Source organism: Balaenoptera physalus (assembly GCF_965194825.1).
Source record: "Balaenoptera physalus genome assembly, chromosome: 4".
Lineage (NCBI taxonomy): Eukaryota > Metazoa > Chordata > Mammalia > Artiodactyla > Balaenopteridae > Balaenoptera > Balaenoptera physalus.
The window spans coordinates 75,372,010-75,485,996 of NC_138891.1; the positions used below are offsets into that span (position 1 = coordinate 75,372,010).

A 113,987-nucleotide genomic window follows, 5' to 3' on the forward strand; every position below is an offset into this window, starting at 1 on the left:
AAAACTTAATTCCTGAGAATGGGATGTTGACACAGGCAAGGCTATTGGTCTTTCCAAATCCCAGAAAAGCATCAGTGATACCTAGGTAATGTGGAAGGCAGAGTTGAGCAGTGAGCTGAAAACAACAGGGTTGGTTCAAAGTCTGCATAAGAAGCCCCAAACAATGCATCCAGGTGACTAACCCTTGTTCCACCCTACAAGAGACTCTTGAGAGATTGAACCAGAACCAATTGGTTCTGATTGAACCAATTCAGATCTTTCAGCACCTTCCCCTATCCCATTCCCAAAATATTGGCAGTCAGGCTTATACCCTTAGGCGAGAGATTAAAAGATCCATTTTAGGAGAACAACTCCAGAAAAAAAGAAGTCCTACGATATATTTGAAGGGTCCACCAGCAAAAAGCTCAGCTGACAACCCTGTTAATTACTTTACAGTAAAGCCAAGTCAGCAGTTCCTCCAACATAACCCTCCACCCTCTCACCAATACATTACACATATCCATCGTCCACCACACTGTATATATAGACAGCATATCATTACTCATTTTAATAGCTAAGGATCAGCAGACATTTGAGGAAAGCTTCCAACATGAATAAAAGAGAGATCGAAGCAAACAGGAGAAAAGAAATTAGAGGAAGCAGATAATTCAGGAAGTCAGGGGAAGTAACTTCAGAAAAAATTAAATCTTCAGGCAGATGAGATGATATTGCTTCCACGAAACATGAACAAAATGCTGTTTTTAAAATGGACTGTTCAGAGAACAAGCACAGGTCTTGGAAATTTAAAATATGATAGTTCAAGTTAAATACTCAATAGATGGTCTAGAAGATAAGTGAGAAAAAGCTCTCAGCAAATAGAACAAAAGGATAAACAATGGGCAATAGGAGAGAAATGATACGGAAATGAGAGAAGCAATCCAGGAAGTCTAACATGTAACTAGTGGGGATTCCAGGGAAAGAAAACCAATGGAAGGGATGATACTATTTTGATATATGTATATGTGTGTATGATGTGTATGTATATATTTATGAAAATTTCCCAGAGTAAATGATGTGAATCCATTTGAAATGCCATGAATACCCTGCACAATAGAGAAAAAAATAAAAGCCCAACCCAAAGCACATCATTGTGAAATTTCATAACACTAAGGATAAAGAGAAGATTCTAAAAAGAGAATGGCATCAGCCTTCTCAATAACATCACTGAAAGCTAAAAGACAAAAGAGCAATACCTCCAATTTTGCCTAGAATTTTATCCCCAGCCAAAAGACAAATCTGACATGCAAGATTTCAAAAAAATTTTATGCCAGCATTTCCTTTTCTGGAAGCTATTAAAGTATATGCTCCAGCAAAACATAAGAAGAGGGGGAAAAACAACAACAACAACAGGAATTGGAGAAGATAAGAGATCATGAAAAACAGAAGAAGTCAAAGAGGGGCATCAAAATCTATCTCACTACAAGGATGTCATTGGTCTCAGTTCTAATGAAGTTCATATAAGATGAGAATGTTTTGTACATTGCAATACTTAATATATTTGATTACTTTATATACTAATATATATATATCAGTTCTCCAAATTTTAATATTCTGGGGTTATTCAGCTGTTCTTCATATGTTGGTGTTTCATCTCATGATCAGTTTTCTGAGAGTGCACCATATATCAATGTTATGTGGACTACTTCCAAAAAGCCAGAATATTGCGAGTGGAATCTTGTTTTAGACCCATGGATCTTTCATCTTTTTAACAGTTTTGTTAATGTATAATGGACTTAAAACAAAGTATACAATTTGACAAGTTTTGACATATGTCTCCATCCATGAAACATCGTCACAATCATGATAATGAAAATATTTATCATTCCCAAAAGTTTACTCTTACCCCTTTGTAATCTCTCCTTCCCACCTCTCCCCTCTCTCCACCTCTTTCCCATTTCCAGGGACTACTTGTATTAGTATCCTCTTGTAAGGACACTTGACACTGGATTTAAGGCCCACCAGGATAATCCAAGACGATGATCTCATCTCAATATCCTTAATTACATTTGCAAAGACGCTTTTTCTAAGTAAAGTAACATTCACAGTTTCCAGAAATTGGGACGTCACCAACCACCAATGGTGATTTTTGGAGATCACAATTCAACCCACTACCTCACTAATCTGCTTTATGTCACATAAATTAGTTCAAGTTTTCTAGAATTTTATATAAACAATCAAACAATATGGTCTTTTGGGAAGGCGTCTGGCTTATTCCATTCAATATAATTTTCTGCGATTTATCCATGTTGATTCATGTATCAGTAGTTTATTCTTTCTTATTGCTGAATAGGAATTCATTGTTTGGAATATACCACAATTTGTTCATTCATTCACTGGCTGATAGATACCTGTGGCTGTGTCCCCAGCACCTCATCCCTCCTCAAGTGGAAAAGAAAAAACTCCCCCTCCTCCACCCCTCCAGGCAAGGAAATGGCTGTTCCCATGAGTGAGCTCACCTGGCCTTCAGAAGAAGCTGAATCAGGCACTCTCTGCCCCTCAATCAGAGTTCGGGACCAGAGCTGTGTCCCAACCACCTTCTGCTACTAACTGGCTGTTAGCAGTGACTGTGGGCAAGTTGAACTGCCTCTCTGGGCTTCTCTGTCCTCATCAGAAAAATGAAGGGGTTGGATTAGAGGATCTCTGAGACAATACCTTACCTATGATCTCCAGTTTGGGTTATTTATACAGGAAAACAAAAAACAAAAAAAACCCTCCTCTGCCATTCCCCTCAGGGCTGAAGTTGGTGGTTTCTGGGATTAATCAGTTGACTCGGATCTCTGGAGTGTCAGTGCTTTTCCTTCCTAACAAAGGGGAGAGGTGAGGATGGTAGGGCAGCTCAGAGACACTCCTGGTAGAAGCAGAGATCTGACTGATTAGGGCCCAGCTGCAGAAAGGGACACAGTGACTCCTGCTGCTTGCCTCTCAATCTCAAGGAAATGATTCTCAGGGACCAAGCTGGGGTCCTCACAGGACCAATCCCATGGGGAAGGGGCTAGGGAGGAGGGCCCACCTTGGGATTGGGGAAGGGATGCAAGAGGAGACAGCACTGGCCACCATTCCACCGTAACCATTCTACCATTCTTACCTCCCCCCTTCCTTGCAGTTTCAGGGAGAATTCCTGTGTGAGGAGTTGCCTGCAGAAGCTGGAGGAGGAAGGGCTTTCTTTTGGCCTGCTTGGTACAGTGAGAGCTAGGGTAGGCAGGAGGCCTGGCTGGCTTTCATAAGTAAAAGTGTGGTTTGTTATTATTTCTTTGCTTGTTTTGTCTTGTATGTTGTGCCCCTCCCACTCATTCACTAGTTCAGCAGACCTATATGCTGAGTGCAGGGGACACAGAGACGTGAGGCATGTCCCACCCCATTCTTACTGCTGAGTTCATTAGCCTAGAAGAGGAGACAGACAGAGCTAGTAAACAAGATGAGAAGTGCCAGAACAGAAAAAAGCCAGCCTTCAATGAAGAGGGTTAATGAGTATGTGGGAAGGAGGTCATGGAAAAATCCCAAGTCGAGAAAACAACCAGTCTAAACACAGGGCAAAGTACATTCAGTATAAATTTACTTACTTACAATTATTTCTCGTATTTGGAAAGTCCTTTACTGTTCTATAGATTCAATAAAAAGGGCAAAATAGTTTAGGAAGAAACAATTTAAAAGCTACCCAAAGGTCATCAGTCACAAAAGCTTATATCTCTTGCCTGTTTCTTGCTCACCTTTCTGAACGTGTATTGGACAGGATGCTTCTCTCAGGCAGAGGTAAGATCCCAGATGCTGCTCCCTCTCTCCTGTGTCCTGCCCTCACTTAATTCTGCTCCTGAATGTCCGCATTCACAGCCATGCCCCTCCCCTTGCTTTGCTACCCTGGGAACCGCTGCTCTCAGGGGTGGTTGGCCAGTTGACTGAAGAAGAATAGGATCCCCCTTAGGAGGGCTGTGCCTCTGATAAGTGACAGCAAAGCGTTCCCGTGTGGCAGTCCACACAGCATGGGGCAAATGATACCAGAAGTTCCAAGTAGAAGATTCCATGTAAGACATAAATGTTTTAAACTGATTGATGGTAATTTAAATTTTCTCACAGATGCAGCCTTCCTCTCCCCCCTCCACTTATACTGTCTATAAGAGAAACTTTAAATAAAGACACACATAGGTTGAAGATAACAAAATGGAAAAAGATCTACCATGCAAACAAAACAATGAGCATTGTATAGCTGGTGTGGCCATATTGATATCAGACAAAATGGGCTTTAAGAAAAAGAGTATCATCAGACAGATGGAGACACTTCACAATGATAAAATATCAATTCCATTAGAAAGTCATAACAGTCATGAGTATGTATGGACCTAATATACATCTTCAAAATACATGAAGCAGATGTCACCCACACTGACACTAAAATGAGAGACGGGGTGGGGTTGGGGGCTGGTTGCTGGTCAAGGAGAAGGGTGTAGTTTCAGAGCAAGAAGAACGTGATCTTCACAGACCCTGGGGGGCCGGTCAGACACAGGAGGAGAATCCTGGGGAGGGGAGACAGAACCTGGATGATGGGAGCAGAGAATGGGTGTTTCATGAAGTTTCTAGGCTAACACAGGAGCTCAATAAATATTTGTTAAACTCATGACAAAATGGAAGCCTAAAGCATGCTATTCAGATATAAGAGACTGAAGTTCCTCTGGCTGGATGAGGTGGGGAATGTGTCCACACAGAAGGCGACTCAGCCTTAGAGCCACCCTGGCCGGTCACCCCTGCTCCTGAGACTTTTACCATTGCGGTCCTCCCCCAAGGGGGTGCTGGAGTGGGTATCCTTCTCCTGTCTGAATCAGAAGAACAGAGAGCATCTGTATGGGAAATCTCCATGGAGTTGGCTTTGGGCTTTCCCAGACTTTAGCCAGTGAAGTGACTTTGCCTTCATAATCCAAGGAAATGTGCTTCTCTCTGGGTTTTCAGGTGAGGAATTAACCCTCGATTTCTGCCAATTGCCCCCTTTTCCAGAAGAATCTCTCTTCTTCCTCTCCCCCATCCAGAGCAGCATGGCCCAAGAGCTTGGATACTGGGTATCCTATAAATCTGGGTTTGAATCTCAGATCTTCCCCTTATTTGCTGGCTATGTGACCTTGTCAAATATTACCCAAGCCTGCTTCTTTGTGAAATGGGGAAAATAATGCCTGCCTTGCAGGGGCATTTCATGAAAATGTATGTAAAGTGCCAAGCACATAAAAACTTCAAGGTAGGGTGTCCAAAAGATGGACCCATTAAAAAGCTCGAGATACCATTTCTTCTCCCACCCCAGGCTCTTAACATAAACACTAGTTTTGTCTCTTTATTAAAAAGAATTTCTTGGGAATTCCCTGGTGGTCCAGTGATTAGGACTTGGTGCTCTCACTGCCAGGGGTCCGGGTTCAGTCCCTGGTCGGGGGACTAAGATCCTGCAAGCTGGGTGGAGCAGCCGGCCAGAAAAAAAAAAAAAAGTTAGCTTATAGACCGCCCCAAGGTAAGATGTATTATCTAGTGGATACAAATATCAATTTTTTTAATAATTAAAAAAATATTTGGCTATGCCAGGTCTTAGCTGCGGCATGTGGGATCCTCGCTGCCGCGTTTGGGGTCTCTTTTTTTTTTAGTTGCAGCATGCAGGATGTAGTTCCCTGACCAGGGATCGAACCTGGTCCCGCTGCATTGGGAGCGAGGAGTCCCAACCACTGGACCACCAGGGAAGTCCCACAAATATCCATTTTTAAGAAATATATTTTTTTGTAAAAGAGCAGAAATAATTCCTCAGGTACTATCCGAGCTTAAATGAAATTTTCCGTAAATCTTCCAATGCCTATTTAGCCTAAGGAAATAACTGGTTGGGTACTCAAAGATGTTATATAAAAGGATGGTCACTGCAGTGTTGTTTGTAAAAGTCAAGCTTAGAATCAAATTATAACTACTGAGGATTATAAGATTAAATAAGTTATCGTAATTTTTTACAATACAAAATTTTTTACAATTTTTTACAAAAGTGTAGCCTTTAAGAAGATTCTGTAGAAATATATTTAATTGCATGGAAAGGTGTTCTTACTGTACTAAGTGAATAAAATAAATTATAAATTAGCATTGTAGTGTGGTTCCATTTTTATTATATATGTGTATGATATTTGAATGGATATATGTTAAATGTGATGTGTTTATCTCTGGGTGTGGGAGCATGGATAGTTTTTATTTTTATGCATAACTATCTTCTAATTTTCCCACAATGAACATGTATTATATGTATATAAGATAAGGGGAAATGAACATGCAATCCTTTTTATCCTTATTTTAGACACTTCAACACCCTTCTGATTTTTCAAATTTGGTTTCTTCAAGGCCATCTCTTAAGGTACAGGAACAAAGTTATATCTAGGTGAACGACTTAAAATGGATATCAAAGGCAGTGTTTTTTAAAAAATATCTTGTTAGATATTGTATTTTTTTTAAACTTATTTATTTATTTATTTTTGGCTGTGTTGGGTCTTTGTTGCTGCACGCGGGCTTTCTCTAGTTGTGGCGAGCAGGGGCTACTCTCCGTTGTGGTGCACGGGCTTCTCATTGCGGTGGCTTCTCTTGTTGCGGAGCACGGGCTCTAGGCACGCAGCCTTCAGTAGTTGTGGCTCGAGGACTCTAGGGCGCATGCTCAGTAGTTGTGGTGCACAGGCTTAGTTGCTCCGTGGCATGTGGGATCTTCCCGGACCAGGGCTCCAACCCGTGTCCCCTGCATTGGCAGGCAGATTCTTAACAACTGCGCCACCAGGGAAGCCCCTCAAAGGCAGTCTTGAATTTTTTTTTTTTCACACAAACAGAGGTGTGAATGAAGGGGTAACAGATGTCCCTACTCTGTTTTAGTATTTTGTTTGTTTGGTTTTTTTTAGAAACCACAGATAGCACTGTGGCCTCCCCTCAGGTGATTGCTTTGTAAAGCCCCGAGTCCTTTTCCTTGTTCCAGTTGTTTAAAACAAGACAACAGGCCCCAAGTGGAGTCACTTATGCTAACCACACATCACCAAACCGGGACTTAATATTTAACTTAATTATAGTTTCAGCTCTCCCCGAAATGGAATCTTAAACCAGTCAACCAGGAATTACTTGGTCAGCACTAGTAAGGTAATCTGTTCGTTAGAGCCCTGCCGTCCCCTAAAGGAAAGTGTCCTTGCTACAGCCAATCCACTTTTTGCTAGTATAACTTCCTTGCCCCCATTCCCTCCTATAAAAGTTTTTCATTTTGTACAGCTTATTGGAATGCCTTTCTATCTGCTACATGGGATGCTGCCTGCTCCATGAATTGTTGAATAAAGCCAACAAGATCTTCAAAGTTTACTCAGTTGAATTTTGTTTTCTAACACTACTCACTGCAGGGTGAGATGCTCAAGTCACCAGCACAGAGCACTTATCCCAATGGCTCTAGGAATTAGTTTCCTGGGTATCTCAAAACTGGGAAAAGGGCAGAGGATAACAGATACAAATCTGTCCCTGGAAAGAAGATATCTATTTCTCCTATAATAAATTAATAAAATAGTCTTCTGATTTAAAAATGGTTCCTGGGAATTCCCTGGTGGTCCAGTGGTTAGGACTCCGTACTCTCACTGCCGAGGACCTGGGTTCAATCCCTGGTGGGGGAACTAAGAAAAAAAAAAATTCCTGAGAATTTGCGTAGCACGGATATTCCCTGAAAAACTGATTAAATGCCTTTAAACATTTATTGAGTAAATATCCTAGGTTTGGTAACAGAAAAAAATAATAAAATAGGGTCCTTGCCTTAAAGGAGTCTGAAGTCTAGTTGGGGCAGACCAACATATAAGTGAATAATTGTTAAAAAAAAAATATGAGAAAGGTCATAACCGATTTCTGAACAAAGTGATAATAGCACTTGGACATGATAACTTGAGGTTTTAGGGATGAGTGGGAAAAACTGCTACCAAGCCAGAGGAAGTATCAGGAGGAGGAGAAAATTGTGTCACAGCTTTGAACAGCCAAGTTATTTGAGCAGAAAGATCAGTTTCTCCCCTTGAAAAATTGATGACCAGACTTTGTATACAGGGTACTTCAAGGTACCACAGTCTGGTACACCCAGTGAGCGCTTCCCATCAGGTTACCACAGTGAATGCTTGTCTAGGAAGCAGGTTCGAAAATTCAACTGAGGTGTTTGTAGAAAATTATCAGATATCTCCAGGGCTTCAAGAAACACTTAAGATAGAACTCAAGTACGGCTTCAGCCAAGCGCTTCACTTTTCTCAAACACTTAAAAGTGTTACCTTTTGCTAATTGTTACTCAACCTGCTGACAATAATTTATGCGGCTCGGATCTTTCTGGGTGTGTGGGGGGGTAGGTGGGGTGAGGAATGGAACCAATAATGGCAGGCAAGATAGAGGCCAAGAGGGAAACGTCAGATCGCAACCTCCAATTTCTTTTTATTTATTTATTTATTTTTTGCAGCGTTGGGTCTTTGCTGCTGCCTGGGCTTTCTCTAGTTGCCATGATCAGGGGCTACTCTTCCTTACGGTGCATGGGCTTCTCATTGCAGTGGCTTCTCTTGTTGCCCAGCCCCGGCTCTAGGCGCGCGGGCTTCAGTAGTAGTGGCACAAGGTCTAAGTAGTTGTGGCTCACAGGCTCTAGAACGCAGGCTCAGTAGTTATGGCTCACGGACTTAGTTGCTCGGACCAGGGCTCAAACCCGTGTCCCCTGCGCTGGCAGGCGGATTCTTAACCACTGCGCTACCAGGGAAGTCCCAACCTCCGATTTCTTTTGAGTTTCAATTTTTCTTTAGGTGGTCACCGACCCGAATGGTTCCAGTACCTACTCTGATCTTCACCTTCCTCTTGCCTTTCTCTCCTTCTCTCTCTCAACCATTTCTCCGGAATTCCTGGGTCTCCTGGCTTAGCAGCTGACCACTTCCCTTGTAGGTCCGCCCTTCCTTCCTAGCCCCATCCCCAATTTCAGCCCTCGCCCAGGAGCCCTCTCTGCCTCCGCAGCAGCCACGAGCGAGGACAGGCCGGGTCGGGAGGCTGCATGCCCAGGGGGCGGGGCCTGGCAGCGACCGCGGGTGGAGGGGCGGGCTCGGCTGGGCGCGGTGGCGCAGGCGCACTGTGTCCGCCGAACCGAACCGCAGCTATGGAGCAGGCGCCTCCCGACCCCGAGCGGCGTTTGCAGCCTGCGCCCCTAGAGCCGCTGGGCCACCCTGACGCTGGGGTGGAGTCTGTGGTCGGTGAGGAAGCGGAGGGGGCCCGGGACGAGGGCCCCGGGGACGGCACGGTGAGGAGAAGGGGCGGCAGAGGTCGCCCGGCCTGGGTCGGGGCCTAGCGGGCAAGGCTGGGCTGGTCTAGCCTGGCCGGGGCTGGTGTGCTCGGCCGAGAGGCCCCGCGGTGACTGGGAAGCGGGGTGGAAAGGCCGGGCCACAGGTGCAGAGTCGGGGGGAGGCTCAGTGGGAAAAGGGGGTTCTGAGTAGGGGGCGAGCGCCGGGCGCTGCAGGACCACCGGAAGGGTGGAGGGGGCGCGGCGAAGAGAGCGGAGGGCTTTCTGTGGGTGCGGCTCGGCGGGCGTGGAGATGGGGCCCGGAAAGCGCCAGGCTGGCGTAGGTGCGTTTTTCAGGGTCGGGGAGCCTGGGAGTTTGGACCTGAAGAGGAACGCTGATGTTTCTGGCATCTTGTAAGGGATTGTGCGGAGGAGAAGGCTTAACGGAGGCACCGTGGGCAGTGGCAGCGGTGTTTGAGAAGGAAGAGAATGGGGGACTTGCAGAACAAGTCTGGGGCAGTAAGGGTGGTTGGCTTGGTGTCACCATCAGGAGATGGACCAAAGTGTTAGAGTCATGAAAAAGTACAAGTGAAAAAGATTTTTTAAAAAACTCCTTATTTGACTGTAATTTCTTCATTTGGGGTCGGTGCTCTGTCTCCCAATGGAGACGTGTCATGGATATCCCATGTATCTGCTTTGCGAAGCTCCTTCGGTAATTAGTGATTTTCATTTGCTTGAGGAAAGGAGAAAATGCATCATTTTATATTTGTAATTACTTTCATTCCGAAGTGTTTTCATGCATAATGCAAGATGGGTAGACCAGGTTGAACTGAAGCGATTCAGAAACTCAGTGGAGTACTTCTCATCAGACCACCCTAATCAGAGTGTGCATTGCTCATCCATTTTGCTTCTTTTTTTCTGAAACAGGTGTTAGTGCTAATGCAAAACTGCCCATCCTTATGATCAATGGATAAAGAAAAGTTAAAGTTGTTTGCTGACTGAAGCTAGAAAGACTTAACTAGCTAGGAACTTCAACATAGGAGTTGAACGTTTTGCCTACTTGGGGGAAATGTCGAGATATATAGGATAGCATGAAGACTTTTATGGGTGAATTTTAAGTTTTTCATTTAATTTCTTCCCAAATTCTAGAATTATCTGTGGAGAGGTCAGTATCTCATACGAAATGTGAGAGAAGTGTGTGTATTCTGTAGTGCATAAACTTGGCTCTTAAATGATTTGCTTTTTTAATGAAGGTTCCCATCTGTGACTTAGTTTTTCTGTTCTCTTAAAAAGGGAGGGAGGGAGGGAGGGAGGGAGGAAAGAAGGAAGGAAGGAAGGAAGGAAGGAAGGAAGGAAGGAAGGAAGGAAGGAAGGAAGGAACTTTTATTGTGAAGTATACCATTAATGCAGAGAAGGGTCTCACAAAATAATTATCAGTTCCTTTGAAGCCTCCATATATTCTCCTGGGTTACATCCACTCCCTCCACCACAGAAGTAATCTATATTCTGAATTTTGTATTAACGATTCTCTAGCTTTTTAAAACTAATCTTATGGTAAGTGTCCCTAAACAATATGGTTGTTTAGTTTTACTTGATTTTGAAATTTACATAAGTGGACTAGTTTTACTATGACTTCCTTTCTTTGCTCTATAATGTTTTGGGGATTCATTGAAAATGTAGCTTAGTTCATTTATACTCATGGCTCTGTAGTATGCCATTTTATAGATATTCTACAGTTGATTTCTCTTTTCTTCTGTTTACAGACACTGGCGTTGTTTCACAAGATTCTTGCTATTTCTAAAAGTTACTACTACCATGAACTTCTTCCTGCATATTCTTGGCGCAAATGTCTCATATAAACTTAACAGTGGAATTGCTGGATTATAGGGTGGTAGCATAGGATATAGGGTAGTAGGTAGTGCCAAATTGTTTTTTAGAGTGAATATACCAATTTGTATTCCCATCGGTAGTGCCTCATGCTCTCTGTCCTTATCAACACTTAATATTTTCAGACTTTAAATTATTTGCCAATCTTGTGGATATGTGTTAAAGCAATTTTAGATTGTTTCAAAAGGTAAGAGTCATGTCTTTTGTTAGCTACATCATGAGTTTAATTTTGATTATGATGATGAACATTTTGGTAATTTTTTTGTGAAAGCCTTTGGATACTTAATTAACTAATATGAAGTTGTAACTATAGTATAAAATCCATTTATGTTTATTTAAAAGTGATTATAAATATCTCATTAAAAAAACCCTTTGTGTTCAGTTTAAGATATTTGAAAACCCAAATATGCCATCATACAGTAAAAGTTGTAGTTACACAGTATTACCTGACTCTTCAGTAAATATGTGTTGCAGGAGACCATTCGTTATTGCCCAAACTTAAGGGTTTCCTCAGACAACTCCGTAATTTAGTAATTTATAGAGATATAAGCCATTTGGACAGATATTTCAGAATCACCGGGAGTTTAAAAACACACATTCACATGTACTGTGTACGTTGTCCCCTCCTCCTAAAAGATTCCCCAGTCTCCTCCTTAGAAGGTCTGCTTGTTTTCCCTGTTCGTATCCTCTCTTCCACTCCAGTCCATCCCCAGTTGAGAAGTATTGCAGTAACCACAGCCAGGCTGCTACTGTTACTGGTAGATAGGAATGTGGTCTGGGCAGACATGTAAGTTACATTTGTTATTTGTGCTAGGCACAGTAAGGCTCTACTTTTCATTTAATTTTCAGAATTACCCCCAAAAGACATATAAAGATGAGGAAGCAGAGGCTGAGAGAGAAGTGATTTGGCCAAGGGCACAAGCTAGTCAGTGGCATGGTGGGATTTGAGCCCAGGTCTGCCTGGCCTTGATATCAGTGCTTTGTTCATTAAGGCATGCAGCTTCATTCCAAAAAAAAAAAAAAAAAGTTAAAAATAGTCTTGTAAATTGTAAAATACTGTATTTAAAGTTTTTTCCTTTAGTTAAGATTAAGTTGTTACGTTAAGAAGAAAAAAAGGTCTAAACGATGTGTTGATTTATCAATCAGTTTTTCACCACAAAGATACCTATGCAGATAGTGGGCAGAGATGGCAAAAAGCCTCATCAGCCTTATTTTTGACTGCACGTTTTGGATGGAGAGGAAGTTGTACCAGTTGCCCTACACCTAGGGCTAGTGGAAACAAGCACTGTCTAAGGGTTGCAAATCTTTTCTGGTTTTAAACGTCACTAATTAAAATCCTTTAAATTCTGTTGTAAACTCTTTTTCTGTATTCTCTTATTTTTCTTTCTGTGAGTCTTCATCCTCTTCCTTTCCATTGTCTAATTAGAAGTCTCCTTTCTTTTCATACTTTTTCCTTATAAGGAAGAGTGTATTTTTTTTTAAGTATTGTCAGTTTTATTTAAAGTAGTTTAGAATATGAAAAATGAGAGATGAATTCAGTCTCCAAGAGAGTAGTAATTAGTCCTGGCAGAAGAGAGAGGAAATAGCAAGGGAATGGACGTAAAAATACTTCTTTTTTAGGCTGGAAGATTCCATTGAGTTGGCAGTTAACAGTATTTGCTCAGAGAAGAACCACTGCCTGAGGGATTCATAATGATTTTTGTAGGGAGAGGGATCTAGGCCTAGGAGTGCTGGTCGCGGCTAAGACTGCTTGAGCAACCGATGCTTGAAAATGCCTATACACAATTAGCACCTTCACAGATTGGCAGCACAGAGCTAAGTGGAGGAGGCCAGAACTGTGGGGAAGGTTTGAGGCATTTGTGGGTGAAGATAACATGAAAAAGGAAAAGAAAATGTATAGGCATAGTTACAGAATTTATCAGTTTAGTAGCGGATAATTAAGTCATTCTCAAGAATGTTTTCCTCATTTTCTACCTCAGCAGCTCTCAGATTTTTTTGGAAGGTGACTCACAGTACAAAATACATTTTTACATCATAGTCAGTATACATACACTTGTATACATAAGCGTTGTTTCAGGAGACAATACTTAACCATTACTTCACGTAGTGCCCTCTTATATTTCTCTCTTCTTTTTTTTAAATTAATTAATTATTATTATTATTATTTTTGGCTGCATTGGGTCTTCGTTGCTGTGCGTGAGCTTTCTTGAATTGCAGCGAGCGGGGACTACTCTTTGTTGCAGTGCATGGCTTCTCTTGTTGCGGAGCACGGGCTCTAGGCGCACGGGCTTCAGTAGTTGTGGCTTGTGTGCTCTAGAACACAGGCTCAGTAGTTGTGGCACACGGGCTTAGTTGTTCCGCGCCATGTGGGATCTTCCCAGAACAGGGCTCGAACCCATATCTCCTGCATTGGCAGGCGGATTCTCAACCACTGCACCACCAGGGAAGTCCCTTCAGTTTGGGTTTGCCTGATGTTTTCTCATGATTAAATTCAGGTTATGCTTCTTTGGCAGAAATTGCCACTAAAGTGATGCTGTGTTCTTCTAATTGCTTCTTACCATTTTGCCCACGATTAGGTTTGGTCACTTATTCTGCCAGTCTTCTCCAATATAAAGTTACTCTTTTTCCCTTTGTAATTAATTTTTTGTGGACATAATTTTTTTTCTTCCAGTTTTATTGAGATATAATTGGCATACAGCACTATATATGTTTAAGGCATACAGCATAATGATTTTTGACTTGCAGTCTTCATGAAATGAACATCCATCAGCTCATATAGATAGAAAATTTAATAAATAGAAAATAAGCTTTTTTTTCTTGTGATGAGAACTCTTAGGATTTACTCTCTTAACAACTCTCATAGGGGCTTCTCTGGTGGTGCCGTGGTTAAGAATCCGCCTGCCAATGCAGGGGACACGGGTTTGAGCCCCGGTCTGGGAAGATCCCACATGCCGCAGAGCAACTAAGCCCGTGAGCCACGACTACTGAGCCCACCTGCCGCAACTACTGAAGCCCATGCACTCTAGGGGCCCGCGTGCCGCAACTACTGAGCCTGCATGCTGCAACTATGGAAGCCCATGCGCTTAGAGGCTGTGCTCCGCAACAAGAGAAGCCCCTGCTTGCAGCAACTAGAGAAAGCCCATGTGCAGCAAGGAAGACCCAATGCAGCCAAAAAAAAAAAGAAAACAACCCTCATAAATAACATACAGCAGTGTTAATTATATTTATCATGTTGTACGTTCCATCCGTAGTACTTATTTATCTTATAACTGGAAGTTTGTACCTTTTGACTGCTTTCATCCAGTTCCTTTTTCCCACATAACTCGCCTCTGGTGCCACAAATCTGATCTCTTTTTGTGGGGACATACTTTGAAACTATGAAAATATCTTGTTCCTCATCAAAATTTCTGTTTATTTGTCTGTTTCATTATGGACTCATGGATTTTATTTTATTTTTTAAACTTTATTAAGGTATAATTTATATACCATAAAATTCAGTCATTATAAGTATATAAATTCAGTAATTTTTAGTAAATTTGCAGAGTTGCACAACCATCACTGCATCCTAGTTTTAGAACATTTCTGTCATTCCCCCAAATTCCTTCATTCCCCTTTGTAGTTAATCCCCCTTCCCACCCTTAGCCCTAGGCAACCACTGTCTGCTTTCTTTATAAATTTGTCTTTTGGATATTTCATATAAATGGAATCATACACTCTGTTGTCTTTTGAGTCTGCCTTCTTATAATGTTTTTGAGGTTCATCCATATTATAGCATGTATTAGTCATTTCTTTTTGTTACTGAATAATAGTCGATTGTATAGATATATCACATTTTGTGTATTCACCATTTGATGGAAGTGGGGTTATTTTCAGTTTTTAGCTATTATGAATATTACTGCTACGATGAATATTCCTGTGCAAGTCTTTGTGGGGATATATGTTTACAGTTCTCTTGAGTTAGACTTGAAGGAGAGTAATTGCTGGGTTATATGGTAAGTTTATATTTACTTTTTAAGAAACTGCCACTGTTTTCCAAAGTGGCTGTACCATTTAACATTACCAGCAGCAATTATGAGGCTCACATTTCTCCACATCCTTGCCAGCACTTGGCATTGTCTATCTTTCTGATTATGGCCATTCTAGTGGCTGTGAAGTGGTTTTAATTTGCATTTTTCTAATGACTCATGGTGTTGAGCATCTTTTCATGTGCTTATTGCCATTTATATATCTTCTCTGGTGAAATTTTATTCAGATCTTTTGCTTATTTTAAAATTGGATGGTTTTCCTTTTTACTGAGTTGTATATACGTGTTGTTCAGGTATTCTGGATACAGGTTTTTTCTTTTTTTAATCAGGTAATGAGATTTATAGATTTTTTTTTCCCCTAGGCTGTGGCTTTTTTCTTTTTCTTAATGGTGTCTTTACAAGAGCAAAAAATTTTTAATTTTGACAAAGTCCAGTATATCAATTTTTTTCCTTTTATGGGTTGTGGTTTTGGTATTGTATCTAAGAACTCTTTGCTTATCCCAAGATCACAATGATTTTCTCCTTTGTTTTCTTCTAGAAATGTAAGTTTTAGCTTTCTTTTGGCCATGCCGAGCGGCTTGCAGGATCTTAGTTCCCCGACCAGGGATTGAACCCGGGCCCTCGACAGCAGAAGTGCAGAGTCCTAACCACTGGACCACCAGGGAATTCCCCAGTTTTAGCTTTTATATCTGAGTATGTAAGCCATTTTGAGTTAATTTCTGTGTACCGTGTGAGTAAAGGGTCTACTTTTTTTTTTTTGCCTGTGGCTATTCAGTTGTCCCTGCACTGTTGAAAAGACTCTCCATTTGCTGTTGACTTGCCTTGGTGTGTTTATTAAAATCAGTTGATCTTAAATGTAAGGGTTTATTTCTGGATTCTCAGTTCTGTTCGATTGATCCATTGATCTCTATGTCTGTACTGCCAATACCCCACTGTCTTGATTAGTTTAGCTTTTTAATAAATTTTGAATAGTGTAGGTCCTGCAACTTGTTATTTTTCAAAATTGTTTTGGCTATTCTAGGTCCTTTGTATTTCCTTATAAGTTTTAGGAACAGAGTATCAGTTTCTACAAAAAAAAACCCTGCTGGGATAAAGTATTTTTAAAGGAACAATATGTTAGTATGTTTTATAATATTTCAAGCATGTCCTGTATATGTGATGCTTCTTTGTCATTTGGACTTTATTATTGTGAAATCTAGGACAAATCTGGTCTTTATTCTTTTATAGTGGTCTTGTTTTTTATTTTTCTGCCTTAGTCTTCTTAGGATTTTTTTTTAACATCTTTATTGGAGTGTAATTGCTTTACAATGTTGTGTTAGTTTCTGCTGAATAACAGAGTAAATCAGCTATACGTATATGTATATCCCCATATCCCCTCCCTCTTGCATCTCCCTCCCACCCTCCCTATCCCACCCCTCTAGGTGGTCAGAAAGCACCAAGCTGATCTCCCTGTGCTATGCAGCTGCTTCCCACTGGCTAGCTATTTTACATTCGGTAGTGTATATATGTCCATGCCACTCTCTCACTTCGTCCCAGCTTACCCATCCCCCTCCCCACGTCCTCAAGTCCATTCTCTATGTCTGCGTCTTCATTCCTGTCCTGCCCCTAGGTTCTTAAGAACCATTTTTTTTTTTTTTTTAGATTCCATATATATGTGTTAGCATATGGTATTTGTTTTTCTCTTTCTGACTTCACTCTGTATGACAGACTCTAGGTTCATCCACCTCACTACAAGTAACTCAGTTTCGTTTCTTTTTATGGCTGAGTAATATTCCGTTGTATATGTGTGCCACATCTTCTTTATCCATTCATCTGTTGATGGACACTTAGGTTGCTTCCATGTCCTGGCTATTGTAAATAGAGCTGCAGTGAACATTCTGGTACATGACTCTTTTTGTATTATGGTTTTCTCAGGGTATATGCCCAGTACTAGGATTGCTGGGTTGTGTGGTAGTTCTATTTTTAGTTTTTTAAAGAAGCTCCATACTCTTCTCCATAGTGGCTGTATCAGTTTACATTCCCACCAACAGTGCAAGAGGGTTCCCTTTTCTCCACACCCTCTCCAGCATTTATTGTTTGTAGATTTTTTGATGATGGCCATTCTGACCAGTGTGAGGTGATACCTCATTGTAGTTTTGATTTTGCAGTTCTCCAATGGTTAGTGATGTTGAGCATCCTTTCATGTGTTTGTTGGCAATCTGTATATCTTCTTTGGAGAAATATCTGTTTAGGTCTTCTGCCCATTTTTGGATTGGGTTGTTTTTTTTTTGATATTGAGCTGCATGAGCTGCTTGTAAATTTTGGAGATTAATCCTTTGTCAGTTACTTCATTTGCAAATATTTTCTCCCATTCTGCGGATTGTTTCTTTGTCTTGTTTATGGTTTCCTTTGCTGTGCAAAAGCTTTTAAGTTTCATTAGGTCCCATTTGTTTATTTTTGTTTTTATTTCCATTTCTCTAGGAGGTGGGTCAAAAAGGATCTTGCTGTGATTTATGGCAGAGTGTTCTGCCTATGTTTTCCTCTAAGAGTTTTATAGTGTCTGGCCTTATATTTAGGTCTTTAATCCATTTGGAGTTTATTTTTGTGTATGGTGTTAGGGAGTGTTCTTATTTCATTCTTTTACATGTAGCTGTCCAGTTTTCCCGGCACCACTTACTGAAGAGGCTGTCTTTTCTCTGTTGTATATTCTTGCCTCCTTTATGAAAAATAAGGTGACCATATGTGCGTGGGTTTATTTCTGGGCTTTCTATCTTGTTCCATTGACCTATATTTCTGTTTTTCTGCCAGTACTATACTGTCTTGATTACTGTAGCTTTGTACTATAGTCTGAAGTCCGGGAGCCTGATTCCTCCAGCTCCGTTTTTCTTTCTCAAGATTGCTTTGGCTATTTGGCATCTTTTGTGTTTCCATACAAATTGTGAAATTTTTTTATTCTAGTTCTGTGAGAAATGCCATTGGTAGTTTGATAGGGATTGCATTGAATCTGTAGATTGCTTTGGGTAGTATAGTCATTTTCACAGTATTGATTCTTCCAATCCAAGAACATGGTATATCTCTCCATCTGTTTGTATCATCTTTAATTTCTTTTATCAGTGTCTTATCGTTTTCTGCATACAGGTCTTTTGTTTCCTTAGGTAGTTTTATTCCTAGGTATTTTATTCTTTTTGTTGCAGTGATAAATGGGAGTGTTTCCTTAATTTCTCTTTCAGATTTTTCATCATTAGTGTATAGGAATGCAAGAGATTTCTGTGCATTAATTTTGTATCCTGCTACTTTACCAGATTCATTGATTAGCTCTAGTAGTTTTCTGGTAGCATCTTTAGGATTCTCTATGTATAGTATCATGTCATCTGCAAACAGTGACAGCTTTACTTCTTCTTTTCTGATTTGGATTCCTTTTATTTCTTTTTCTTCTCTGATTGCTATGGCTAAAACTTCCAAAACTATGTTGAATAAAAGTGGTGAGAGTGGACAACCTTGTCTTGTCCCTGATCTTAGAGGAAATGGTTTCAGTTTCTCACCATTGAGAATGATGTTTGCTGTGGGTTTGTCATATGGCCTTTATTTTGTTGAGGAAGGTTCCCTCTCTGCCTACTTTCTGGAGGATTTTTATCATAAGTGGGTATTGAATTTTGTTGAAAGCTTTTTCTGCATCTATTGAAATGATCTAGGATTTTTTTCTTTATGCTGAAGATATTTAATTTTCTAAATCATTATACATGGGCCACATGCCTTTCAGTTTGGAGCTGTAGAAAAAATTTTTTCAATCCAGAAAGGATTTTTGTTGGTTTCCTTTTTAGTTATACAGATTATTATCTCTGTTCTGTTTCTTCTGATTTCTTCTTCAAGAACTTCTATTATTTAAGAGTTGGTTCTTAGTTTTCCTTTTTTTAAAATCATCTTTCATCATTTTCACTTTTTTGGGGTCATTTTTTCATTACCATTCTGGGAGAGCTTACCATCTTACTGTTTTGATATTTTTGCAGTGTCAGTTTTACAGCCTAGAATTCTATTTTATTTTTTGCTATTTATTTTTCTTTCTTTGCATTCTTTCTCTTCTGAGTTAGCTCCATGCTCATCTCCATCTGCCTGTTTTTTGTTTTTTGGCCTGTTTTCTTTTAATTTTATCTTTTCCCCATAATTTGTAGTATAACAATGAATGTGATATATTTTCTTTCTTGTGTGATTTAAATAAGATTAACTAAATGAATGCTATAGATATGCCAACTCTTTTCATCTGCAGTCCTGAAAGTTGTTATATTAAGGTTGTCATTTGTCTTCATTTTGTCTTTAATCCTAAAGAACGCCACAGATGAACATTAGCTACTAGATGGTGAGAATTCCTCAGGCAAGCAGTGAACCACTGAACTCAGGCACCTTGTCTCAGTTATCTTCCCATTCCTAATGACTGTCATTGTATTGATAGATACTCAGTAAATATTCAGTTATTGAATTGATAGTTTCTTATTGTTCCTTTTATCATTGTTATCTGTTTTATGCTTGCTTGTACTGTTTCACTGTTTGCAACATTTTTAAAACTTAAAGTAGATTATATTCATTTTTACTCACTGAATTGGAAATAAAGAATTTCATCAGCCTTTTAAGTATGTCCATCTTCTATATTTATTTGGTCTTAAGTTAGGTAGAAAGTAGCGATTCACATGTCAAGCATCTGCATTTGGGATGTTATTCCTTTGAATATAAGTGTAGGATGTGAGTGTAGCGTCACTCTTTAGTGATGTTCTTTACTCTAATGAGAAGTCCACTTTTAATACATCTAAAATGTCGTGTCTTACTAGCACACATTATAAATCAACTATACTTCAATTTAAAAAATAAATAAATAAAATATTATGTCTCTCTTTAAAACACACTCCTGGTCCCATCTTCCAGTCATTAAGTTTATCCATTTCTCAATATTTTGAATGTGTCCTTTTAACAATTATGGTATTAGTTGTGTTATTCTTGGCATTGTTTGTACTTTAGTATGACAGGATAAGCAATTTTATATCAGCTACCAAATCCTGCTGGTATTTTTGTATGCCAGTCTTTAGTTTTTATGATAGTTGATTTTATTCTTTTATTTTTTCCTTCTGTGTAATTGGATGGCATAAAGGGGTAAATTTATGACTCACATGCATTATATTTTTGGCTGGGAAATAGTTTGCTTTATCAGTTATGTGCTTCCAAAATTCAGAGAATTTTTCACTGGAGTACGTGATGGTAGTAAATCAGTGCTTGGCTGTGGGCCCAAATTTTTTATATGTATAATCTCAACCAGTGAGGGCTTCATAACCCTGATGTTGAGTGGTTTGTGCTTATGAAATTTTTTGAGCCTTTTAATTGAATGATTTCCTCCTATCTTATTTTCTCTTTTAGTACATAAACATAAAGCTTTTAATAAAAGTGTCTTGTTTGACAGCAGAGTGGTTTTTGTTTTTGTTTTGTTTTGGGTTGGCTCTTACTGCTCTGTCCTTTATCTTCTTTTAGCATTTTTACCTCCTCCATTTTTCTTTAACATTTCGGGTGGTACTTCCTAAGTGTGTCATCTTTATTCATCACTGATTTAATTTTGTGTACTGTCACATAGCTTGTCTTGTCTTCATAGTACACAGGTTTAATTTTCTATGTAAAGTATCATCATGGGTTTTACTGCATGCATCTTTTTCTTTAAACTTTTGTTGTATCCATCTTTTTACTTATATTTCTTCTTCACAGACTAACCCCAGTTATAATATAGTACAGAGTTTTTAATTAAAACCCACTGAACTTTAAAAGTGAGCAAGGGAGAAAAAAACCAAAGCATAGCAGTTATCGCATGGTCTCACTGTGTCTTTCTTGTTTAAACTTGGAGTTACTTTGGATATATTCAAGACCCTTCTTCAGTGGCACACTTCCTACAGAAAGAGCCTATGAACTACCTGTGATGTCTTTGTCATTTTCTTCGGTGCTTTTATACAGACCTGGGGATGATATAGCAGAAAAGAAAGAAGTCTCCTGTTCTTAAAACCTGCTGTCTCAGATAAACAAGGTCCTACTGTATATAGCACAGGAACTATATTCATTATTCTTTAATAAACCATAGTGGAAAAGAATATGAAAAAGAATATATATATAACTGAATCACTTTGCTGTACACCAGAAACTAAAACAAGTTTGTAAATCAACTATACTTCAATAAAAAAATGAATAAATAAATAAAAGCAATATTTTTTTAAAAAATAGGAAAACCTGCTGTCTCACAGTGGAGCCTGTTAATCACTGCCAAAAAGTTTAGGCAGGGACTTCCCTGGTGGCGCAGTGGTTAAGAATCCACCTGCCAATGCAGGGGACACGGGTTTGACCCCTGGTCCAGGAAGCTCCCACATGCCACGGAGCAACTAAGCCTGTGAGCCACAACTACTGAGCCTGTATGCCACAACTACTGAAGCCCGTGCACCTAGAGCGCATGCTCCGCAACAAAGAGAAGCCACCTCAGTGAGAAGCCTGGGCACCGCAACAAAGAGTAGCCCCTGCTCGCTGCAACTAGAGAAAGCCCGCACGCAGCAATGAAGACCCAATACAGCCAAAAATAAATTAAAAAAAAAAAGGTTTAGGCAAATTTATGGTTAAATATGTGATGACTCCTGCTTTTTTTTTTTTTTTAACCTGCCTGCTAAAAATCTCACATTTTGCCATATATGTAGTATTTTACATTTGAGATAGAGATTTGACTTTGGTAAAATAAAAAGATTAGATATCAGGGACTTCCCTTGTGGTCCAGTGGTAAAGAGTCTGCCTTCCAGTGCAGGGGACGTGGGGCAACTAAGGCTGTGTGCCACAACTGCTGAGCTTGCGCACCTCAACTTAGCCCGCATGCTGCAAACTACAGAGCCCATGCGCTCTGGAGCCCACACGACAATGAGAGAGAGAAAACCTGCTCGCCAAAACTAGGGAGAAGCCTGTGCATCGCAAGGAAGAGCCCGTGCACCGTAAGGAAGGGCCCGCACGCCACAATGAGCACCTCAACAAAAGATCCCACGTGCCTCAGTGAAGACCCGACGCAGCCAAATAAATAAATAAATATTTAAAAAAGATTAGATATCAGTATTGAGCATCATTTGTCTTTGTATATAGTGTTTTTAGATTTTTTCATGTGTATTTCTATATAGGTTTATTCTTGGTTACTGTGTGAAATGTCTACATTTTACTTTAATTTTTTTCTCTTATAATCTTGCCTACATTTTAATAACTAATATGGCACTTCTTAAAATGGCTTCTGGAAAAGTTTAATGTGCTACAGTATGCTGATAAAAAGAGGCATGGGGGCTTCCCTGGTGGCGCAGTGGTTGAGAATCTGCCTGCCAATGCAGGGGACACGGGTTTGAGCCCCGGTCTGGGAAGATCCCATATGCCGCGGAGCAACTAGGCCCGTGAGCCACAATTACTGAGCCTGCGCATGTGGAGCCTGTGCTCCGCAACAAGAGAGGCCGCGATAATGAGAGGCCCGCGCACTGCGATGAAGAGTGGCCCCCGCTTGCCGCAACTAGAGAAAGCCCTCGCACAGAAACGAAGACCCAACACACCCATAAATGATAAAATAAATAAATTAAAAAAAAGAGGCATGGCATTTGCTGATACCATTTAGCAACCCCTAGCAACTTAAGAGATATAAAAAAGTAGCCTGAAATATGTACTAATAATGGATTTTATTAAAATAGCTAGGGTATTTTCAATATAATTTTAAAGGTTTTTTGTTGTTGTTCTTCCATTGTTTTTATTCAGATGACGGAAAATAATTTTTGGTTGAAGAAGATAGAAATTAGTGTTTCAGAAGCAGAAAAGCGAACTGGGAGGAATGCCGTGAATATGCAAGAAACATATACTGCTTACCTCATTGAAACAAGGTGAGTGATGAGAATTAGGCCTAGGTTTAGATAGAAATAACTTTGGTAGCTATTGATGCAAATTCTGTTGTATAATGGAATTGTTTACAGGTCATTGTCTTTTTAGGGATTTTTGCTGTTTTACTTTTTAACAGGTTAACAGGTGTGTCTTTTACTCTGGTACTCTTAGTAGCTAAGTTCTAATGTACTTGTTTTGGAGGGAGAGGGAAGGTTATTGGAATACTTTTGGGATCTGGAATGTTACTTGACACATGCTTTCGTGGAGTTCTTGGTGTTAGATACAACGCTTTTGTGATTTGGGGAAAAGATACCAGGTTCTCAGGGGTGTATGAAGTATGAAGTGGACTTAAGTAAGTGGAGATGGTTAACAAAGAAGTCTAGGAGGAGAGAATACAGTCTAAGTCAGTTTAGGAGAGTTGGGAGTTACAGAGAAATTAAAATCCCCCCTTTGCCCCTGCCAGCTGTGCAGCATGTGGGACCTTAGTTCCCTGACCAGGGATGGAACCCATGCCCCCTGCAGTGGAAGCATGGAGTCCTAACCACTGGACTCCCAGGGAATTCCCCATTTTTAATCTTTTTTTTTTTTTTTTTGGCGAGAAATTAAAGTCAGTTAAAAATTGATTGAGACTGGAGCTTTAGACCTTGGGGTAAAATTGAAAAGATAAAATAAATCATGGTGTAATCGAAAAAAAAAAAAAGGAAGACGATAAAGTAGCTCATGGTGTAATCACAACTCACCAGAAAAGTCTTACCTCATAAGGAAAAAGTTAAAGGAATTAGATTGTTTTGTCTAGAGCAAAGCAAGGGAAGACTCAATTTATTTTGCCAATTATAAACAGTTTATGTAAAGACTATACTGACAAGGTCTTTTCTCTCTGTGGACTGAGCAGAAATACTTTCAATTAAAACAAGTAGAGGGGGGACTTCCCTGGTGGCGCAGTGGTTAAGAATCCACCTACCAGTGCAGGGGACGTGGGTTCAAGCCCTGGTCTGGGAGGATCCCACATGCCGCGGAGCGGCTGGGCCCATGTGCCACAACTACTGAGCCTGCGCTCTAGAGCCTGCGAGCCACAACTACTGAGCCTGCGTGCCACAACTACTGAAGCCCGCATGCCTGGAGCCCGTGCTCCACAACAAAGAGAAGCCACCACAATGAGAAGCCTGTGCACCTCAATGAAGAGTAGTCCCCGCTCGCCACAACTAAAGAAAGCCTGTGTGCAGCAATGAAGACCCAACGCAAACAAAAAAAAAATAAATAAATAAATCTATTTAAATCAATCAATCAATCAATCAATCAATCAAACAAACACGTAGCGGGACTTCCCTGGCAGTCCAGTGGTTAAGACTCCGTGCTTCTGATGCAGGGGGCGTGGGTTCGAACCCTGCTCAGGGAACTAAGATCCTGCATGCTGTGTGGCACGGCAGAAAAAAATAAATAAATAAATAAAACAAGTAGATATGAGAGAACTTTCTGATAGCTTCTGAAATAAAATAATAGAACCGCTAGACCTAGTTGATGAAGTGTTACAACCATGTTTTAATGTGAATACATTAAAAAATTTTTTTAGTTATTTTCATTGGCTTTACCACACCATCACCAAACTAGCCTTAGGGCTGAACCCTGTGCCATTTTCAGGGTTTTCTCCAGGTCTGTGGTTCTACCCAAAATGAAAGTTAAAATCATGGTGAAGGTTATTTAGTCTACAAATAATTCTGAAAATCCTTTCTTTAAGTATAGTCTTTCTTCTTACACACACACATACATACACATACAACAAGCAAAGAAAACAAAACAAGAAAAGAAAAAAAGGGGCTTCCCTGGTGGCGCAGTGGTTGGAAGTCTGCCTGCTGGTGCAGGGGACGTGGGTTCGATCCCTGGTCTGGGAGGATCCCACATGCCGTGGAGCGACTGGGCCCGTGAGCCACAATTACTGAGCCTGCGCGTCTGGAGCCTATGCTCCACAACAGGAGAGGCCGCAATAGTGAGAGGCCCGCTGCGATAGTGAGAGGCCCGTGCACCGCGATGAGGAGTGGCCCCCGCTCGCCACAGCTAGAGAGGGCCCTCGCACAGAAACGAAAGACCCAACACAGCCAAAAATAAATAAATAAATAAAAAAGAAAAAGAAACGAACACTCTCTCAGCCTTGTTTAAAAAAAAAAAAAAAAAAGAATCTTCCAAAAAGAAGAGAAAATTTGTGTACGATAGGAATTTTGGGAAAAGAGCTAAGGTGGGTCTTTTAAAAAATAGGTTGTTTTGGGACATGCATATATACATATATGTATCAGAGAGATTTTTTTAAGGCAATTAAAAAAAATTATGGTCCCATGAGAGAGTTGTTTTTTTTTTTTAAGTTAAATTAGCCACTTTAAAAAATCATACTTTAGGGGACTGCCCTGGTGGTCTAGTGGCTAACACTCTGAGGTCCCAATGCAGGGGGCCCAGGTTTGATCCCTGGTCAGAGAACTAGATCCCACAGTCATGCTGCAACTAAGAGTTCGCATGCCACAACTAAAGATTCTGCATGCCGCAACTTAAAGAGCCTGCATGCCGCAACTAAGACCCAGTGCAGCCTAAATAAATAAATAAATAAATAAATAAATCATACTTTAGAAATTCGTGGCTCTAGCTTTCTAAGTAAATTCTTAAATTTAAAACTGAAAAGGATAGTTTTATTTTATTCTGTTTTATTTATTTATTTGGTTGCCCTGGGTCTCTTAGTTGCGGCAGGCAGGCTCCTTAGTTGCAGGAAGCAGGCTCCTTAGTTGCAGCTCATGGGCTCCTTAGTTGTGGCTCGCCGAAAAAGGACATTTTTAGTATGTGCCTATTTCTTCACCCAATTGAACAATGAAATTAGCTGTTGATTAGTTTTACTGCTGGAAGAGACTCTTGATTTGAATAATCTGGAATGATTTATAGTTTACTCTTGACTTTGAAATGAATAGAGTATTATAATTTGAAACTTGGAGTTAGAAGTGACCATACACGAGTAATACAGCTAGACTCTGGATAAATATTTAAGTGGATCATCAGTAAATGTGTGGTGCACAAAAGGATTATTGAGTTGACTTTCACAATTGTATTTCATTTATTTTAAAACAGTGATTCTCAAACTTTAAAATGTATAGGAATCACTTGGAAATTTTGTTAAGCTGCAGAGTTTTGGGTGGGGTCCAGGAATTGACACATTTTAAGCAAAATTCCAGGTGTTTTTGGAGCAGATGGACCATGAACCATAGTTTTATCAAGTATAAAGGCTTTACTTTTTTTTTTTTAATTTTCCTTTTTTTAAAAAAAATTTATTTATTTATTTATTTATTTTTGGCTGTGTTGGGTCTTCGTTTCTGTGCGAGGGCTTTCTCTAGTTGCGGCGAGAGGGGGCCACTCTTCATTGCAGTGCGCGGGCCTCTCAGTGTCGCGGCCTCTCTTGTTGCTGAGCACAGCCTCCAGACGCGCAGGCTCAGTAGTTGTGGCTCACAGGCCCAGTTGCTCCGTGGCACGTGGGATCTTCCCAGAGCAGGGCTCGAACCCGTGTCCCCTGCGTTGGCAGGCAGATTCTCAACCACTGCGCCACCAGGGAAACCCGGCTTTACATTTTAAGATAGTTAAATTTATCTGTCTTTTTTCTTTTATGATTTGTGTTTTCCCTCTCTTAAATTCTTGCCTACCCCACATCATGTACATATCCACTTTGAGAAATACTGCTTTTGGATAGATTATTTTGAAAGTACTGTACCCCTAAGGCTAACTTTCCTTCAACAACCACAGAACCCTGGAATTTATTAATTTAATCATGTAGGATTCTTGCTGTAATTCAGTATTATTCAGATAGTCTTGGGCAATATGAGTATTATTGAGCCTTGATACTGACTAAAAGTTGAACTTTAACATATAGCTTATCTACCTACTCTTTGGACACAAGTAGAAAGTCCATTTAGCAATTGCCTATAGTGTTATAGTATAATAGGCTAAGAATGAATAAGGCTAAAGTCATTGATTTTAATTTCTCCAGAGGTTTTTATGCTTTCCTGTTCATAGAGTATGAACCCTTTTAAAATAAAGTATACTGTACGTAGTAATAGGTAAGAACGCCTCGTTGTCTTGGGAGGCTATATGATGTCTTCACTTAATTCCTCTAATTTGTAAAACAGGGCTGATGATCCTATCTACTTTATTGTGAGGGTTAAATTAAATGTTGCATGTAAAACCAATTATGTGCTATTAAGTATTTGTTAAATGATTGGATAAATGGGGTAGTTTTGTGGTCCAAAGAAAGTCTTCTCTATGCTTTTAGGTGGTTTCCAGTTGTTAGACCCTGCCTTTCGTGGCCTTTAAAACAAAACAAAACAAAATCAACTTGTAAAAGATCTTCTAACAGCCTTTAGGTGTACTGCTTATAGGCTATATTTATCTACTTATTAGCAAGATGTGGGTTTTGTTGGTCATGATTTTAAATAATTTGAAACTTGATATTAACCCAAGATATTTTTTCAGCTGAAGTTGAAAATCTGAATTAGAATAGTATTAGTCATAGCTAATGGTTAGGTCAACTCTTTAAAATGAATTATGATTTAATAATCCTATATCTTTGCCATGGGAGCCGTTTGTACATTTTGAATTCCACATTATGCTTCCTTTTCTGTTTCCTTTCTATTATGTTTCCTTTTCTAACATATAATGCAATGAATAAATTTAGTGGCAAACTTAATATAAAAATTATTTTTTATTATAATAAATAATAATAAATTATTTTATTTATTTATTATTAAAATGCTTGTGTTGAGCATGACACAGTGTATATATCTTCTCAAGACTTTACTTTATTCTAAGACTGATTTAGCCTCTGTGCCTTTATGCCATAACGTACAGATGCACACTTTGGTTATATGCGTGTTTCTTGGAGGGCCTGTAAGTTATTTTCAAGCAAACAATTAGAAAATGGGAAGGTTCTGATAAGGTTTAGAAGACTAATGTTTTGTAACAGTGATTATGCTAGCAGAAATTGTAAATAGTCAAAATAATTTCAAATATTCTTTATATGATTTTACCCAGCTTTCCCCCAACTTGAACTTTTATATGGATGAGACATGGCGTTGCCTGCAGCTCTTTATATTAAAGATAAGACTAGAATTGAATTTTTACATCCCTTCTCCCCACTGTTTCAGAGTTAATTGACATTTTGCTTTTGTGGATTTCTTCTGGTACTTGGATGCATCTGATTCATTTATAATGTTGAATCGAGGGTTTTTTTGGTGTCATCGTCTTTGGCATGAATGTTATTCCCTCATCGTGGCAGGAGTTGTGCTCTCATTGTGGCAGTGAAAAATACTTTTTCTTTAATGAAACACTGGCTAAGCCAGACTTTACTATATTGGAAAGCCAGCTGTTATACATTAACTGAATTATTTTGTATTGAGGCTTTTAGAATGTTCCTAATATGACTATTTCTCCTGAGTTCAAATAGGTTTTCTGTAACAGAAGAAAGTGGTTAGGAATGAAGGCTTGGGAATCAGATGGATCTGAGTGCTCTACCCACAGATCTTTGTGATTGTAGGAAGAGCATATACTGTGCAGCTGCTTCCTCATCTGTGAAATGGGGACAGTAATCCCTGCTTCTCCAGGTTTGTTGTAGGGATTAAATAATACATGAAAAATTCTCTACTCAGTGTCTGGTTCATAAGCCTTCAGTAAATGGAGTTATCAGTTTTAAAGGAGGTCATGTGCATGCATTTGTATTTTTAAAAAACACTAGAAATCTTATTCTGTCTTTTTCAGGTCAGTTGAACATATTGATGGTCAGAGTGTCCTAACAGACTCACTATGGAGGCGGTATAGTGAATTTGAGTTGTTGAGAAACTACCTTTTAGTTTACTATCCGCATATTGTTGTGCCACCTTTACCAGAAAAAAGGGTAAGAAGTGAAATGGCAGTATAGTTCAGAAGTATTTAGCATTGAGACTGTTCTTCATGGTTGTTTTGTTTATCTAGGCAGAATTTGTTTGGCATAAACTCTCTGCTGACAACATGGACCCGGATTTTGTGGAAAGACGTCGAATTGGTTTAGAAAACTTCCTCTTGAGAGTTGCTTCACATCCCATCCTTTGTAGAGACAAAATCTTCTATTTGTTTTTAACACAGGTATTTTTCTTTTATTTAGTCTTTTAAAAAAATTCATTTGACTTGGGATTTTTTAAATTTTAAATTGTGGAATGCTTATTCTTAAGGATCCTTTTGGAGCAGCTTTGTTAATTTATATGCATTTCATGGTTTGTTCTGTTTTGAATTTCCAAGGTAAATTACATCATTCTTTTGGCTAACATTTTTATCCTTAAAGATACTAAAGATGGTACTTTTTGGTATCACTTAAATGGTATCAGAGTTAGCCTTTAGTTTTTTGAAGCCCAGGTCTATAAAATCTTGGGTCCATCTCTGGTAATCTTTTGGAATCTGGACTGTATGTTTAATTTTGCAGTGAAAGGAATTCTTTTTTAACCTTTCTCTCCCATCTCCCCTGAAAGAAGAACAGAACGATAGGTACTTAATTTGGAATATTCCTTACGGGCTATTTTGCAATGATATTTAAAAATAACTTTAATTTTTAGGAAGGTAACTGGAAGGAGACTGTGAATGAAACCGGATTTCAGCTGAAGGTAAGGATAATTGTATGAAATAATTTGTTATGTTCCTTTACAGTTTCTAGCACAGTGCCATGCACTTAATGGGTTCTTGCTGTTTACTGAATGAGCGAATGTTGGAAATTGGCTTTGCATCTAATATCATTGGTAAAGTTTTGAAAGAAACAATGCAGTTTATTTTTGATTGGTGTAATTTTTGTTAATAGTGAGACTATAATGGGCATATTTATGAGTTTAATTCTATTGGGAAAGAAGATTTTGAAGCAGTAATTTAGATACACAGGCTATAGATTTTTCCCACAGTTTAGTCATATTATACATTGTATATTTTTTTCTTCCCTCTGTCCTTATCACCACCACTATCAATGGTGCCCCCATAATGGCTCACTCTATTAAATAGTAGACATGCTTCTTCTGTCTACTGGGACATGGCCAGTTTTGAGTGGGCGTAGAATTCATTTTGTATTAGCGTCTGTTAGTAATACAGGCCTAATTAGATTTTGACAGCTTTTCATATTCGGTCATTAGAATTAGTGTCTGGGAATGGAACTGTTATCTAAAAATTAAAGAGCATGTTGGTCATAAGTTGGCCACCCTAACTCCAGTCTACTCTCCCTCTTGTTCCCAAAAGTAATTTAACACTGGTGCTTGCAAATTTGTAAAAGTTTTCATCTCTTGTGTAAACTGAATAGGTAAGAAGAAAAAGTAATATAAATTGATATAATATATAAATTGATAAACAATTCACATGATAATGCAGTAACAAAATTCAGTAGGTCTAGGCAACAAGAACAAAATGTCTTTACAGTAATTTTAAGAACACCCCCTAGAGATTTATGCATTGGTATATAGGTATTTTAATTTTAACATAAAAAGACAAGGAAGAGAAAAATTTTTGTCTGCACAGAAAATATAATCAAGTATCTAATTCTGTCATAAACCAATTTTAACTTATAAACATATTGTTGGCAGATAACATGAAAAAATTAGTATTTTCTTGGCTATAATTCATTATGGTGCTCAGAGAGAATACTGGAATTTTGGTTTAGAGATGGTTTGAAATAACTCTGAACTTTAAAAAATTATTTATATTTTGATAGAATTTTCTGAGAACTAGTCCAAGATTTCTTAGGAGCTAGTAATAAAGAAAAGAGCAAACTAAAATATATTTTTTTTAGTGATGTCTCTTTATATAAAAAGAAAATTTAAAAATTTTTAGTCATTGATTTAGTCATTAGTTTAGTAACTAGTTATCAGTTGTTTGTCCTTAACTCAGTTTTTGACCATAACTTGGGTGGCCTTGAGAAAACTCCTAAATTTCTCCATCCATATAGACTATGCTTTTTACAGAGTGCTTTGAATCTTGTGTGTAGGTGCTATTTAAGTGTTTAGATACAATGTTTTGTATTTGGGTAGCCTTATGGTGAAATCTTAGTTTCACTTTCATAAAATCTTTGAAAGGTAATACTCTGTACACAATAATTTGAAAAGTCAGAATTTAAATGAAATGGACCAGACCTAAAATGTATGGGGAGAATTTGGAGACCCATGCAAGGAAATGGGACTTTTTAAAAAATGAAGCAGGGTTTTTTAAAAAAATATTTATTTATTTATTTGGTTGTGCTGGGTCTTAGTTGCGGCACATGGGCTCCTTAGTTGTGGCCCGTGGGCTCCTTAGTTGTGTCTCACGGGCTTCTCAGTTGCGGCTCGCCAGCCCCTTAGTTGTGGCATGTGAACTCTTAGTTGTGGCATGCACGTGGGCTCTAGCTCCCTGACCAGGGAATAAACCTGTGCCCCCTGCATTGGGAGCGTGGAGTCTTAACCACTGCGCCACCAGGGAAGTGAAATGGGACCTTTTAGGACTACACATACACACACGTACGTGCATGCATACATACAAACGTATGTGAGGTTGTCCGAGAGATAGAGAAGGACACACACTTCACTTATCTGGAGGTCATGTATTTGGCAGTTACAACTGACCCAATCACAGTTGAAAAGGGGGATTTAGAACTGACTTCTGAGATGTTCAAATGGATGTAACATAACTTACTATAGTACTTACAGATATACTTTGGTCCTTTCAGATAGTACCCACTTAATTTTATTATAGTTATTAAAACAAACTTGGCTATCTGTTTTCTAGGCTACAACATATTAGAAGAAAATTTAAGAGATCTAAAAGTGAATACTGCCAGAGACAGGCACACTGTTACAATAGTGAAATTGACAGCTGAGCCTGCTAGTAAAGGATAACAGTGATCTGAGAGTCAGACACTGCAGTATGGAGGCCTCTGGCATGGGGCCAAATCCCCACACACCTATGTAACCCCTAGGGCTTCATTGTGTCACAGGTGGATTCAGTATTAGTTGTTTATAGTGGTTACCTTGAGGCTTCAAGAAAAGGTTGAATTGCTGGCTGAGTACTCGTAATTCAGCGTTTCTTCTTTTTTTTAGCGTGGCACTAGTTTTTTGATTAAAAAAAATTTTTTTAATTCAGTGTTTCTTAAAGTGTGGTCAGTTGGCTTCTCAATTTGCTGGGATTGTTTGTTCAAAATACTGAATCCTAGAGTTCATTCCAGACATATTGATTCCCACGAGCCTAAAACTTAAGAACCATTGCTGTAAGATGACAGATAAGAATATTTTTAGGGAAGATAATTTTAGAAGATTATCAAAATTGGTAAAAAAAAGAAAAAAAGAAAAAAGAAGTTAGAACCTAAAGCAGTATCTTATCTGAATATCATTAACATTAAATGTTTACTATGTGCTTAAGCACTGTACTCTAATACACGGTCATGTTTTTTTGCTGACAGTTGCCTCAGTACCTTTGAGGTTAGTTTAGTATTATTCCAGTTTTTTAGATGAGGAACTAGAGAAAGTGACTTAATAGTGGTATAATGTTGATTGTTCTCAATTATTGTTTCAATTTGATGGCTATCAACTTGAACTGGTCTACCTGACAGTGGAGCACTGTCCAGCAAGAAATCTCCAGCACGAAATTTCGCAAACCACTTTTGACACGTTCGATTAGTCACAGCACCTTCTCCATACACTGCACAAATCTTTCTGTGCGTTTCAGTTGCGTTTTTACCTTTCTTGAAATAATAAAGCATAATATGCCGAAAATGCTTTTTTTCTTCCATCTTCAATATTAAAATTGCTACACAAAAATTCACCGATTTTGTTAAGTCTTTTTTTAAACGCACGCTGATATGACAGCCGTCACATACAATCTAACAAAATTGTTTCGAATGAAGTTAAAGACAGCTGAGTGCTACTAGAGCCATCTTACGGAAAAAACCGAACGAAACTTTTGGCCCACCCAATACTTTATTTTTTATTTATTTATTTATTTTAAAAAATCATATGGTATTTGTTTTCAGTTCACTCTTTTTTTTTAAATTAATTAATTAATTTTATTTTTGGCTGCGTTGGGTCTTTGTTGCTGTGCGCAGGCTTTCTCTAATTGCGGCGAGCAGGGGCTACTCTTTGTTGCAGTGTGAGGGCTTCTCATTGTGGTGGCTTTTCTTTGTTGCACAGCACGGGCTCTAGGCATGCAGGTTTCAGTAGTTGTGGCTCGTGGGCTCAGTAGTTGTGGCTCGCGGGCTCAGTAGTTGTGGCTCGTGGGCTCTAGAGCACAGGCTCAGTAGTCGTGGCGCACAGGCTTAGTTGTTCTGTGGCATGTGGGATCTTCCCAGACCAGGGCTTGAACCCATGTCTCCTGCATTGGCAGGCGGATTCTTAACCACTGTGCCACCAGGGAAGTCCCCCACCCAATACTTTAGTTTAAAGTAATATCACTTTAACTCAGTTCTCTCAGTAAGTTACTTACATGAAAGTAAGTGTCATCCATATGCCCAAACCTTAAATGAATTTAGTCTGACTCAGAAGAATCCAGAACCCTGTCTGTTGCTTGGAGCAGGGACTGCCAGAGAGAAGATCTGGGCCTTTAGGATCTCTGCTAATCCTGCAGATTCCAAATGCTGGGTGCCTACAGACTGTCAGGTACTCTTCTAGGTGCTGTGGATACAACAGCAAATAAGCTGGAAACATTCATTATCTCCATGTTCTTATGGAGCTTGTATTGTAGTAGTTGGAGACTTTAAGTTAACATTTATTTAAGATACTTTGGAAGTTATAGGTGATATAAAGTAAAACAATCATTACTGTGAGAGAGTATGACAGCAGGAATTTTTTTCTAGGGGTTTTTTTGAGATAGGTGACAATAAAATTTATTGTTCAAATGGGGACACTTTTGAGAATAAAAAGGGGGTCTGCTAATAATTAGATTAGGGACAACAGGTGTAAGCCAGAACTGTCCTGGGCAAACTGCATCACATGGTTGAAGAGAGAACATTTGAGCTGAGACCTGAATAGTGAGAAACCTGCAGTGGAGTCAACCTAGCAGGTAAAGGGAGAATGTTAGAGAGAGGGCAAGCTGGTAATGGTTTACTAGGCAAGGTTTGGGGGAAGATAAGAACCTGAAAATGAAATAAAGGAAAGGCAAGGTCTAGGACAAGGAAAGTAAAGTATGTAATAGTCATTGGAAAGGGAAGGAGAGGTGGGGATTAAAGAACATGGGAAAGGAAGTTAAGTTGGGGCTGTAGAATAGTCGGAGTTATTTTTTTCATTCAGCCAATACTTACCGCATGTTTTTCTTGTGCCAGGCATTGGGAGGCATTGGGGATACAGGCATGAACAAAGAAGATTAAAGTATTGCCATGGCAGCCATTGTGCAACTCTAGGAGCCCCATTCACATTGTGCTTTTCTTGTGGCTCTTATATTCTAGTGGACAGCTAGGAAACAAGAAAACAACTCGGGATTTCAGATAGTGCTGTATTAAAGGAGATAAAGTAGGGTGGTATGAAACAATTATGTAAGGGCTTCTTTAGATATTTAGTGGGGAACCTGATAAGATGGATGAATGGTAGCCTGTCAGATTTGGAACAGCCTAGGTAGGTGTTTAGAGATCTAGCTTTGGCGAGAAGTTTCTGATTTGATGACGTTTTAGGCAATTTCTCTTATTATGGAATCTTGTGAAATGATGAGCAGATTGAGTGGGGTGTTGTGATGGACTAACCTGACAGAGTGCTTGGTAAGCAAAGGTTAGAATGGTGATGGTTTACATTTTATATGCCTTCTATAGTGGTAAAATGGTAATATTAAAAGTAAAAAATAAATTTGGTAGTATTAAATTCAGAAAAAGATACACATGAAAATTTTCTTTTTTACTGATGGTTTTTATGTAATTTCATCCTTATTTAAAGAATCTCATTTGCATGTGACTATAAAGTCATTAACACGTTGATGTTTAGTGATTTGAATTCACTTAAAGAACATAAGGGAGTAATATTATATGCCTTAAATTCATAGTTGCTTTAATTGTAAGGACTTTCACATGCATTAGCTCCTTTGCCCTTGAGATGTAAGAAAGGTCAAGAATTGATAAAATACCCATTTTAGAAATAAGAGAATCCCCTGAATTCAATGACAAATTAAGCTTTAGATATTCTTGATAGCTCTTTGAATTGCTTTTGGTCTGAAGGCTTAGGAGGCTGGGTTTATGGAGTGGTGTACTTGTTGCATTTGTTTTTATTTCTTTAGCCATGTAATCTGGGGAGCCCTAGTAGTTTTGCTTTTGTTTGTTTATTATTTTGGGAGTATTTGTAATTAGAGCTTATAAATTGGAATAATATAAAATATTCAAGCTGATTGGGGTTTTCAAAACCAAACCACATTATGAAATTGATTACTGATTGAGCTACCTTTTATGAACCGTATCATTTTTGTGCCTTGGTCAGAAAAAAAAAATTCTATATATATATACACATACACACACACACACACACACATTTACTTATTTATTTTTAATTTTTTAATTTTAATGAGAACATATGATAAGAGGACAGGATTTGGCTATATTAAGTATAAATTTATACAATGAAATTATTATTTCATGTTGATCCTTCTGTCTCTCCTTTGAAATAAGTTAGGGTAGAAATAAGTAAAGGTAGTTAAATAGTTGTGTTGCAATATCTAGAAATAAGTAAAGGTAGTTAAAAAGTTGTAACATTTCCTGCCAGCTAGAAAGGAATTAATTTGATGTCATCTAGCTTGGTTTTTTTTTTGGCCGCACCTCAAGGCATGTGGGATCTTAGTTCCCTGACCAGGGATCAAACCTGTACCACCAGGGAAGTCCTCATCTAGCTAGTTTTAATTTAGTACAGGTATTTCCATATTTCTTTATTTTCTAAAATACTGATTATGAAAATGAGAAAAACCAATGTACATTTGGTTTACATTCCACCTGAGAACGACCCTCAGTAATGCACAGGCTTCAAAGCAGTAGTTTTATTTAGTTTATATATACAGATCATTGTTTTTCTAGATTTAGAGGAAAAGTAAACTACTTTTTTCACACGACCTGTTCTGTTATAATAATGCAGAGCTATATGCTTGCTAGTGTGTTGGTGTTTACAGTTGTTTTACTTTGGTATTACTGAATACCATGTGTTCAGTTTAATTTATAAATATTTTTGTAGTGTTTTAAAAAGTAACTACTAAGCTGTTTTTTGGGGTATGTTTAATGTGTTTGACACAAATGATACGAAGAAAACTGTACTTGAGCATCTTAATTCTAAAGGGAAAATAAAACTGTTTGGATTTATACCCTGAAATGTAATTATATTAAGTGAATAAATTATTTTTTCCAGGCAGACTCCAGGTTAAAAGCGCTTAATGCAACATTCAGAGTGAAAAACCCAGACAAGTAAGGTTTTGTTTTAATAACAGTTACAATGTTGTTTTGAATGGTGCCTATCAATCTATTTAATTTTTCATTTCTGAATGTATGCACTTTATTTGCTAAGTATTTTAAATAGTAATTCACGTTAGTGAAATCCTTTTACAGTCTAAAACTGATTTTGAAATTTGGTAATTTAATTGGGATTAAGGTTGGAAGTAACTGAAGTTTTAGAAAATTAAACCACTGCTTTTTCCTAGAAGGATTTATTAATTGTTGTTTAAGGTATCAGAAAAATGAGAAAAGTAATTTTAATTTCATATAAAATAGTTTTTATTAGACTTTGCTTGTCAGATATGTACAAAACTCAAGATAATATATTATTTATTTTAATAATAAACTACTTTGAATAGCAAAAAAACTTGATAGACAGTTGCATACTAGTATAATAATTTCGTGGAGCTGTATTTATATGACAATTACCTGACTTCATTAGTGTCGCTTTGGTGTTTGTGAGAGCATTTCTATATTAAAGAAAGCTGGTGTGTTCAGAAATAACTTTCCTTAGGGTGGGATCTAGGTATTTAAGATTTGGTTTTGTTCATTCTCTGAATTTGGTGGATAATTCAGGCTCTTCATTATATGGACCTTTACCTGAAGCTTGCTTCAGCTGTACTTTCCAGGTAGAAATGTGCTTAGGTAGATGAGGCTTTTCCATATTTGGTGACCAAGTTTATGAGGTCTGTTAGAATTTCTCTAGTCAGGCCTTCAGCATTAACTTCTACATAGTGTAAATTCTTAGCAGGCAAAGACCAAGTTTGCATAGTCTGATAGCCTATGGTGCTGGACTTTACAAACCGTAACACATTAACATTATGCCTCTGGTTTTTAGTATACATTTTGAATATAAAATATAAATAAATATTTTAAAGTTTCGTAATTAAGAAATTGTGATGGTAACCAGTGAGGTTTTTATTTTATTTTTTTAATAGACTTTATTTCTTAGAGTAGTTTTAGGTTCCCAGCAAAATTAAGTGGAAAGTACAGAGCTCCCAGGTACCCTCTGCCCCTACACTTACACAGCTGCCCCTAGAGGCACAGAGCCGCCCCCATTATCCCTTACCAAAGTGGTACATTTGTTATGATTGATGAACCTACATTGCCTCATTGTTACCCTCTCAAAGTCCATAGTTTACATTAGGGTTTACTCTTGGTGTTATATGTTATATGGGTTTTGACTAATGTATAATGAACATGTATGTGTCATTATAGTATCATAAAAAGTATTTTCACTGCCCTAAAAATCCTCTTTGCTCTGCCTGTTTATGCTTCCCTCCCCATAGCCCTGGCAACCACTGATCTTTTTACTGTTCCCATAGTTTTGCCTTTTCCAGAATGTTGTATCATACAATATGGAGCATTTTCAGAAAGGCTTTTGCTTTGTAATATGCATTTAAGGTTCCACTGAGGTTTTTATAAGGGTTATAATGACATCCATGGTATATGAGATGTTCTCTAGGTTAAGAACTAAATTATGTCACCCTCCAAAAAAGCTTTGGAAAACCTAAGCAGCAAAGTTTATGACATTGGTGAATGTACATTCATTAGAGGAGCATGTAGATGAGACAGTTTTTAAATTAATATTTAATATTATTGTTTTGTCAGTTGAATGTTTTTTAATTTAATGAAAAATATTTTGTCAACTGAATGTTTGTCTTCCCTTTTCTGACCTACCAGCTTTTCTAGATTGCTAAATTTTATTTAATATCCATATTATATATAGAATTTTAAATGTGATATGACCAATAACATAAACAAGGCAGTTTTTTGCTCCTAAGTTCTTGTTCAAGTATATAGTTAATGTATAATTAGTAATAGAATTTGTTTGCCTTAAGTTTTAGATAAGAGAATTATATCAGTCATTGTTGTAACAGATTTTTAATATACAGAATCTCTGTTCTAGGTCTATCTGGCCCAATAGATTAATTATTATTCATACCATTACTGAAATAGTTTGTATCACTAAAATACTTTCATTCTGTTCTTTCTTAAAATCTAGAAAACCAGAAAGATTGTTTCAGAGGTTTCAAATGATACCTCTTCATGCATGTTTATTTTTATTCAAACTAGACTGTTAAAAGTAGTGAGGAGGTGGACCTTGAGTCTCTACTTTTTTGTGGCCATATTTGGCTAATATTTAGGAGGCAGACTGAGTGATTGGTAGAATGTATGGGATGAAAGAGAGGAGAAGGAAATACAGGTGGCACCTAGGTTTCATTGTTTAAACTGCTAGGGAATAGAGGAGAGAGATTTGATGGGATAGGGGAAGATAAGTTGAGCTTTGGATATGTAAACAAGTACAAACGTCTGCTAGTTAGTTGGCTTCATAGATAATGGCTTTTAGGAGAGATTTGGGCTGGAGTTATATATTTGGAGTTCAGCAGCATGTAGATCATAATTGTGAAGCTTTGTGAATAAGTCACATAGAGTGTGTAGATTGAAAGATTGGTTGTAAGATGGGTGAGGACCTAGGGCTGAATCCTAAAGAAGCCAGTGCTTGAAGGGCATTTTCCAAAGTGTAATCTGAGGATTGTCAGCATCTGAATCCTGTGAGTGAGTTTGTTATAAATTCAGATTCCTGAGTCCCAGTAGGGCCTCTGTGTACAGTTGTGGTGGTTACTCATGCCCTCTTTTACTTAGAGGCCCTCAGTAGTGTTCTTAGCAAACACTTCAGAAGTCCTTTGCATGCTAAAGTTGGCAGTATAAGAGATGAGTGAAGGGAGTGAGTCCTGCAAAGGAGACTTTAGGAATGACCAGAGAGTAAAAGGAAAATCATGAGAAATTAACACTGATGTCAGGGAAACAAATTTTTGAGGAGGGTGAGGTCAGGTGTTACATTGCTGGAAGAACAGTGGTAATAGAAGTTTCAGGTCTTACGGAGAATGGCAGATATCAGATTATAGAAACAAAGATTACTGAGCAGCATGAAGATTAAGGTTAGAGACAATGAGTTTATGGTTGCACCATAAAATTTTTGCACCATGAACTTTTTCCTGTTTTTCTGTTTTCAAACCAACAAATATTATCTCTATCTCAGTTCCACAGTGTAAATTATGAAGTATGACATCTTTCTTGGCTTTAAAAATACCTGGAGAAAATATGGTTATTTTGTTTTAGAACTTTCTGAGTTTGCATCGGTGTGTAAATGTTTAAGGCTAGCAAATAGTTAAATAGAATCAGTTTTATTATTCTCAGGAACTGCTGTTTTGTCTTTCAGTTTTTGACTTTTCATGAGAAAAATGATGTTTTGTTTCCTGTTTCAGGAGATTTACAGAACTAAAACACTACAGTGATGAACTACAGTCTGTCATCTCACATCTTCTTCGAGTCAGAGCTGTAAGTGGTCCCCAAGAACTTTTTGACAGACATTAAAAAGGAAGTGCTTCTCATTTAATCGTTATGTTTTTAAGTAATGGAAGATATTTATGATGAATAACTGATTTTTATATTCAAATTTGGTGTGTTCATCACGTAAATTGCATTTTTTAAAAAATGTGAAATGTTTTCTGGCATAAATAACTTGAAGAATTTTAGCCTATAGTTTTCTCTGTAGTCTGTATATGGTTGTTTTGACATCTTATCAAAGGGCCTACCTACCATTTCAGTGTTGGAATATAATTAAGTGTAGGATTTTAGATCTACATATGATATCCTATTCTTTCAATTTTTTTTTTTTTAAGGTTGCTGAATAGTTAACACTGTGTTAGGCCATTCTGTGTGCTCTTAAATTATACTAAATAAATTTATGTAGGGTAATGGTCTGCTCTGACAAAAGGGACTAGAAATCTACGAATAATGATTGTACTTAGCTTATACAGTTTGGCTGTAACAGACATGGGAGAAAAATATTTTTGGGTAAATTAATGTAGTACCTGAAAAATGTTGTGTCATCTACTCTGGTCCTTTGGGGTAACCTAGAGGAACCTTAGAACTCTCCTTAAAGGCTTTGAAAGACGCTGGGTTACCAGGTGTAGGATTATATCTTATGCTGATTAGCATCATCTTGAAATGAAATATATTATCTGGGATTTGTTTTAATGAAAGGGTCTACTGGTAAGGAGTGGAGAGTGGGGGCAGTTTTAGATGCAACTAGATTGGCTGTATAATAATTGTTGAAGGTGAGTGTTGGGAAATGGGAGTATATCTTACTATTCTCTGCTTTTTGTATGTTTGAAGATTTTCATAAGTATAAAAAAAATAGAGCAAGGGAAATAAATTCTTCTGAAGTATCCTCGTATTGGCCCAATCTGTGTAACCGTTCAGAATACTATAGGACTTCTTAAAAAAATTGTAAGATACTTTCCAGGAAAAAAGTTACCTGTGAGAATTATTAGGGTAGAGTCAAGAACTGGGTATTGGAAAGGACTTGTGAATTAATGAGATAAAATTTCTAGGCCCTGAGCTGCTTTGAAGTTACCTAAACAAATTAGGCAGCAGTTCTTGTGGAAATTGGAGGTGGGGACAGAGACATCCCAGAAGACTGGAAGAACACTTCATACTGCTTTGTCTTCTGTGCCAGAAAACTTGGAGAATCTACTCAAATTAGAAGTCTATCTGATTATGAAAGCCGTATCCTCCTTAAAGGCCTTCAACCAAAGGGAAGGGGGGCACCCTGTAGAAAGCATCATGTAGCAGGGAGCTTAACAGTTCTGAGAGTCTAGGGCAGGCAGAGGTACACCATTAAGCAGTCACAGGACTAACCCCAGATATTGAGATGTTCTCAAGCAGTCCTTCACGCCCAGAAGAAGCTAAGGGACAAGGCAGAAAAACCATCCAGAATCAGATTTATCAGAAATAGCAGAGATGAGGAGTGAATTGAACAAAGTTTAACAGTTAAACACTCAGAAAATCCATGAAGCATAGGTAGTAAATTTGAGTGAGATCTAAAGGAGGGAGGAAATAATTGTCATTGTTGTGAAACTGTGCTGCAGATCATCTAGCCTGCAAGAAGGTATGGGTGACTGCTCTCATAAAGCAAGTAAGAAAATTGTCAAAACTCAAGATAGGATAGTGATTATATCTGATTTTCTGCTGAAAGTATATTTTTGAGTATGATTAATACTTAATAATCTTTAAAGATCATGACAAAATTTAACTGTGATGTTAAATAAAAATTTTGAGTCTCTCACACAGTTGTTTTTATGTTCCTTTTTTTTTAATTAACTTATTTTATTTTATTTATTTTATTTTTGGCTGTGTTGGGTCTTCGTTGCTGCATGTGAGCTTTTCTCTGGTTGTGGCGAGTGGGGTCTACTCTTCGTTGTGGTGTGCAGGCTTCTCATTGTGGTGGCTTCTCTTGTTGGGAGCATGGGCTCTAGGCACATGGGCTTCAGTAGTTGTGGCGTGTGGGCTCAGTAGTTGTGGCGCATGGGCCCTAGAACACAGGCTCAGTAGCTGTGGCGCACGGGCTTAGTTGCTCCGCAGCATGTGGGATCTTCCTGGACCAGGGCTCGAACCCGTGTCTCCTGCATTGGCAGGTGGATTCTTAACCACTGCACCACCAGGGAAGCCCCCTATGTTCCTTTTTATTTTTTGTACATTCCACTTCAGCCCTGTTGTCCTTCTAACTACTTTCAACCATGCCAAGCTTGTTTCTGCCCTAGGGCTTTTATTTGCTCTTTCCTGTGCCTGTACCATTCTTCCCCCATGCCCCACTCTCAAGAACCTCTCTTGGCCTGTTTTCTTTTTGTCATTCAGTTATTGGCCCAAATGCCCCCTGAGAGAAATCATCTTTCCTGAGCATCCTATATAAAATACGATGCAGTTTTCTATCATTTCCTGTCATTTTCTGTCATCACTGTTGTCTTTATAGCAACACTGACATTGTATTCTGTACTCATTTGTTAATTATCTCCTCTACTAGTGTATGTGAGCTCCCAAGTGCAGGAGCTTTGTTTTCTCACTGTCAGATCCCTAGAATAATGCCTGACTCAGAGTAGGCACCCACTACATATTCACTGAATGGATGAATAAATGGATGTATGTGCTGACAGTTTTATGTTTAAAAAATCTTGAAGAGCAGTAACATAAATTACTTCTTGAATTTAATTATAACCAGCCAGGGAGAAATGGTTAGTAATGTATATTTGACAAGAAATATGACCTTTAAAGAAAAATGACCTTGTCATCAGAGAGCTTACAATACACAAGTAAGAGAATTCTGGGTATCGATATATTTACCCTAAACTTTATGAAAACAGGCTTCAGATACTTAATTGACATAAAAGACAGCTTGAGCTCCTCAAAGGAAAGGCAGCACTTGTTCTGTGAGTGAAATTGAAATTCTGACTCTATAAATGAGATAAATGCCAATGGAAAATACAGAATAGCTAAAATCTTGATTGTTCTAAAATTAGGAGAAAGGCTGTTTAGTCATAGACAGTGACATACCAGTTAAAAATGGAAGTTTAGAGCCCAACACTGACAGAAGCCTGCAAACAACACAGAAATCACCACAGTGAGGGCTTTTTTGTAACATTCAGAGTGTCAGGAGAAGGCTTAGACACTGTTTGAGACAGATGATGAATTGTTAACAGATGAAGAGAAAGTAGAATTATTTGGCTATCTTTTCTGACAAGGAGAATTCTTTTGAAAGTAGAAAAGGCAAAAAATAAGTGACTAACAGGTTAAAGAGTTAATATTTAAGACGTCAAAACAGAACAACCAGAAAGGGCAGGTGGCCTTAGACTGAGAGGAGCTGGATTTAAACTTGTCTCTGGCATTTACCAGGTCCTTCAGGCAAATCCACTAACCTTTCAGAGTTTGTTTTCTTTGCCAGAAAATGGGAATATCTGCCTGGCACATAGTAGGTATTACATAAATATTTGTTATATGAATGAGTGTGTTAAGACAAAAGGAAAATAATGCTAATCTAATAATTATTTACTGTTGTATATCAGCCAAGCATATTGTGTTATTCTTACCTAATTCCGACAGTAGCCCTTTGAAGGTAGGTGCTGTAACTGTCCCCATTTTATAGATTAGGAAGCAGAGGCAAATGAAGTTAAGTAACTTGCCTAATATTATACTATAAATAGATATGATGAAGCCAGAATTTAAACCTTTGTCTGACTCCAGAACCCATGCTCTTGACCACCTACAAATGATATATTGACAGAGGACATGAATTCAGGTAGATTGAGGGAGAAGAGAATTGATTTTCATTGAGTCACCTTGCTTATTGCCAGAAACCTTACAAATGCCATCTTCTTTAATCCTCAGAGTCATATGATGAGGTTCATTTCCACATTTCCAAGAGAATGATATAATACTAAGGCTAAGAGTAGTTTAATAAATTCTCAAAAGTCAAACCCTAAAGTAAGAAGGAGCGGGAATTTTTTTTTTTTAATATTTATTTATTTTGGCTGCGACGGGTCTTAGTTGCAGCACCGGATCTTCATTGCGGCATGCGGAATCTTTTGTTGTGGCATGCCGGCTCTTTGTTGTGGTTCATGGGCTCCTTTCTGTGTGTGGTCCCTTGGCATGTGGGATCTTAGTTCCCCGACCTGGGATTGAACCACGCCCCCTGCATTGGAAGGCATATTCTTAACCACTGGACCACCAGGGAAGTCCCAGGAGCTGGAATTTGAATTCACATTTGTCTTACTCCAAATCCCTTACTTCCTACAATCATATTTGCTGCCTCTCTAGGGGAAATCAAATTTAAAAGGAAAGGAGGAATGTTTAACTTTGCTAATACTCTAAAAATGTAAATTGAAATTATTGAGGCACTATTTAACATTTAATTTGTAGTCATATATAAAGATGGTAATATCTAGTGTTTGTGAAATATTTGGTGACAGCGGCATTGTGTAAAGTATTACATACAGTTCCTTTGGGAAAGATTTTGGCAGTAGTATCAGGAGTCCTAAATCTCATAATCATTGCCTCCTTAGGAGATAATTCAAAAGAAAAGCTATGTGTCCAGATTTTTAAAATAAGATCATCTAATAGACTGTCCTAAGACTTTGTGTCCTTTTTAACATTTAATCCCCTACTACTTCAGTGAGGATAGAGAAGGCATTCTTACCATAGTTGCAGATGATTCAGAACTGGGGAGGATGATAAGATGAGTCTGTCAGATTTCTTCTGTTGTCATATTATTTGCTAGGTGTCAGTCCTCCCCTGTCAGTTGTCAGATGATCACTTTTCAAAAAGAAAGGCTTGTCAGCAGAATTGAAATTGAGTGGCAGTGTAGACTAAATCATTGTGTATCGCCCCCCTTTACCTGGCACCATGATTCTTGCTTACCAGCGACCACTGAATTAATCTGGTTTCAGGTTTTAATAATTCATGATTTACTTACCTGCCATTTTTGTCTTTACTTTTCTCTAGAAATGATAATTTTTGTCTATAGTTTCTGGTTTTTCCTCGCTTCATCTTTTTTCTCACTGCCTGATGATCTAGATACCAATCATCTCATGTTTTGGTTGGCTAGAACAATTTGTTTTCATGAGTAGTTCATGCCAGAAACATTGCTGGTCCAGTAACAACTGCTGAGTGGCTCTTTGTTGCCTCATTCACCAATAGAGTAGTTCCTTGTGTGGTTGCTCACCTTTCTGGAGTATGAGAATTCTTGCCTCTTTATGTCATGTTCTATGGACCAGAGTATTTTCCAGAGCTCTAATTATCATGGTAAAAGTTCCTTTTGTATCAGCTGCCAGGAGTGATAAAATTTAAAGAAAAAAAAAAACAACTTTTAAATACCAGGGATTCAGAAACTTTCTTTGAACATTTATTTTGTGTATGCATTTTGTATTTAAGTTGTTCTAGTTTTTATTCTTATGTGGTTATTTAACAAGCTCTTTCCCTCTCTTCTATACTTAATATAATAGGTAGATGATAAAATGCTCAGCTGTCAGGAGGACGTTTGATCTTTAAAAGTACGAGGATGTAGGGATTTCCCTGGCGGTCCAGTGGTTAAGACTCCGCATTTCCACTGCAGGGGGCGGGGTTCGCTCCCTGGTTGGGGAACTAAGATCCTGCATGCCATGCAGCGTGGCCAAAAAAAAAAAGTATGAGGATCTGCAAAAGTTAGTAGTCTAGAGTGACATTTTCCGTTTTATATTCTTTGGAATGCCAGTCCTGTAACATGTTCCCTACTGCAAACCAACTCTCTCTCAATAGTCCTGATTCATATATAGTGTTAAAGATCAAAAAAGTCCTGCAGAAAAAAAACCTGTTAAACGTTTTAATCTCAGTATTTCCCAAACTTACTTGACAATGGAACCACTTTAAACAACCAACCAACCGTTGACACTCTATAGGACTCTCAAAAAATAATTGGGAAATAACATCCCAGAGATATTAGTTTAGAGGTCTGTGGACAGCCCTGGAAAGTTTCAAGCATAATAAAGACTATGAACTTTGTCCTGAAAGTGGAGTCTAGTACAGGGGTCGGCAAACTTTTTCTGAAGGCCAGATAGTAAATATTTTCAGCTGTTTGGGTCATATGGTCCCTGTTGAAGCTATTCAACCCTGCTATGAAAGCAGCCATAGACAGTGCTAATATGAGTGAGTATGACTGTGTTCCAGTAAGACTACAAAAACAAGCTGCAGACCTGTAGTGTGCTGCCCTCTAGTCTAGCAGGTCAAGGAGAGATGGAAAACATTTTATGATCCTCCTACGCCTGCTCCAGGTTTTTACAATGTGGTTCATTCAGTTTAAGCTGAAGTGTTGAAAGGTTTAAGAATTATTGTATGGTTAATGCCTGATTCCTCAAATTACTCATGTTTGAGTAAGGAACTAGAGGGGTTGAATGTAAATTCAGGGTTTACATTTGGAAATTATATACTAGGAATTCTTTTTTAGGGTTTTATGTGGGATTGACTTTTGATCTAGTTCATGTCCATAGCACTTTGGGGGAAAGTATAGGAGATTACTGCATATGGTGTTTTGTTTTGTCTTTTGTAAAATTTGTGTGAATGGCTAGGCAGTAATTTCTTTTTTTTGTAGTTTTTAAAAATATTTATTTTATTTATTTATTTTTAATTTTTGGCTGCGTCAGGTCTTAGTTGCAGCACTTGGGCTCTTTGCTGTGGCGCGTGGGCTTCTCTCTAGTTGTGGTGTGCGGGTTTTTTTTCCTTTCTCTAGTTGTGGTGCATGGGCTCTGTAGTTTGCGGCATGCGGGCTCTCTAGTTGAGGCACTTGGGCTCAGTAGTTGTGGCGCATGGGCTTAGTTGCCCCACGGCACATGGGATCTTAGTTCCCCGACCAGGGATAGAACCCATATCCCCTTCATTGGAAGGCAGATTCTTTACCACTGGACCACGAGGGAAGTCTCTAGGCAGTACATATTTTATCTCAGTGACCTAAACTGTAATTCTACTGTTATTAAAACATCTAATCTTAGTTGGTTAGAAGGCATTAACTTGATAAAGTAGCACAGAAGTATATTGCCTGGGAACTTCCCTGGTGGTGCAGGGGTTAAGAATCCTCCTGCCAATGCAGGTGACACAGGTTCAATCCCTGGTCTGGGAAGATCCCACATGAGCAAATAAGCCTGTGCGCCACAACTACTGAGGCTGCGCTCTAGAGCCCGTGAGCCATAACTACTGAGCCCACGTGCCCTAGAACCCACGTGCTGCAACTACTGAAACACACGTGCCTAGAGCCCGTGCTCTGCAACAAGAGAAGCCACTGCAATGAGAAGCCCGCGCACCACAGCGAAGAGTAGCCCTGGCTCGCCGCAACTAGAGAAAGCCCACGTGCAGCAGCAACAAAGACCCAACGCAGCCAAAAACAAAAAAAAAAGTATATTGCATGTGTGCAGTGTTTATATATAAAACTGTCAATACAATTGAAAATGTTTATATTCTTTTCCTTGGTAAATTCCCCTTTGGGGACTTCATCTTAAGGAAATAATGTGAAATTTGGAAAAAACTGTGCTCTCAGAGATGCTCATTTCAACGTTATTTATAATACTGAAAAAATTAGGGATAACTAACTATCTGACAAGGAATGCTTATATATTTTATACACCACTAAGTGGAATTTTATGCACCTATTTAAAGTGGTATCAGGGGACTTCCTTGGTGGTCCAGTGGTTAAGACTCTGCACTCCCACTACATGGGGCCTGGGTTTGATCCCTGCTCAGGGAACTAGATCCCACATGCCGCAACTAAAAGATCCTGCATGCTGCAACTAAGACCTGGCGCAGCCAAATAAATAAAATAAAATAAATAAAAATCTTTTTTTAAATGGGGGCACTTCCCTGGTGCTCCAGTGGGTAAGACTCTGTGCTCCCAATGCAGGGAGCCCAGGTTTGATCCGTGGTCGGGGAACTAGATATCCCACATGCATGCCGCAGCTACGAAGTCCACATGCTGCAACTAAAAAACCCACATGCTGCAACTGAGTCCTCATGCCGCAACTAAGAAGCTGCATGCCACAACTAAAAGATCCCGCATGCCTCAACTAAGACCCAGCGCAGCCAAAATAAATAAATAAATAAATAAATATTTTTTAAAAAAGTGGTATCTATTAAAAGTAACATTGGGGCTTCCCTGGCAGTGCAGTGGTTAAGAATCTGCCTGCCAATTCAATCCCTGATCTGGGAAGATCCCGCATGAGCAACTAAGTGTGTGCACCACAACTACTGAGGCTGCGCTCTAGAGCCCGCGAGCCATAAACTACTGAGCCCACGTGCCCTAGAACCCGTGTGCTGCAACTAATGAAGCACACGTGCCTAGAGCCCGTGCTCTGCAACAAGAGAAGCCACGGCAATGAGAAACCCGCGCACCACAGCAAAGAGTAGCCCCTGCTCGCCACAACTAGAGAAAGCCCACGTGCAGCAACGAGGACCCAACACAGCCGTAAATAGATAGATAGATAGATAAATAAATAAATAAATGTATGTAATAGTAACCTGCTGGTTAAAGATATTAGCACTCTTGGTATAGGAAATTTTAAAACGTTAATTAAAAATAGATATATGTATGAAGAAATATGAAAGCTATTACATAAATATGATAACACTAGGTGTTTTTTCTCCCCATGATGAAACTTTGGGAGATTTAAGCTTCTTTTCCATATTTTTCAAGGTTATTGTGCTAAGCATGTGTATATATATATATATATATATATATATATATATATATATATGTATGTATTTTAAATGAGGATAAAATCTTTTTTTTAAGTAATCTTTATGTAACTTTGACTTCATAGCAATTTCTTTCGAATATTTATTCCAGAGAGTAGCAGACCGACTGTATGGTGTATATAAAGTACATGGGAATTATGGGCGAGTTTTCAGGTAAGCATTATGCAAACTTTTATAATAAACAACAACTAGCTCTAATTAGCTTTTTGCCTAAGAACTATAATTCTTGAAAATATATGATTCTGGAAAGCAAAAGATTATTTCTTAAATGATGTCCTATAGTAGTAGTCTTCAAACTTTTCACTGTAAAGCCTTTGTTTAAATAAAGAATAATAAGGAAGCCCAATATGTTGAGCAGATAAAAGACAAACTGCTCTGAAGCAGTGAGCGGTGTCTTTTACTTTCTTGGCAGAATGCCCAAGAAGATTCCTTTGGAAATCACTGTCATATAGAGTTAGCGGTTTTCTTTTTCTTTTCTTTCTTTGTGTCACTTTATAATTTCTGAAGGCTTTTGCAAGATGGGTTTTTCAGTCTTGAGGTGATATTAGTGTAAATTAGAATATTTATTTGTATAGATAACTTGCATATCTTGGTTATTTTTGAGCTTTTTCTTTTGTGAATTTTTGTGTGTGTTAATTGTTTTAGTTGTGACATTTTAGAAGTTAATTATCCAAATCTTCTTGTAAGAAAAATGTCCTTGCTAATGTTCTAAGTCCTTTTGATTGAATTAATCAAAATAATTCATTTAACATATTTGAATAGGTAAGACATTCATATAGCACAAAATTCAACAGGACCAAAAGCTTATATAGTGAAAAGTCTCTTCCCTCCTGCCTGCTAACCACCCTGGTCTCCTCCTCTGAGGCAACTAATAGCAGTTTCTGAGTTACTTGTGTATCCTTCTAGTAACATGTAGCACCATAAATGTATATATTAACACACAAACAAGTGCATTTCTCCCTCCCCCCTTTTAAAAAAAAAATTTATTTTTCGGCTGCGTCGGGTCTTAGTTGTGGCACACAGGATCTTTCATTGCGGCGCGTGGGCTTCTCTCTCTAGTTGTGGCACGTGGGCTTCTCTTTATTCGTGGTGCACAGGCTTCAGAGCGTGTGGGCTCTGTAGTTGTGGCACGGGGGCTCAGTAATTGCAGCGGACGGGCTCAGTTGCCCCTCGGCATGTGGGATCTTAGTTCCCTGACCAGGGATCGAGCAGGCATCCCCTGCATTGCAAGACGGATTCTTAACCACTGGACCACCAGGGAAGACCCCCCACTCCTGCCCCCCGTTTTTTTAAACATGGAAAGGGAGCATATTTTATACATTGCTATGTTCACTTGTTTTACTTTGCTTTTTTTCTACTTAAAAACAGCTCCCCAATATATATTGCTATCAGTAAATAACTGTATGGGGCTTTTTTTTTTTATTTAATTTTTTGGCTGCATTGGATCTTCATTGCTATGTGTGGCCTTCCTCTAGTTGCGGTGAGCTGGGGCTACTCTTCATTGCGGTGCGCGGGCTTCTCATTGCGCTGGCTTCTCTTGTTGAGGAGCATGGGCTCTAGGCGTGTGGGCTTCCGTAGTTGCAGCACGTGGGCTCAGTAGTTGTGGCTCATGGGCTCTAGAGTGCAGGCTCAGTAGTTGTGGCGCACGGGCTTAGTTGTTCCGTGGCATGTGGACCAGGGCTTGAACCCATGTCCCCTGCATTGGCAGGCGGATTCTTAACCACCGCACCTCCAGCGAAGCCCTTCTGGTGGTTTTTGATATACAGAAATACTCAATTTGTTAAATTCAGTTAACATGTAAGTGGTTAGATTTTCTCCTTTATAAAGTAATAGCCTCTGACTTTTGTGTATATCTTAATAAGGTCTTCCCCACTATGGATTATAAAAAAATAGATTTTTCATTTCTTCTACATTTTTGTGGTTTCATAAATTTTTGATTCATATTAAATTTATTTGAATGTCAAGTGTGAGATATGGCTACATATTTACTTAATTTGAGTAACAGGTTATCCATATGTCTTGGTTGATCAAATGCAAGATGGGACAGTATCAGCATTATATGATTTTTTTAATTAAGAGAAGCATATTAATATTGTAAACATGTAGACTCTTCATAACTAGGATAGGAGTATATGTCTAAACAGGAATAATGGGAAGAAAGGCAAATCATATTCAAGTCAGCTGCATGATGTGCGACTTACCTGCTTTTAGATCTATGCGTGAGTCAGCCCTGATTTTAAGAATACTAAAACTGGAACTCTAGTTAAGCTTGGGAATATGCTCATATGATAATTAACATAAATCAGACACTCTCAAAAGTAGTACATTTATTGTAAATAATAAATGGACTTGTGTTAATTTGAGAGGCAAGTGGATAAAAGGTCACTTGGCTGAATCAAATTGTAAAAAAAATTATTTGCATTAATGTCTCATGATAAATATTATACAGATTCGCCTTTGTGCTAACTCAGTAAATTAACAGAAAGCCATTTTACATCTAAAATATTTCATAAAAAGTGAGCCAAGGAGACCACAGGTGGTTGAGGTAATTTAAGCAGGTGATCAAGAGCCTGAACCAGAGCAATTGCCAGTAGGGACTATTAAGGAGACATAAATGACAAGATTTATCAATTGATTCTTTCAGTCATTCAGCACACATTTGCTGAACTCCTGCTACCGTGGTAGGTGCTAAAGATACCAAAATTTAATTTGCAGGCAGCTGAATGATTAGGAGGATTGTGATAGAGAATGTAGGAAATATAACAGGTTTGAGGAATGAATTAAAGGGTTCTGTTCTGAATAGATTGCATTTGATTTAAAGATTTCTGTTAAGCAATTGGAAATTTGGATCTGCAGTGTGAGAGGCTGGTGAGAATATGAGTTGTATATAAAAGTTACATCCTAATAGAATGATATTTAATGTAGGGTTAAGGTGATAATGTTAGAGGGTTAGGGTAAGTCTGTGAGAGACTCAAGGGCGGAACCTTGGTGAATATCTGTGTTCAGGGGTCAGGCAAAGAAAAAGAATGTGAGGGAGACATTGGGAAATTGATGAGGAGTGTGCAGTGTCAAGCAAGTGAAGGGAGCACTTCAAGAAGTTGGAGTTATACTGTAGAGGAATTGAATTTAGTCGAAAAGAGGGGAAATGGGTGGGTAAATCTTCGGTGTTAATTTGGAGAGCAGTTTGGTTTGAGTGATATAATGCTGTGGTCCTAGGAATGACAGGAAAGGGTTAAGGAAGGAAAGACAGCAAGTTACTGATAAGTCTGTTAAGAAAAGTCTCTGAGGTTATTCTTGAAGGGGTATAGGGCCTCTTTGTGGTGGTGGTGGTTGTTTTTTGCAGGGGGAGCAAGGGTAGGAGGGTGGATGGAAGAGAAGATAGAGAGGAAGGCACAGAGCTGTCTTAAAGGAGAGGAGCAGTATGTGGCAGGAGGCCGCTTTAGCTGGCCCCTGTCTTAGCAAAGCAGGTGTCTCTGCTGAGAACAGGTGGGGTGATTCTGTGGTTAGGAAGCTTGAGGGGAGTGATATAGGGCAGTCTGTCTCAAACTAATGGAGAGGAGAGTTCTTAAACTGATCCTAGTGCATACCCTCCTTTATCTCCCCTTACCAGCTCCGTGGGGGATTGGCTGGAAGCAGCTGTGGCAAGTGCAGAATATCTTTGAAGACTTGAGTTCTGTCAGTTTATTCAAATTTTACAGTTTACTCTGTAGAGCATCCATGGTTATTTAAGTATATATATAACTTTCCCTGCCTCAAACTTAAAATTCGTTCTTCAGAAAAACTGTGCCATGCTTAGATGGCTTCAGATATCCAAGATGAAGTATCCCAGTTTGAGAAGCACTGATGAGGGTATCATTTAGGAAAGTGGGAAAGGATTGCTGAGCAGTACCAATTGGTAATGAGTGTTTTTTATCTTTTCTTTTTGTTTCCTTTTAATTTTTTCATTACTCTTATGGTCAGTGGCACTACACTGACCATAAGAGTAATGAAAAAATCCAGGGAATTCCCTGGTGGTCCAGTGGTTAGGACTCGCATTTTCACTGCCGGGGCCTGGGGATTAAGATCCCACAAGCGTTGCGGCACAGCCAAAAAAAAAGAGTAATGAAAAAATCCAGAGCTTGAGAGTCACATAATTGGAAAAAAGTTTAATGTGTTTCTGTTCTTTGGTTTGAAATTTGAGAGGGGAAGAAATATAAAGCTGATTTCATCAGCTTTGTCTCTTAATTTAAATGTTTTCTATATATATCAAATAACTGTAAAATTATGCCTTTTTGCTAAATTAGAGATTGAAGTGAGAAAATGGATTAAGAAAAAAGATTGAGCTATGAGTGGAAAAGGACTGTCAAAGAGGGAAGGAAAGGTGACAAGACTTAAACTTACTTGTAAGTAAGAAATGAGCAGGAATTAGATGCACAGAGAAGAAACAGGGAAGATTTTTGTAATATGTTCATGTTGCATGTTGCTGGGTTTTTTTGTTTTTGTTGTTTTTTAAAGTATAGGAGTTCATTTTGTGCTCTTCTTGAGTTCCTAGGCTTTTTGCAGCTTCCTCCTGGATATAGCACCTGATTCAATTTAGGACAGGCCAAAGGGTCATTCCATGTAGGTGCTTGTAGGACTTGTCCATATGTTCACTAGTTTCAGGAACTTTTGAGATCTGCCTGTCAAGAATTAGACCAAACACTGTTGACATGAAACAAATAGACTGCCAGATATTTCTCCAGCAAAGATTAGCAAAGAATTGCAGTTTCAGGCTGCAACGATGGCAAGGCTCATGCAAGTTCCCACAGGGCAAGGGAAGGAGAAGGCTTTTATAGAGAGTTTTGAAAAGGAAGTTGGGAGGGCTAGAGTAAACAAAGTCTCCGTGGCTTTTCATTGGCTGAGACCTGGCCAGGAAAGAAGAGGAATCTTTCTTCTTCTTCTAGGGCTCTGCTGTGGACACAGGGCATGAGAGCTCCCCCTTTTGGTCTTCCAACTCTATTTAATTGAGGTTTCTGTTTATTTTTTACAATACATAGGTGGGATTCACTCTGCAAAAGACCTAGAAAAAAGAGAGTTTTAAGTGCCAGTAACTAAGTTTTTGAAGCTAATGAAAGCTGTCAGGAGCTAATAGCCTAAAATGTTATATTCTGTTAATTGAACATTTTAAAATACTCATCTTAATTCATAGATTGTGAATCCATATAGAAGCAACCAAGGAAACACAGCTTTCCCGGATTCAGTTGGTATAATTCCTTTCAAGGGATTCCAGGAAACTGCAAAAGCAAATTTCTTTCAAAGAGTCATGTGTAAACATGATCAGGGATATGCAAACCTCGTCATATACCTCAGAGCTCAAAGACGCACAGGATGTATTTTGTTGAAGGATTCTATAATTTATTTTTTATTTTTTGGTCATATGGTTGACGAGTGGCGGTGAAGAGCTCTTTTTTTTTTTTTCTTTTGGCCGTAACATGCAGCTTGTGGGATCTTAGTGCCGTGACCAGGGACCGAACCCGTGTACCCTGCAGTAGAAGCGCAGAACCCTAACCACTAGATCGCCAGGGAATTCCCTAAAGAGCTCTTTTGATTAAGAAAGCCAAAAAAAGGAAGTGAAGGTTGGGATTAGTGAGTAGAACACTCTGATGGCAGTTGATTCTAATCTCAGCTCTGCCTCTCATTAGATGCCTGACTTTTGAGTAAACCATGTTAGATCTCTGAGCCCGATTTTAAATATCTGTTCAATTGTGGGGTTAAATGGGGAGAGTGATTTCCAAACCCTTTTTTAGCATGGAACTTTGTTTAAATGAAATGATATACGGAAGTATAAACAAATAAAACTTATTACTATAGACCTGCTTGGGGCTGGAGACTTTCCCTCCCATGCCTCTATCCCTGATGAACACCAGATTGGGCAGCTAAATTTAGTTCTGTACCTCTATTTTTGTTGTAATAATATTTTTATTCCTTTCCAGAGTCTTGACCCTTGGGCATTCTTGGAGTTCTTTCCTTTCTTTCTTAATGGAACTGTAAAATACTAGAGCAGGAGGGACCTTTGTGGTTTTATAGTTAAGATTCCTTAAGCTAGGAGATAAGGATGGACTTAGGTTCTCTGAAGTCTCTGAAATATTTATAGTTATTATGAAATATTAACTATATTCCCAGTGCTGTACAATGTATCCTTATAGCTTGTTTATTTTACACATAATAGTTTGTACCTCTTAATTTCCTATCCCTATCTTGCCCCTCCCTCCTTCCCTCTTCCCACTGGTAACCACTTATTTGTTCTCTATATCTGTGAGTCTGTTTCTTTTTATTATATTCACTAGTTTGTTTTTTTTAGATTCCATGTATAAGTGATAACATACAGTTCTCTGTCTGATTTATTTCACTAAGCATAATCCTCTGTCTGATTTATTTCACTAAGCATAATACCCTCCAAGTCCATCCATGTTGTTGCAGATGGCAAAATTTCATTCTTTTTTGTGGCTGAGTAATATTTCATTTTGTGTGTGTGTGTGTGTGTGTGTGTGTGTGTGTGTATGTGTTTCTGTATATACACACACATATATATACCACACTTCTTTATCCATTCGCCTGTTGACGTCTGTTAGGTTTCTTCCATATATTGGAAATTGTAAATAATGCTGCTGTGAACATTGGGGTGCATGTATCTTTTCGAGTCAGTGTTTTCATTTTCTTCATATTTATAACCCAGGAGTGAAATTGTTAGAGCAGGCAGTTAGCCAGATACGAGCAGAGAAGAGAGGCATGGGTCATATGACAGGAAACCATACATCTTGCAATGACAGGATCCTAGAGGCAAAGAAAGGTGGGAACCTCTTGTGTCTGAATGTAGCTTTTTGCTCATTATACCCTCATTACAATAGAATTAACATTGCAGCCAGAGCAGTACCCATCATGCACCCGATGCCATGGCAGATCCGAGAAGACCAAGGACAAAAACAGCCCCTCCTCTCAGAAAGGTGGAACTTGGATGAAAGCCAGGAAGTTACCCCAGAGTCCCTCCCTCCTTGATGAATATTCCACCCGTTTTCACACCCCATATAACCAGCTTGCCAGAAGGAGCTCGGGGCAGCTGCTCTTCTGAGCTTGCCAGCTCTCCCTCCTGAGAGTATACTGTTGCTCAGTGAATCTTCACTTCGCTTACTTGGCGTCTGTGTCTCGTCACTGAATTATTTCTGTGACAAAACAAGAACCTACCCTCTGGCAACAGAATTGCTGGATCATATGGTAGTTTTGTTTTTAGTTTTTTGAGGGCTCTCCATACTGTTTTCCACAGTGGCTGCACCAGTTTACATTCCCACCAACAAGTGTACAAGGTTTCCCTTTCTCCACGTCCTTGCCAACATTTGGTGTTTGTGCTCTTTTTGATGATAGCCATTCTGACAGGTGTGCGGTGGTATCTCATTGTGGGTTTTTTTTTTTTAATAATCTTTTTTTTAAAAAGTAAATTTATTTATTTATTTTTGGCTGTGTTGGGTCTTTGTTGCTGCGTGCGGGCTTTCTCTAGTTGTGGCGAGTGGGGGCTACTCTTTGTTGCGGTGCGCAGGCTTCTCATTGTGGTGGCTTTTCTTGTTGCGGAGCACGGGCTCTAGGCACGCAGGCTTCCGTAGTTGTGGCTCACGGGCTCTAGAGCACAGGCTCAGTAGTTGTGGCACACGGGCTTAGTTGCTCTGCGGCATGTGGGACCAGGGCTCGAACCTGTGTCCCCTGCATTGGCAGGTAGATTCTTAGCCACTGCCACCAGCTAAGTCCCTCATTGTGGTTTTGATTTGCATTTCTGTGGTGATTAGTAGTACTGAGCATCTGTATGTCTTTGGAAAAATGTCTATTCAGGTCTTCAGTCCGTTTTTTAATTGAGTTCAGTTTTTCTGATATTGAGTTGTATGAGCTATTTATGTATTTTGGATATTATCAGTCATATCATTTGCAGCTATTTTCTCCCATTGCATAGGCTGTCTTTTCATTTTGTTGATGGTTTCCTTTGCTGTGCAAAAGCTTTTAAGTTGAATTAGATCTCATTTGTTTATTTTTGCTTTTGTTTCCTTTGCTTTAGGAGACAGATCCAAAAAAATATTGCAACGATTTATGTCAAAGAGTGCTCTGCCTATATTTTCTTCTAGGAGTTTTACGATTTCCTGTCTTACATTTAGGTCTTTAATCCATGAAGTCTCTGAAATTATATGCAAAATTTTGTTTGTGATTTTCCCTCCTTAGTGGAAAAGGTCCACAGTCTTCATCAGATGCTACAAAAGATTTATTACCCTCTTTGATCTGGTTCATCTGTGACAGTTATCCACCCATTAAGTACTTTATGATAGCAATTATGCCTCTTATAAAGTTGATGCTAAATCCTTCTATACTTTTTATTTTATTTATTTATTTATTTTATATTTTGGCTGCGTTGGGTCTTCATTGCTGCGCGCGGGCTTTTCTCTAGTTCCAGCGAGCGGGGGCTACTCTTCATTGCGGTGCGCAGGCTTCTCATTGCTGTGGCTTCCCTTGTTGCGGAGCACGGGCTCTAGGCACGCAGGCTTCAGTAGTTGCAGCACACGGGTTCAGTAGTTGGTGGTATGCAGGCCCTAGAGCATGTGGGCTTCAGTAGTTGTGGCGCGTGGGCTCAGTAGTTGTGGCTCGCAGGCTTTAGGGCACGCGGGCTTCAGTAGTTGTGGCACGCGGGCTCTAGAGCACAGGGTCAGTAGTTGTGGCGCACGGGCTTAGTTGCTCTGCAGCGTGTGGAATCTTCCCGGACCAGGGATTGAACCCATGTCCCCTGCATTGGCAGGAGGGTTATTAACCACTGCGCTACCAGGGAAGTCCCTCCTTCTGTACTTTAATAGTTCCTTGTTAATGGATCCCTCCTCTCCCTCCTCTCCCTCCTCTCCCTCCCTAAACTGGTTAACATTTTCTAGTTCCAATCCTCAGCATATACCTGGACCCCAGTTAGAACCTTTTGTTTAGCAGATGCTTCTTAAATTGTAATAGGCATACAAGTCACCTGGAGAACTGTTAAAATGAATATTCTGAATCAGTAGATCTGGAATGAGTCCTGCGAGTCTGCATTTCCAACAAGTTCCAGGTGATGCTGTTCATAGACCACGGTTTGAGTAGTCAAGGGCTAGACTATGTATATCTTGAGGGGAGAGGTCTTGTGCCTAGTAGTGGCTGATACATAGAACCCAGTACATGTTTCCCTCCTCACATTTATTCACTTATCGGTTCATTCTTTCATTTTACCTACAACCTATAAATGCCAAGTATTTATCCGGCACTAAACGACTTAATAGGAGTAAATAGATGATTAGGTGTAAGTCTTACCTTTCTTGAACTAGTTTTTAGTCTTGTTTGGTAAACAAAAGAATTAAATTTGGTTATATTGACCTTGAGTTGGTAGCACATTAAAAGGTGCTCAAAGATTAGATGGATGAAGTACCTGTGGAACATCCAATAGATAGTTGATCTGGACTGTCCATTAATTCTGTTGACGTGACTCATAGCTGCATTAACTGTGATTGCTACCTTACAAATTTGGCTAGTTATGCCTGTAATCTGCCAAAACCCCTAGACTTTGTTTTTCATGTGAAGAGCTGGGCTTTAGATATGTTGAATTTGAAGTGACAGAGGTATATAAAAGCAGAATTGGGCTTCCCTGGTGGCGCAGTGGTTGAGAATCTGCCTGCCAATGCAGGGGACACGGGTTCGAGCCCTGGTCTGGGAAGATCCCACATGCCGCAGAGCAACTAGGCCCGTGAGCCACAACTACTGAGCCTGCGTGTCTGGAGCCTGTGCTCCACAACAAGAGAGGCTGTGATAGTGAGAGGCCCGCGCACCGCGATGAAGAGTGGCCCCTGCTTGCTGCAACTAGAGAAAGCCCTCACACAGAAACGAAGACCCAACACAGCCAAAAATAAATATAAAAATAAAAATTAAAAAAAAAAAAGCAGAATTGTCTTGTAGGCATTGGAAGTGTGGCTTTAGATAATATAGCTAGAGGTGTTAAAAATTCATTTTATAAACAGCAAAGCACTAAAAGGTTAACTGTTGCTATTACTATTTTGAGGGTAAACATATGAGTAAAAATTGTCAGAAGGAGATATGTTTATGTTTGTTTTCCTTCCTTGACAGTTTTAAAAACCATGTGTGGTTTTACCCTTCTAGTATTATAAGCATATAATCTGATATTTCAAGAACAGTGTATAAAAACTACAGATTAACAGAATCATAGTGTTTTAATTTTTTCCCTTTTATGATATATGCAATTGAAGGTGTTTATTATACATAGCAGAAAAATTGGAAACAATCTTGAATGGTCAGGAAAATGGTTAAAAAATTATGAGTTGCCATCTGAAATAATGCTGAGAACAAGTTATTTTAATAATGTGGGGAAATACTATTAATAGAAAAAGCATAATACAAAATTGCATATACTGCATGATCTCAGCCATATTAAAATGAGTAAATAAAAAGAACTAGAAGGAAATATATCAAATTATGTCATCCCTTAATATTTAGGATTATAGATTCATTTCCCCCTTTATTATAATACACATATGCATCTTCCATAAGAAGGAATTTTTTTTTTTTTAAGTTTAATTTTTTTTTTTTTTAATTTATTTATGGCTGTGTTGGGTCTTCGTTTCTGTGCGAGGGCTTTCTCTAGCTGTGGCAAGCGGGGGCCACTCTTCATCGCAGTACGCGGGCCTCTCACTATCGCGGCCTCTCTTGTTGCGGAGCACAGGCTCCAGACGCGCAGGCTCAGCAGCTGTGGCTCACGGGCCCAGTCGCTCCGCGGCATGTGGGATCCTCCCAGACCAGGGCTTGAACCCGTGTCCCCTGCACTGGCAGGCAGACTCTCAACCACTGCGCCACCAGGGAAGCCCCAAGAAGGAATTTTTATTTCAAGAATTGCACTGAAATGACAACAAAATGATCTGTGCTTTTAAGTAGACTTTGTCATGCAACTTTAGTGCAAGTTATCAAAGTTTTATGGTACACCTAGTATTTCTGTACAGTTGTCTTTTTCTGTTACCTATTAAGATAGTGACATGTAATCATGTGTGTTTATCAGAATCATCCATGTAGTAATTAAAAATATGCATGCCTCAGCTCTATCCCCGAGATTCTAATTAAGTAGATCAAGAGCAGGGTAAGCATTCATAGTTTCTAAAAGCGCCACAGTTGATTTAAATAGGCACCCTAGCTGAGAAAGTTGTCTGTAAGCAGAAACTGTTTTGTATGATACTTGCTTTACACTTAACAGCAGCAGATACAAACTTTTGAACTGATATTTTAAAGCCTTCACTTGCATTTAGTTGTTAAACTTCGGGGAAAGGAGCATATTTGAGTCACAGAAAATAAATCCAAAATAGATACTATACATTGTTTAAAAGCTAGCTAGAAAACAACCTTGTAAAAGAGTCCATTTAATACTATTCCATATCTAATTCATGATGGTTTTGGTTCTATCTTTTTCTTCTTAGTGAGTGGAGCGCCATAGAAAAAGAAATGGGTGATGGACTGCAGAGTGCTGGCCATCATATGGACGTGTAAGTACCCAGAGAATTCAAGGTAGAACCTGAGGTGACATTAGTGGTGAAGTGTTAGGGATTCTTCTGTTCTTCTGTTTTTATAAAGTTTGCTGGCATTTATATTGTGCTCTCTGTATATAGATTTGACTTAAAGAAGTTTATCTCAGGAATGCAAGATTAAAAATCTTTCAGTTCAATTCACATATTAGCAGAATAAAGAAGAAAACCCATGTGTTCATTTCAGTACATGTAGAAAAAGCATATCAACATCTATTCACAGTAAAAATTTTCATCAAGCTAGGAATATAAAGAATTTCCTCAGTCTAAAACTTACAGCTAATACTGTACTTAATAGTGAAATATTGGTGTTTTCTCCTAAAATCAGGAAGAAGGCAAGGTTGTCTGCTTCCACCACAACTAGTAAAAATGGTAGTAGAGGTCCTGGTCAGTGCAGTAAGACAAGAAAATCAAATACGGGGCATACATCTTAGAAAGGAAGAAGTAAAACTCTCTTTATTTGCGGTTAACAGGAGCTTTTATGTAGAAAATAATAAAGAATCAACCAAAAATATTATGGAATAGCTGAATTTAATGAGAATGCATGATACACGATGAATATATTAAAAAAAGTTGTTTTTACATACTAGTAACAATTGGAAAATAAAAACTTAAAAATGCCATTTATAGCATCAAAACAGAATACTTACAGATTAATTTAATGAAATATGTGAAAGACCTCTACACTGAAAACTTTATATATAAACATTGCTGAGAGAAAGTAAAGACCTAAATAAATGGCGAGATTAAACCATGTTCATAGATTGATTGGAAGACTCAGTAGTGTTAATATGACCATTCTTCCTAAATCACAGTCCCAATCAAAACTCCAGTGACTTTTTAATAGAAATTGATAAGCTGATTCTAAAATTTATATGTAAATTCAAAGAACGTAGAATAGCCAAAACAGTCTTGAAAAAGGACAAGCCTGGAATATATTACCTGATTTCAAGACTTAGTATACAGCTATAGTTATCAGGAGGTATTGAGATAAAGAGATCAGTGGAATAGGCTGGAGTCCAGAAATAGATCCACATTTACATAGTTCATTTCAAGAAATGGTTCTGGAATAACTGGATATCTTCATGGAAAAAAATGAACCTTGACCCATATCTCACACCTTACATAAAAACTAATTCAATTTGGATGATACACATAAGTGTAAAAGCTAAAGTTGCAGGTTTTAGTAGAAAACATAGGAGAATACTGTTGCAACCTTCGAGTAAGCAAAGATTTTTTAAAGCGGATATGAAAAGAAAAAAATATTTTTAAAATGGTAAATTGTACTTCATCAAAATTAAAAATTTTGCTTATCAAAAGACACCATTGGAAGTGGAAGGAATGTGGGAGTACAGTTTCAGTTGGGGAAGATAAAAAGTTCTGGAGATGAATGGTGGTAATTGTTGCACAACCATATGAACGTACTTACTGCCACTGAACTGTACACCAATACATTGTTAAAAAGGTGAATTTTACATTATATTTTACCACAAACACACACAAACGCACCATTAAGATAATGAAGAGGCAAGCCACACACTGGGAGTAAACATTTCCAACCGTAATATATAAAGAACTCCTACAACCGAATAATAAACAGACAAAAATATATTTATTTTATCTAAGTATTATTTTTTGGGGGGCTGTTATATAAGCTGACCAGCTGCTTTTCAGCCATTTTGTTAAGTCTTCGTGCCTTCTGTTGACTGGACATTTTTAGTATTTGCAAGAATTTGGGATTATCCCTTTACTTGGTTTATTTACAGTGTTAAATAAAATTAATTTTAGTAATGATATCTAAAGCATCTTTACCATTTACCCTTTTCTACCCAAAGATGTGCTGCTTATCCCTACACTATGTTTCCTATCTTCAAGCCACCAGCCACCTATCTTCTTTTTTGTTTTCTTAACATTAACTTTTCCAGAATTGTAGATTTATTAACTAAAGGCAGTTTTTCCTACTCTTAACAATGATTCTCAAGATGTCTTTCAGTCACATAGGGGAAATTCCACACTCTAACAAATGTAAATTTATATTTACAGAATACATATTTTGCCTACTTTTATAAATACTGTAAACACATCACTTTTCAGTGAGCATTAACATAGATTTTTTGTTTGTTTTTAGAATTCAGTAAACTTGTTTACTTGCCTACATGAAGTGGGCTTGGAGACATAAAATATATTTTTCTTTTATGCCCATGCTAGGGAATCAGAATTAATTTGAAAAAAGGATGCTTCTTATACCATACAGAAGTAGTAAATGATATAGCCCATGTCCTTAGGGAATTTATAATGTGATCAGAGAAAACCAACACAAGAGACATTTCTTTGATAAAATTTAAGTCCTCAATTTTTGATAAGAGATCAGAAGTAGAGTGATGACTAGGACTAAAGAAGTCTGGGAAGATTTCTAGAGGTGTTGAGATACGTATGGTAGGATTTGGAGAAGTAGTGTGGAAAACCCATCACATTTCTGTGCAAGGAAAGACTCAAGGCCAGGAACAAGAGTGGCACGACAGTGAAGGGCTTGTCCAGATCAAAGCAGAGGTTGCTATTGAGAATTAGAATAAAATAAGGCTTCTAAAATTTTCTGTAATCTTTATTTGCTCGACTTTTCCTTTTGTAGCTTTTTGGCATTACTGTATGTAGTTGCTACCAGGAGCACTAATGTACCAATTATACTAAACTCATACTCTTTCTACAGATTTTGTAGCCCTTTTTGTAATATATTTGAACAAAAGATATTACAGTGCTTCTTAAGCTACCTTAAGAAGGACCGTTTTTTGTTTGCTTTGTTTTTCTATTTCTAAGACCTTGCTGATCAAAACATTTAGGTAAATAAAATAAAATTGTCATGGTAATTAAAGATTGCTGTAGGGGGGAGGGATAAATTAGGAGTGTGGGATTAACAGATACAAACTACTGTACATAAAATAGGTAAGCAACAAGTGTTTACTGTATAGCACAGGGAACTATATTCAGTATCTTATAATAACCTATAATGGAAAATCTGAAAGAAATATATATATATAACTGAATCACTTTGCTGTACATCTGAAACTAACATAATATTGTAAATCAACTGTACTTCAGTTTTAAAAAGTTGTTATAAATGTTTCTAAATGCTTATTCTCACTTTCTGTACTTGCTTTTGTCACTCATGGGTAGCAAATGGTCTGTGGACCACGCTTTGAATAGCCCTTCTATAGAACTTCAATACTTTGTGTCCTGATAAAGGTTACTCTATGCAATGTTTTTTATTTTTTTATTTTTATTAAAAAATATTTTTTTACATCACATTTTTTTTTATTCAAACAGAAAGTCACAAAAATTATAATCATCCTCATCAGTTCACTCAGTCCCATGTAATTAATTTTTTTTCCTCTTGATCTTTTGTTAGCAATTTTATGAATTCATCAGTTTTCCATTAGAGTTCTGAAAATGCTTATTCATTCAGTTCAGCAGTGTAGTCAGTTACCAGAAACCTGTACTTGTCAGAGTCTTTTCCATGAATTCCTTGAAGATGAAACCCTTTTATAGGAACATTTTTGCAAAAGCATCAGAGTACACCCAGAACTGTCTGTAAATGACAAAAGACTTAAAAATGACCACGGTTAAAGATTTGATGAAAGTTCATAATGATGCAATTGACAAGGAAATTTAGTTATTTCTGAGATACACATTTGCAATGTTTTTTAAATAGGTATGCATCTTCTATTGATGATATTTTAGAAGATGAAGAACATTATGCAGATCAGTTAAAGGAGTATCTTTTTTATGCAGAAGCACTGAGGTAAGTATAATACATGTTCCAGATGCAGCCCTGTGGCTGGTCACCACTCATATGCTACTCTAAAATAAAGATTTTTAAATGAGTTCATTCCCCCAGATATTGAATGAGGTCTCATTGTATTCCTGTGTGTTACAGAGGGCTAGACATAGCTATTTAAGATGAGCCCTGTGCTTGAAGCATTATGTTGATAAAACCTGTTAGTCTCAGACTTCAGGTCTATCTGTATGTTGTTCTACTTTTTCCAGTTTGAAGATTGGAAGCAAAGTACAGATTGAGACTGTGTAGCATAATCTGTCGCTAGGTTGTATATTACCATTTAAATTCTGTAATTTTTTCCATACCTGCATATTTTATCTCCTTAGTAAGGTTGTAAAACTTCTTAATGTCAGGACTTTGTCTTCTCTTTTTATAGTATCTTCTACAGAGCCAAACAATTCTCTGGGCGATAGGCCAGTTTAGAAAAATGAATTGTTTTCCTACCACTTTTTTGGGGGGCAAATTATTATTATTTTAAAATTTGATTACAACCGATTTTGTTGGCATTAAAATTTTAAATTTGAATGGATATAAACCAAAAACCAGAAATTAAGTTTGGTAAAAATGGGAATAGGAGTTTTCTGGTAATTACAGATTAGAAGGCAGAAATCAATTTAGAGAAACATAGACAAACCCCACATTTACAATGATTGTGCCACAGATTTAAACTGCAGTAGTACATTAGTAAACTGTTCACACTGAGATCTTCACCTTGAGATTCGACAGCTGTTTCTTGAAAAAATATCTCAGTACCTTGTGCAAATAAATTGGTCTTTCATGTGCCTTAGCACACTTAAACTTTCTCCATTGTATATATACAAAACACCTACCATTTGGGCAGGGCAAAATGCATACTTTCATAACAAAACTATAAAGTACCTCTCAAGTATGAACAATATACACATAATACATGGTATACAGTATTTACAAAATATAAAATATAATACAAGCTGTTTGTAATTTTTTAAACATCTTTTGCCCTTGTATATTGCAACAAGGTAATTTTCCATTTCTGTACCATTGCTTTTCAAGAGTCCAGGGATTTTGGAAAAGCTATGTTTTACATACATACTGAAATCTGAGATCTAAGTTTGAACTTTTAGGAGAGTTTTAAAGTGTACTGCCATCAACTCCCTATTTTGGTTGGAATTTTCAATGGTGCTTCCCATCCAGTGACTAGGAGGCTTTGGAATAACACTAGGAGAAAGTGGATCACTAAACTTTACCCCAGCATAATTCTTCTTTTGGCTCACTTCAGTTAGAAATGATTTCTTCAAATGCTTATTTTTAATATTCTCAGTATTTTTAAAAGGCTTTTTTTCCTGCTTCTGAATTATATCAGATGAAACAGAATCCTGCCAAAAGTTATTTTCATTTCTTTTTGCAGAGGTGATCTTGGTTAGTGGTAAGTTACATTTGCTTTTCTGTCTGTTAATCTTTGGTTGTTCACACAAGTGTATACCATGAACAAGCTGGCTGTGGGGAATGGCAGTTTTCTCCGATTTTCCCATCTTTGATTTTAAAACTACTCTCTATCATCTTGTCCAGTTATACATATAATACATAGAAGAAAATGGTTTCTGCCTGCCCCCTACTTTCTGTTTTAACAACTGCTTCAAGAACTTTACTGCCTTAATTCCAGTCACTTTCCTAGCTCAAATGATCCTTATAGGAAGCCATGAGGAGATGGAAAGACAAGGTAATCTATTAGATCACTGCCCTTTCAACACTTGTAATATGGTAGGGAAGCAGGACACAAATAGAAAGCCAGAGCACAAGGTAACATAATCCATGTCCAAAAGGGTAACTGCCAACAGAGCTCCCTGGTTTTAATAACGTTCCAGAAAATAAAGGAATCTTACTAGGAAACAAGTACAAAAGCTCGCTTTTACATTATCACTAATATTACACAAGAGCCATGGAATTGAAAGGAACCTATACAAAATTTAAGTAACCACGGTGGACAAATTTAATTTTTGGCAAGGCACAGCTAGATAAGCTGCAAATCTCTCAAACCAATATTCTTTCAACAAATGTCAGTAACTTATTTTCATTAGTATTATGAAGGTTTTTGAAATTAAAGTCAAAATGTTTTATTTTGATACAAAGGTTACTTTAAGTAATATAGCGACTTAATACCGTTTAAGTCTTTTTTTTTTTTTTTTTTTAATACCGTTTAAGTCTTAATCAGTTTTATCCTAGTCCAGTAGCAACTGGGCAGCATATCGTCAATTCAGTTGGTAACTTTTCTTTCGAAAACTTCATCATTCTGAACACAAGTAATAAAACTACCTTCCATTAAGAAAGCCTGGCACAGTATACAGTGGGAATAGTTAAACAGTAAATGCCGTTCATCTGATAGACTAGCACAGAGAACTTACCACTGCAAAGAGGCAACAACTCTGCTGTCGCTCCTGCCAAATTTCGAAGTTGAAAAGTACAGCTAAGTAGGTTGCCCCGGCTAGGAGCAGCGCCCCAGTTGGACTGGCGCCCCACACCGGGCACCTCATAACTCAGTAAAAAGCCAACTGGAAGTGGGCGGCTGCCAGCCCATGGCAAACCCCACACCAGGCAGCAAGAGACCGTATGCACGTCCTGACGAGTCTTGGCACTACCAACGGTCCCCTATCACTTTTAAAATCAGCCTAAGAATTCTGTTAATAAAACAGAGGAGCAATATTCCTTTAGTTGTTCAGTAGCTGGTATGAAAACATCACATTGTTAGCCTTTTTCCTTCTAGAGTTTTGAGTAGTAAGAAGTTACACCAAGGACTTCCCTGGTGGCGCAGTGGTTAAGAATCCGCCTGCCAATGCAGGGGACACGGGTTCGAGCCCTGGTCCGGGAAGATCCCACATGCCACGGAGCAACTAAGCCCACGTGCCACAACTACTGAAGCCCACGCACCGCAATGAAGAGTAGCCCCCGCTCACTGCAACTAGAGAAAGCTGGCACGCAGCAATGAAGACCCAATGCAGCCAAAAATAAATAATAAATAAATTAAAAAAAAAAAATTACACCAAGGTGTTTTCAAGTTACGGACCAAAAGAAAGTTGCTGAACACAGTGTAATTCTCTGCAGCTCTTAAAAGTTATAGAAAAGATTAATGTGTATTGATACAGAAACATATGTGTCTTTGGTATATAAATAGTTGAGAAAGAAAAGATGTAGAATTACTGGGGGTGGGTGGATATGTGTATTTGTAAATGCCTAGGTAAAGTCTGGAATGATATATACTATCTATTAACATGAATTATGTCTGGATAGTGGAACTGGGGAAAAGAGAGCGTTCTTGAAACTTATTTTGTGCATTCCTGTATTAGAATCCTTTTTTTTTTTTCAGTGAGCATGGATTACTTTTATGAAAATAAAAACTAATAGACGTTTCTAAATAAAAAGAAGAAAGCTTTGAGATAATGTCTTTTTAAACAATACTCAGTTGTGATGTAAGATTATAGCATTAGTTCCTATGTTATACAAAAGCTTTTTTTAAATGTATGTGATAATGGTTATGTTTATTGAAAAAAATGTTGCAAGTATCTGGAAAACAACCTTTTTTGTTTTAAGTATATATAAAGTTTTTATGCTTAGGTTCTGCTAGATTAAATTTTTAATGTTGGGCTACTACATTTTAAACTTGAAAATTCTGTATATAAAAGTTCTGACCGTAGTAAGACGTGAATGCCTCCCCTTTACCCCTGAAAAAAATTTTTTTAACATATTAATGGAGAAGCCACAAAAATTAAATGGCAGCACTTTCTTTCATCCCTAGGGCTGTGTGCAGGAAACATGAACTTATGCAGTATGATTTGGAGATGGCTGCTCAGGACTTGGCATCCAAGAAGCAGCAGTGTGAGGAGCTGGCAACCGGGGTGAGTGGTTTTCCATTTAGGTCTCTGGTACTATTATAGCAAACCTTAAGTGGAATGGGCTGCAGGATGCCTGGAGCTTTTACAGGGAAATAATTTGTGGGCAACTTTATAATTCTTTTGTTTGTGATCTTGATATAAAAGGATGTAAGCCATTAAAACACGTATTATATAGTGTTGTAAGAAATTTTGCCAACATTGCTGTGTGTAATAAGAACCATCTCTTTTCTGATTAAGTCCAAGTGAAAAAACATTATTCTTTGGGATTGAAATAATGACCTTTGCCAGGTTTAATTTTACCTGGTATATTATAGAAATTTTAGTTAACTTTGAAAAACTTTGCCCTTTTAGAATCAGTGCCTCTCTCCTAACAGGGAGCTTTTTGTGTACTTTATTCTTGAATGCTTACAGTGAATACTTGTGAAGAAAATTCCTGATCGTATTGGACTTAGATCATTTTTATAATCAGCTTTCTACTGTCCAGCTATTTCACTGGAATAAAAAAGCTGTCATGGTGAGAGCACACAATCTGGAAGTAAAGAAGCAGTTACAATGCCACCATTTATGAGTCATTTCATAGTTAACAAGTACTTTACTTGTGAAAGTGCTTGTGGGCTACCCACATAGAGATATGTGGGAAAAGACCTCTGACCATGAAACAGGTACACACTGTCTTGATTTATTTTTAAAATCCAGGGGAAATTCCCAGTCTATTTTCAGGGAGCTTGGTTCTCTACTCCTAAATGTGTTTCCCTCAGTAAACTCCAGAGAATGAGGAAATGGTAAAGCAGTGAAGCTTGAGGCTTGGATTTAGGCATCCTGTTTTACTAATAGATACCAAGTTTTAGTGTGAGTTACACAGATTTTAAATAGTTTCTTTAGTTTATTTTCACTGTTGCCTGTTGAATTTTATCTATTTTTTATATCACAGAGTAATTAGAAAAAATATGATCACTAACATAAAGAAATAACTTGCCTGATACTTCACCTAGAAGTTTTCCATATGATGAAGAAGCTCAGTTAAAATTTTTCCCTTTTTGATTCTTCCATATTTTCCAGTGTTAGAAATCTTATTAGTAGCCCCCTGGTTGTAAGGCTTGTGGTGTTTTCTGTCTGAGCTAGGGAGGAAATGGCTATTTCCCCTTTTTTAAAAAAAAAAATAATTGTGCTAAAATATCCAGAACATAAGATCTATTATCTTAACCATTTTTAATGGTAAAGTTCAATAGTAGTAAGTACATTTACATTGTTGTGTAACCAACCTGCAGAACTGTTTTCATCTTGCAAAATTGAAACTCTGTACCTATTAAATATCAACTGTCAATTTCCCTCTCCACCCAGCCCCTGGCAGTCACCATTCTACCTTCTGTCTCTGTGAATTTCACTACTTTGGATACCTCATATAAGTAGACTCATATACTATTTGTCTTTTTGTGACTGGCTTATTTCACTTACCACAATGTCCTCAGGGTTCATCCATGTTGTAGCATGTGTCAGAATTTCCTTCCTTTTTAAGGCTGAATAATATTTCAGTGTATGTGTGTTGTTTATCCATTCATCTGTTTCTATTTCATTTTAGACCGTGAGAACATTTTCTTTGAAGGGAATGACTACCAAGCTCTTTGGTCAAGAAACTCCAGAGCAGAGAGAAGCCAGAATAAAGGTGCTAGAAGAACAAATAAATGAAGGAGAACAACAACTTAAGTCTAAAAATCAGGAAGGCAGGTAAAAATGCTGAGGTGTTTTAACATGGCTAGACATGTAGACTCTGTGACATTGTTTATAACCATTCCCAGCTTCACCAGTGTCCCTGGATGTAGCCTGTTCTTCTAAAATGCAGTGATTGAGTATTCCTAAGAAATCTGAGTAATCAAAAATCATGTTGCATAGAAACAGTTGTTTTAGTGTCAGGGAAAGAGGAAGAAGAAAGTATCTAAGCTTCATAATATTATTTTCCTGTACTTTTCATGATTTCTGTCCTTTGCACATCCCCTCTGCCCTTTTCTGTCAGTTAAAAGCCTGATCATTCTCCAGTGCCAAGCTCTTGCATTACTTCTCTTGTGAAGCTTTCTCTTATCCTCACAGGCTGTCATAGCACTTGGTCATGCCACTATTGCATGGCAGTTTTGTATTGGGTGGTTGGTTGTACAGTGTGACTGTCCCTGGCTAAATTACAAACCCTTCAAAGTCAGTGACTATGTCTCTTTCATCTTTATGTCCCAACACCTTGCATAGGGCTCGGAATGTAATTATTCCATAAATATTTTTAGAAATTCAGCTCTCAAAGGTCTGCCATGACTGTTGGGCTCATTTTTCATATTGTTGTTTTCATCTGATAGTTGTTGAGTAGACCAAGGCAGACCAAGAGTGTATCACTGATTTGGAGGTGGTTTTGTTAATTTTTAGAACTGCTGGCATCAAGTAAGTCAAATTAAACTCTCATGAATAGAGTTAAAAAGACAGTGGTTAAGATTCCGCACTTCCACTGCAGGGTGCATGGGTTCGATCCCTGGTCAGGGAAGTTCCACATGCCAGGAGGTGCAGCCAAAAAAAAGACAAATTGCTCTCAGAATTTTTAAAACTCTAGTTGTCATTTAAAGTAAGCACATGATAAATGTGATACATAATCCATCTTGTTGAAAAGAATGTATGTTTTCCAGTGACCCCAGGAAGGCAACTTCATGTGGCATCTGTTAGGCTTATGAGCTGGTTCAGGGAGCCATTTACATCTGTTTTATGGGAATAATTTGAAGCTGGAATTCTTGTGGCAAAATAGAGATTATTAAAATGTAGATGAGTGTATGACTGTATGCTTTTTCTCCCACTGTAATTTTTAGGAAGAGAAAAAATAGAACAATCTTATACACGCAATAGCTTTTTCCTCTATATAGACAAAAACCCAAATCAAATGAGAAATGGTTATTCAAATTTATAATACATAGTTTACTTAATTTAAATAAGAATAATAATAATGACTATACCTTTTATTTCAGAGAATTTGTCAAAAATGCTTGGGCTGATATTGAACGCTTCAAAGAACAAAAGAACCATGATTTAAAGGAGGCCCTCATAAGCTATGCGGTCATGCAGATCAGTATGTGCAAAAAGGTAGGTTTTGGTTTCAGTGAGGGTACAAGTATATTCAGAAGTGCCTGCAAATTTCTTTAAAATCAGTTTCTTATTTGGACCAAAGTATTTATCATTTTCATTTTTAAAGTCCATTCTTCTCTTCCAGAATGTTTCCCAGTTTCTCTACTTAATTTTGAAAGAAGGGTCATAATCAAAATATCAATTACCGAGTCTCTACTCATCTAAAGTTCCAAATTTGTATGCCCCGTTTATAACTTCTATGTGAAAATATGTACTAACAACATTACTTTGGTTATATGTCCCAAGGTTACTGCCCTTGCAGTACAGTACCATTCCTAACAGTGATATATACTTCGACTGGAAAATGGTTTCAGTGTTATTTTGGGAAACTGTGGCTGCGATACGGTTTGTTAGAGTAAACCCTTCACGTAGTTGACATCTCAGTAGAATGCATGGACGTTGAAGCTTATTCTGGTTAAAATAAATGTTTTGGCAGTGATGGAGATCTTTCTAAAATGCTGTTATAAGAACAAAATACAAAATATTCCTTAACCTCTTCTTCATAACCCAGGATCTGCCTGTGCGACCACCAGTCAGTCCCAGCGCTTTACATTTCTCTAGCACTTTGCAATTTATTGAGCGATTTAACATGCTTTATCTCAGTATATCACATAGTAAGATGGATTCCCATATTTATGAAGACATTCTTAGAGGGAAAAAAATCACACTCATACAAACACCCTTATGCTTTAGTTTATCCAAAGTTTGTATTTTCTGGCTCGGAACCGTCACTTTCTTAGCCCTTTTTACTTGTATGACCAGAAATAGCAGTAGACAACAAAGATGTTTTGAGACAGAAACAACAGACTCACACATTAGTCATTGGGCCAAATTTATAGTTATGCCTCAGTGAAACTGTAAGTTACTTCATGTTGTAGATCTTTGGGGTCACTTGAGAGAAGTTAAAACCATGACTGATCAATCTGCAAATGCTGATGGTTGAATATATTGTAGTTTGGGGTGTTTTTGTCTCTGCTGCTGTCATCCCATCAGCTCCTTCTGCTGCTTCACGTTTACAGTCTTTCTAATCTGTCTTTTTAACTCTTCGGTGGTCTGAAAGATCAGAAAACAAAGGTTTTTAGAGTTGGTTTTGTTTTGTTTTATTTCTATAAAAGATTCATTAATAGGTTCCTGTGATCTCCCATTTGCTTCTTTTCCAAGAATGCAGATTTTGTATAATGGCTCAAAGGACTTTCCCCCTGCCACTTTGCTTAGGGTGAGCTGGTTGAGGGTGCTAAAAAGTAATCTCTGGATAAACAAGATATTACTGTAGGTATGTGCGGACACACTGTTGGATATCTAGTGTATCCTCAGATAATAACTAGAGTAAACAAGAGTTTACTCACATGAGATTAATAAGAGTGTATGTTTACCTTATTTCTTAGAAACAGTGTTACAGTGTTTCATGTTTTATTTTCTTGCCTAAGTGGAGTAGATTCTTATATTTCAAAATCTACAGTGCTATTTTCTTTAGAAACTTAAAATTAAGTAGGAGAAATCAAGATTAACATCAGCTTTTTTTGGTAAATGTGGGTATCTATATATTTCAAGTTATTTTTATCTTTTTAAATTAAAAAAAATTATCATAAAAAGAACATATATGCTCATTGTAAAAATTTCAAATAAGCCAGAAGCATATTAAGTAAAAATTCTACTCCTCCTTCCCCAAATCCCTTTTTGAAAACTCAACACTGTTACATCTTCATGTTTATCTTTTCAGACTCATTTGTACATATAGTCATTTAGAAAATATACACTTTCCTTTCCCACAAAAACAGGATTGCATTATATGTGCTAGTGTGTAGCTTTTGTTTTTTAATCTGCTGTCTTATGGATGTCTTACTAGGACAGTGCACATGAGATCTATCTTATCCATTCTACCAACGAATACTCCATTAGATACTACTTTATCCAGGCAATCTGGGACATTTTAAAAGATTTTTGTGGGTTTTTTTTTTTTTTCTTTTTGTATTCCATCAGGGAGGAAGAAAAGCTAAAAAGATTAATTTTTTTTCCTATTGTTTGAAGCCTCAATAAATATTGACAAACTTTAATGTTTAAATATTAAAGAAAATATTCTTTCTTCATAAATTAGCAGTTATTGGCAAATATATATCTTGTTTATTGAAAACATACCTTTATTTCTACCACTTTCTAGATTTTACCGTTACATTTTTCCGAACATGCATTTTTTCCCCAGTTTCAAACATGCATTTTTGTTTAAGCATGTTAGGTATATTATAGCATATTAGTTTTTTGCTAAATTGCCTGCTATAACCATTGAAAGGGAGTTGATAACTTAGTACTTAATTAGTACTTAATTATCAAAATACTGATTATTAGACTAATAAATTAATAATTCATTAATTTATATTTAATTGTTAGACTAATAAGTTTTTTCTTTTGTTTCAAATATTACAGAACTTGTTTGGTTTATAAATAGAAATGATATGAATATGTGATATGAGTAAGTGAATTTTTCAAATAGAAGTTGTAGGAATTCTGTTTTGAAGATAGGCTCATACAAATGATTCTATTACTTTTTTTCAAAAGTATTTGACATTGACTTACTTATATTAGCTATTGCCAGAAGAAGTGTCCTATTTGCTGGACTTGTTAATTATTCCAAAAAGTAAAACTTAGCATACCAGTAAGCCAAATACTTGGGCTTTCAGAATCCTTCCAAAATCACATTTTTAAGTTTTTTTTTTTTTTTTTTTTTGATTTGTTTGTTTTTAAAGGGAATTCAAGTTTGGACCAATGCTAAGGAATGCTTTAGCAAGATGTAATCCTGTGAAATGAGTTTCTCTTCAATCAAAGTGCCCCAAAACAGAAGCACAAGTAAATAGAAAAATTTAAGTTGCTACCAGTATACACAAAAATATATAATAAGTTGAGTAAATTCAGCTTTCTTTAATTTGATTGTAGTGTTAATATAGCACAAAAGGGTGTATTTTAATGAAGATTAAATATTATAATTTGAGGTTTTGGGGACTGGTGCTGATTCTAAAAATGTTAATTAGATAAAATATACCAACAAATTGTCAGGCTTCTGAACCAATGACTGAATATCAAGATGTTAGGTAATTTTTAGATGTTCGTTTTAGTGCCCACTGTTTCAGATCTGCTTATGTAGGGAGTTTTTTCCTAAGATTGAATTCTTATCTTTATTTGGTAAGACCCACTAATCTGTTATAGGGGGTTAATTTTCCTTGCCTTATAGTTGAGCTGTTTGGTTTGACAAACCTCAGCAGAAACTTAGTGTGGAATCTAAGAATTTCTCCCACATTGCCCCCAAACATTGCATACACTAGAAAATGCCTTCAATGTGTGTTTTACCAGAATTTTGATACTAGTCAAAAATTTTACACTGCCAACAAAGAAGACTCAACTTCTCAGATATATAGTAAAGTACATTGTTGTGATCTAGGAATTGGTATATAGCAAGGTTTCATTGAGTATGTTACATACGAGCATTAAATTCTCAGATAATTCTTAACCTCAGTGATGAGCCTAAATTGACTCTGCTTGGCTCGCTACACATGGCATTTCAGGGTACAAAGTGTAGCATTTCATTGTATAAGATATATGTAGTGAACATATGTGTTAGTATCTTCATTATTAACATCCTTTTTTATTGCTTGGCTGTAATTTTTGTAAAGATAAATTATATTGCTTTTGTGTGTGTGTTTTTGTGGTATATGTTCAGAAGCTAAGCACCCTTGGTATTTTGCTAGCTTTGCAAAACCCTACATGTGTACTCATTATTACTAATTATGTAAAAAAAGATTTCCAGTACTGTTCAGCATTTGACTTTTTTACATGTTTAAAATGTTGCTGAAGTTTTGTGCTGTTTGCCAAACTTATACAATAAATAAATGAAGTATTGTGTTGATTTTCATATGATTTTTGTTATTTTAACAAAGTGGCCTGTACCTATTAGTATCTGATTCCCTATGGAAAAATAATATATGCCATATTATATTTTGAAGTGTTTAATTGTATAAATTTGTCTTATGCCAAAATGTTGGGTTTTTTAAAAATAAGATGCTGAAATGTATGATTTTAAAAATTCTACCTTTTTTTTTTCAAAAAAAGATAAAATTGTTAGAAGCAAAAGTCATCTTGATAGGTACACATTTCATTCCATTGAATTGTATCATCTCTTGGCTCATGAAATAAAGTAGCTTGGCCTTTAAAAATCAAAAGCCTTTTCTTCCAGCCTAACCTTAGACTAAATATAAAATGTATTAGATTTTTTTTCTACTAGCTAACTTAATTTGAAAAGGCCACTGATACCTATGTTTTAAAAGATGATCTTCTCTGAAATATACAAATATTCACTTGGTTGTATGTATATTTAAGTAGGAATTTCTTGATGGGTTGATTTTGAAAAAGTTTCATTTGATAGCACAATAATTCCTTTAAAAAGAACTCTTAATGAAATTTTATGATGGAAATCATTTTTGGTACTATCCATAATAAGAAGTATAAAGAAAATCTATATGCATTAACCCTTTTCTGTATTTAAAAACCAGAACTCAAAATGAACTATTTAAAGGGTGAGTTAGATCTCCAAAGATAAATATAAAAAGATAATATAAGCAATAACTAAAGAAAGAAGATTCATTACATAAATGTAAATACTTAGTAACAGAGGAAAATTTCATCTTGACCGTGTACTAGTGATGCAGTTAGTGTGGTCAGAGCATTAAAATTAACTGAAGTCATACCTAGCCTTCAGTTACATCCCAAAACTTGATGAATGAGTCACTGGTAATTACAGCATAGCATCCAACAAAGGAACTGGGGGTTCTTAAAATTCAAGCATCTTTAGAATAAACACACACCCAGCTTGGAATGGAATGAAAAACCAAGAGTTATGTAAGAGGAATGCTAGGCTTTTTATAGCCTTATAATCATTTTTTAGATATATATGCATACCCTCCTCCAGGGCAGAATTTACTGAGTCTCCTGAAAATGTTTCCCTAAAAAAATTTAGGAGTTTCTTTCAAGGTTTAGTAACCCCAAAAAATAAAGTAACAAAAGGCCAAATCAGAAAAATTGTACTTGCTTCCTAAATTATATAGCTTTAAATATTTATATATTTGAAAGGAAGGAAGGGACTAGGGGGGAAAGGAGCAAATTAAATTCAAAGTAAGGACTTCCCTGGTGGCGCAGTGGTTAAGAATCCACCTGCCAATGCAGGGGACACAGTTTCGATCCCTGGTCTGGGAAGATCCCACATGCCGCGGAGCAGCTAAGCCCATGTGCCATAACTACTGAGCCTGCGCTCTAGAGCCCGCGAGCCACAACTACCGAGCTCACACGTCACAGCTACTGAATGAAGCCCAAACGCTTAGAACCCATATTTTGCAACGAGAAGCCACTGCAATGAGAAGCCCACACACCGCAACGAAGAGTAGCCCCTGCTCACCACAGCTAGAGAGAGCTCACGCGCAGCAACGAAGACCCAGCACAGCCAAAATTAAATAAATAAATAAATATAAATAAATAAATTCAAAGTAAGTAGAAGAAAGAAATATTAAAAGTAAGAGCAAAAATCAATGATACTGAAAACAGGTAAATCATAGAGTTAACACAGCCAAAAGTTAGTTCTTTGAGAAGAGTAATAAAGTTAAACCTCTAGCAAAACTCGGTGGAAAAAGAAAAAGCACAGATTATCCCTATCAGGAATGAAATTGGGGATATTACTATAGATCTTACAGTCATTAAAAGGATAATAACGGACAAATTTTAACCAATAAATTAGATGAAGTCATCAAATTCCTTGAAAAATAATAGCTTACTAAAACTGATATGAGACAGAAAATGTAAATAGCCTTATATCAAAGAAATTTATTATCAGAAATTTTCCTGCAAAAGAACTTCAGGTCCACATGGCTTTATTGGTGAAGTCTATCAAACATTTAAGGAAGAAAAGCTTTAATTCTACATAAATTTTCAGAAAATAGGCAAAAGGGAATACTTTTCCCAATTTTTTTGAAAAAAAGAACAAGTATTACTCTAATACCAAAACTGGCGAAAGACATTTCAAGGAAAGAAAGTGACATATCAATATATATCATGAACATAGATGCAAAAATCATTAAACTATTAGCTAACTGAATCCAGCAATATGTAAAGAGCATAATACCTTATGACCAAGTAGAGTTTATTGCAGAATGAAAGGTTAGTTTAAAATTAAGAGTCAATAACTATAATCACCATATTAACAGAATAAAGGAAATAACTTCATGATCAATTTTAATACATGTAGACAAAGTATTTGACAAGATTCAACACTGATTCATGATAAAACGCTCAGGAAACTAGGAATAGAAGGAAACAGTCTGATAAAGGGCATCTGTGGAAAACCTCCAGCTACCATCATACTTAATGTTGGGAAAGTTAAGTCCATCACTAGACAGTTGCCCTCTAGACAGTATCTGTCCCCATTTCCCCCTCTCCTCCCACCAATGCTGAAATTCCTCTGGCTTTCTCCCTTCACCTATCTCCCTCCCCTATTCCCTGTGCTCATTTTTCTCAGAATATTTGTTGAACCTTGAAGAAGATGGATCCCTCATTCTTTTTCTTTTTTTTTTTTAAAGAATTAGTCATTTTTATTTATTTTTGTTTTTGGTTGCGTTGAGTCTTCATTTCTGTGCAAGGGCTTTCTCTAGTTGCGGCAAGTGGGGGCCACTCTTCATCGCGGTGCGCAGGCCTCTTGCTATCGCGGCCTCTCTTGTTGCGGAGCACAGGCTCCAGACGTGCAGGCTCAGTAATTGTGGCTCACGGGCCTAGTTGCTCCGCGGCATGTGGGATCTTCCCAAACCAGGGCTTGAACCCGTGTCCCCTACATTGGCAGGCAGATTCTCAACCACTGCGCCACCAGGGAAACCCCAGATCCCTCATTCTTAATGCTCTAACAGGAAGTATTTTCACTTCCTGGGCACTCCACAAGTCCAAAAGCTTTGGGGAATCTGTTGATTCAGCAAATATTTATAAAATCATACCCAGATGAAGGTGGAACCAGTTGACTCAGTAGCAAAAGTCCAAATGAATAAAACATGCTTTCACACACCTGTGTGATAGAAGCACCATCAGCAGAAGACACGGAGAAATTCCTAAATACTCAGTTGTTAAGGCCTTGATTTCAGAGGATGATAGCTAACATGCATTAAATCCTTATTACTACTATACCTGAAACTGAGGCACAGTGCAGTGATGTGCTTGCCCAAGGTCCCACAGCTCGTAACTACTAGAGCTGGAGTTTAAATGAACGCAAGTAACATGGCTCTAGAGCATGTACTTTTTGAGGCTTTTCCCTTTTGGAGGAGCAGAGACCTGGAGGAGACCCTCTGGGACAGACCCGTGAGGATGGGCGAGGGATAGAAAAGGTAACTTTATCATACTGAAGTTGTAAGACATTTGAAAGGAAAATGTCTTGGGTACTTCTGGGGATGGGAGCTAGAAGGGGAAACCTGAGAGAGGGGCAGGCTATGGTGAAATACTAGATTAGTTTTCCAATTTTAATGTGTTTGTGAATCACGTGGGGATCTAGTTAAAACACAGATTCTGATTTGATAGAGTGGAGCCTCAGAGTCTGCATTTCTAACTAGTTCCCAGATACTGTCAGTGCTACTGGTCACACTTTGAGTAGTGAGGTGTTAACGAAATATATATATTTATATAATGTGGAATATTACTAGCTATTAAGCCAGTGGCCTGGCCAAACATCTATTTCGGTACAGTTATTTAGAAAATAAACAAAAATTCAGACGTTATACAAAAAAAAGGAAGGAAGGGAGGGAATTAGGTAATACCAATTTCTTAGTACAATTTCAAGTTTGCAAGTTTATAACAAAAGCAAATTTTATGTTAAGCTTTAATGATGAGTATATGGATAATAATTATGCAGAAATTAAGATGTAAATTCAATAATATGGTAATAACAAATAGCATTAATGAGGCTTTCATCAAATATTGTAGAAGATTTCCTATTAAATAGTATAGTGATTTAGACTGTACTTTGGGTTTATCTTTTACCTTCTCAAAATTCCTCTAAAACGGCAGTAAGGAAAAAAATATTTTTTTGAGTACCATTAAGGACAAAGGAAACAGAAGAGACACTGTGTACAAGAAATGTTCACAAAATTTTGGAAGATAAAAAGATGGAGGAGTATTAATTGACTAAGCAAAACGGTGGCAGCTCAAACTTATGTGCCTGTAGCTGGGGCTACTAATGAGAAAGCTAATTTACACAGCAGAATCCGAGAAAGACTCAGGAATTAGAGGAAACAGGTACACTGGTAAGAAGGAACAAGTGTGGAGTTGGGTGGGGGGAGGGGCTGGTGGGTCCTGACCCTTTCTCCATATGCTTAGGAGATCACCATTGCACATTACCATGAAATTTCAGATGAATAAAAGTCACCAGGAAAACATTTAATATACAAAAAATTGCCATCAGAACAGCATCAGGCTTCTCAATAGCAAAATTTCTTGGATGCCAGAAGAGAACAGAGTAATCCCTTCAGAATTCTGGAGAAAAATTATTTCCAACTTGACAGCCAAACTGTCAATCAAGTGTGAGGCAGAACAAAGACATTTTTGAATATGCAGTCTCAAAAAATTCTCTTCCTATACACTCTGTCTCAAGAAGCTATTGGAGGGGCGGAGTCAAGATGGCAGACTAGGAAGATGTGGAATTTGCCTCTCGGCACAACTAGGGCACCTACCAGGCACCGGCAGGGGACCACAGACACCTAAGGGTACAGGAGGAACCCCCAGCAACTGGGTAGGATGGGTGGGGTGGGGCGGAGTGAGGGGGAGGAGAAGTGGAGGCAGGACAGGACTGGCACCCCTGAGGGGTGGCTGGGGGAGGGGAAGGGATCCCACGTCCAAAGGGGGAAATTGGGGGACCATTGGGAGGGCAGAGGATCAAAAGGGAGCATGGCCAGGTTTCCCCTGCCCACTTGGGCCTCCGGGAGCCTGCTGAGATCCTGGGCCTGATCCTCTGCCCATGGGTCCTGAGGGAGTGGGAGGGAGGGATGGGGAGCAAAAGTAAAGGCCAGACCTACGGACCAGCACCCCTGACAGGTGGCTGGGGGAGGGGAGGAGTTCCTACACCCAGCGGGACCCACCCACAGTTAGGGGTCCAGCGGGGATGGGGGAGACCCTGGGGGAGACAGTGGGGTAGGGGCACAAAGGAATGGAAGGGAATGGGGCCAGTGCTTTCCCTGTTCCGTTAGGCACTGGGGAGCCTGTTGGGCTCCCAGGCCTAATCCTCTGCCCTTGGAGCCTCCCTCCTGCTGTGCAGAGCCCAAGCTCCTCCCCTACACCCACACCCAGGGCCCTACCTCTACACTTGGAGACCCCCTCTGAGACCCCCTCCAACCGTGCTGGGCCTAAACCCCACCCACACACCCTCACGCAGGGCCCTACCTCCAAACTCCAGAACTCCACACTCCAGAGGCCCTCCTTTGGACGTACTGCCTATCCGCTTAGGCACAGGTCCTAAGCAGAGGCCCCGCCCCACACTTAAACGTTGCCCCGCCTAAGCCCCTGGTCCCAAGGCCTTTTCCGGCTGCTTACGTCCTGAGCCTAGGCCCCGCCACCCGCCTAGGTCCCACCCACCCTAAACCCCGCCCCTGCCAAAGTTCCCCCCCTCCAACCTAAACTCCACCCCCCATAGCCAAGGTTTTTCTTATTTTTTTTCTTTTTTCCTGTTTTAGACTGGGGTTGTTTTACCTTGTTGATTCATTGTTGTTGACTCATTTATATTTTTATTTTTTCTAATAAATCTTTTATTTTTCTAATTTTATTTTATTCTTTATTACTTTGTTATTTTTCTGCTCCTTTTGGCTTGTTCCCGCCCCCCCCCCCTTTTTTTTTCTGTTCTGGTTTTATTTTACCTTGTTGCAGTTGTTTCAATTATATTTTTATTTTTCCTAATATATTTTTTATCTTTCCAATTCTTTTTGTTTTTTATTCCTTGTTATTGTATTGCTCCTTTTTTCTTCTTTTTTTTTTTTTTCTGCGCCACATGGTTTGTGGGGTCTTGGTTCCCAGACAAGAGGTCAGGCCTGAGCTTCTGTGGTGGGAGCTCTGAGTCCAAACTGCTGGACTAACAGAGAACCTCAGACCCCAGGGAATATTAATTGGAGTGAGGCCTCCCAGAGGTCCTCATCTCAGCACCAAGACCCAGCTCTGTCCAACTGTCTGCAAACTCCAGTGCTGGATGCCTCAGGCCAAACAACCAGTAAGACAGGAATACAGCCCCATCCATTAAAAAAAAAAAAAAAAATGCAGTGACAAAATACTATGTTACAGACAAAGCAGCAAGGTAAAAACCTACAAGACCAAATAAATGAAGACGAAATAGGCAACCTACCTGAAAAAGAATTCAGAGTAATGTTAGTAAAGATGATCCAAAATCTCGGAAACAGAATGGAGAAAATACAACATTTAACAAGGATCTAGAAGAACTAAAGAACAAACAAACTGTGATGAACAACACAATAACTGAAATTAAAAGTTCTCTAGAAGGACAAATGGCAATGAAAACACGATGATCCAAAACCTATGGGATGCAGCAAAAGCAGTTCTAAGAGGGAAGATTATAGCTATACAAGCCTACCTCAAGAAACAAGAAAAATCTCAAATAAACAATCTAACCTTACACCTAAAGGAACCAGAGAAAGAACAAACAAAACCCAAAGTTAGCAGAAGGAAAGAAATCATAAAGATCAGATCAGAAATAAATGAAATAGAAACAAAGAAAACAATAGCAAAGATCAATAAAACTAAAAGCTGGTTCTTTGAGAAGATAAACAAAATTGATATTGATAAACCATTAGCCAGACTCATCAAGAAAAAGAGGGAGAGGACTCAAATCAATAAAATTAGAAATGAAAAAGGAGAAGTTACAACAGACACCACAGAAATACAAAGCATCCTAAGAGACTACTACAAGCAACTCTATGCCAATAAAATGGACAACCTGGAAGAAATGGACAAATTCTTAGAAAGGCATAATCTTCCAAGACTGAACCAGGAAGAAATAGAAAATATGAACAGACCAATCACAAGTAATGAAATTGAAACTGTGATTAAAAATCTTCCAACAAACAAAAGTCCAGGACCAGATGGCTTCACAGGTGAATTGTATCAAACATTTAGAGAAGAGCTAATACCCATCCTTCTCAAACTCTTCCAAAAAATTGCAAACTGCTGGACTAACAGAGAACCTCAGACCTGAGGTTAGAAGGAATGCTCCCAAACTCATTCTATGAGGCCACCATCACCCTGATACCAAAACCAGACAAAGATACTACAAAAAAGAAAATTACAGACCAATATAACTGATGAATATAGATGCAAAAATCCTCAACAAAATACTAGCAAACAGAATCCAACAACACATTAAAAGGATCATACACCATGATCAAGTGGGATTTATCCCAGGGATGCAAGGATTCTTCAATATATGCAAATCAATCAATGTGATACATCATATTAACAAATTGAAGAATAAAAACCATATGATCATCTCAATAGATGCAGAAAAAGCTTTTGACAAAATTCAACACCCATTTATGATAAAAACTCTCCAGAAAGTGGGCATACAGGGAACCTACCTCAACATAATAAAGGCCATATATGATAAACCCACAGCAAACATCATTCTCAATGGTGAAAAACTGAAAGCATTTCCTCTAAGATCAGGAACAAGACATGGATGTCCACTCTCACCACTATTATTCAACATAGTTTTGGAAGTCCTAGCCTCGGCAATCAGAGAAGAAAAAGAAATAAAAGGAATACAAATTGGAAAAGAAGAAGTAAAACTGTCACTGTTTGCAGATGACATGATACTATACATAGAGAATCCTAAAGATGCCACCAGAAAACTACTAGAGCTAATCAATGAATTTGGTAAAGTTGCAGAATACAAAATTAATGCACAGAAATCTCTTGCATTCCTATATACTAATGATGAAAAATCTGAAAGAGAAATTAAGGAAACACTCCCATTTACCACTGCAACAAAAAGAATAAAATACCTAGGAATAAACCTACCTAGGGAGACAAAAGACCTGTGTGCAGAAAACTATAAGACACTGATGAAAGAAATTAAAGATGATACCAACAGATGGAGAGATATACCATGTTCTTGGATTGGAAGAATCAATATTGTGAAAATGACTCTACTTTGCAAAGCAATCTACAGATTCAGTGCAATCCCTATCAAATTACCAATGGCATTTTTTACAGAACTAGAACAAAAAATCTTAAAATTTGTATGGAGACACAAAAGACCCCGAATAGCCAAAGCAGTCTTGAGGGAAAAAAATGGAGCTGGAGGAATCCAGCTCCCTGACTTCAGACTATACTACAAAGCTACAGTAATCAAGACAATATGGTACTAGCACAAAAACAGAAACACAGATCAATGGAACAAGATAGAAAGCCCAGAGATAAACCCACGCACCTATGGTCAACTAATCTATGACAAAGGAGGCAAGGATATACAATGGAGAAAAGACAGTCTCTTCAATAGTGGTGCTAGGAAAACTGGACAGCTACATGTAAAAGAATGAAATTAGAACACTCCCTAACACCATACACAAAAATAAACTCAAAATGGATGAAAGACCTAAATGTAAGGCCAGACACTCTAAAACTCTTAGAGGAAAACATAGGCAGAACACTCTTTGACATAAATCACAGCAAGATCCTTTTTGACCCAGCTCCTAGAGTTAGGGAAATAAAAACAAAAATAAACAAATGGGACCTAATGAATCTTAAAAGCTTTTGCACAGCAACGAAAACCATAAAGACGAAAAGACAACCCTCCAAATAGGAGAAAATATTTGCAAATGAAGCAACTGACAAAGGATTAATCTCCAAAATATACAAGCAGCTCATGCAGCTCAATATCAAAAAAACAAACAACCCAGTCCAAAAATGGGCAGAAGACCTAAATAGACATTTCTCCAAAGAAGACATACAGATGGCCAACAAATGCATGAAAAGATGCTCAACATCACTAATCATTAGAGAAATGCAAATCAAAACCACAGTGAGGTATCAGCTCACACCGGTCAGAATGGCCATCATCAAAAAATCTACAAACAACAAATGCTGGAGAGGGTGTGGAGAAAAGGGAACCGTCCTGCACTGTTGGTGGGAATGTAGATTGATACAGCCACTATGGAGAACAGTATGGAGGTTCCTTAAAAAACTAAAAATAGGACTACCATATGACCCAGCAATCCCACTACTGGGCATATACCCTGAGAAAACCATAATTCAAAAAGATACATGTAGGACAATATTCATTGCAGCTCTATTTACAACAGCCAGGGCATGGAAGCAACCTAAGTGTCCATCGACAGATGAATGGATAAAGAAGATGTGGCACATACATACAATGGAATATTACTCAGCCATAAAAAGGAACGAAATTGAGTTATTTGTAGTGAGGTGGATGGGCCTAGAATCTGTCATACAGAGTGAAGTAAGTCAGAAAGAGAAAAACAAATACCGTATGCTAACACATATATATGGAATTTTAAAAAGTGGTACTGATGAACTTAGTGGCAGGGCAGGAATAAAGATGCAGACGTAGAGAACAGACTTGAGGGCACAGGGCTTGGGGGGGGGAAGGGGAAGCTGGGATGAAGTGAGAGAGTAGCACTGACGTATCTATACTACCAAATGTAAAATGGATGGGTGGTGGGAAACTGCTGCATAGCACAGGGCAATCAGCTCGGTGCTTTGTGACCACCTAGAGGGGTGGCATAGGGAGGGTGGGAGGGAGGCACAAGAGCGAGGGGATATGGGGATATATGTATATATATAGCTAATTCACTTTGTTATAAAGCAGAAACTAACACAACATTGTAAAGCATTTATAGTCCAATCAAGATGTGAAAAAAAAAAAAAAAAAGAAGCTATTGAAGGATGTGGTTCACCAAAGCAGGAGCATTGATGAAAAATCAGGACAACATGGGATACAGAAAAAGAAGATCCAGCATAGAAGGGAGATGACAGGTACACCCAGGATAAGGTCAGAAGGAGTCCTGGGAAGGCACTGTCCAAAGGTGAGCTAGAGATGGGGAGCTCCAGGAGGCAGAACACCTGGGAAAAGTTGGAATTGTAGGCTTCTGTATAGATTTGACAAGTGTGGAATGTTGTATTTGGAGGCTATTGGAGTGGGATGTTTTAGCCATAGCTAGAAAGAAAACTAAGCAATAAAAACAAGTCTATTATAATATTCAGGAGAAAAAGAAATGTTTTGTAAGAAGAGAATCATAATCAGAATATACTGCCTGGCTCTGAAGTTAAAATATTTACATGATTATAATAATGGAAATAGGACAATCAGCTTATCCAAACATGGTGTTAACAACTATGGCAGTTGTTTGGGAGGGGAGGTTAAGAGAGCCAGTACTCATCTAGTATGTCTTGATAAATCAAGACATAGTACCAGAAGCATTGTTAAGAAATAGGAAGATAAATGTCCAAAGAAATGGCAAAAAGAATTGAAGGGACTGAGGAATGGGGAATAGGTGGAAGTGAGGCAAGGGGCAGCTATTTTATATCATAAACCTTTTAACATTTTATTGTGGAAATTCTCAAACATATTCAAAAGTGTAGAGAAAAATACAATGAATCTCCATGTACCCCTCATCCAGCCCCAACAATTACTGACGTGGCCAATCACATTTCATCCATACTCTCACTCACTATCCCATCTTATTTTATTTTATATCATAAACCTTTAAGTACTATTTAGTTTTTTTTAATTTATTTTATTGAAGTATAGTTGATTTACAATGTTGTGTTACTTTGTACTGTACAGCAAAGTGATTCAGTTATATATACATTCTTTTTCATATTCTTTTCCATTATGGTTTATCACAGGAAATTGAATATAAGTATATACTATTTAATTTTTAATTAATAGTTAATTACATACCTGCAGATGATAGGAATAATATTTGTGAAAAGATATCACTATACACCAAACTGCTTTGCAACCAAAAGAAAAATAACAGTAATCACTACCTCTGACAACATGGCCCAATAGGAACTTTATCAAAGTTGGTACATGTACTACAGATATACAATGGAATGCTACTCAGCCATAAAATAGAACGAAATAATGCCATTTGCAGCAACATGGATGAAACTGGAGATTATCACACTAAGTGAAGTAAGTCAGAAAGAGAAAGACAAATACCATATGATATCACTTTTATGTGGAGTCTAAAATATGACACAAATGAATCTACCTACAAAACAGAAACAGACTCACAGACACACAGATCAGACTTGTGGTTGCCAAGGGGGAGGGGAGGATGGAGAAGGATGGACTGGGAGTTTGGGGTTGGTAGGTGAAAACTATTACATTTAGAATGGATAAACAAGGTCCTACTGTATAGCACAGGGAACTATATCCAGTCTCCTGGGATAAACCATAATGGGAAAGAATATTTAAAAAAAAGAATGTATGTGTATAACTGAGTCACTTTGCTGTACAGCAGAGATTGGCATAGCATAGTAAATCGACTATACACCAATTTTTTTAAAAAGTTGGTACATGTACTATACAGCATAATACACTGGGAATGAATATGGACATGGGTAATGAAAGTGACAAAAGCACACATCTTCCCTCCAAATGTGGCTCCCAAAGGAATTTTAACTAAAATTAAAGTCAGAAGATTAAAACAAATAAGTATCAGGAATTAGGCTATCAGCAAAATATGGCTACAGCATGCTGAAATGAAAGGGCAGTGTCCACATCTGCCCCTCCCCACTTATTAATAGATAATGTCTTAAAGTGATGGTTTCCAGTAACCACAGTGAGGTACACTGCATGTTAGAAACACTGCTTGGGGTGCAAATGCTGCGCTCCTTTATGTGACAAGATGAAGAAAGGAGAAACAGTGTGAGGCAGTAGCTAATTCAGAATATGTGTAATAAAAATGTAAAAATAATTCCTTCTTCCTCCTAATATATAATAAGCACAGAAAAAGGCAGAGAATACACAATAGGCACATAAAGGCAAAAAAAAAGCCAAATCCTGTTTCCCCATGCCCACCTAGGGAAGTAAAAGAGGTCAAATCAAAGACTGTATTAAAATCAAGGATCCCATAGTATTATAAATGTAAATGTTAAAGGACATATCAAAGTTTCTTGTAGATTGTGAAATTCATATTTGACATTTCTAAAATGTTTTTTTAAATTAATATATGGAGATGGTTAAAAATTTTTTTAGAATGGTGCTAAAGGCCTATACATGAAAAGTTGTGTCGTTCTCTCTCATTTCCCATCCCTCAGTCTCCCTGTTCCTCTCCACAGAGGTAACCACTCTTGTTGTGTTCCTGTGTATCCTTCCAGAAATTGTCACACGCATGTGTATACACCCCTGCACACACACAAAGGGGAGCATACCATGCATACTTACTATAGCTCAAAGAGGGCTCCATGTCAATACATATACCTCTATCTCTCTTTGGCCATGTAGTATTCCATATAGACCATAATTTATTAGCCTCACATTGGTGGAAATGAGAGTGGGTTCCAGTCTCGGACCATTATAAATGATGCAATGAATATCCTCGTCTTTATGCTCATGTAAGAGTACGTCTGTAAGATAAATTTGGTGGGAATTTTTCAAAATAAAGTTTTATATCCTACATAAAATGGTGCATAGTGTATTTCCAATGATGTTGAGTGAACTTCATGTTCTAATTCCAGTTTGAGCATGTGCTTCATAAGAAAAAGTCAGCTCTTGATTATTTATGAGCGGGTTGCCCTGTGAGGATTTTCATATAGCGGCTCTGGCTGAGCCTCCTGCTGCAGCACTGGTCAAAAAGGGATTGAGAGTGGGAAGCAGAGTGTGTAACCCAGGGAGCGGCTGATGCAGGAATGGAGGTGTATTCTAGCACCTTCATGTCTAATTACATTCCCATGCTGGTTTTAAAATAATTTGGCAATGACCTAACCATTTAGAACTACCTACATTTTACTCATCCCCACCCCACCCCCCACCCACAAGGTGAGCATAGCCATATTTTGCTTGTTCAAAGGGAAAAGCTATCAAAAGTACAGAAAGGTAGCCAGCAGCACATCGAGGCTACAAAATGACAGATTCTTGTCAGATATCTGAGGCCGGAAACTCAGGGCCATCCCCAGGCCAAGGGGCAGCATGGGAGCCCACTGAAAATTGGTGTGGGCCAGTGTGGATGTTAGGACCTTTCGGTGCCTGTCCTGGCTGCCCTGCCCTTTCTTTCCCTACTCCTGAGCTGCCAGTTTGGTGGGGGGCAGGGCGGAGAGAGGGAGAGAGAGAGAGTGATTTAAGAGTTTCTCCAAAGAACAGAATGATTGTGAGAACAAATTAATACTGTGCAATCAACCACCTGATGCTCAGAGAGGCCAAATGAAGGGTAGATTCCCTCTGGAGGCATCAAGCGCATAATGCTTCCCAGAGTTGCTAAATTTCAAGAGAATGGTTGAGAGGTGTGTTTTCTGGTTAAAAGTGGTGATAAAAGCCAAGGCATTCATTCCCTCGAAATCAATTCCTGATCTTTCCTACTGCCTATAATAAATGTGAGAAATGAATTTTCAGCGGTGAAATTTATGACTTGTTAATTAACATAATGGACTTTCGTTGATCTCATTAGTGGGAGTCAAAATTTGAAAGAAAAAAGAGTTAAAATTCTTGGGATTCTGATTCATGGAGTTTTGGGTGGGGCCTGGAAAAAAAATCTGCATTTTCTAAAAATGTCCCAGGTGATTCCGATGAGCAACCAAGTTGAAAATACCTCATTCTAAGGATAGAGGCAAATGGAAATGGTAACCATTTACCATTTAGTTATAAACGACACACTCCATACCCTCCCTTGCCTTCCAGATGTGGTTGGTAAAAATGCAGCCCATAAAAGTTGAAGCCCTTCCCAATATGGTCATGGATGTGGTGAAGAGTTCACTTCAGGACATGTGGAGCTTGGTATGCACGAGAACGTCCAGGTCGAGGTGACCAGGAGGGAGTTGGAGGTACAGGTATGAAGCTCTGGAGGAATCTTGGCTGAAGATGGGTTTGGGAGACATTAGGAGATAGATGGAATGAACAAAGTCACTGAGGAGAGCGGGCTGGATGAAAGGAGACCCAAGGATGAAACTCTATGTGCGGATATGGTCGTGGCCATTGTAACTAATCTTTCTTCCTTCTACTTACATTTTGGTAAAAACTCAACTCTATTTCTATGCTAACCTATATATCCCTTGCCTTTACTACATTCGCCCTGTCTGCTCCTGTCCAGGCTCTGAATGCCCAATTCTTTCAACCATCACTCAGTGCTTTCCAGACTCCACCCCACCTGAGCTGATATTACATGGGAGCCTCTGGTTTGAAGTATCCTTCTCAAAACTTAGGACCCAGAAATAAGTATGACCCTCCAGAGGTTGGCCCAGATTAAGCAGGATACAGGAAGGCTGCTCATTGCTGGTGTTGAGGCACCACAAGTTCCCATCAGCAAGCTGAAGATCACCACTGTGAACCGGGGTATTGTCCCTGTTTCCCTTACACCCCCAAAGATGCTCAAGAACAAAACCTACATTTTATCACATAATTCTACTTTTCTTTTCTTTTTTTTTTTGGTCATGCCGCGCATCTTGCCGGATATTAGTTCCCCGACCAGGGATCGAACCCGTGCCCCCTACAGTGGAAGCACGGAGTCTTAATCACTGGGCTGCCAGGGAATTCCTAATTCTACTTTTCTTGATTCACTATATATTCGTATATTTATGAAGAGAGAGAGATCACAAGTTTCTCTACATATATGTATCTCTGTAGGTATCTATAGATACACACATGCACACACATGTGAAGGATTGGCTTCTCTTAGGACTTATTAGCATCTCAAAAATGTTGGTCAGGCCTGATAGAAACACCAGTGTTCCCCCTGTGTTGATTCAGGCAGGTGGGGATGACTGAAGAACAGTGGACCTACTGCCCCAAGTCCTGGTGGCAGCCGGGAGACCGTGGGTAACCATTAGTCAAAAATCCATTTTAGGGGCTTCCCTGGTGGCGCAGTGGTTGAGAATCTGCCTGCCAATGCAGGGGACACGGGTTCGAGCCCTGGTCTGGGAAGATCCCACATGCCGCGGAGCAACTAAGCCCGTGCGCCACAACTACTGAGCCTGCGCGTCTGGAGCCTGTGCTCCGCAACAAGAGAGGCCGCGATAGTGAGAGGCCCGTGCACTGCGATGAAGAGTGGCCCCCACTTGCCGCAACTAGAGAAAGCCCGCACACAGAAACGAAGACCCAACACAGCCAAAAATAAATAAATAAATTAATTAATTAATTTAAAAAAAAATCCATTTCACCTACCTTCACTAGTCAAGGTTGTCTAGGAAAGGCTTGCATGTCCTCCACGCAGCACGTAGCCGAAACAATAACGTTTTTGCCCTACTTGCTTTCCGGGAACTTGGAGTCAGCTGCCTCTAGTCTGAGCTGAGCTGGTCCTGAGACTGGACAGGACTACCGACCTTTCAACTGGGCATGCGCGAGTGCCCCCTCGATGACCTTTTGACGTCAGAGGGCCGGAAACTCCGCCCTCAGGTGGGGCTAAGCGCCTCCATTTTTCAACGTGTTGATGCCTGTGGCTTGGTTCCGCCTGCGCAGAACGTGGATTACCTCACCTTTTTCCAGTCACCTTTTTTCTCCTGTTGCCCACACCCCGGGCCGCCAGGTGTCTTTATTTCTATCCCATAAATGCCCCGAGCCCTTGTCCGTGGGAAGGCAGGTGTGAGGCGTGTTCTCCCTTCTGCTTGGCTGCCTTGTGAATAAGCGCTGTCGTTGCTGTAAACCTCAGCGTCTCAGCATTTTGGCTTGCTGCGTGGGGCGCAGAACGAATCTGGTACCTGGTTCGGTAACAGCCCCTTGTGAGGTCTAACTCCCCGTCTGTGGCTCAGCGAGCCCCACTTCTGATTCCTTCCACCTCTCAGCACCCCTGGTAAGTCAATGGAAGGGACGGTATCCTCTGATTAAGAATTTGCTCAACTGACCCTTGAAATAGACCTAGTTCTTTTAATGATAGGATCCCAGAATCTTCAGCAAGAAATGAGCTTAGAGATGATTGCCCCTATTTTTTAAAATGAGGAGACATGACCAGAGAGGGGAAGTGACTTGCTCACAGTCACACAGCAGATTCCCAACTTCCTTCCTGTATTCTCCCTTCATATTTGTCTCCTGAGCTAAAAGGCCTGAGTGGCTTGCCCAAACCTCTCTTGGCTATCACATCTCACCACCTGCTGAGTAGCCAGGGACGGGGACTGAAAGGGGGATAAGGCGAGGTCCCACACCAGGTCAGGGGGGCACATGGAGTGTGGTTTGTGGGGAGGACACGGGAAAGCAGTTGGCTGAATTGAATGTTTGGGATCAACACTGGCTTTCCACCACGCAGGGGCTTTGGACAGTTACTGTTGCAAACACCTCTCGAGTTCCCTCCTAAACCTGAGCCTGTGTATGTGACACCTTGGTGGGGTGGGCAGGAGGCCAGTGATACCTGTGTTTAACAGGTGGCCTGAGCCCCAGAGGACAACGGGTGATCTGGGTCACATAGCTGGGTTGGACCAGGCCTGGAAGTCTTGGCTCCCACTTTGCTTGGCCCAGCCTGCAGGCCTCTAAGGCTCTTTAGGGGTCCCCGTAGGGGATGGACAGAGTTTCTTTGGTGGCTGGCGGAGCCACGGAGTCCTGTGACCTTCCCGCTCGTGGTGAGCTCACCAAGCCTGCCTGACACCTGAGCTCTGGACGGCTCCTTTTCGGGCCCAGCTCATGTTTCTCTCTGGGGGACATGCCCCGGCTTGGAGGTAACTGAAGACCCCCGTCTCTTGTTAGAGGCAGAAACTGAACCATAGCTTTTGGTGGGGCCTGGATATTCATGAGAGAGCCTCTGCCTGGAAGCAGGCTGACTAAGAGAGCTAGGTATTACAGACACCCAGGGATGCTCTCTGTAGTTCCCTGAGCTCACTTGCTTTTGTTTGCCTCAGGACCCTCGGACCCGCGACTTCTGCCTGAGGCAGGCTCAGCTCCCAGCCCCATCTTATTTATCTGGAGAACTGTCTTCACAAACTCATCTTAGCCATAACCTCCTGTGGGAGATCTTCTCTGAGTTCCAAAGAGCATCTGGCTCCCTATCCTCACCAGTCTTAGAATTTAGCATCAAGTACTGATATTTCTGGTTTCTCTGTGTGTGTGGTCAAGTCTGCATTTGAAAAGGACATGTTGTCTTCAGCTGTATGGTGCAGTGTACTATGCAGGTTCTTATTAAGCTTCTAAATTGTGGGGTGCAACCCTTTTTCCTTACTGATTTTTTTTTGTCTGCTCGATCAACTGCTCAAAGAGGTGTATTAAAATCTCCTACTTCAATGTTGAACTTGTCGATTTCTCCTGATAGTTTTGTCAATTTATGCTTTATACAATTTGAAGCTGTCTCATTAGGTGCATGAAGTCTTCTAATTTTTATCTTTATTTAATTGAAACTTTTTATCAGTATGTTATGATCCTCTAGTTCTAATTATATCCCCCACCCCAATTTATATGATGAGATTTTTCCCTTAAATTTTGAAGGACTACATATGGGTAAGCCACAATTTAATTAACTAGTCCTCTATTATTGGACATTTATTGTTTTTAATTTTTCACTGTAATGAGCATCTTTGTGTACAACTCTCTCTGGGTAGAGTCCTAGTAGTGGAATTAAGAGGTCAGGGTGTGTGAACATTTTAAAGGCTTGTCATATCTGTTGCTCCTTCATGGCTGTTGATCAAATTAGAGTTTTCAGTGTGGAGTCACCCAGTTGGTTGTGGTTGAGCTGTGTGTTCTTAAAATCTCTCAGTGTTTTTGGCCTGGTCTTCTTTTGTCAGCTAGGCATCCCCCACGTTTGTGGACACTTGGTGGACAATAAATATAATTTATAACTTTATTCCTGTTACCTTTCGCCTGTTAGATTTGGCCCAACATGCCAACATCTCTCAGCCTCAGATTCAGCCACCAATGCAGGGGCTGTGCCTTCCATAGCTTCACTTGAGTCAGGATGGAAATGAGGAGAACAGAACCCCACGGGGATATCGAGTTCTTTCCCAATACGACTAATGAATAGTTTATTAAACATTTACTCTGCACTAGGCACTACACATACGTTAACTCATCGGATCATCACAAAATTCCCCAAAAGCCGGTATTACGGTCTCCACTTTAAGATGTGGAAATTGAAATTCAGAGAGGGGAACTCTGTCGAACTGGTCATCCTGCTCTGGGTGAGCGGAGCCAGGATTCCAGCCCTGGGCTGGGGTTCTGGTCTGCGACCCAAATGGCCAGCCCCGCGCTAGAGGAATCCACCACCAGGTGGCAGTAGAGCCAATGGGCCCAGGAAGGACCTCTTGCTGGAGATCCGAAATCAGCCACAAAACTGCATTTTCTTCCTATAAAGTAGAACTGACTCTTATTGACATGCCTAAAACTAGATTATTCAATAAAATAAACATTAACCCAACAGGCACATTCCTCGGGGTAAAACGATAATAAAGTAAACAGACCTTTGAACGTGGACCTTTCTAGCCTAGATTTCATCAGTATGATTCCTCAGGGGGAAATCTCTGCTCCTAACTCATCTCCCTGGCTTTCCGCCCACTCCTTTCTGCTTCTGCCCCCTGCATTCTCCACTCGTAGCAGTAATCTAGGCTTTGGGGCCATCCTCAGCTGGGAGAGCTTATCAGAATCTGGGGCAAGGGTATTAGAGAGGGGAACTTGGTGGCCCAAAAGCCCTCCTGGGGATTGGGATAGTCCCGGTTTTGGAGAGAATTCTCAATTCACCATCCAACCACCCACCCTTCCACCTATCCAGCTTGTGAGGGAAGATGTGCCTCTTTCTGATCTAAGAGTCCACGAAGCCCTCTCATTCCGTCAATCTCCCAGTCATGGTCTGAGATTTTTCTGCCTCCTTTAAAAAAAAAAAGAAAAAGGCTTTTATACTTTCTTTTTAGAGTTCCTGAACAAGCACGAGGGCTTTGCTTGCTGCTTTCCCCCTCTTGCCCAGCAGCATCTCTTTCAAACCCCTCGAACAAGCACACATTTGTATTGTCTAACTGCGTCTGTCCTTCAACAGAAATAGAACAGCAAAAGGATTTTTTTTTTTTTACATTCTGACACACGTGGGTTCTGCCTAGATGGTCCAGGGTTGAACTCCAAGCCCGCCTCAGCAGTGTCCCTTGCTGCAATCTGACTGCTCCCAGTGCCCTGTCCTCGTGCTTGGGGGAGGGTCTCTCTGCTCCACAGGCAGAGTGAGTTCCTGACTGTCACAGGAGTTAGGGACCTCTGGGTGGGACTGATGCTGGAGAAGCAGCCAGGAGTGGAGCTCTAAGCTCCACCTTTTACAAGTTCTGTGATTTGGGGTAAGTTACTTGAGTTTGATGAGACTTGGTTTCCTTGGTGCAAGGTGGGCATAAGTATAGCCCCTCCTGTGCAGAAATGTTGTATTCGGTACAATAATGCATGTCAAGTGCTTAGCACAGGGCCTGGCACACTGGGCTAAGTGTTCAGTACTGTTGGCTATTGTTCAGTTCAGTAAGGAATGGGGATAGCTCATGGAATCATGGAACATCACTGCTGATGGGCCCGTAGGGATCAGGCTACGCTATGGTCTGAGTGTTCATTTCCCCCCAGATTCATATGTTGAAATCCTGATGCCCAGCCTGATGGTATTAAGAGGCGAGGTCTTTGGTCCTGAGGGTGGACCCTTCAGGAACGAAATTAGTGCTCTTGTAAAAGAGAACCCACAGAGCTCTCTCGTCCCTTCTACCATGTGAGGGCCCGGAAGGAAGTCGGCACCTGGAAGAGGGCTCTTACCACAACCTGAGCCTGCTGACACCTGATCTTGGACTTCCAGCCTCCAGAACTGTGAGAAATTTCTGTTGCTTATCAGCTATCTAGTGTGTGGTATGATGTCACAGCAGCCTCAATGGACTAAGACAGGATAGTTCTCTCAAATAACAAGATGTCTTGCTTTACCAACTTGGATGAAAATAAGGAACTATTTTTTAAGGCCCAAATAAGCGATTCCAAGCTCCCAACATACAACTTATTCAGAATGTCTCCCATTATTTTTCCATTTTACCTCAGTAAAGCTTAAAAAAAGGTGTCCTCCCGATAGTGAATCTGGAGACCCTGAGTGGTTCCGGGTTGTGGTCATTTCATGTCTGAGAAGATACAAGAGGCCAAAGGACCATTCTTCGTGCGGCCTGCCTCCCAGGCCACAGCTGTTTCTCAGGGCTCTCTCTGCAGGTTATGGTCAGCTGGGGCTGGCCTGGGCTCCCGTGGCGATGGTGTCTCAGAGATGGAGCTCTTTGAGCTTCTCCACCCAGCTTATGTCCAGCCTGGGCTAGTTCTCCCCACAGCTCTGGATCCTCCAGGGGCTCTTTGGGTCCCCCCGGAAGCTGGAGGCTGTCCCTCCTTGCAGCCGCCAGCAAAGATGAAATGGCAGCCCAGTGATGCTGTGAATCCCCGCTCCGCTCCACACCCACACGGCCAGCGTCAACTCAGCCCCACCCCCAGCGCTGCTTCCTGCCCTCCCGGCATCTCCAAGCCGAGTTCCAAAACCCCCGGAGGAAGTCCTTCCTCTCCCAGGCCTAAGTTCACAACAGCCCTAGATTTCTCTTCTCGGCAGCACCTCCCATTTCCTTCAGCAGAAACTACCATCCTGTTGCTCCTGTATTTAGGTGCGAAAACTGCAGCCGGCTGGTCAGTAGGCGGGGCCCACGTGTCCTGACGCCCAACGTAGGGCTCTTAGCCCAAACCCTAACGGGCCTAGGTTCGAGTGGAAAAATTGGGAGGAACAGATTGGGGTCAGGGGTCGGGAACAGGTCAGTTAAGTCAGGGCACTGAGGGGAGCTGCGGGGGCGGGTGAGTCTGCAACTGGTGGGGGTGGGAGTGATGAAGGGGCCAAGGCCCACTGGATGCTGATATTCATTTTTGGTAGAAAGGTCCCTCAAGAGCTGTGCAATTAGGTGCTTAATGAATCAGAAAGAGTTTTTTTGAGGATGAGAAGGAAATACCCAGTGCTGGCTTATGGGCTGTAGGGCTGTTGTAAAAACCAAAACCAAAACCATGAAGTCTGGGGGCTGTGAATTCCACTCATTTGCATGTGAGCTGCCATTAATTTGTAGATTGAATTTGGGACCCTAACAAGGAGCACATAAAATTAAATTAAGTAATTAGTGCTAATGTCTGCAACGGCTCTCAGGACAATTACTCAATGAGGGAGCGGTGAGAGCCTAAGAACTTTACATCCGTTCTTTTCTTGGTCAGCTGTAAATGCGGAGCTGCAGAAAGCACAGAAACACACATGAGCACACCACCACCATCCCAGAAGCCCCCGCGTGGATGGATGGGGTCCACACGGAGTGGTCAGAAACCAGAGATCCCATCAGTCCTGACCCAGGTAGGGCCTGACTTCTCTGCACTGGCAAATTGTAGACCCTTTCCCCAGGATACTGTTCCTTATTGAGACCAGGAGCAGCTTGGGACGCCTGGCATCCAGGCGCTTGCATGCAGGAGAGATGGGGGAGTTCATCCAGCTTGGGGTACATGTACCTTGGGGTTGCAGAGTGGGGCATCCAGACTGCTCAGAGCCCTTCATCCCAGACCCTTAGAAAAGAAATCTGGAAAAGGGAGCTGTTGCTCTAGGTGCTGGCTCCTCCTTCCACCTTAAGGCAGTGGATCTCCAAGTGTGGAGCCTGGACCAGCCGCATCAGCATCACCTGGAAACTTAGAAATCCAGATTCTCAGCCCCACCCCAGACCTGCTGAATCACAAACTCCACGCAGCTGGTGGGGTCAGCACCCTCCTGGTGGCTCTGATGCATCTTCACGTGTATGAAGTTCTGCCCTAGGGGATCCTTGGATGGTAGCAGCTTCATGGCTAAGAGTGTGGCCTGCGTTCCAATTCTGGCTTTGCAGTGGGTGGGCCTACGGTGAGGCTGGGGTCACCTTCGGGTAGATTGCAAGAGGGCCTGGCTCTCTGGTGCACCCTGGCTGTAGCCGCCTCCATTGCCTCCCCCTATTCCAAGCCCTGTCTTCCTGCTGGATAGGTGTGAGACCTTGGACCCTAAAGAACTGAGTTCTGGTTTTGTTGCTGTGAGGTGGGGCCCTAGGCATGTGCATTTTAAGAGCTCCCCAGTTATTCTGATGGTCAGCCAAACTTGGGGATTACTGGTTTAACATCTATGAACCTCAGTTTTCTAACCTGTAAAACAGGGTCATAGTATCTGCATCATGGGGTCATTGTGGGGATTAAATGAAATAGTGCAGGGAAAGCACTTAGCATCCACCTAGCATGCAGCAAGCTCCCAACAATGGTTGTGAGGGAGGAGTTCCTGGGTCACCGTGTGGGGCGCTGAAAAGGCCTCAGGGCATCCCAGCAATTCTCTGATCCTCCCAGTTGCCTCAGCCTTTCTCCTGCCTGGATTTTATCCTGTAGGGGAGGGAAACTATGGTTAACCCCTCCCTTACCAGGAGTCTGGCCACTCTCCAGAAGAGGGGCTTCGGTTGTCCCAGAGAGTGACGATCTGCAGAGGCCTGGGGTGCCGCGGTGGCCTCTCTACTGTTGAGTTGAGACTTGAGTCAAAATGAAAGCAGAGACATTGTGGATTACCAACTAAGAGCAGATATGTGCTTACACTCTTGGGCTCATCAAGTTCTCCTAAAAACGGTGAGGCGGGCATTGTCATCTTCCACATTTCACAGATGAAGAAACCGAGGTGCAGAGATGTTCACCTGCTCCGAAGCCCAAGCTGGTTGCCTTACACGAGTGGTGTTCAAATTGTGCTCTGCAGACCCCAGGCCATTTATGTTGCTTTAGGAGGATAGGAGCAAGGAGGGGTCCCCTGGCCCTGCTTGGACGTCCCCCTCCCTCTTCAACTACAGCATAGCTTTTGACTCATTTGGACCTTCAAATAGGACTCTGCCAGGATTTCCTGGCTAAAAAAAATTTTTTTTAATCACTGTTCCATCCATCTGCTTGAAGACTCCCACGGTCAGTGTCTGCCCCAGCCAATCCTGGACCCAGTGCCACAGAATCTGAACATGAGGTTCTTTGAGCCCCAGCTTTAACTGAGGAATTAATATGAACGATAGCAGACATCTGTGTGAGCGTCAGACAGAATTCCCATACACTTTGACCTTATAAAGGAAATTTTAAAGTGGTTTCACAACTCTTGGACTCCTCAGGCAGATCAGGGATATGAAAATGGGTTAGAGTGTGTGGAGAGTGGGTGATTTGCAAAGAGATTTCCTTGGAGAGATCTGTTGCCATGCTGAATCCCCCATCCTGCCGTCTACTTCACCTCAAACTTAGTGAGAAAGGCTTCCACGGGGCTACTTGGAGAACTTGCAAAGCATTTCAGTTACCTATTGCTGCAAAACAAACCACCCCCAAAAGTAGTGCCTTAAAACAATAATCACTGATTTGTTCACATTTTTACAATTTGGACCAGGCTCAGTGGGGACATTTGTCTGTGCTCCAAATGGCTCGGTCATCTGGTTGGCAAGTTGGTGCTAGTTGGAGGTCAGCTGGGATTGTTGGCTGAGGGGCTTGGTTCTCCACCATGTGGCTGCCTGGGCTTCCTCACAGCATGGATGCAGGTACCAACAGGGAGGAAAGGGAAGGTGCTAGTCTTCTTAAAGGATGGGTCCAGAACTGGCTGAGTCACTTCCAGCTGTGCTATTTGTTAAGCAGTCACAGGCTAGTCCACACTTAAGGGGGCGGGGTAATAGATTCTACTTCTTGATAGCTTAGTGGACACGCACATAAAGGGAAGGGAGACATTGGTGGTGGCCACCTTTGAGACAGTGACCACAAGACCTCTAGAGTTGAGGGGTGAATAGGGGCCCAGGGTCTGATTCCTTTCTCTGGGGGATGACAGAGAGATGTGCTGACTCGGGGCTTTGAGGCAGAGCCAGGACCTGGCTGGTATCTTAGGATCATCTGGGACTTCATTAGAACTAAGGAGATTGTGAGTGCTTCCCATGGATCAGAAGTGGGCCAAGCAGAGGGGAGAGGCTGTGGGGCCCAAGCAGCAGGAAGCTGGGGCTAAAGGTGTCGTGAGTGACCATTTAGGATACAGATGAATCACGGGGGAAGGGAACCGTAGGAGAAAGATCTAGGGGTGGGAGTCTTGGAGCAACCCACAAAAGCACCTGCAGTTGAAAGTCAGCTTGAATTCTCCACCAACCCAGAGAGTGCCAAGCTGTCTAGCCTAGTAGCGTGTGACCTTACCTCATCTGCTGCCCTCTCCCTCACCTGGTGATGATGGAAACAGCCGCTGTGGGGTGGGGAGGAGAGGGGATCGGGTTGGAGGAAGAAGCAGCCTTTCCTAGAGGCGGCAGCACCAACTGCAAGCCTTGGCTGGGAGAGAGGAACAAGACTCCTTTAAATGAAGAGTGAAGACTGACTAATGTATAACTACAGAACAAGAGTGACTTTCTGACCTAAAGTAACTGCGAGGCTCTCTCTTCCCTAAAACTGAGCACACGAAAAATCATGAGGCCTGCTGAATTTTCATCCTGTGGCAGAAGAAAAGTTTTACCCACTGAATAAAATTTAAAGGCTAGTGGGAGACAAGAGAAAGTTCAGTTGGTTACAAACCGTGCTTGTTCCTCATACAGGTACAATCAATGATTGTGGCCACAGCAAACCCTGGGCCTGGGTTGGAACTCTGCCACAACCCTGTGGTCCAAAGGCCACAGTGTGGAGCAGGCAGAGCACTAGGTGTTGTGCAGGATGTTTGTTCCTGTGACCTTGCTTTGCAGCGGGGAGAGGCTCACCAGAAATTTCTCCCAGATCCTGGGGAAGGTGGTTTTCATTTCCCTGCAGGGCCTCCGATCCATCAGATAGAGAAAGTTATCTCCAACCCTTCTGGACCTCTTGTCCTGGTCTGGAGGTGTCTTCCATCCCTGTCTGCCTCAGGCCTTGGGTCTGGAAATGACTACACCTCCCTCATAGATACGACCTTGGCACTCATGGGCGAAGATCTTCATATTGCCTGGATTCTTGGGCTGCTGTGTTGACAGCTCTGGTTGTGAGGTCAGGCAGATTGGGGGTAGCTGGTAGTAACAAAATGCTGGATACATTAATAGGATACTACCCAGAATTTCTAGGTCTGCTCATGAGACAGACTCTCTTGTTGGGGAGGGGGCTGGACCATGTGGCTCTCTTCAGCTATTCCTGCCTCCCATGCACTCTTTCCCCTTGATGCTCTGACGCAAGTGTGGATACATAGCCTACTCTCATGGTCTGGACCGCTGAGACAAGACTAGCCCATTCCAACAGGTTTGACCAAAAGCTTAGGCCATACACATGAGTAGTGGACACAGAGAGGCCCCTCTTTCTGACCCCAGACCTCCCAGTTCCACAGGGTGGACACCACCTTGGCCCCAAGGTCAGAACAATGAGGATCATAGAGAAAAGTGGATTCCCCACTCCCGCCTGCCTAGGGCTTTATTTTAAGTGAAGAAGCTCTTCTCCCCACAGGGGATTAGCCCTGGGAATGACATCATTTCAAGGAAGTCCGGGTGCTGGGCTTCCCCCTCCCCATTCCAAGGGATTCCTGGGTTGGGTTCAAATTATATTTTCAACACCATAACCCCAAGATTCATATAGTAAAGACTCATAAACACAGCAGTAAACCTCGGATCGTGATCTTGTTGAACTCTTAAGTGGCCAATGAAATCTCCTAGGATTCTTCCAGTCATTAGTACTACTCACCAAATGTTTATGCTTCATCTCCCAGCCACGTCTTTTGCTTTGAAGTTAGGTGTAGGCTTGTGAGGTGGTTTTAAAAAATCCACATGTTCTTTGATACTCCCCCCTTCAGGAGGTGGAGCTTAGCTTTGCCCATATAGCATGGGCTGGAGTTAATGACTCACTTAGAAGTCTCTGATTTCTGAGACTAGGTCCTTAAAGGTTTTGTGGCTTCTTCTTGGACTCTCTGTTGACTTGCTCATTCCAGGGGAAGCCAGCTGCCATGTCATGAAAACACTCAAGGAGTACTTTAGAGAGTTTCATGTGGCAAGGACCCGAGGCCTCCTGCCAACAACCAGTCCTCAGCTGCCAGACGTGTGAGTGAGCTGCCTTGCAAGCAGATCCTCCCGCCCCTGTCAAGCCTCCAAATGCCTGCAGCCTTGTGCCAGACCTGGGGCCACAACCACCCAACTAATCGGCTCACAGGTTCCTGACCCTCAGAGTCTACCTGAGATCATAAATGTTCATTGTTTTTAGCTACTAAGTTTTGGGGTTATTTGTTATATGGCAGTTGATAACTAACACACCTGTGATTTGCTTTGGCTTATGAAGAATGGACAGAAGTGTCACGTGTCATTTCTAGGAAGAAGCCCTTAAGAACAAGGTACACGCCACTGTGTTCTTTTTCCAGACAGGTTCCAGATGGTGACAGCTTCATCAGTCTGGCCCTGGAGTGAGGACCGTGTGTGGGTCAGGGTCCAGCAGGGGAAAGATGACATAGGCAAAAGGGGAATTGAGGAGAGTTTAATGAAGGGTCCGTCCACAAAGGCTTGGGCAGCCTTAGCAGAAACCAGCGAAGGATGGTGAAACATCTCAAGCCAGCATTACTACCCCCAAGCCTGAAGAGGCAGGGGAGGGAGGAGTTGCCAGAATTGGGTGAGAGCTGTAGCTGTAGGAGGGCTTCAAGCAGGACTGTGACTTTCTGTAGAGAAATGCAGCCATGCCAACCGACAAGGAGGCCTCTGGAGGAATGAATACCCGACCTTACCTCCTCTGGGTCTTCCCATTGGCCAACACATGTAGTCTCAAATATTGGTTTTGCCAGTATTTAAATGACTCTTTAAAAGTGGTACCAAACAGTTCTATCTGTTAGCTCTTTAGGGATACAATTTGTAGCTTACTCATTTTGCTAGTTCATTGAGAGGACATTTTTCTTAAAATAGCTGTACTGCTGAGGCCATTCTGAGGTTCTTCTATGGAACAGGTGGCCAGCATCTGCTTTAGATACTTTTCCACAATGAAATATTTTCTTCCTTGTTTGATGGAGCTTTCCAGATGCCTACTGGCCTACCCCTGGCCTGCACTTTATGAGTCTTGCTCTTGGAGGTTGTGGCCTCCAATTTCCAGAGAATACATCTTTTTCTGAATGATCTTGGGCCTTCCATAAACACATATGATGGCCCAGCCCATTCCTAAATCCATCTAGAGGATTTGCACAACACCCCTCCCCGCAGGGCTGCTTTAGCTAACCCTAGGCTTTTAAGATCCAGGAGTCCTAGGCAGAGAAAGGGCCAACTGAATAGGAATGAGCTTATAGGAAAAAAGACTCGACGTGCAAAATTCTTAGAGTGTGCTTGCTCTCACAGAGTGGCAGTTTGGAGATTTCAAACCTCTCCTTAGAGCCTCATTATTCTAGTGAGATTAGCCCCGCCAAGTGTCCACCACCCAGGCATCTCCCCGCTAGGATTTCAGGTAGGTCACGATCATGAATGCTAGAGATTAAAAGATCCTTCTTGAGAAGTGTGTTGGCCCTTGCCTAATGTGGTCACTGGATGTTTGTACCTGTGTAAAATGGTGGCTGAGCAGTAAGTCCAATTCATTTATGTTCACCAGCTAATGTCACTTAAAAAAAACACACACACAAAACCTGTCAACAAGAGCTTATATAGACCCTCTTTTCTGTACTTTAGAAGAATACATGATGTTCTGTTCCAAGACATCTAATACTGGAAAGGAGCAGTTTACTAATCTAGACTCTGAAAGCACTGGCCCAACATCAAATTAAAATAATGGTGTATCTGTGGGAGTGGGGAGGTCCAAGGCAGCTGGCCAAGGGATACTCACATAGGACAAAAACAGCCTATCTTCCTGGAGCACCAATTTTGTTAGAAGTTTTAAAGGCAGGGGACACATTTTTACCTATAACACATTATGAAACAGACTGTAATCCGCATGGATTTTAAATATAAATTGCAAATCTTCAAACACATTTTAGCTTACAGCTGGCCTTTTTGGGCTACAACATCTTCTCACCCACCTCCAACTCGTATTCGCATGAGGGTGCTTTCATAGCAAAGCTGAAAAAGCACGGGATCTGAAAGCGCCTTGCTGGTGGTAGAGCTCCCCAGATGAGAGAGGAAGACACAAATATGACCAGAAGCCAAAATACCCAGACCCCACTCTCATCTGTTTGCATAGATACCTTCCCCAGGTTAGGAGAGGATATCTTGCTGTGTGCTTTTATGCAAGTTCATAGCCCTCCAGGCCAATGGGTTTAACAGGATTTCTTTATAAACTGTTCGAAGATAGTAAGGGGTCTGAGCACCCAGTCCCAATGCGTGGCGGAGGGTGGGTGTGGGCGTGTGTTTCCCCACAGGCAATTCTCCCCCACCAGCTGGGTGTCCTACGATTCAACTCAATTCTGACACTGTCCACCTGGAGATAGTGCCAGATCCCACAGGTTAAGGGCTCAGTCCCGCAAGACGTCCCCCGCCCCTCCCATGCCAGTCGCAAATCCAGTTTGTTATCTGTACTTCTGACCTACTGGCTATAGACTGGAGGTTCTAATAACCCCCACTCTGGGTTCAATCAATTTGCTAAAGGGGCTCACAGAACTCAGAGAAACATTTTACTTACTAGATCACCAGTTTATTATGAAAGGAACAGCCAGATGGAAGAGATGCCCAGGGCAAGGCATGGGAAAGGGCTCAGAGCTTCCTTGCCCTCTCTATCGCCCCCCATCTCCGTGTGTTCACCAACCCCAAAGCTCTCTGAGCCCTGTCCTTTGGGTTTTTATGGAGGCTTCGTTACACAAGCATGATTGATTAAATTATTGGTCATTGGTGATTGAACTCAGTCTCCAGCCGTCAGGGAGTAGGACTGAAACTTTCAACCCTCTAATCATAAGGTTGGCTCCTCTGGTAACCAGCCCCCCATCTTTAGGTGCTTTCCAAAATTCGCCTCATTAACATAAAGTCAGTTGTGGTTGAAAGGGACTTGTTACGAATAACAAGACACTCATTTCACCTTTATGGCTCTGAAGCAATTTCAGAAACTGAGGACAAGTGACCAAATACTACAACAAAAGATGCTCTCATGCCTCTTACAGCTCAGGAAATTCCAAGGGTTTGGGGAACTCTGTTCCAGTCTTCAGTGTCCCTCAATACCCATTATATGAAGATTCACATAAATTCCTGCTTGATTTTATTTTATTTTTATATATATATATATATATTTTTTTAATTATTAGTTTTATTAGCAGTCAAAAAGGAAAGATTGGAATCCCAGAAAAATGTCATTTTCCTCTGGCATAATTATAGCAAGGACTGACCAAGCCCTTCCCCCTGAACTGCCCAGAGGATGGTGGGTAGGGGCTTCAGACCCTCCCACACCTGCTTGATTTTAGATCCCAGAAAAAACTGCCTCCACAAAAGAATTACTCTGAATTCTTTGTCTTATTGGACAATGGAAATTATGTAACTTAATTGTGTTTCTTTCTGCTTCATTGCCAGACATCTTAGAACTGAATTTCTCAGGTCTTAAAACACGTCAGCTTTGATGCCAGAAAATGCCTGCCTCTTCTGCCTCCTTCAGACGGACTTGGAGCTCTTTCATCCTTATATGTCAAATCTTGTTCTGTGTTGTAAACAGTCAGCCAGCTCAGGAAGCAGGCAGGGCACACATTTTAATGTAAATATTTTTTTCAATCGGCATTTAAAGGGATGTGATCAATTTACAACCAAAATTCAGATACAAGACCAAAATTTATTAACACAGACAAAAAGATAAGCACTGAAGAGGAACAGCTGATGGATATTATTTTTAAAAAAGGAAAACCTATGCAAATTCATTTTGTTATAAATAATGCTGCAATGAATACTTATGTGCATGATTCTCTGATTAGTTCTCTAAAGTATATTTCTACAAGTGAAATTATTGCCTTTATGGTGTAACTATTTTCAAGGGCAAGTTAATTTTCTATGGGTATTAGGATATTTGGGGTCACAAGAGAGGCCGTACAGCGCAGTGGCTGAGACTGTGGACCCCAGAGTTCAAATTCTGGTTCCACTGGGTTCCGCCTGGGTTCAGATTCTGGTTCCACTACTGAGTAGAATTAAAAGCAGGCTGTTTACACTCCAGTTCATTTTATGAGATAATGGTAAACACAGTGGTCTACTCAGCAAAAAATAAAATAGAAAAGAAAGAGCAAGGACACATAAAAACTAGAAAGCATAAAACAAAATGAAAGAAGCAAACTCATATAAAACTATTATGAAAATAAATGTAGATGAGTTAAACTTGCTTGAGTAAAAGACAGTGATTCTCAAATTGGGTCAAGTGTCAAATGAGAGATTGGCTGCTTCCTCAACTTCAGATAACTCTTTACTGTGAAATCTGGTCACCATGCCCAACTCATCCCTGTTACTCACTGCTCTTGTCATGTCATGTAGGTAGTCACTAAATCCAGCGTACTCTTTTCAGCCCTTGTCTTTCTTAACTTCTTGGAAATATTTGATGCTGTTAGCCACTCCCTTCCTCTTGACACAAGCTTTTTCCTCAGCTTCTATAAGGCTGCATTTTTTCCCCTGGTTTTCCTCCTATCTTGTTGGCTTTTCCTTCTAAGTGTCTCTTTCCTTTGCCTATCCCTTCAGTGTTGGCGCTGTTCTTCAGGGTCTGCCCTAGGTGCTTTTCCTTCTCTCTCTACATATTCTTTCTGTAAGATCTCCACCACTCCCAAAGCTTTGATTACAACCCATATGCTGATGGATCCCAAATCTAGAATTCCAGTCCAGGTCTCAGGAGGGATCCTGAGCTGCAAATCTGTATATCCAATTGCATTTTGGCTATTTCCATCTGGGGATTTTGTAGGAGCCTCAAACTCAACATTACCCAACCAAACTCATAATTTTTCTCATCTCTTTCTCCCGATACTCGTAAATGGCACCACATGGTTGCTAAAGTCAAAAACCTGGGATCCAGCTTTGACTCGCCTCTCTCTTACCACCCCTATCAAATGAATCAGCCTCTCCTAAATATTTTCCAGGTCCATTTGCTTCTTTGAGTCCTCACTGCCAGCACCCTCTTCTGGCTCACCACCCGTTCTTGCCTGGGCTATTGAACAGCTTCCTAAATGGCCTCCCTACCTTGAGTCATGCTACACTTCAATCCAATGTCCATTGTGCTCCAGGGTGCTTCCTCTAGAGCAAAACAAACTGGCCACGGAACACCCATGCTTAACATCCTTCAGTGACAAGGCCCTTGGTGACCTGCCACTGAATTTCTTTTGTCTTGAGTGTGTCCTGCTCTTCTCACATTCAGGCCTTTGCACGTGCTGTTCTTTCTCCCTAAAATATTATTTGCAATTCTTTTCTTAGCTTATCTCCTCTCATTCGTCAGGTCTCAGATTAAATGTCACTTTCTCAGGAAAATCTAAAGTAGGTTAGACTTCCCGGCCATGTGCTTCCTTATTACCATACAATTTCTCTACCATTTATCACAAAAGTGTTGAAATTTCTTACTTAATTGCCCTGTTTCCCTGTTGGGCTGCAAGGTCCATGAAGATGGGAACTGTGTCCATCTCTTTCACTACCATGCACCCCAGCATGTGTCCAGTAATAATCATTAGATGCTCAGTACATAACTATTTATTGAGCAGATATACAAGAATGTGTATATCTTCACATTGCTCAGAATGGCAGAAAAACTTGGAAAACACCTAATTTTCTAACACAAGAGGGTAAGTTCAATGGAGTATGACTCTTCACATGTTGAATTACCCATGCAGTCCAGTTATTAGGAATATTATGGTAAAAAATATTTAATGACATATGGAAAGATGTTTCTCGTATATTGTTAGGTGAAAACAACAGTATTATACGTGTAGATGTAGAGTCTGATCATATTTTTGCCCTTGTGTTTATGATTTTTCCCTTAGAATTCCTTATCTCATGCATCTACCTTTCTATTTATTTTGTTCTTTTTCTTTTCAGCTTGTTTTCATCCTGTGACTATCTGCTCATGTTTTATGAAAGACATCTCTTCTTCCATCTTATTGAGGATGCCAAATAATTTCACAGTATTTTCTTTCTGTGTCCTGTAGCAGTCTGCATTTTCAGGGATTTGTCCCTTCCCCTTGTCCTTTCCCTTATTTAGTAGTTTTTCATGGACACCATTTTTCTTCTCCTTTTACTTACTTGGATTGAATGAAACAATGCCGTCAGCTTGGCCCAACACTGTCTGCTTGGGAGATAATAGCATCCTTTTCTTAGATCAACAGCTTGAGAGGAGGTTGGTGTGAATGGTTCCCAGTCAAATTCTGAGTTCTAGGGGACTCTAGTATAGCTTTGCTCACTGAAGTGACATCTCCTTCAACACCTACCGCCTGGGCTCTTTGATTCTGTGACCCTATATGGTACATAACAACTTCAATTCCTTTTCCACTAAAAGGAACCAGGGCTTCTAGGGGAAATGGCTGATTCTAGGTCTGGATGGGAAATATACAAGGTAAACCTGAACATCTTGCCACACCAGATAGGATTATGCATCAAAAGGATTCAGGAACCTATGTGAAGGGGCTTCCATTGGCCAGTGGTGGATAATTTGAGCATCAGTGAGGATAACTGCAGTGGATTGAAACACTCAAATAATTAAATCCATGCGTTCACAATACCATAGTTGGTCTCTGTGGGAGGATGCTAGACACCAACTCATTATTTTTAAAATTGATAAATAAGAAATTAAGCATTATAGTGCTTTTCCGTTTTTGGACTGTATCATGGAGAAACCAAATACAGATTGTGGGAAGTTTCTCTTTATAGAAGTATTACAGTTAATAAATGAAGAAGGATGGATAGAGTTAGAACCATTTTGCAGCCCCCAATGTGATAATGGATCTAGGCTTTGACCATCAACAGCCACCAGCATCACAAAAAAGAGGAGCAACCAGACATTAAGGGACTCCTGGTGGAAGAAAGCAGCAGCACCTATAAGGTAGTCGTGCCAAAAAAAAACTAACAAAACTAACAAACCTGATTAAGCCTCTAGATTCAACTCCTTTTTATAGGAAATTCAGAAGATAGCGGAGCATGCTAAGCATTTCAGCACCACCAGCATGAGAATGCAATCATCAAAATCCAGATGGTGGGAAACTCTGCCTGCTCCCTTCCACAAACAATTTGCCAGCTATTAAAAAATCATGATATTTATCAAACAATTGGAAACTTGAGCACTGATTGGATTTCTTTGTAATAAGAAATTACATTAACTTCTTGGGGGTGATAATGATATTGTATTAATATGAAAAAAAGTATTTTTATAGATGAAATGGTATGATGTTTGGAGTCTGTCTCAAAATGTATGGGGATAGTGAATGGAATAGAAAAGAAACAAGATTGGCTGTGAGTTGGTAATTGCTGAACTGGGTGATGGGAACACAGAGGCTATTATATCATTAGACTATTTTCCTAATTTTGCACATCTGCTATTCTCTATAATAAAAAGTTTTTAAAATTGCAATTATCAAAAAAAAATTCAGTGAAGTAAACCCTTATACATGACCCCCAGTAAACACTACCTCTGTCCTTATAGTATGTTAGAATCCTCCCAGCTCACTGGGACCTACAGTAGATCCCATTCCATCACAATTACATTCTGTGTCAGCACCTATGGCTAAAATCAAGCCAAGTCAGAATTACCTTGAAAATCTTTTAAATTTCCCACAAAATAATAAATAAGGTATTGTCTAGATGCTTTGTAGAGTGATTCTTATGCACATGGGCATTTGGAAAAAACTGAGAGAAACTAAAGGAAGATTCAATAACTTGGAATACTTTCTTCATTTGTTTTCCTGGACACCACTTTTTCTTGATTCTCCTCCTACCTTACTAGCCACTTGCACTTTTCCCGTCATCCCCCTCTCCATGTTAGAGTGTCCCAGGGTTCAGTTCTTGGATCTTTCTTTTCTATCTACTCTAACTTCCTAGTGAATTCATCGACTCTTAGGGCTTTAAGTAGTGTCTATAAACTGATGACTCCAGATTTCCATCTCTAGCCCAGAATCAATCCTTGAACTCCAGACTCATTTATCCAATTGCCTACTTGATTTGTCCATCTGGGCGTCTAATAGGCATCTCAAATTAACATATCTGAAACAGAATTCTTTTTATTAATTATTTATTTTTATTTTATTATTGTTTTAATTGAGGTGTAGTTGATTTACAATATTGGTTTCAGGTGTACAACATAGTGACTCAATATTTTTATAGATTGTACTCCATTTAAAGTTATTAAAAAATAATGGCTATATTTCCCTGTGCTGTGCAATATATCCTTGTAGCTTATTTATTTTATGCATCATAGTTTGTACCTCTTAATCCTCTAACCTCGTCTCACTGCTCTCCCCTTCCCTCTCCCCACTGGTATCCACTAGTTTGTTTTCTTTTTCTGTGAGTCTGTTTTATTATATTCATTTGTTTGTTTTATTTTTTAGAGTTCACATGTAAGTGATAACATACAGTATTTGTCTTTGTCTGATTTATTTTGATAAGCATAATACCCTCTAGGTCCATCCATGTTGCTGCAAATGGCATTATTTCATTCTTTTTTATGGCTGAGTAGTATTCCATTGTGTGTGTGTGTATATATATATATATATATATATATATATATATATATACACCACATCTTCTTTATCCATTTGTCTCTTGATGGACACTTAGGTTGCTTCCGTGTCTTGGCAATTGTAAATAATGCTGCTATGAACATTGGGGTGCATGCATCTTTTCGAAATAGTGTATTTGTTTTTTTCAGATGTATACCCAGGAGTGGAATTGCTAGATCATATGGTAGTTCTATTTTTAGTCTTTTGCGGAACCTCGGTACTCTTTTCCATAGTGGCTATGCCAATTTATGTCCCTACCAACAGTGTATAAGTGTTCCCTTTTCTCCATGTCCTCGCCAGTGTTAATTATTTGTGGTGTGTTTGATGATACCCATTCTGACCGAAGTGAGGTGATATCTCACTGTGGTTTTGATTTACATTTCTCTGATGATCAGTGATGTCGAGCATCTTCTCATGTACCTGTTGGCCGCCTATGTCATCTTTGGAAAAATGTCTATTCAGGTCTTCTGCTCGTTTTTTAATCGGGTTGTTTGGATTTTTGATATTGAGTTGTATGAGCTGTTTATATATTTTAGATATTAACCCCTTATCAGTCATGTCATTTGCAAGTATTTTCTCCCATTCAACAAGTTGTCTTTTCACTTTGTCAATGGTTTCCTTTGGTATGCAGAAGCTTTTAAGTTGAATTAGGTCCCATTTGTTTATTTTTGCTTTTGTTTCCTTTGCCTTAGGAGACAGATCCAAAAAAAAATATTGCTATAATTTATGTCAGAGAGTGTTCTGCCTATGTTTTCTCCTAGGAATTTAATGGTTTCTGGTCTTTAAAATTCATTTTGACTTTATTTTTGTATATGGTGTGAGAAAATGTTATAATTTGCTTTTTACGTGTAGCTGTCCAGTTTTCCCAGCACCACTTATTGAAAAGAGTGTCTTTTCTCCATTGTGTATTCTTGCCTCCTTTGTTGTAGATTAATTGACCACTGGTGTGTGAGTTTGTTTGTTTATTTATTTATTTATTTATTGGCCAGGCTGCATGGCTTGCGGGATCTTAGTTCCCTGACCAGGGATTGAACCTGGGCCCTTGGCAGTGAAAGCACAGAGTCCTAACCACTGGACTGCCAGGAAATACCCCCCTGGGCTCTCTATTATGTTCCATTGATCTATGTGTCTGTTTTTGTGCCAGTATATACTGGTTTGATTACTGTAGCTTTGTAGTATAATCTGAAGTTAGGGAGCATGATACCTCTAGCTTTGCTTTTCTTTCTGAAGATTGCTTTGGCTGTTCAGGGTCTTTTGTGGGTCTGTATAAATTTTAGGAATATTTGTTCTGGTCCTGTCAGAATTCTTGATTTCTGAACCTTCCCCATCTTACTCCTCCCACAGTGTTCCTCTTCCCTATCAATGGCACCAGTTGCTCAGGCCAAAAACTTTGGAGTTGTCCTTAATGCCTCTTTTTTTGCTCACATCCAAAATTCATTCTTTCATTAAATCCTATTTATTCTACCTTTAAAATGGATCCAGAATCCAGTCTCTTCTTACTACTTTTGCCTGGATGATTTCCATAGTTTTGCAACTGGTCTCCCAGCTTCCAACCTTGCCCCACAGACCATTTCTTTTTAAACCTAGCAACCAAGTGGTCTTACATCCAATCATGTTACTCCTCTTGTCAAAATCTGCCCACTGTATCCCACATCAGAGTAAAACCCAAAGTCTTAACATGACTTACAAATCCGTTCAAATTATTGTGCAGTGAGCTCCACTACTTTCCATGATTCAACCAGCCCTCTGACCTTCCGTCTTGCTATTCTCTGCCTCACTGACTTTGCTTCAGTCCCACCGACTTTACTGCTGTTCCTTGAATATGCCAAGCACACTGCTGCCCGAAGACTTTTACCTTCTATCAGTTCTCTGCTCAAATGTCACATTATAACCTCTAATCACACATGCATACACAGCCCTCAGCACTCCCTCTCCCATTTAGCCCACCTTATCTTTTCTATAACACCTGTCTTCTGATATACTATACATTTCTTATTTATTTGTTATTTGTCTTCTCTACTAGAATGTAAATTCCCTAAGAAATGGAAATGTGTCTTATTCATTGCTGTATTCCCACTACCTAAAATTGCTCTTGGCACATAGAGAGAGCCCCCAAATATTAGTTGAATGGATGAATCAGTGAAGGAAGGAACAAGAAGGATGTCTAGATGCAGATGGGTAGGCGTGAAACGTTTAAGATACTCCTCAAATCAGCTGTGAGGGGGGAACGGGTGGGGAATTCGGAACGTTCCTGCTTGTCTCCGGGTTTACTCCATTCTGTTTTATTATTAAAACTCCTCAGAAGCTGCCAGGTTGTGATAAGCTCTGTGGAGAAGCCCATATCTCAAGGAACCAAGGAATCCTCAGTCCGACCACTAGTGAAGAGCTGAATCCCATCAACAGCCATGTGAGTGAGGGAGGACGTGAGTCTTGTTGAGCCTGAAGAGAGGGCCCAGAACTAGGGACCCAGCTAAGTCATGCTTGGACTCTGACCCACAGGAACTGTGAGAAAATAAAGTTTTAAGCCCCTAAGTTTTGGTGGTAATTTGTAACACAGCAATAGTTAACTAAGACAGAATTTGGTTTAGTGACTAGACCAGAAATTCCTTGAAAGCAGTGACTATTCAGTGCTTGTCAGATGAGTATTTTTTAAATCCCTGGATGACTTAGAGTTTCTAATCTTTTTCTGTGTCTGCATGTATTTTGGGGGTGGGGAGAGTTCCATCAGGCGGCTGCTCACCAGGGGCTACTTTAAATGTAATGTCTGCCCCTCAGTCCTAATCCCTCCGTCTCATTTATGTGAACCTCCCAGCGTTTGTGATAATGTGGACAGAGTGAAGTTTCCTAAACAAGTGATCACTTTCCACCCTGTATAAGATGCATTTTTCAGAGAGAGGGATAAGCACAGAGGGGATAATTATTATCAGTAACAATGCCCCCTTGATGAGAAATTGGAACGCTGCTCTTCTTAAAGCATTAAACTGTAGTTAACAATCACAGGTTATTGTTACAGATTGAGCTGCTTGAATATTTCCTTCTTCATTTAAGATGCACATCCTTAGAGGTGTGGTCCATAGGGAACAATCTTCCCAGTCTAAATAATACATCATAGAGTGGACTTTTCTAGAGCCACTGATGATGCTAGCTCCCAGGTCACCAGCATTTAATCCCTCATTTTGAATCTCAGCCAGAGAATGTGATAAATACAAGAGATCCAACACATGAACTATTGAGTGCAAGCACCTGATTTTTCCATGTGTGCATTTTGATACAGGCAGTGCTTATACTGAGACATAGTGAATTCTTTTCATCAGAAAGCTGACTGAGCCTCAAAGTAAAAATTCCTTATTGTACCAGTCAGAGGCTCAGGGAAAACTGTTAGGCTCTGCCAAGTCACGTGGTCGGTGGCCAGGCTCACGGGGAAACTCAAAAGCAATGGATGTGAACACTTCCCTTTATACCCAGGCTGCTTCTGGGGGTGGGAGGATGATGTGAGAGCCCAGGAGAAAGGTGGTTAGGTCAGAATCTCTTCATTTAATCCCACATTCCATATTCCAAGAAATGATTTATACTCTCTATGGGGTGTGTTCTAGGGCCCTGGGGATTGGGAGAATGCAGCTGCTTGGCTTTTTTCCCTCAAATTTGCATGCTTCTCCAGCAGGTGATTGCTAACACTGGCAGGGCTGGACAAGCCTAGTTCTAATTTCTTGAGGCACAAAAAAAAAAAAAAAAAAATTGAAAAAGATTTTCTAAGCTGCTTCTGAGGAGGAGGAAAAGGGCTTGGTGATGCATCACCCAGCTGGGCAGGGCAGGATGTTCTACGATTGGTAAAACTGGAATTATGCAAGGGTGTGAGGGGTCAGGCTTGAGACCTGGGGCACAAGGAGTGGATTTGAGAGGGGCCCTCCCTGAGGGTGGGGTCGTTAGTTAGTACGGCTAATATCAGGGAATCCCGGAGTTGGGGGAGGCAGCTCTGTGGAGGGGTGCTTCCTGATGCTCAGGCTGAAGGGGGTGGAGGTTGGGGAACTCTTGGCAATGAGAGCGTTTGGGCTGGTCATTTAGAAGTAGATCTAAGGCTTCATATAGGTTGAGCCGTCTTTGTCTGTTCCTCCCTAAGTTAACGTGTAAAGTTGTCCAGAAGGTCTTCTTCTGCTAGTATCTGAGCATTTCTGTGAAGCT

General features: G+C 39.6%; 1 protein-coding gene and 1 long non-coding RNA gene across 3 annotated transcripts; both read left to right on the top strand.

Moving 5' to 3' along the window:
• The first annotated feature begins 9,116 nt into the window (after nt 1–9,116).
• On the top strand, nt 9,117–74,956 carry SNX4 (sorting nexin 4). Of its 2 annotated transcripts, XM_082458665.1 has the most exons (14): nt 9,118–9,301; nt 22,957–23,078; nt 28,852–28,987; nt 29,065–29,214; nt 29,679–29,726; nt 36,429–36,484; nt 39,781–39,853; nt 48,714–48,775; nt 60,103–60,168; nt 63,914–64,003; nt 67,809–67,908; nt 69,485–69,630; nt 70,899–71,013; nt 73,797–74,956. In XM_082458665.1, exons 1-14 carry the CDS (start codon nt 9,161–9,163, stop codon nt 73,842–73,844), a joined length of 1,353 nt encoding a protein of 450 aa, XP_082314791.1. In that variant the 5' UTR covers nt 9,118–9,160; the 3' UTR covers nt 73,845–74,956. The 2 variants fall into 2 exon arrangements, with proteins under 2 accessions (XP_082314790.1, XP_082314791.1); XM_082458664.1 differs by lacking the exon at nt 73,797–74,956 and having other exon boundaries at nt 9,117–9,301; nt 70,899–73,787.
• On the top strand, nt 11,092–22,776 carry LOC309659236. Its single transcript, XR_014262688.1, has 2 exons — nt 11,092–11,354; nt 19,495–22,776. It is a non-coding gene; the product is annotated as an uncharacterized lncRNA (long non-coding RNA).
• Nucleotides 74,957–113,987: the final 39,031 nt, after the last annotated feature.

Bases quoted from the DNA above. Each gene is read 5' to 3' on its own strand.
- SNX4 (XM_082458664.1), top strand. From the start codon at position 9,161: ATGGAGCAGGCGCCTCCCGACCCCGAGCGGCGTTTGCAGCCTGCGCCC. The intron at 36,485-39,780 runs GTAAGGTTTTGT...TTCCTGTTTCAG, and splicing joins AGAGTGAAAAACCCAGACAA to GAGATTTACAGAACTAAAAC. The intron at 48,776-60,102 runs GTAAGCATTATG...TTTTCTTCTTAG, and splicing joins AATTATGGGCGAGTTTTCAG to TGAGTGGAGCGCCATAGAAA.